The sequence below is a fragment of the Sphaeramia orbicularis genome, chromosome 20 (assembly GCF_902148855.1).
Source record: "Sphaeramia orbicularis chromosome 20, fSphaOr1.1, whole genome shotgun sequence".
Lineage (NCBI taxonomy): Eukaryota > Metazoa > Chordata > Actinopteri > Kurtiformes > Apogonidae > Sphaeramia > Sphaeramia orbicularis.
In genome coordinates, this window is record NC_043976.1 from 24,571,039 (window position 1) to 24,687,941 (window position 116,903).

At 37.7% G+C, this 116,903-nt stretch overlaps 5 protein-coding genes across 7 annotated transcripts; 1 reads left to right on the forward strand and 4 right to left on the reverse strand.

The window, feature by feature from the left end:
* Positions 1-2,821: 2,821 nt before the first annotated feature.
* On the reverse strand, positions 2,822-12,938 carry zc2hc1a (zinc finger, C2HC-type containing 1A). The gene is made up of 10 exons (XM_030123464.1): positions 12,859-12,938; positions 12,161-12,234; positions 10,969-11,085; positions 10,408-10,438; positions 7,079-7,219; positions 5,478-5,620; positions 4,594-4,699; positions 4,364-4,439; positions 4,116-4,214; positions 2,822-3,073 (listed from the first exon to the last, which is right to left on the reverse strand). The coding sequence occupies exons 1-10, from the start codon at positions 12,875-12,877 to the stop codon at positions 2,935-2,937; spliced, it is 945 nt and encodes a 314-aa protein (XP_029979324.1). The 5' UTR covers positions 12,878-12,938; the 3' UTR covers positions 2,822-2,934.
* Positions 12,939-15,911: 2,973 nt separating this feature from the next.
* On the forward strand, positions 15,912-21,395 carry pkia (cAMP-dependent protein kinase inhibitor alpha). 3 transcript variants are annotated; one of them, XM_030123460.1, is made up of 3 exons: positions 15,912-16,046; positions 18,423-18,600; positions 19,329-21,395. In XM_030123460.1, exons 2-3 carry the CDS (start codon positions 18,450-18,452, stop codon positions 19,403-19,405), a joined length of 228 nt encoding a protein of 75 aa, XP_029979320.1. In that variant the 5' UTR covers positions 15,912-16,046; positions 18,423-18,449; the 3' UTR covers positions 19,406-21,395. The 3 variants fall into 3 exon arrangements, with proteins under 3 accessions (XP_029979320.1, XP_029979322.1, XP_029979321.1); XM_030123462.1 differs by lacking the exon at positions 15,912-16,046 and adding an exon at positions 16,980-17,240; XM_030123461.1 differs by lacking the exon at positions 15,912-16,046 and having other exon boundaries at positions 17,894-18,600.
* Positions 21,396-24,138: 2,743 nt separating this feature from the next.
* bco1 (beta-carotene oxygenase 1) lies at positions 24,139-33,372 on the reverse strand. Its single transcript, XM_030123237.1, has 11 exons — positions 33,309-33,372; positions 33,063-33,191; positions 32,786-32,915; positions 31,165-31,312; positions 30,403-30,553; positions 27,657-27,877; positions 27,224-27,481; positions 27,031-27,136; positions 26,846-26,940; positions 24,481-24,592; positions 24,139-24,293 (listed from the first exon to the last, which is right to left on the reverse strand). Exons 1-11 carry the CDS (start codon positions 33,370-33,372, stop codon positions 24,139-24,141), a joined length of 1,569 nt encoding a protein of 522 aa, XP_029979097.1.
* Positions 33,373-39,786: 6,414 nt separating this feature from the next.
* tlcd4a (TLC domain containing 4a) lies at positions 39,787-62,703 on the reverse strand. Its single transcript, XM_030123238.1, has 7 exons — positions 62,355-62,703; positions 55,737-55,906; positions 54,364-54,453; positions 51,608-51,666; positions 51,399-51,493; positions 44,345-44,418; positions 39,787-43,261 (listed from the first exon to the last, which is right to left on the reverse strand). Exons 2-7 carry the CDS (start codon positions 55,889-55,891, stop codon positions 42,943-42,945), a joined length of 792 nt encoding a protein of 263 aa, XP_029979098.1. The 5' UTR covers positions 55,892-55,906; positions 62,355-62,703; the 3' UTR covers positions 39,787-42,942.
* A 5,101-nt stretch (positions 62,704-67,804) lies between these two features.
* phldb2b (pleckstrin homology-like domain, family B, member 2b) lies at positions 67,805-111,636 on the reverse strand. Its single transcript, XM_030123500.1, has 26 exons — positions 111,043-111,636; positions 100,446-100,502; positions 100,220-100,343; positions 97,681-97,779; positions 96,472-96,555; positions 89,863-89,982; positions 87,646-87,830; positions 85,697-86,923; positions 81,985-82,362; positions 81,250-81,411; positions 80,797-80,934; positions 79,452-79,580; positions 78,138-78,293; positions 77,853-77,963; positions 77,640-77,714; positions 77,379-77,519; positions 76,775-76,927; positions 76,435-76,635; positions 76,089-76,232; positions 75,458-75,557; positions 74,279-74,429; positions 71,596-71,686; positions 71,337-71,483; positions 70,072-70,291; positions 69,847-69,932; positions 67,805-69,751 (listed from the first exon to the last, which is right to left on the reverse strand). Exons 1-26 carry the CDS (start codon positions 111,073-111,075, stop codon positions 69,611-69,613), a joined length of 4,653 nt encoding a protein of 1,550 aa, XP_029979360.1. The 5' UTR covers positions 111,076-111,636; the 3' UTR covers positions 67,805-69,610.
* Positions 111,637-116,903: the final 5,267 nt, after the last annotated feature.

Here is a 116,903-nt window from a genome sequence, read left to right on the forward strand (position 1 = left end):
GCATGATGCCCGAAAAAGGATCTTTTATACAGTTGCAATTTTTTTTTTTTTTTGGTGAATTTAACCTAACAAATTTAAATTGTGAAGCTAAAGCAGTTAGATTGTAAACATAATGTTGTGACATTTAAGGAAATGTTAAGGTGCTAAAGAATAGTTTTGCTTTCACTTTGGATCAGACGGACTAGTCCTGGCATATCTTTATCATAGATATCTAAAATTCCTCTGTTTGTGTCTGGTGAGTTGTTTTAGGCTGTGTGTCAAGTCACAGGTACTCAGTGGCTTAATCACTGAATGTGACTGATACCTTAAAAGCATATTTTGCCACAGTTGGCTGAGTTCAGGTCACATGTGAGAAGCTTTCCCGTCACATTCAGTTGGTGCTCTGATGAATGGTACCTAATTGAAACACTTTTCCAGAAATGCACTGTAGCTTGAGGAGGCCAGATATGCTCAAATGCCATGTTTTCTTTCCTTTTACATCATTTACTGGACAAGAATGCTTTATTAAACATACAAGCACAGTCTTTCCTCATAGTTTCAGGAATCAGTTTGATGGCTTCAGATGGCTTATTTCTGTTATGTCATTTGTTTTTAACATATACAGCAAATACGATTGTACATAGCACACAGTATACTTATTACCATTACATTCATGTTTTTAAAAAGCAAGGGCTTATTTTATACTTTGTGACCTACTGTATTACAGTAATGATATCCCTTCCTGATTTTGGTGTTTACTTCTTGATTCCAACAGACACTCACAAAACTCTGTCAAATCTGTCGTCCTTGAAGTTTATTGACGATGCATATACACGGCATCAAGTGCACAATTGTACCCAGGCTAACAGCTGTAAATCAGTACAGGGAAACATACTTGTCAGTCATTTCCTAGCATGTAATATAAATATATCATACTTGACTTATAAGATTTTGGTGGCTGATTAATCTACACACCTACATCACAGGCCCTCTCTGTCTTAATCCTCTCAGTGTAAATAGTGTATGTTCAAGCACAGAGATTCAGTCTTCTGTCAAAGTGAGGTGGTAATCTACCTTATGCATGTGTACTGTTATTATTTTTACACTTGAGAAACGTTAGTGAGTAAGCAAGTAATATTTCACCCTGTATGGACCAGGGCATGTTTACTGTACTGGGTTTCTGCAGTTCCAGTGATGGTTTCAGAAATATTGCAGGGAATTGAAAATATACTGGCCTATTGTGTAAATGTAGGTCCCACATCAGACACAACCTCCATTATCTCCTAAACAGGCGACTTAAATGATTTAAAGGAATTCATACAGCCCAAATAAATCCAATAGCTCAGCATAAGAAGACCTAAATCTGTAGTACAGGCAAACTTTTGGAATAGAAACAAATCAAATATGCTTCCTAAATGACCAGTACTGAATTATGGTCATGGACCAGGGTTGAAATAACTGTAGTGTTAATGCGCAGTTCATCCTAAACACCTGAATGCACCAAATACTGATTTAACAGAAACACTGTGAAGGAAAAAGCAACTGGGATGCATCCAAGTACATTTAGGTTTCTACAAATCCAAATAAAAATCACATTTAACTCTGTAGCACATCAACAAAAAGGTGGAATTATTCTTTATTCAGTAAAAATGAAAGGGAATAAGAAAATAAATAACAAATTTCATAGTATAAAATGAGAGGAAATAACATGGTTTGTCTAAATGCTACATTTGACCAGAAAACATCAGGCCTATGATGGTGACATCTTAGCCTGTAAAGTGACTTAAAAAGGGAGTACTCACTGTTCACGGTTTGGACCAGTTTCTATCAAAACAAGGTGATATCTTTCTAAAATACTGCTGTTAGAAAACCACTTTGTTTTTCCTCAGTAGTCAATTATATTGCACTTCAAAAGTAACATTTTTTTTATGGGAGGAAGCAGAGGAAGATGGAGTTAAAGGGATGTATTCAGTAAAGCATGACTGGGTATTAGAATTATGAAAAGGAAAAAAATAAAACCCTACCACGTTCCTTGAGTTACTCCAGAATTTTCCTTGACCTCCACCTCCTACACTCCCCTGCTTTTTTATCTTTCTCTCTCATCTCTTCCCTACATTTCTTCTGAAGATGCACCAGTAGCTTTAAATTGTAGACAGATACTCTGGTACTATATTCATAAATACTGACCAGAGGTGACAAAATCAATTTTCTATGACTGTTACGTAACCAATGCCACAATCCATCTTTTCTGTAAATAATAATTTTTCTTTGTTAATTGTTAATTCTTCTGTGGATTCTAGTTTCACAACAGCGCTGTTCAGAAGTGTAGCCTGGTGGAAAATAGCACTAATGCTGTGGGAAAGGCCAGGAGCAAAGGAGAGGCCAATTAAAAATAATGAGCTGTGTGAGTTGTCCCCATGTTAGCCATATCAGCTACTGATACCATGAACCTTATCTAATTCAGTAAAACTTTACTTGAACTCAGTTCACAGAGCTAATGGCTGGTACATTTCTTGAAAGAGCCTAGGTCTATAGTATTGACTGTATTTAAAACATTCTATTTCATGTTATCAGCAGTCTTATCAGATTTACTGAATTTACCTTCTTCATATTTCTAATCAATATAACATTATTACATGCAGTCACTACTCAACAATCAGAATAATATTCTGTCAGTCTGTAAGTCCCACCAAGAAGCTCGCCATAGAACAGGAGATAATCAAAACTGAACAGCCATTAAAAAAAAAAAAAAAAGAAAAAAGAAAAAAAAAGTAACAGCATGCTGACCAATTATGTTTCTTTTCTGCAGTGAAACTAAATCCAAGTGTGATTTTTTTTTTTATTCTTCTGGCCTTGCAGTGTAGCTTTGGTGAAACTCTGATGTTAGTTTTAAGTACCAGTGCATTCAGACTTTCCTCTGCTCTTCTATTTTTATTTTTTTCCCCCCGACTTCCATCAGATGCACATCCTCCTGACTCCACACTCACAGCAGAATTTGGCAGATTCAACAGGGTACTTTGTCCCACAAGCGTGACAGAACTTGCTTTTCACTCCACCGTTGCCAACTTCGTTTGCGCCATCAACATCATCATCCCTGTGAAATTTAAGATGACACAGTAGTAAGGCTAAGGACATCAAGTGAGCTCATCAATGTTAATGAAAAAAAAAATAGGACCAAGGGTTCTGTAGTCCAATGGCATATTAAAAGACATTAACTGACATTCATTTGACCTTTCAAGGTCACTCAAGGTCAAAGGTCATGGCATCAAATGAAAGCCCATATGTGACTTCCTATCTATTGCCAATAGTAATTGTATCAATATCTTCAATTATTTTCAAGTTACAGGACTTTAAAATTTGTCCTATTATAAACCAATGGGGAGGTTTAAAATTTCAAAAATTCCTAAAAAATTTAAAAATCAATATTTCTCAATTCTTTGAACAAACTTGGTAGACCTTACCCCAAAGATGTTTCAACAAATATCAAGTCATTGCGACTGATGGATTTGGAGAAGATTCTTGAAAAATTGTTTATGAATGGACGCCATGCGAACAAACGACAACTGCTACCAAAAGTCAGTCAGACCCTTTCAGGCCATTGGACTAAAAAGCCATCACCTTTAAGGTGATTAGGTTGATTTTAAAATTTACAGAGCTGTTAACCCTGACAGCAATCAGAACAATCCTGATCATTTCTAAAAGATATATTATATGCATTCAATCACATTAATTATATAGCACGTTTGGGTCTAATATTATTTAAAACAGACAGTACTTTTATTGTAAATGGCAACATGGGGTTATACAGTCAATAACATTATTCATGATTTATGACAGTAAAGGCATTTAAATGATTAAGACACTATTCTTCTGGAAAAAACAGAGTACATAAAACATTTGCAAAACTTTCCATTTGGTTAAAATTAATTACATTTTTTGTTCAATCACAGAGAACCATCAATCACATTGCTTAGATGTTGCAGAAAATACACTCTGATGGTAAGGATGGATTTTACAGTGTTTGCAATACATTAACATTCCACAAGAGGTCAGGATGGTTAAGCAGAAAACTGACGGGTGTTTGTATTTTTTGTTATTTCATTGTTCTTTTATTGAGCAAATGTCTTCAAGCTCACCTAGATATGTAGGAGTCAACCTTCTTCTTGTTGAATCCAGATTGAGTATTCCTTACAGAGCCATAGCCAGAGCTTGTCACTCTGGGTTTACTTCCCACACTAAATATGAGAGAATGGCAAAGGAGAGTCACAGCTTGGAAAAAAGAAAACGTGATACATGATCCTGTCCGTATAACTTAAAACCTTCTCATTATGTCATTGTGTGGATTAGCCTGCAGCACTGCTTTTGTAAATGTATGTGCACTGACCCTGATGGTGGACTTGTGATGCCAGAGGGATTACTCCTCACTGAACCTGCAGAATAGGCCTTACCAGAGGGGATACCTAGCATGAGGAAATAAAAATAGTGAGACAGGACAACAGATGTGTAACTCAGTCTGTGTGATCATCTAAATTGTATCATTTGAAAATATTTCAGAAATTGAAGATGCTTAATGTGACAGTCTGAGATGTGTAGACAATATGGCTGAGCTCTTACCCGTGGCCTGTCCTGGTCCAGACCTCTGGGGTAAACGAGAGGAGGCAGAAGGGATGGTGGATACAGGAGGAGTGCTGGCCTTCTTCACAGTGGCAGGAGGCTTGTACTGAAGACAGAGAGTAACAACAGTCAACAATACGTTTAGTCCAAGTCATTTATACAAAACAGGAGGAACTGATCAGAGGGTGTAACCATATTCTGAGTATGGTTCTATCCTTCATGTATCCACTATATGTGACAGTGGTGTTGTGTTGTTGGTTATGCACTGTCATGCGTTTGGTTCGCTGTGATGGCTTAGCTGTAGGATCATGTTTATAACTTACGAAAAGGAGGAGATCTGAGAAAACTACTAAAATAGAAAAAAAAAAGACAATTTCACAGATACAAACCAAAGCTAATAAGTTTACTCATGCTAATAAAAATTGGCTAAATCCTGCTGTTTTACTGACTGCCAAATTAACTCCTCGATCATGTGCCATTGCCGTTGCTAAGTGACTGGTAATTCTATGTGCCAACTGCAGGGGTGGGTGTCTCACTGTGGTAATAATAGAAAAGGAACTGTTATGGATTCAGATATAAAGAACTGGCAATAAAATTTTACTGAATTAGAGCAAAGGTTGCTGTGAGTAGCTAGCTAACAGAATACAATGACATTATGATTACTGTCAATAAACAAAGCTCATTATTAATCAGTGTTATCATTTTTCAGGCGTTTTCTTTTTCGTTTTTTTTTTTTTTCTTAACATTCAAGTAAATATTGTAAGAAGGATGTATCTCCTTCAAATTAAGAAAACTTTACAAAATCAAGAGAGGATTTTCAAACAAAATATAATTTGTCTGTGTTTATGCATATTATTAGTGTTGTCATGCATGTCAGCTAATACCTGTGTGCGAGCTGGAGGTTTCTTGACATCTCCTAACTTGCTCTTGTTGGGCATACGGGCAGCCTGTTCCTGGCAGAACTTGATGTGTCTGTCAGCTGCACTCTCATTGAACCTTCGCTGACAGTAAGGGCACTGGATATAGTCTACAGACAAAACAAGTGGTGATAAATGCAGATGTATGTAAGTTGGGTTTACAGCTTGTTACACAACCCAAAGTATTGGTTAATGTGATAGTTTGAACAGGTGGGGTTAGATGTGGTACTTATCTGTAGACAGTGTATTATGTGCAGTGGATGGGGTCAGCACTGTCCCCAAGAACAGAACACCAACCCAGATGCAAAAAAATAGTGCATCAACCAATAGTTTATGTTTATAGTTCTATGTAGTCACCAAGGGAGAAAAAAAAAGTTATTTCAGCATCAAACTTCATTCTCTTATTTTAGAGCTGTTTCCAGTGGTGAAAACACTGCAAAAATCAAAACCTTACCAAGTGAATTTTTCTCATTTCTAGTCAAAATATCTCATCACACTTAAAATAAGACATAATCACCTAAAGAGTAACTTGTAAGTGAGATACAAGAACTTATTTTTGGACAACAGAACTTGAAAATCTCATTTCAAGAAATCTTACCAAGATAATTTTCACTTGTTCCATAGGCAGATTTTTTTTTTGCTTAAGTTTTTTTTTGCTTAATTCAAGCAAAAAGATCTGCCTATGGAACAAGTGAAAATTATCTTGGTAAGATTTCTTGAAATAAGATTTTCAAGCTCTGTTGTCTAAATATAAGTTCTTGTATCTCACTTACAAGTTACTCTTTAGGTGATTATGTCTTATTTTAAGTGTGATGAGATATTTTGACTAGAAATGAGAAAAATACACTTGGTAAGGTTTTGAGTTTTGCAGTGAACAGGAATGCGTGTTTTTTTTTATCATATTACGAAAGTTGTTTCTTTACAGTTCACAACTCAACTCAGCTTTGGCAGTAGTTTTCAATACCATGGGAGACCAGCAGAGTGACTACTCCCTCAAGTGGTCACATACATTCACACTGCAAATGACAACCTGTGGCTGTGAGTAAATTCAGTGCATATCTCTGTAATAAATACCTCTTTGACACAGTGTCAGAACTCATTACTCTAAATAGTCTTGTGGTCTTTTTGTCTGTTTTAATATTTTAAAGTAAAATATTATATATGACCCCTGTAAAAAAAAACATCAGTTTAAATTGATGAAATATTGTTTTTGCTCCAGGCCTCACCCTCAGCTCTGCAGGTCTTTCCTCTTGTGCTGGTACTGCTGTGTGCTTCTCCAAAATGAGGCCATACTGACCACAGTCTCACATGTACCCCAAAAAAATCTCATCTAAAACTCTAAAGCATTTTCAATTTTTACTTACATTACTATCCCCTAAGACCGTATTCAAAAATAAAGAGTAGACATACAATAGTAAGTCATCACAAGCCTTTGTGAGTGGCAGAAATAGCTCCTAGTTCTTAAATAACCATTTCTAAGTTACATTTTTTTTTATTAAGAATGATATTACTAATTTATTGTAAGGTGTTTTTCTTAATATTGTCAATTCCAGCAGACTACACATTACCTGGGTCATAAGTAGGAGGAGGAGGTGGAGGTAAAGGTCCCCCATCCTTCATGACCTGACTGATCGCTTTAGCGGCCCTGATTGTGGCGATGAAATCATCGTGCTTCTTGCGCCAGTTGGATGGCTTCTTAGGGGCTGTGCCTGACAGGAAGTAACACAGAGGAAACACTGTGTCACATCAGCTTTTTAATACCAACCTTAGTCAGCTATTGCTGTTGTCATGGTAACCATCATCACCAATGTTCTGATGTGCGGGCATTACTTGAACCGAAAGTGTCACTATTATTTATGGGCTTAAAATGTTCCTCATTCACCAGGGTGCCCAGAAACCAGCGATAATCTACTGAGTGATATTGAAAATCTGCACTAACTTTTTTACTTGTTTCTAATGGTGTCAACTCTCCACAACATATTTCTTAGACTTAAAACCAGTGAATTTTCTATCTATCAAAACAAAAACAAAACCCCACTGTCCAGTTTCTTCCCATTATGGAAGTCTGACCCGAACCTAAAGTTAATGACTTCTGACAGAAGTAGTTCGCTGTCCTCTGAGCTGCTTCTGTGGCAACATGATAGCACTGCTGACTTCCTATTTCCTCCTATACAGTTACAGGCTCCAAGTTCAGTGGTTGCCTAGAAAAGAAAAGAACTAGTGCAACTTTCCTTTCTGCTTCCAACATGTACTAATCATAGGGATTCACTGCTAGGGAGACCTAAGTTTTATTTTTCTCTATAATTGTGCATTTACATGACCATTTTGATTTCCAAATCAGATTGTTATTTATGTAACAGAATGTCTGAGTAGGTTCTCATTTGCCCAGGTCATCATTCTTCTTGGTAGTTCTTCTTGGTTCAACTGGGCTAGTTCAGCTCTTTTGAAAACATTTAGTCTCTCATCCAAGACACTTCTTCAGTTCTAATAATTGATGGGGGAAAACTGGATTTATAAACCTGCAGGGGGAATGGTCTGTGTGGGTGTTACTCCAACTTCAGTGTTAGGGTCATAAGAGGGGTGTGTCCCGGGGGATCGGGTCATTAGTGGGGTATTGTGTGTGAGTTTCAGGGTCGTTGACCAGGGGGGTGGGCCACTGCCCGAATCCTTTGGGGGGGGGGGGGTTGTTTAGTTTCAGGTGAGTCCAGGTGTGGAGGGTTGTTGGTTGAAAACTGTTTGGGAATGTTATTTAAAATGGTGTTATAGGTTTTTGATCAGTAGTGTCTCAAACCACCACCTCTGTTCAGGGAAGAATTTTCCCCTTTCACAAAAATGGCTTCTTTGATTCCTCTCTCAAACCATTTGTCTTCTCTGGCCAATATTCAGACATTGCTGTCATCAAAAGAGTGTCCTTTTTCTTCCAAGTGAAAATGGACTGCAGAGTCTTGGCCTGAGGTGGAGGCTCTCCTGTGTTAAGCCATGAGTTTATGGAGGGGTTGTTTGGTTTCTCCTCTGTATAAGTCCATACATTCCTCATTGCACTGAACAGCATAGACCATGTTGCTTTGCTTCTCCCTGGGTAGTTTGTCCTTGGGATGGACCAGAGCCTGTCTCAGGGTGTTGGTGGGTTTGAAATATACCGGGATATTGTGTTGGTTGAAAATCCTTGGTAGTTTTTCCAGAGACTCCCACGGTGTATGGAATAACAATGCCTTTTCCTTTTTTCTGGCTTTTCCTCTGTGTTGTTGGGTTTTTGGTTACTTGGTTTGGCTTTAAGGAAGGCCCAGTTAGGGTTCTTCCTTCTTCTTCCCTTCAGCCTCTGTAGGAATTTCTTTTGTTCTGTGGTTGAGGGTTCTGATGACTCCCAGTTTGTGTTCCAGTGAGTGGTAAGAATCAAAAAGAAGATACTGGTCTGTGCGGGTCGGTTTCCTTTAAATGTCTATGGTTACTCCTCTGTCATCATTGATGTGGATGTTGCAGTCCAGAAAGGGCAAGCTGTTGTTTTGGACATCTTCCCATGTGAACTTGATATTCTGGTCCACTGAGTTGATGTGTGTGGTGAAGGTGTCCAGGTCTTCTTTCCTTATCTTGACCCAGGTGTTGTCCACGTATCTAAACCGGTGAGTGGGAACTGATCCTTTGTAACTACTCAGAGCCCTGCATTCACTTCTTCCATGTATGTTGGCTACTATGGGGGACACTGGGGAGCCCATGGTACAGCCTTGCTTCGGTTTTTAGAAGTCTCCATTATAACGGAAGTATGTAGAACTCAGACAGAGTTCAAGCATTGAGGATATTTGTTCTGGGTTACGGTTGGTTCTGTTAGTGAGTGTGTGGTCCTATAGAAGTCGTTTTTTCACTGCCTGAACCGCTTCCTTGGTGGGAATGCAGGTGAAATGTGAGGTGACGTCATATGAAGCCGTGGTTTAATCTGGTTCCAGAGTTATTTCCTTGATCTTGTTGATGAAATCCTGTGAGTTTTGGACATGGCGTGGTGTGTTTCCAACCAAAGGGGCCAAGATGGTTGCCAGGTGTTTTGCAATGTTATAGGTGACTGAGTTTATGCAGCTCACAATGGGTCTGGGGGAGTTCCTTCCTTGTGTATCTTGGGTAGTCCATAGATGCAAGGGATAGATTCACCAGGGTAGAGTTTGTGGTAGTGGTCTATCAATGGCTTTTTCTTTCTCAAGCTTTGCAGGCCCTCTACAACTTTATTTTTTGTAGCTGCTTGTGGGATCTCTTCTCAGTGTCTCATAGGTGGTGGTATCACTGAGTAGGCTGGTCATTTGGTTGTTGTAGTCCACTGTGTTAAAGACCACAGTACATCTCCCTTTGTCAGTTGGCAGCATGTAATAGAATGCTTATAATATGAGAATCAAAACATACTGTTTGGACCCTATATCTTGTACGTGCCATACAAATATTATTGTTTTATCAGTGATAGGATAGAGCGGTGTGAGTGTGCAGTTAGTCGTAGCCAAGACAACAGACAGAGCTATTTACTTTCTGAGTTTCTATCTGTCATGCAATAAGTTTAGTCAGTCATTCTACGCATTTGTTGACATGATAACACTACTAGGTAATGAATACTAAACTTTATCTGGTTAAGCTGGGTTGTCAAAGGGCTAACTGAGTTTATCCAGGTTGAAAAGAATTAGTGCAGCCAGAGAAGACAGAATTATGATACAGTAATGAGATACAATTGTATAATGCCAGACATAGATTGTGAACAGAAAAGGAAATACAATCAGTATAAGGTTAACTGTACTCAGACTATTTAAGCCATTAATTAAAAGCAAGAAAGAAACAGTGAATGAATGTGTTCTTGATTAAAAATATTACCTGTGCCTCTAATAATTGTACAAAGAACAGAGTCAAATGAAAAAGACAAATCAACTTACTTTCTCAGTAGAAGATGAACTTTGTGACTGAAATACAATTGACAGTGATTGATTTTTGAGAATAATCTGGCAACACAAAATATTAAAAGCCTTCAACGGAAAAGCAAAGGCTGAAAACATGAGCTGTTCACCATCCCAGGAGTTGTGTTTATCACTTTTCAACAATTGTTCTGATAAGCCAGAATACACAAGATACTAAACATAGTGGCAGAGCCACTGCGTCAAGCTTTGTAGTTTAGGGTCTCCAGTCATTTGACATGTAGCTAATAATAATAGCTCAGCCTGTAATGTACAAAACATTACTTTAGATCTAGTACTGAAATTGTTTATGGAGAAAACAAATATGTGAACACTACAGAAAAACAGTGTGGGTGGCTTTTGCATTACAAGATGACAGATAAAAATATCTTTAAAAATATTGAAAAGAAATTCAAATTAAAAAGAAATTAAAGTTTTAAACAACATATGGAATTCAGCAGTTCCCAGGATTCCAGGATATGTCATCAGTATACACCTTTACAAGTTTTATTCTTCATCTGACTCAGAACTAGTCTCACCTTTGGTTTGATGGGTTTGAGTGTGGAAATGTCTGTGCCTTCAGCTCTCTGTCTACTGGAGTCAAACACCTTCCTCCTTTTGCTAGCAGACTTTTGACAGATTTTAGCATGTTTATCCTGTTGGGGCAAGGACAAATGCAGTTGCTCAGTCTGTTAAAATTACTCAGAATTACATTAAATAGCTACATGTTTAATACATGTTTTGTAAAAACATGCATTTCATTGTTCAGAGCAATGAGTAATGGAACAGGAGGACTTCTTCCATATAAACTAATTCACAGAGTTCTTGTGTAAAACTAAATACACTGGCTGGTGGATCAAGTGTATTTTACATTGTGTCTGTTAAATATTAAATCTATTTACAATATCCTAATTGTCTTACAGATACACACACATCCCTATGCAAACACATATTCATGCACAAACAAAATAATGCACTGTGTATTGATGTAGTCACTGTTAGCTAATAGGGTCAAATGTGTCATTGATTGCACAGATTTGTATGTGTTTGCTTTACTAAAAGTTCTGAATGGAAAAGCAGATTAAAAATGATACCTTTCATGTGCTATCAAAAATGTCTGTAACATCTAAGTCTTGTTTATATCGTTTAATTAAACATAAATGCAGTAGCAATCTATAATAGAAATAAGACTATAGTGCATGGCTCTTATTTTTAAGTGAGGACCTGGTCTGAACTGACTATGTGTGGAAAGGCAGGCTTTTATTTTCTTGCTGGGTGGCTTAGTAACAAATTCTATAACACAGCAACCATTCTCTACAATCTTCTGTTGCGTGCCAAGACATAAAAAAACTATAGGTTCTAAATCAAGTTTTAGTTCAATAAACACTTGCTAAAATGTTTCACTGCATTGAGAAAGCCTTCACACATTCAATACAAAAAGTTCTTCATAAGGCCCTTGTGGCCATTTGGACTGTAGCCAATCATTATTAAATCTGCTGATGTCCTGTCAGCTGATTAGCACTCTGGAAAGTGTCTTTAGCATGTTTGCGCATGCTCAAAGTGAAAATACCAGTTCCTCTCCCAAAAACTTGCAGAACTAAATGCACTAGTATCCTTAAAACGTGCTTATTCTTAGTACTTTTCATGTTTTTGTTTTAATATATCACACTGTATCTTACTGTAACACGTGAAAAGACACAGAGGGGAGTGTGACTGTTTATGTATTATTACCAAGACTTTGGGGAAGAAGGATCTTTTACAGGTGTTGCACATAACCAGATCCTCAGCAGAAGGAGTGTCGCCGTCTGCAAAAACACAAGATTTATTTGTGAATTCAGTACATGTATTTTAAATGTCGGTGAAGTGATTTTATCTCTGGGTTATTTTGTTGACATAAAGGTCGCCAAACCACTATTCTTGTTCATGATCTATTTTAAAGGCTACGCAATAATAATATCCAAAATAAAAAAAAAATGCTAACGTATGGGTGGCTGGAAAACTGTAGCCAAGATGTTTAAAAAAAACATTTCATATATATATATATATATATATATATATATATATATATATATATACGTAACTTTAACGGTAGGTAATAATCAGGAGTCAGGACAATTAAAGCCTGGCTGCTTTTTTGTTATATTGGGGTTTATTCATTACAGTTAGCCACATGCTACCCCTGGATAGCTTCTGTGGCTAATATACACTAGGTATCACACCCAGAAATCCACAGAAAGAGGCAGCTAGCTTCATCTTTGGCCCGCACTACTCTCGGCTAAATCCCAAACAAAAAAGAGGTCGCTGTCAAAACGGGAAAAGACAAAGCGGTGACGGATTCCCAAATTTACGCGGCTGTACACGAAATGTTTCTGACCCTTGCAATGCCGTAAAACAGCTGGAATAAAGGCCCAGACTGTAATTTCTCTCACCTTCAAATTCTTCCATCATTAGGTTATCCCTTGTCTGATGCTGCTCAATACAACCGGCGGATAGTTGCTATGAACAAGAGCATTCCCCCTATCTGCTTCCGGTTTTGCTAAAACACAAATAGCTTGGCGTCTCAAATTCGTGGTATTAGCTATTTTTAAGACAGTTAATTGCATAATGAATATAGTTGTATTTATATTCTTTTCTGGTTGGTCGTAACACAAATTAATCTTGATTCAGTGTGTGTGTGGACATTTATAATATTATATTTGAGGTCATACGGCTATATTTTGATGACTCTTGTGTTACCTACTGGAATTTAAAACACACATATGTTAAAATACACCTATGTGTTTATTTCTTACATGCTATGGTCTTTTATCTGTGCCACGTTATATATTAATTCAAGACGGTAACAGTTTTACTAGCGTCAGGTTAAAAATGAACTGTCTTGCTACAGTTGCTCTTTGGCTACCAATGGCAACTGTCGTGTGGTCTGAAGCCGCTTTACGTGCCAACATCCTATTATCTGATTGGTTGTTACTGAGAGGTTTGTGAAGTAGTGTTAGTGCAATGCGTGCAGTGAACAGCAGGTGGGGCGTGGGAGGCCACCCTTATATCTCAACAGTGATTGCTTGAAATAAGCCAGTCTTGTCATATCTACTGTAATAAAAAAAAAAAAAAAACAGATGTAGCTTAATAATTAACTTTGGAACTTTGGGTTTCTCCTGCTTTATTGCTTACAAACTCAGTGAGATTACATTCTTGTCTGGTGCCATCACAGCTTCACAGTGACACTACTGTAGGCTCCAGCCTTTGTTAGCTCAAACTCTTTCCCAGAGCAAACACTTCTGGAAACACCCGATTTGACCATATTGAGCACATGTGCCAGCTGAATGGTGTAATTCACAGCCAGATGCAAAGGCTACAGCCCATGCCTTGACTACAACAAGATTACTGTTCTGTCTGTGCACAGTTCAGTTCAGCTCAGTTCAAAGGGAGCTTTATTCAGGAAACATTTCAGGAAACAATCTTGCCAAAGCATCAAAAAACAGTTATACAGCTATGGAAATACTTATTAGTCCAGGAGTGTCACACTCATTTTAATTCAGGGGTCACATGCAGCCCAATTTGATCAGACCAGTAAAATAATACCATAATATCCTATAAATAATGTCAACGCTATCTTAAATAAGTACAATTTTAACAATAGTAGCCCTGTTACTGTGCTAATGTATTAGAGCAAAAATAAAAATTACATGAAAATGTTTACACATATGAATTATCCTTTAAAAATGTGAATAATATGAACAACCATGAATAACCCTGACATTTCTTAAGCAAAATAAGTGCAATTTAAAAATATTATGCCTCAGTTTCTCATTTACACAAGTACATTATAGCCTACAGATCACAGTGAATATACCTAGGTACAAAACATTTAGTAACAGGGCTACTATTGTAAAAATTACACCTATTTAAGACAGAGTTGACATCATTTATAGATTATTATGCTATTATTTTACTGGTCCGACCCGCCTGAGATCATGTTGGGTTGTTTGTGCCCCTGAACTAAAGTGAGTTTAATATCATTGATTGTTAATATCTCCCGTCCAAAATTTGCATTTCACAAATTCATCCCATGCGCTAGATAGGACCTTTTGGGGGATTGGTTTTGGCTTGCAGGCCATATGTGTAACACCCCTATGTTAGACCATTTTGACCTGTCAGTAGGTTCAGCACAGAATGCATTATCCATCTATAATTAGTTCAAAATGGAACCACATCCCTACTATGAAAAAGTAAACACAGGGACCAATCCAGTTCTATAGTGGCTCTTCCCATCAAATTCAACATTGGCTTTAAAATTGTATTAATTACTTAAGGCGCTTTGGGGGAAAGCCAAAGAATACAGTGCTGAGTGTCCTCACTGTATACTGGAAATAGTCAACTCATATCTTCAAACATAAATATTTGATGTGTATTCCTAGATCTAATGTAAAACCCAAGAGGACTTTGCCATCTCACTTCATGCCCATAGACGTGGAATTCATTCCCCATAGAAATCAGATTTTTAGAACCATGAAAGATTTTTAAGAGATGCCCACTTTTATACACTGCTATTTTTATGATACTAATTGGAATGAATACAGGTATTTTATAATAATATTTGATTCTGTTTTATGCATTGCCTTTGGCAACCAGATTGTGTCTGTGACTGGGAACACAGTTGGACACTTAGGATGGATTTTATGCTACATTTGTGTTTGTGTCTTGAGTTACTTCCTCACTTCCTGGTCTTTTTAAAAAACTTAAAAAACATAGCTGTACTTGTACAGTTATGTATACCTGTACTGTACTTGCATAATTATCTTAAGTGTAATGACATCTTCTACTTTGTTGTTTCTTTTACTATACTTCATATGTTTCATCTTTGCAGTTTTAGTATCTTTCATTTTGTTGTGAATGTTTATGACTTGATGTTTTTATATTGTGTGCTGTTTTACTTTGTAATGCACCTTGAAACTCTGGTTTGAAAGGTACCAGTGAAATAAATGTCATCATTGTTATCATCATTACATCATCACCATTGTTGTTCTCGTTGTTATCATAATTATCCTTATTGTTGTTGTTATTGCTTTTATTAATATTGTTGTTTTTGTCATGGTAGGAGAAGTAGTTTTTTATGTGGTGAATTGTTTTATTTTATACAGCATTTTGCAACCTTGTTTTTTGTTGTTTTTTTTTTTAAATGTTATATGAGTGAAAAATGTGTTCCTTTCTTACTATCAAATCATTTAAGCCTGATTTTGATATGATTAGGCAAATATAAATATATTTTTTGTAAAAACAAATATATTGCTATACAAATATTGGCTATATAAAAAAGTTTATTGATATGAATAGGAATACATTACTGAATATTGCGAGAAGCCTTTTATTGTTGCTATTTGGATTCATACTAGATACAGGATTCAGTTTTGTGATTTGCTGCTGCTCAACAGATTCTCATACAAAGTGCAGCACAAATCAGACTTTTATTTTGAAATGTCCTCCCGGAAAATGTTACATCCTGGCGTTCACTTGATGTAGGGTAAACCTTTGGTGAGCGCGATGGGAAATACCGAAGTGGCATTCGAGCTGATGTGACTGACCCCTGCGAATATTCGGAAGTCTTTAACCCAAACAGGTACAATGTAATCATGTTGACTGATGTAACAACAGAGCATGCGCGGCGCTGTAGTTTCTATTCTTTATATTCATGCAGGATGCGATTACTGGCTTTGACTGATCCCCACTGGGGTCTTTGTCATCGGGGAAAGACATATGGCTGTTGATTTATTATTGAAGTCAGATCGAGCATGCTCTGATCATCGGTGGGATGTTTTTATGTAAAGATCCGGGTCTTTATTATGTCAACAGAGCGAGTTATTTGCAAAAAAGCTCCACTGTTATCGATTAGAGGCTACTAATACTAATGCACTGCAGCGCCTCCTGTTAGCTCTTAATAGATCATAAATACTGGAAGAAACATTTCATTCTTAAATCAATTCTGTTAAAGATTTTCAATAAGTGAAGGCATTTTATCTTGAATGCCAAGACAAATTAAACTAATCCAGTCATAGTAGCAACAGTACAGAAAAAAGTCCAATATTTATATTTTTATTATTATTCTGAGAAAAAAGTCATAATTCTGAGATTAAAGCCAGAATTCTGACTTTTTTCTCATAAAAATAATTTAAAAAGATATATTGGACCTTAACTGTTATTTTCTCTCAGTGGTCCTAATCCTCTTCCATGCAACAGCCCATGGGATGGATGCTGCAGAAGTAACACAGGGCATAAATAAAAGTAAGAAAAACAGAATAATACAAGAGGAAATTGCTTTGTTGGTGAGTGAGTTAGTTGGGCATCACTCCCAGTTGTATGTAGAATAAGGCTGGCATATGTTTCCCCTCATCACTACTTCACTCAAAGCTTGTTTTCTGTTTGGCAACACAACAAATCAAATGCCTGAAAAGGAGTTGTAGTATTTTTTTTTTTTTGTACTTTTCAGTAACAGAGAGTGAAAAGAGAGGTCTGTTGTATTCAGTGACTGTCATTTGTTTGGAGTCTGTGCTGGATAATATTGTTGTTTAAGCCATCTGAGCTCTAGTTCCCACATGGGAGCATTGCCATAAGGACAGCTTGAACATGCCTCTGCAAGAGCACGACTCTCTCTTTCTCTCCCAACCACACACATACACACTGACTGAATTATGGAAACTACCAGTTAATATTTAATCGAATTTGTCACATGTTAGGAATATTCTCGCACTTTGACATCAGATTGAACGGTCATTTGTCTAAACTAGTGACGAAGGAGCTCAGTAAATGACAAAAGGTAAGATACTAAGAAAAAAACGGATTTTTTTGCTTAATATTACAATTATTCAAAACTGAATTCCATGATAAAGATTTGGAGTTAAGACAACACATTTTTTTCCTTAGCTTGAGTGTAAATTAAAACAGTCTGATTTAAATATCTGTGTTACCTATTTGTTTATGTCATTCATTGCTTAGGCTTGTGGACTCTAAAGTCTGTGTTTTGCAGATAACAGTGCCTGAATAGCAGTTGTTTATACCTTTTTATGTTGTGGAGGTGACAACTTGTGTCTCATGTTGTGTCTGGAAGTTGTACATGGATAACATCTGTTGGGTCTTGCCCATCTTGACACCATTTCGAGAATGACAGCTGAGTGGGAGCGTGCTCAGATGATGACAGAGGCTGTATCCAAAAATAGACATGGTCGATCGCAGCTTGCTCAGTTCTGAAAATAGCCACAAATGGACATGTGAGCTAAGGTCATTTTTACATTTTCATTTGTTCAGTGTTTGGACTAGACCTAAACCAAACAATAATTTCCATGTACTATGTGATCTTCCATTTTTAAAGCAACTCATATTTCATTGAGTTTATGTATTCAAATACAATGAAAATATAATCTATATTTGAGATTCTAATTCTGAAAATGGAGAAGGGAAGCCAGAAAGTAGACAGTGTTGAAGGGCAAGCTCACCCAGGCAGATTGGTAGAAAGCACTAGAATGTCAACAGAGGGGTTTAACCTAAATCTCCGAGGCAACACAGTTCCCATCATGCTCCATGCTTACTCCAAGTTGGGTGACATTTAAATACAGTACTGTCCTCCTTTGTTCCATAATTGCCCCTTCTTGCATGTGTTTTGGTATTCGGTGAAGCCTCATTTTGTGAAAACCCTCATTTATCTGGTCCACTGCCCAGTATTTCTCCTGCTGAATGTACCTCCTCTGTGTCAGTGGTGTCGCCTGTGCTCTAAACTGAGATTAAAACAAGATTAATCAGGGATTAGGTCATAAGATAAGAGGAGTGAGGGATGCACTGAATGAGCGCATGGAGAACAATCTGTCATTTTCTTCATAAACTGATGCATCTATTGTGTGAAGCTACTTTGGGTAACCAGCACAAATTCACTGTGCTTAAACACTTCTCATTCTTACATGTACATTCTTTGTGTGTGTCCATCCATGTACACCTATACCGCCAGGCTCTGCTATGGTGAGGTGTGTCAGCGATGACGGATGTGGAGGCGACCTATGAGGACTTCATCGCCTCTCGACGGTCTGGCCGCCGGAATGCCATCCATGAAATCCAAGATTCCCCTGGAGGACAGGGACCTGCTGACTTATCGCAAAGTCTTGCACAGCTCAACATCAACAAGTCAGGTGAGGAAACATCTGCCATAGCGGCTCTCATTTTCATTTATTATAGATACAAACTGAGTTGAAAAAGTCTATCTTAATAAGGCATAATGATACTCCAGTGGATTATCATGACAGAAAAAAATATGTTGTTGAACTAACGCACTCATCCATCTGTGAATTACATCTGTTAAAAGTATGGATGGTGTATGAACAGATGAGAGCTTTTTGTGACTGAATATAAATATTACTATACCAAAAGCATTTTAGCTGTTCATTTACAAGGTGATATAATTTGACTGAAACAGGCAGCCTGGAAATAGGGCAATAATTATCTAGGACAGAACGATCTCCACCTTTTAATACTGTAAAAGCAGAACAGATGCTCGGGATCAAACAACTGCATAGACTAATGTTTAAAAAAAAAAAAAAAGGAAATAAATGTCCTCAACAAGGCGGTGTAACAGTAAGAATTGGCTGCATATGCAAACAAAAGTAAAGATCAAATTTAGCAGTACATTTTCCTTAGTTTTAGATATGCCTTTCTTTGTTTTTGTTGCATTATGTTGAGCTTTTATTCTAATCTATGCAAACTCTACCTTTGTGACTTCTCTTCCTCTTGATTTCACGGTGACTTAAGCGCTGATTCAACCAACCTCATTCGCATCACTGACTTCACAAGTAGTAACTTATGCATGAAACTGACTGCCTGTCTCTCTCTCTCTATGTACTGTTTCCTCTCTGTCTGTCAGGTGATGACGGGGAAGACGCTGAGAAAAGCCAGGAATCTCCAGCTAAAGAAGAGGAGACTCAAGCGGAGGGGAGCTGAGCGACAGCAGGTCACAGACATGAGGACTTAAACAAATGCTGTTTCATGTCTGCCAGCTCCCCGACTGGCCAGTTGGATCTAATGACTATAAAGACAAACAGCAAAATCCTCCACTGCTACCATCAGCAAGTTATCACTATGGCAACCACAGTGCAGTCTCCCTTCTTCACTTGGGCGTGCTCCAGTCTCCTTTAAAAGCCTCCTTTGCTCGTTGCTACTGCTGATACATGACTGAATGTAAAGCTTGATCAAAACAGCAGGATCATCCTCTCAAACCAACACTGTCCATCTATCACTGGTTCTGAGAGCAGAGGGGAGAAAAGGAGGGCATTCAAGGTTTCTGGGGCGAGTGAGTTAGCTCTTAGTTAGCATTTAGTCTTCCCTCCCCCCTCCACACATTGAATCAATCACTACTGATGTGGCTGCACTTCTGGGAGACACTTCGAAGGAACGGGATTCAATCAGACACTTATTCTTACTCTGATCTTCTTGCATTAATCTCCATACACATGTATGTAATTCCTGGATCACTGGACTTTTGTTGTTGTTTGAGTTGTTAACACATCAGTCTGTGTCGTTTGGGGGTGCATGCCCACATCTGCATTCCTATATGTTCAAACCTAAATTTAACAGGCCAAGGGGGGTATCATGTTCTATTTCTTTGTTTGTCCAGCCCATGTGCAATTCATATTATCCAAACAGAACCACTTCATATCTAACACAAGATGCTAGTTTCATAGATTATTGATTAGTTTTTGACCGGCTGCCATCACTGCTTTACACACTGACATAGTGTCACCTAAAGTTCAGCAAAATAAAGCGTGTGTACTTCTTTTAGATAATGCTTATTGTTGCCAAAGCAAATAATCTGTTATTATACTACAATTTCTAAGATTTTGTATATTCAGTACATTTTCATTCTAAATTTTCTTGTTTTCTGGTAATTAGTACTTAAAAATATACCTTAGCATATGATGTAATTCATTTTGTATTGTATGTAGTGAGCAAATAGCATCAAATACTAAATGTGAGACACATTTGAACCATTAGTCAGATTTTTGCTCTTATATTTTGGAATTCAACTCTGGAAATGAGGTTCCACCCTTGTCACACATCATAACTGATTACTTAATGTAGATAATCATGTTTTATTATCCATGTCATTGTTGGACTACTGAAGTCATCCGACCTGTGGAATGTGATGGTGATGTACTGTATGAAGGGTTTTCCACTCTCTACTGGGATACGGGGGTTAATAATGCACTGACTGTGTCCATAGTTGTCCAAAATAAACTGTGTTCAGGTTCACTTCGATCTATACACTGCCATTTACTAGTAGGAGGGATTTCAGTGGATATTGCTACAGGGAATATAATATATTTACTGCCGGTGACCTGGAAATTTATACCTGATTGCACTCAATGACACTACTGTGTACTAATGTATTTTATTATAGGTTAGAATAATTACTTTACTTTAAGGGTGGATGTTGAGTGATTATTGTGTACTTACTGTATGAATTTTGCATGCCCATTTAAATTTGTTTTGACCCCTCAAAATAACAACGCATCTCAACACTGCAATAGTAGATACAGCATACTGCCTTGTTTTGTAACACTCGTCAAATGTGTGAGTATGCACTTCAAAATTGCAAGTGGTACAACATTGACATACTGTGCTTTTTTGTGATTCTTTTCTTAAATCCAATAGAATTATCCCTAAATCTGATTTTGTCATTTGTTTACTGGTTTTGTTGTAAGAAGCATTAGATTTGGAAAGAGGAATAGTGTGAATTAATGTGTGAATTGGCCAGTACTGTTGCACTGTGGGTGACTTAAAACACCTTTAATCATGTTGTTTCTCCATATCATACTTTTTGTAGCTCATTCATGAGTCATGTCACTATGTCGGCAGTGATCACATTATGTAATGCCATCATATTTGACTTTGTTCGTTTTGATGTGGAATTAAATCTCACTGGTGAAAAAGTCAATTTTCAGATCAACTTTGTTCGTTTTAATGTGGAATTAAATCTCACTGGTGAAGAAGTAAATTCTCAGATCAGAATATTTGTGGCTTCTTTCAGTGGGTTTACACTGAGGATGTAGTGAGTCACATCAAAGAGATTATTGAATTTGACCACATGAGACCACAATATGGGAATTAAGTGGCTTCCTCTGTGCAGAACTCATCTAAATGGTTTGGATTAACAAGGTCAGTGTCTCCCTCTAGTGGCAAAATTTAATATTCACATACAAGCATTTCACAAATATTACTTAGATTTGTTTGAGATGGCACCAAAATGTAGGAAGTGATGAAACAAGAAGTATTGTCATATGATCACATTATAGACCTGCATGAGGCATCTGATATTTTTATAAAAGAGTAAAAAAAAACCACCAAGATTTTAATTCATTAACATTTCCTATAAATATTGGACATTTCCATCCAGAGATTACTTTTTTTTTGCTAAGGTATGATGGGAGAGTTTCACCATTGTCTAAAGTCTTCTCAGTAAAATCCCAAACACTGTCAATGGGGGTCAGGTTTGGACTCTGGAGGCGTCTCATACTCCCTAAACCACTCTTTCACAGTTTGATCCTTTTTTTTTTTTTTTTTTTTAAACTCGTCTTGTCCAGCATCATAACAGCAGAATGGTAGTCTGGCTACCTTTCTGTGCTGAACAAATTTGCTTTGCCGAGGTAAACTTCATAAAGTATATGAGGCTCCCCCTTGATATTCTGCTGTCTTTATTCTGACTTTCGTTGAACCACATTTCAATGCTGGATCTAAAATGAAGGAACAGGGTGGAGGAAAAGAAAGGGGGAAGAGAGAAAGAGACAGTGAAGGGGGGAGAAAAAGGAAGAAGATGGTGAAGACCCTCACAAGAGAATATCAACAATAGCAACAGTAACAACCATCGTGCTAAATATAATGGTAACATTAACTAGAACTAGAACTGAGTAAACAAGGCAGGAAAAAAAAGAGGAGGACATTACAATAAAATAAATAAGACCTATTAAATGAGAGATATGAGGAAGGGAAACATGAACAAAATATCATAAACTAGAAGCACTCGGAGAGCGCAGACCTCCGCCAAGGCTGATCAGTTGCCCCCCCTGTGGGCCCCCCCACCCCCGATCACCACCAAAATTTAATCATTTCTTCCTTATCCCATTTCCAACAAACCCTGAAAATTTCATCAAAATCTGTCCATAACTTTTTGAGTTATGTTGCACACTAACGGACGGACAGACAGACAGACAGACAGACAGACCCTGGCAAAAACATAACCTCCTTGGCGGAGGTAACAATAACAGCACAAATTGTACCAGCAACAAATCCACACAACAGCAGTTTTTCACATTAATCTCCTGCAACAGAGTGACTACATTAGAGTAAAGCAAAGAAAATAAGGCATAGAGACTGAGGTGCACTCAGTGATGAACACTACCATGCAACCGCAACCCCTCCAAGGACCAGGGGCCAACAAAGAGGATCCCAAGGCCCAGCCAACCAGCAGACACCACAGAGAAGGGGATCCAGTCCAACTGTGTTGTGGACCAGATCCCCCACAGTTTGATCCTGATGAATCCTGGTGTTGTCATCTTGGTACATTTCTATGTCATCAGGGAAGAATAAATGCACTTATGATCTGAGTTACTTCAGTTGCTTTAGGTTCAGTAACGTTATGTATCCTTAAAATGAAATCAACTGAATCTGAATATAAGGAATGACCAAGTCTAACACAACACTGCCCCCACAGGCTTGTACCATAGGCACCAGGCGTGACTGTGTAATCATGTCATCCTTTTATCACCCCAATGTGCCAATCAACAGGTTCAATCTGGACTCATCAGATCACATGACTTTTTTTCTATTGCTCCATAGTCCAATCCTTATGCTTCCTCTTAAACTGATGGCTGAAACATTAACCTGCTTTGGTTCGTATGTCAACATAATGGAAGCTTCTAAGCCGTGTGATTAGTTAAATCCAGGTGATGACTTTTTTTTGGCCAGGCAATGTAGTTATAACAGAGGATTCATTATTAAATAATTATATGGCTGATTATATTTTGCAGACACTATAATCTTCTTCAGATTTACTTAAGAATTAACAAGGCAACCTTTAGTGAAGCTTAAAATGAACCATGTACAATCAGTTTGGGATTTCTTAGTACATTATAAGCAAGTGTATATTTTTAAATTGTACAGCATCTAAACATATTTTCATAAATGTAACATTCCAATCTTTAGACTAGCTCAAAATTTTCCTTTGGTAAATAATTTACATCAAAATGATCTCAAATACTGGTGTAGGTGTTGATGAACTTCTTACTCTACTGTTTCTAAGTGGGGAATGGATTTATTCTCACAATTCTCACTGACTGGAAAATACATGTCATAACTTTAAAATATTTTATTTTGTAATGAAAAGTACAGGCACAATTTAAAAAAAAAAGTTATTGCAGTGCAATATAACAATGTGGGCTGTATATGATACATAAAGTGCTATTTACATGCTTAAACTCCATCATAAAAATTAAACCTGCTTTTTAACAGACAAAAAAAACTTTGAATGCATCTCTATAATGAAACATCCTTATTGCTTTGTTTAGCTAAAGTTCTTATATTTTACAATGTTAAGAGATTCCTAAACCATACTATTTTTGCATGTATAATGTTCAACAGCTCTTGCTTCTTCAGAAGCTTATTTATACAGTGAAATGTGACTAATTCCCTTGAGGAATGAAAAATCCATGCATGTCCTTGTAGAGCCCACCCTTCACGTATGCTCGAGCAACTTCTTTAAAGGTTTTGCCATCAAGGAGGAGGATAAAACAAGACTGGCCTGGGTTGGAGTTGAGAACAGACACAATCACCACACCTGCAAATAGCAAGGAGAAAGCACAACATTAGTTTTTACTTTAAAATGCATCATGTACCATCACAGGAATCTTTTTACATTTTAAACAAGCACATAATAGTTAAACGATAGCTTGTAAAAATAAATAAATAGACAGATTTCCATGGTTAGGTATGCATGGTACATGTATACTACTCAGTTTTCTCACCATCATCTTCTGATTCTCCATTTGGTCTGGGTACAAACACAGGTTCTGAAGGCCAGCAGTTGTCTTCACTCCAGTAGACCATTTCCTTGGTTTCTGTGTCAAACTTCCCAAGCTAAGTGGAAATAGGAAAATGGCTTTTGAATTTAAAAAAAAAACAAAAAACATTTTGGTCAACACAACAAATGTACCCACTTGCCACCAAAATGCTTAGAAAATGTTCTTTCAGATATAGTAGAGGATAGTATAGTGATAATTAAACAAACTTGATATAAACCATTTGCATGTTGTAAATGAGCAAAATATAAAAATAGATACTAAAATGTATACACATTTGTCTTTGAAACACACCCTTTCATCTAGTTTAATGAAACCCAGATCAGACAGATACGTCCTATCACATAATGAAATCATGACAGGAACCCACATAAAATGATAGAAGTATACAGATATAAGAGGTAAAACAATAGGGGCCTTATTAAAAAGTTAAAGGCCCTGTTTATATGGGCTGGTTTATTATTCTGTACTGTGGAAATAGTGCTCAGCAAACAAAGTTTTTCTATCAAAACACCAAAAATGGTTATTTACAAAGGGTTTTTACACAGACACAGTTAAGGTATTACTGAACTGACATTAAAACAAAGATAACCATTTATTATATATTTATCATCAGATATTAAGCCTTATTAAAAACAATGCATGTGTATCTGTTTGAAATGCTTATGTCAAGTTTTCCAAAGCTGTAATACCATTTACGTAAAAACAAGTGGTGTCATTAACACTGCATAGAATGGACTGTGCTGAAACAAACTCATGTAAGCTCATGTTTCAGTAGCAATTCTAGCATTTTTCTTGATAAGATAACTTGAACTTAGAGAGACAGGGTAAAAAAAAAAAAGGTGTTTATCATGGAGAAGATCACAGCAGGACTACAGCTGAAAACAGACTTGTTTGTCAAAAGATGGACATTATTAATACAGGTAATGCCAGAACTCTAGTCACTTCCCCACTTTGTTTTTTTTTTTATCTTCTTATGTGTACAGTACTTGAAGAGAAGGTGAGGAATGGACTATGAGAACTACGTTATGTAAGTATAAGTTACTGACTGTTACTCATAAAGACATAGTCAATAAAAACTGAATGTGAGATAACATGAAGCAAATGAAAGTGTACATGTTATACATCTCCTCTGTGTTTGTTTGTATTTTTGTGTGTATGTCAAATAAAAAAAAATCAGTACAAAAAACAAAACAAAACAGTAAATAGAATAGACTGTGCTGAAACAAACTAATGTGAGCTCATGTTTCAAAAGCAATTCTAGCATTTTTCTCTGTAAGATAACTCGAATATCAGCCTATAATTGTCAAGGTTGGATGTTCTATTACCTTTATGTTAAGTGATTATATCAATCTCCACTACTTAACACCTTTATGCTTAACAATTTATCTTCTGTCTATAATGCTGTTACCATTCTTTTACTTCAGACAGGCTACAAAAAAAAAAAAAAAGACTTATCTTTTAGACAAGTACTACTCCCACTCAGTACTTTGTCCCAACTGCATATTGTATCTTTGGAAAGGGTTATAAAGTAAAAGATAAACTTGTGGGGAAAAAAAAATCAGTTGGCCTGTGCTTAAATTTTGTAGGACACAGCAGAATATGTCAGTCGGTAAAACTTTAATCAGATCTCTTCATTTACGTATGTGTTCAAATTTTTGTTTTAACCTCCCATTATCCTGAAATCGCCTTTTAACAATGAGTCATTCATTGTCATAACCTTGTATGAATTTTTGTTTTCCTTGCTCCTCATTCATTTGGGTTTTACACTTTATTGTCAGGACAATGTGTCAGATGGGACAATAAATTTGTAATTGTCTAAACCAGGATGTTTCCTTTCCTTTTTCCAGACTGGACCATGAGAATGGAGTACGAAATGAGCAAAGCTGTTTTTATATATGTCACTGAGGGAGGGATCTGAATGCACCTCAGGGTTTCCCAACATGGTAACTTCTTCCCATTGTTTCTTTTACCAGTTCACTCCCTATGGAAAGGATGTGTGTGCACGTATAACAGACAGAAAAATGAACTTCTTTAATCCATGAATGGGGCAAGTGGTAATTTAGACTCAGACTGCTTCCTATAGTCTGTTACGCCCTTTGGCAATTCTCAGTTCTACAATTTGCTTTAAACCTCTATAATAAAAAACAAGGCTGTCAGGAACAATCTGTTTCCCAATAGCCTCGCATTTAAAGTGTCTTTTGTTGAAGATTGCGCAGGTTTCAGTTCCCTCTTGGCAAATAACACTTAAACTATAAGATATCACAAGGACAGCTGTTTTACAGAAGTTAAAAATAACAGTTAATGTTACCTTTTTTGCCAGTGCAGATTCCTCCACGCAGTTCCCATAGACAAAACGGCTTCGCTTACCATTGAAGTCATAATTAATTCTGGGTAATTCAAAACCTGTTGGATAGAAATTGATTTAGAACGTATAGTCAATACAAATATAACGAAAGAATATGTTAAATGCTGATTAAATTGAAACAGTTTTACCTTCCCAAAGCACCTCTGCTTGACACATTAGTTTGCCATCTTTCTCCTTTACAGCACTGGCTGTTGTGTATTTGAGTTTCACCAGGTCGTCTCCAACTGCAAAGCCCTGCATATCCAATCACAGTAAAACTATTAGTTCATTACATTATTTCTACATTTATTGATGGAATCAACTGATCTTTGTTCTATTCACCTTGTCAGATCTGACAGGAAGTACAAATCTTCTGTAGTTTGGTTTAGAGTAACTACTGTCTTTGAATCCAGGATTTTCCTTCAGCTTGCTCAGGTAGAACATCTCATACAGGCTGTTATCGTTGTACGCAATGACGTCAAAGACAACGTGACCATCATCCTCGAAGGCATTCACGTGATGATAGACGACCATTGCGCCAGTGTAGTATTTTGTCTCAACTTCTTTTCCTGTCCTTCTGTCGATCACATGGATCAGAGTCTTTTGAAACAATAAATAGACACAAAAGCAGAAGTGTCATTAAAGTTCGGACTCGCATTGATGAATCACAGTGGCAAAGTCATCAAAAACATGTTTCCTTAATAATAACGGTGAATATGATGTATAACGTGTGAGAAAATGAAAAAGCAGGAAAAACATCTCCGTGATCCCTTACATTTTCATCAGGGCAGAACTTGAGGCAGCTTGCCCAGTTGACCCCCCTCATGTAAGCAGTGGCCATCTTGAGGATGTCCAGTTTGAAAGGCTGTTCGATAAAGATAAAGTAGTTCTCAGTCATGCCGAAGCTGTGGTAGTAGCTGGGTGTGAGCAAGGACCGGCAGGGGACTGTGCAGACCACTTCCACATTCTTCAGTGCTATGGCGTCCTTACCTTTGTCTGAAGGTTGAAAATGAAGTAAAAAAACAGACTCAATTACAAAGACTGTCAAAGACAAGATGATACAAAATTAAAATAAAAGCAAAAACAACAGGCCAATGCAATATTTATCCATGTACACCTAGTACTACTGAATATCCAGGGTTTGACATGCTACTAACAATTATGTCACTAAAAATGTATAGATAATGGGGTAATCTGTGTAAAAATTAAGTTTATTTTTTTGTTTCTCAGAGGGACAGTGCATATTAATAAACACAGTATGTGCCGATATGCCTAATTTATAGGCTAATTTCCATCTTTAGTCCCTAGATAAAACACAGTTCATGTAAAACAGTACAATCTAGTGTACTCATTCAACAGACAAGTAATAATAATAATAATAATAATAATAATAATAATAATAATAATAATGGATTAGATTTATATAGCACTTTTGGTGGTGGTAAACTACATAAGCAGCCACAGCTGCTCTGGGGCAGACTGATGGAAGTGTGGCTGCCAATTCACGCCCTCCGACCACCACCGAACATTCATACGCATTCATACACCAGTGTGAGTAGCAACACTGGAGGCAAAGAGGGTGAAGTGTCTTGCCCAAGGACACAACAGCATATGACTAGGACAGAGTGAGATTTCGAACATCCAACCCTTCGGTTATTGGACGACCCACTCTACCTCCTGATTATACATACACAATTTCAAAGTGCCAAATGACTATATAAGGTTGTAGAGGCACGTTTGATTGTCCAATAACCAGGATTTAGATATTTAATGAATGAGCTGAAGGTGGGCAGGTTGTGGATAACAGTTGGTAATGTGTTCCAAGTTTGAGAGGCACGGTATGAAAAAAACAGCATGTCCAAAGGCATTACTTGAACATTTATTCCATTTTAAATTAAGTGCTAACAAGTGTATAATTGCATGTATTTCCAAATATGAACCTGTGGCACAAATATTCCTCATACACTTCTAAGTCCTACCCAACACCGTAACACTGGACACCAAAAAAACATCAGTTACTGGAGGAAACATCAAGCATGCCGATACCAGATATGTTTATGGTGTGTCACAACTTTAAGTCAGCATGTGCAAAATTGGTCAGATTTATTTACATACATTAAGCCTGATGAAGGATAAACGTGAGTAGCAGAGTCCATCAGGTTAGCTTGAAACTGCTCCCAAAGGTTTCAGACACTTAGTCTTGTAGGTTGTGAGTTTCCCATCATAGTAACTAACACTAATCATCATCATGTTTGGGCTGAAGCCCCTTGGAAACTGGTTTGCAGTTCAGAAATATCTTATGCTCTATGGTCACCCAGAAAATGTTGCAGCACTTGCACAAATGAATCCCAAGCTATTACTTCTAGAGAGCTGCACTTTAGTTACTTTTATTTCGAGCACATAAAATCATCAGATAACAAAGAACTATACAACATTTTTCAGTGCTCAAAAAAGGGGTGGGACGAAGTATAACTTATAGACTTCCACCCCCTTTTTACAAACTACTAATTAAATTACCTCTGCTTCCTTTGCTTTGTTTACACACTTTTTTCCCTATATATTTTTACAAAAATACAAAACATCCATACAAACCCTTCACATACACTTTTTTTGTCACCTCACACAATCAGATTTGCATAATCAACTTAAAAAAAAACCCAAACAACTATAATATTTATATGCACTTTAAATATTTACTACAAATACAATCATTAATAAACGTGATAGTATCTCCTAATCAGGATAGTCTGCATCAATTAATTAGAAATAGGCAATACACCTTGATGGGAATACAGGATAAACTAATGTGTTCTTCAGTTTTAGGTTCAATGAAAATTCCAGCTTTATATCACTGTGTTTCTTTCAGGTATTGAACACCATTTGACTTCTGATCATTTAGAATTTAGAACTGAAATGCTGGCTTGATATGCTGCAGCTAGCTGCATATGATTTGTGTATAACTCAGAATCTGAACTTGTAATATCAGTGCATTCAGATTTGGAATCAGCACACCTGATTTAGGTAAAATCATATACTTTTCTCCCGTTCTTGACTAGTGTGATTATTAGCCAGTCAAGTCCTAAGTGACACAGACATATAGTCGTGGAAAAAATGATCAGACCATCAAAAGTCATCAAATACAATGGCTATAGTAATTAAGTACTAACTCCTGTGTGTATCATGTGACTAAGACAGAAAAGAAAACATGGAATGCCTAAAAGCACTGTTTTTGGCAGTATAATGCCATAGATCTTGATGTAAGAACTTAACTAATTTTGGTTATTATCCAGAAAACCATGGAAAATGGCTAGATATCAACTCTGAAATTAAATTATATTTGTCTAAACAAATGTACCTTTAGTTGTACCAGGCATTAAAATGGCCAAGAAATTGAAGAAAATAATGGGTGGTCTAATATTTTTTTTTTCACGACTGTATATAGACACAGTTGGATATAGGAAACACTGAGGACAAAGTGGAGGTTCACAGTTAAACAGATTTACAATATTCACAGTACATACCTTTATCTGAAACAGCAGGGACTTTGAACAGCATGTATTTCGTCTTGCCCTTTTCTGCTATGGAAGTCCCCATGTTGTAAGCATTGCCATCTTTGTCATAATGTGGATGAGATGATGCCAAATTTGCTGGCAGGTACTTCAAATAATCCACCTGTTTGACACATTTCAGCAAACAATGAGCTCTGAGTGAAACACTTCATTTGGTTTGTTTAACCCCTAAAGACCCAATGCTAGTTTTGTGTCAGTTCCCAAATGAATTTTTCTCTCCATTTAACCTTTAGTAAGTGACTTAACACCAATTATTCTAATATTATCCCCTGTATTTTGTGTTTTTTCAGTGAAAATCACGTATTTTCCTATATTTAATCAACCGATCATGTAGATGTTCATAAAAGCTCGGATTAAAGTTGAGGGTTATTATATCAGAAACAGAGAAAACTGAAGAAAAAGTGACATTTTCAGTAGGACAAGTTTCTCCATACACTGTCATTGATCCAACTCCATGGGTTTAACTGGTGAATCAATGTTGTAGAAGATGATAATCTTTCCATGTTCACTACAGAGCCTCTGAACATCCAAATGGGTCATTTCTGATGACCATGAAAAGATGACAAACTGTATGTTACATCAATTATTTACATGTATTGATAGGATTAATGGATCAACAGGTATTAATTGTTTTATATCAGTAGATGCTTTTGGTCACTGGTGGATGTTTGGGTCTTTATGTGTTAACCAGCTGAAGACCTAGATCAGTATTACCTTGTCCTGGGTTTCCAGGGTCACAGGATCAATCTTGCGAATGTAGTTGGTTTCAGATGTGGCAAAATAATCATTTCCATACTTGATGAAATTACTGGCACCATTGTCAGTGAAGTCAGGCACTGTGTGATTGAGGAAGGTAATCGCCCTGAAAGATGTGAGGAGATGAGTTAATGGTCTGGATTTACCAAGAGGGTTACTCAACCAAAAAATCTCAAAATCATCATAGTGTATGTCAACAGTGGGGTATTTTCCACTCAAATATAACAGACAAACAATAGAACAGACAAAAGTCATAAATATTCATTTTGCTCAGACATTAGAATCAGAATACCTTGATTATACACCATGGGAATACTTTGCATTCACCATCAGCATAGATGTAAGCAGAATAAAACATCACTGATCATCACGTAGAGTTCTTAATATCTTATCAATGACTATATTTTCTGACTACCACACTGCAAAAATCAGAATCTTTCCGTTGCGGGGGGCCATGACATGTGCTGTCTAACCCTGTCTGTGGCTTTTTCAATCAGTTTACACACCTGCTGATAATCAGATGAACCAGAACCCTGATTGTCAGCCTGCCACAAAAAGCCAGTCAGATCCAAACCTCTCCAGACCCAGCTGAGCTTTAGGCTTTGAAGCTTCTTTCTTTTGGTTAACATTCAAGTTAATTTCTTTTAGTTTGGCCTGGGGTCAAACTTTTTGTTTTAGATTTAGTTGAATAAGTTCTTTTCTGTTAGGGAGGGGGAGCAGCTGCTGCGTCCCTGTAGGGGGTGGCCTGCCTTCCCCCTCCATTTTATTTATTTTTGCTGGCACCTCCAGGTCTTTTGGGTTTATTGAGTTAATTTTTGGTATGTATTGCCTTTTGAGTTCATTATTTCCTTAAATTACTTCGTTGATTTATTGGGTTACTTTTGTTTAACTTGGATTAATAAAATCCTTACAATCATTATATTTTTATGGTGTCCTTTCTTTATGTTGGGGTCTCCTTTCCTTTTGAGCCGATTTACTTATTGTTTGGAGACCACAACACTTACCAAGTGTACTTTTCTAATTTCTAGTTAAAATATCTCATCACACTTAAAATACAACAAACACGTGAAGAGTAACTTGTAAGTGAGATATAAGGACTTATTTTTAGACAATAGATCTTGAAAATCCAGTTTCAAGGAATCTTACCAAGATCATTTTCACTTGTTCCATTGGCAGATTTTTTTTTTTTTTTTTTTTTTGCTTCAGTTAAGCAAAAAAAATCTTGAAGTAATTACTCTTTAGGCGATTATGTCTTATTTTAAGTGTGATGAGATGTTTTTCTGGAAATGAGAAAAATACACTTGGTAAGATTTAGATTTTTGCAGTGCAGGTCACTTCCTACAATTATTGTCATGGTATTGACACTTTTTAGAGTTATTTTGGAAGCTGATGTTGTGTGGGCTATGGTTTTCTTGTGTTGCTGTGGTTTACTGCATGCTTTCTTTGTTGCTGCCTTATTTATTGGTATATGGTCAGCTGTCCTTGTTAATGATTGATAGAAATTCATGTTAGAGATTTTGTGTAACGCACTAGCTCACACCATTGCATCATTACAATAACTTGTGATAACTTTGCTTACTTGACAATGAAGTTCTTGCTCGGGTCTGGATAGGCCATTGTGCCCATTTCAGACACGACTATTCTGTTTGCAGCCGTGTTAGCCTTGTAGGTGTCACCTCTGAGAAACCTGCTTCTATGGATCATTTCACCTGTAAGAGAAAAAAAAAAGAGCAAACTGAACCATTTGCGCTTTACGCACACCACTTTGGCACAAATCATTCTAATAGACAGGTGGTAGAATCTGAAGCAAACACGGATTTCGGGATGTGTGTTGGTAGATATATGGAGACACTAACCATCTTTGAAGGTGAAGCTGTTCATGAGGGACATCCCATCAAACCAGTGATCATAGCTGGTTTCTCCGACGGAGAAAATGCCGGGACCATTACGCAGCAGTGTGCCCTGGAGCCAGCTGGGGATACTGCCTATACGCAGATGCACAAAGAAGAGTGGGTTTGTTCGGCGTTGCAACTTTTGTCAGATCATCCATTTGTCACTGGTTAAGGTAAAAAAAAAAAAAAAAAAACAGAAAAATGACTTACCTTTCACCTCTGCCTTGCAGGGCTCTGGGCTCTCCGTCGCGTTTTTGGAAAAGTCCATGCTCATGTTTGCGGAAAAGCGCAGTAGAGAACGCACAAGGCTGTCTGGATGTAACGTAACCAGACTTCAGCACTCCTTTTAAAGCCCGACTTGGCAGGGGGTGGTTGTCAAAGGGCGTATTATCTTATCTGTGGACAGGGTTCTTTGTATTTACATGACATCTTTCAGCTCAATTCAGAGAAACGTGCTACACAGAAAAATCCACTTTACTACTAAATGGCCTTTTAATTGTTACGTGGCTATTTGTGTATTTTATCTTTTTAGGTGAGCAGTGTCCTAATATTACTTTATGGTGTTTTATTGGTGTTATACTCCTTTATATGCTTCATTATCATGAACATCTCTGCTTTAACTGAGGATTTTTTTCCTTTGAGACACATTAGGCAAGACAGTCCTTGTTGACCTCTGTCTTACAGCACCTGATGGAATCTCATTATCTTCCAAGAAAACACATCTGTTTCTTTGAGCTCAAATCCATATTATGTCAGAACGTGTTGGTGTGGTTTTATAGCGTTGTCTTGCGCCAACCAAGGCTTTCCCATATAGTCACACTACAAAAAATGTCCTGCTAGAAATAAGCCTAATATTCCTAAATCTGGTCAAAATGGCTTATATTGTGCAAAGAAATCTGCCAGTGGAGTAAGAAAAAAAATTCTTAAAAGCAGCAAAAAAAAAAAAAAAAGTCTACCTACTAAAAAAAAGCCATAGTGTGCCTTAAAACTTGATAAAAAATACTATAATTTTAGCAAACAGTGCTGAGTACAAGAAATAAAATCACACTCATTTAAGACAATTTGAGTCTGACTGAGCTGGCTATAAGATTTAAGTCTGAAAATAAGAGGAACAAGTAGGAAAAATATTCTTAAAATAAGCATTTAATTCTCTTGATTGAGCTGAAAATGAACACTTTAACTGGGAACCACACCCAGGTGTAAGGTAATGGAATACCCTGTATAAACACTGAGCTAAACAGCCACCATGCTTATGAAGGAGACATGGATGTTCAAGTTAAATTGACTGAGAAACTCTCTTTGACTGCCATCTTAGTCTTCTTAATGCCCACACTCTGACTGCTGGAACATTTCGTTTGTTATGTTTTAAGCCTGTAAATAACAATAAATGGTTGAAGGGGGGGAAAAAAAAAACAAAAAAAAAAGTTAGTTGCTGTCATTTCTTAAGATTCTTAAACTGAGACGTTGTGCAAGTGTTTTCAGTCTTAAAATAAGGAAAACAATCTTGATCCTTTACTGAGATAATTTGCAAAATATTGCCATACCATGTACCATGTCACTAGTAAAATCCAGCTTGATATTCGCTGGAAATCGTAAGAAAAAGTTATATATTTTAAATAAGCATATTTTTCTTATATAAAAATTTCTTGGCAAGCTTTTTTTTCCTATTGAGATGAAAAATAAAACAAATGTTTTAACAAATAAGGCTTTTTTCACTTCTTTAGAAATCATTTTTGCAGTGCACACTGGTAAGGTTATCTATACCATGAATTGACTTATTTATCTGTTCAACTCTGGTTTAGAGATATTTCCCTTTTCTAATGGGTCAGAGTCCATCAAATCTTTTTTCACGTTTCCATGGGGTGGTGAAGTGTAGGGTGGGGTAAGACATCTTCTTCTAATGTGGGGGGATGGTACGCTATATGGAATCAACATATACGCAGTGTGTAAATGGATTTAACACAAGATCCACAAAAACTACATAATGTCCTTATGCTCCTGTTTCAACACAAGTGTTCTTAATGCACAACAGGAACAGAATCTGTGAAGTTCTTAAAGTAAAAGTATTAAAATCAAAATATGAATGTAAATATTCCATGAGTAAATGTTTATGATTTCCCCTAAGGTGAAGTGGAGTAGAAAAATAAAACTTTTGGTCAATTAATTGCTTATTTCAATGCATTGTGGAGCTTGTGGACATAGTGGCAGTTTGTTTTGACAAGTACAGTTTTAGAAACACAAAAGTTAGATTCACCCCCGATGTCAACTAAATGACATTTAGGATTCACATTAGAATACCCCAAAACATTTATGAAAACACATTGGTTTGATTTGACTTATGGCCTATTTCTTCCGTACTCCACTAAACACTTCATATTTTTGACGTAGTACCATTAAAACTGGCCGTATTTTGTCTGCTGTGATTATCTCAGACTGCCATATCACTCACTGCTGAACTGAGGTGCCCTTCCTCGCTCTTGCCTCTGCCTTGATAATGATTCTGAACTTTGGTCATAATGTGGGGTGCCAACCTAATGAATTTACCCTCATGGAATCAAATTACTCAGAACCTTTCCCACTATCATATGTAGACTCTATATGTCAAAATGGGAATGGCTCAAGAGATATGATATATAATAAATGTTATGTATATGAAGTTATATGAGGTTGTCTTATAAGGGGGAATGAGTTACAGATTGAAAAGATGTGACAAAGTTTGGCTCTCATACTTTCAATTTAACATTATTTGGTCATTGTTTAGACCTGGCTCTGGCGTTTTCAGTAGTTCACATAACTATCAGTAACTCACATAACTATGAACTGCACTTATATAGCGCATTTTAAACACATTTGTGGTGCCCACAGTGCTTTACAAGGCCTCTCATTCACCCATTCACACATACATTCACACACCTGTAGGTGGCTACTGCCATGCAAGGCTCTGCCAGACCCCACTGGGAGCAATTTAGGGTTCAGTGTCTTGCCCAAGGACACTTTGACATGTGGACAGTTGGAGCCAGGATTCAAACCGCTGACCCTTTGGTCATTGCTCTACCAACTGAGCCACAGCCACCCCTACTATCCATCTAAAGTATCAGTGGTTCACATAAGTATCACTAGTTCACATAACTATCCTTGGTTTGTGTTTTGCATAAATGAACATTTTTACATCAAATAACACACCTGTAAGTATTGTTCAGTTTCATGATTGTTTATTGGTCTAATTCTACATCTAATGAGGTAAACTAGTCTGTCTTTGTCACTCCTGATGCTTATTTTACTTACCATGCCATGTGTTGCAGAGACAAAGGGAAGCAGAACACATCCACTTCCTGTCTTCAAACACTGGCCCACCTCATTAGGGCCCTGCTCTAATCATATGGTAGAGGGGGGGTCTAAAGTCTGAAGTAATATTAAATGTGTACGTATATCTAGATTTCTTTGAATAATTTGCAAACAATGTATGTGAATACTTCAGCTGATGTGAGTGATCCAGGTGCCATAACTAAAACATATGTGGGTTGCATAAGTTTATCACTTACATTTTGTTGGGGGCTGTCCCTTTTAAAATGGTTTGGCTCACCTGGAGGAGCCTATTTCTACAGATTTTTAGGTCCACCTAAATCAGGAGTGTCCAATCTTGGTCCTCAAAGACCGGTATCCTGCATGTTTTAGATGTATCCCTCTTCCAACACACCTGATTCATATGATAAGCCTGTCATCAAGCTCTGCAGAAGCCTGATAACAGCCGTCAGGTGTGCTGGAAGAGGGATACATCTAAAACATGAAGGAAATTGGCCCTCGAGGATCAGGATTGGACACCCCTGACCCAAATGCAGTTGATTTAAATCCAGTTTGTTTTAGCATAGATTGGGTTTAAAGTTAAGACTTGTTCACACTTGAGCTACAGTATCTCTCTTTTTATAAAATAAAACATCTTTTTTTACAGGAGTCTTTGTGTGATTGCCTCTGACTTCACAACAAGGTGAAAGCCATCATTTGTTGTGATATTTTTAGATGTTGATAATAAATAGATAAGGTCTGGGGTCTAAGGGCAGAAACTGTTGTATAAGGTACAGATTATAAAGTCATCTGAGGTACTCAGAAGTATTTCCATACCAGCAGCAGAAGTGGGAAGTAACAAAGTATAAGTACTTCATTACTGTACTTAAGTAGACTGTTTAGGTATCTGTACTTAACTTGAGTATTTATTTTTCTGGCAACTTTTTACTTTTACTGCCAACATTTTTGCATAAATATCAAATGGACTGGATTGGATTTATATAGCACTTTTCTAGACACCCAAAGCGCTTTACATTATTGACCCATTATTCATTCACTCTCACATTCTCCCTCTGGTGGTGGTAAACTAAATCTGTAGCCACAGCTGCCCAGGGGCAGACTGACAGAAGCATGGCTGCCATTTTATGCCTACAGCCCCTCTGACCACCACCAAACATTCATACACCAGTGTGAGTGGCACTAGTAAACATCTATACTTTATACTCCTTTTATTCTCAGAATAGGCTAGTCACTTTTTCGTAAAATACATACTGTCCCATTATCATTTAATGTTACCAGTGCCCATACCCATGGAAATTCACTCATTCATTCATTTTTATACATATATATATATATACTTTTTTTTTTTTTTTTAACCTGTTCCTGCATGTGTTTGCAGGGTACCTGACCCGGTACAGGACTCTGGTCAATACCGTTCACTGTGGAATTAGAAAATGGAAACTTTTATGATTTTACCTGGTTAAATAAGTAAGTTCTTTCATTCATGGACAAAAAAAATCCAGTTGTACTTTTTACTTTTGTATTTTATTACAATTGAGAAGTTATACTTTTTTACTTTGACTTAAGTAAAGGAGTTGAATCAGTACTTCTACTTTTACTAGTACTTTCTCACACAAGTAGCAGTACTTTTACTTCAGTACAAAATGTGAGTACTTTTGCCACCTCTGACCAGCAGATGCAAAAGGAACAAATCATTGAAATAAAAATTCATAAAAACTTTTGTACAACTCAACAGTTTCTTCCAAAAGTAAATTCTTTTGATTTGCTGGAGGTTGAGTTATTGACGCCTTGCTGATAATATAAGAAATCGACAACATACAGTATCTATATTGTGTGTTTCATTTGTATTATTAACATTTGGAGGAATGTGTGACATTTTACACCAATTTACAAAAATCAATTTGCTGCTATTCTTCATCAGAAAAGTGTCTATCCAATGCATTATCATCTGTGTATGTAAGTAACTATGATGTGCATGAGATCAGTAACATGAACAAGGATGAAAAAAACAACTTGTGGAGTTGTTCATTTGATCAGACAGTAATGTACCTGTTCTGACCTGCTGGGTTCTACATGGCAAAAAAAAAAAAATCAAGTCAGTATATGGGCCATCGGTTATGTTAGGTACAATCATAAAGGTGTCTACATAAAACCTTGCCATGTCCATTTAGTTCAATAGGTCAGTAAAACATGGTCACCTGGCCTTTTCGTCCATGTAAACTGAGTTCAGTTCTGATAAAACAGTGTTTGTAGTTGTCATTTAGTCATATAAAAGTAATTACTCAGATATAGGACTTTAATTTGCTGATAGACTTGTAATGACTCTAAAGCCATGAAACTGTGTAAAAGATGTTGATCTCTATGGCCTGAATCCCTGCCCAGATTTTATACTGATGTTTACGTGAATTGATAAGGGAGGTTCAGTTTTCAAAAGTCAGCCAGCAGATGGATGTGAAGTAGTGTTTCGCAAGTGGGGCTTAACAAGATAGGAAAGTGTGAGTTGGGATGACCAAGTTGTGCCTTGGTCCAGTTAACAGACACACACTTTAAACCCCCCCTGGGTTAAATTCATTCTAAAAGCTGTGGTTCATAGTGCAACAACCAATCACCCTGTCTTTTGTATGACTGTAATTCTCTCTTTCCTGTAAATATTCCGGGCATATAACAAATTTTCTCTACTTTGAAATGGAATCCAGGTAAGATCTAATTTAATGGAGGTGACTCATTTGAATAGCATGTTTATCTTGTCGCCATATAATCCTGGAAAACACTATACAAGGTTCATTTAATGTAATAATTTACTTATTTACAAGCGTAATGCTGATGATATTTCCTTTTAAGGCCAAACAGAATTGAAATATGGAAGAACTGTGCCCTCTTGTGGCTCATATAAGACATTACATATTCAGTTATTGCAGCATATATTCTCACTGTAACTCTTATCCTAGTAACACATTATTCATTTTACAAGGGAGATGAATGTGACATTGAGTGCTTGTGTGCTCACTACATCAATAATTACCTTCACAAATAAAATAAAGAAGGTTACATAACACGTGTGCTATTGGTAAAGACTTGAAATGTCGTTTACAATCAGATTTATCTCTGAAGAAATGTTGCTTCAAAGAATTCTAACATTAAAGTTGCTGTTTGTTAGTATGAGGAAAGTCATGTTAAAGTTCACTTTATTTACCCAGGCTCAAAATAATTGCATATTTTCCATTAATGAAAGCTAATAGAATGACTTCAGCAAAAATGGGGTAATTTTGCATGTTCATATCTGCAAAAATCAGCTTTTTTATCTCAAAGCCTTAGATTTTGATTCTACTGGCGGCATAGCAGACAGATCATTTATTGATTTTACTTTCAAATGATACACATCACATCAGTAATTTGGTATTTATTGTAAGAACAAGTGAAAATGTAAATGACAAATATTTTCTCTTTTTCAATACATTCATAGAATGTCACTAAACATCCATCTATTCACATCTCTCTTCCTTACAACATTCAGAACAAAAACAGCGAAAACCGGCAGTGCCATGCATCGTTAGGCATCTGCATTGTTTTATGTCTACTTATCATGGATTAATAAATTAAAGACAATGGTACGCATAAGATGCAAGATGCTTGTAGGATTAATGTTTATTTGCACTGCCCAGATTGTTATAAACTGTGCTGATTAGTATTCAAGTATTCCCTTATTGATTATTTCTGTGCTGGATATTATGCTAAATATCTGCTTTATGACGTTTAAATCACATCAGTTATCATCATCTGTGGGTTACATTATGTGGCACAGTACAAGAATAACGTTTAAGTAAACATTATGTACATGTACTAAAAAAATTGTCTTGCAAATGTATATGCTATTTTGTTTACAGTGCAATCCCCATGCAATACAACATGCAGTTATAGAGGGTGCATGAAGACCATATTGACCATGCATAACCTTGCATACAGTACCACTCCTATGTCTCCACCAGGAGTGTCCTTAAAATCCTTGCATGGTTTCCATTTAACTCCAGTGAAATAGACACCACATCCTGAATCTTTTTCTAAGATGTGAGAAAGTGATATCCTCGTGTAGATGACATCCACCCCTTATAAGTTGTCAAGTCCATCCTGCTCCAAACACACTGTTTTCAATGGTGTAACTGAAAGGAGTCTTTCACACACACACCGAGCTAAACTGTGCCTTGTCGTACTGTGGCAAGGGAACAGTATGCGGAGTTGGTAAAGTGAACAGAATTGATCAAGTTGGCACTGTTGTATAAAGAAAAGAAAGATAAACGAAATAGGATCCTCCACTGTCTTCACAAGGGAGTAGAAAAAAAATAACAAGCACTGGCATAAATCTTGTTAAACCATTAAAAAAAGCACTAAATAACCAAGTTTTACAAACTGGTCTGTTACAAAGGCCAAATAATCACATTAGATAGGTGTCAGACACGGTAAAAGCATGTGAAAAAGAAACAAAACGACTGAAAAAAAATGACATTTTTCAGCCCTGTGAGGAGTGAGGTTGAACAAAATATTCACTGTGCAATCATAACTGGTTTTTAAAAAGGCAACAAAATCAAATGCTCAACATATCTCAAGGCGTATTTTAAAATCTAGCGATCCCTGCTTGTTTCACAAAACATTTTACAGAAGCTTCTGATGTACAGCGTATACGAAGATCCTTTTACAATGAAAATTCAAGTACATGTTTTTTTTTTTTTTTTAACTTAGTGAGGATTTATAATGTGAACAAAATTACACCTGTAAAAATGCTTAAGGAGTTAAGTCAATAGAGTGAGGCAAAGGGGCAATATTTTAACAAGGAAATCTATGAACTTAACAGAATATTTATGTCCACAGAAAACAAAACACCATCATGTACCCATCAGATGTATAAATATAAAAGTGTACGTCATGAAAAACGGCTGAAAAAACATATCTACTGAGAGTTACTTTCATGTATTACAATTCTTTCAAACATTATAAACCTGTTTGACTCAGAATGTTCTCAACTAATATCTGAGTTTACATAATGAAAACAAAACACAAAATGCATTAAAAGCATGTACTGAATTTACTTTGCTGTATTAAAATTCCCACTTCCGTCGTGGATCACACATACAGTGGCATGCAGCTCGTCAGCAAATGTTGCCCAGGGTTGAAATTAAAGCAGTTTTTTTTTTTTCCCACAAAAGACAATTTAATATGAAGTGTGAATATTACATAAAACCTGCCAGATGATGGAGGCAGAGAAGTGAGTGTCTGAGTCCAAAACATCTCCCACCAAAACTCTTGGTGTAAATAAATGTTTCAAAGCCTTCACTCATACAGCCTTCTATATTTCACCTCTTCCACAAATGGACAACATTTTTGAAACGGCACTTCACACCTGTTTCACCGTTTAACATGCATTGCACACTGTGAAATAAATGTGATACTGTCTTCCACCAAGAAGTCAATAAAACATCTTTGTCTGTGCAATGTGATACTGTAAGACTGTGAGATATCAAGCTGTATGCACATTAAATTACATGGACTAACATTTGCTGTTCACTATTGTTTCTGTTCATCTTTGTGGAAATGTTATGTTCCTACATTGCTTCATGTCCATGTACACACACTCACACTCACACCATTAACATTCAGTTTCCCTTTTAAGCATTTCTTCATGAAAAGCTTATTTTTCTTGCTGCATTTCTAAACCGATTCGCCTTGAACCCAGCAAGACAAAACAAGTACACCATTGCACTAATAAACCGAAATGCAGGCGTTACTCACAGTAACAAGACTCACAGTTTTCCAATAAACTCCTTAATGGCTGCTTAATAAATTAACATCTAAATTAAATGACAGTGAGTAGAGAAATGATTTATTTGCATTTACTCTTCTCTGCAATTATATTTGATTCATTTTAATTATGTGGGACGTCGCTGGAAAATAATGGTAAAATTGCTTATTTAGTGGAGAAGAGCAGTGACTCCTGTTATTCCCTCAAAAAACAAACATTTTGTGGCACCGACCCGTTTGTGTTCCCTTACATTTTTGAATCAACATCAATATGAATTTCTTTAATGACATTGTAATTCTGGGATTCCGGCAAGAATAACTTTACAAAAAGAAAAAAAAAAAGTGAAAAGTTTTTTAAAGGAGCACAAAATATGATGAAGAACGGTAAACTTTGTGACAATTTGTGTGTGGACGCAACAGTCCATTGTCCACAACAACCTCTTTTGTGTATTGGTGAACTGTTCAAGAGAAAAGGAATTGGCCATGCACACAGAGTATTGCTAAGAGGTTGTTTCATGGCTTAGGGAGGGCCAGTTTAGCGGTCCATTGGCTCATGTCTCAATGGCCGAGCCCGAATTCAACAAAACCTCACTTTCCCTTATTACATTCGATCCGATAATGTTGCTCTTCCCAGGTGAGCTGCTACTGTAGCAGCCTGACAAAGGTCAAAGGTCCAGGATGCTTCTCGCCAATGCAAAAGGAGTGACATCATTCTGTCTGTGATGCAGTTATTTCATCGTCTCCGCTCCTTTTAGTCCGTCTTACCATTCTCCTGAGGTGTGTCAGCTTTGCTCCGGCGTGCCGAGCGCAGCACCTTGTAGCAGCCGCGGGCGATCTTATGCATCCACATAATGTTCATGATGTCCAAACAGATACTGGAGCAGATCCAGGCTAACCGGCCTCCCCACGGCACCAGGTAAAAGGCCTCGGTGCCGTAGACCGCATACATCCGACTGTAGTAGACCGGCATGACGGCGATGCGGACCATGAAAAACACTACTGCCATGGCAACACCGTTTGCCATGTTGGGTCGGGAGGACTTGGGATATCCTAGTACCTCAAAGAACCAGCTGAAACATAACACATGTATAAGAAAATGGTGTTGGACGAGATGAAGATAGAAATACTAAAATAAGATAACAACAGACAAGAACATCACACTGCAAAAATCTAAATCTTACCAAGAGTATTTTTCTCATTTCTAATCAAAATATCTCATCACACTTAAAATAAGACATAATCACCTAAGGTGTAAGTTCTCAGTGAGATATAAGAACTTATTTTCAGACAATAGATCTTGAAAATCCAATTTCAAGAAATCTTACCAAGATCATTTTCACTTGTTCCATTGGCAGATTTTTTTGCTTGAATTAAGCAAAAAAAAAAAAAAAAAATGATTTAAGCAAAAAAAATCTGCCAATTGAACAAGTGAAAATTATCTTGTTAAGATTTCTTGAAATTGGATTTTCAAGATCTATTGTCTAAAAATAAGTTCTTATATCTCACTGAAAAGTTACTCTTTGGGTGATTATGTCTTATTTTAAGTGTGATGAGATATTTGAACAAGAAATGACAGAAATACACTTCGTAAGATTTTGATTTTTGCAGTGCAGTCCTTATTCTTTCATGCAATTGAAGCATTTATCAATGGAATGAGCAAATTTTTTGGCTAAATTTTCTTAAAACTAGAATAAAAGTGTTGTTGTATAAAAGACTATAATGAATCGGGGAGAACAAATGAAAAATTTAGGCACATTTTGCTTATTATAAGCAACAAAATTATTTCAGATTGACACAGTATTCTTAAACTTCAAGTGTTAAGTCTCAAAAATATGGAAAACAATCTTGTTCTTCTGCTGGAATGTTGCTTCTTTCACTTTTGAATCTCATTACTGGTTAACTCAATATTGGGCCAGTGTTGGATATATTTTCTTAAATTCATACTTACTTTCACTTCCAAGTAATTTTCCCAAAACACAGCTTTTTTTCTTATTTCTCAAAATTCCATTCTTGTAGTGTAAATTGCATGAGGACTTGGAAAAGCCTCAAACAATCTCAAAGAACCAACTCAACCTGAACTAAAAGTGCAACCAGCACCAGTTTCCATGAATTGAAGGACCCAAAGCACAGTACATTAGTATTCAGGTACGTACCGCTGGTTCACACACGGAGTAGAAAACTCAGCAAGCAGACGGAAGTTAGCAAAATAAGGCAACATTCCTTGGCCCTGGAAGAACAAGGTAAGAACAGGAAGACAACGAACATGAAAGGGACAAACACAAGACACCGAGTCATTTGGATCAGCAGGTGTGAAGCTGACACACTGGCAGCTTCTCCCAAAAATATTGCATCGAAAACCACAGAAAACAAGCCTAGAAGGTTTGAACACAGAAGTCCAGTGGCACCATAAATACTTAAGGTGTTTAATCATGTATTAAAATGATCATTAACAGATACTTTTAGTGTATGGTCGGCTCCGAGCTAAAACTGGATGGAGCCTTCACCAAGCTTCCTTGGCCAAAATTAGACCAGTTAATTGAACTTCTTAATGATTCATTCTCTTCACTTATTGTGAGCAGAAGCATAATGTACAGTAGAGGAAGAACTGGCACAAAATAATAAATCGGTGAGTATTTTTATCTTAGCCATTTATCCTCTATTTAAAATGATCTGTTCCTCAGGGAGCATGACTGTGCTCAACAGTATTTTAAGGAAATCTGTTTATCAGATGCCTATTATTCATTTAAAATGGTTGTAATTACCAAAATATGTGTGGTCCAACCTCTAATAAAAACAAGCCATGATGATGACATTCTTCAAGATATGGAAATATGGAACATGGAGGAAATTAGTGTGAATAGGAGCAAAAATATCTACAGTATGTCATATGAAACTCTTATGGAAGCACTGAATGAACAGGTTGACAATGTTGAACAATACTTGTAGTCTCACTTCCAGCAAATATTAGCATTTTTGAAAAGAGCGCTATATAAGTGTGATGTATTATAATTATAATTATAATTATAATTATTATTATTATTACAGGAGTTACAAAGTCCTCCTTAGCTACGCTTTAAATATATAAATGAACAAGCAAAAATGGCACTTCAAATTAAACATTTTTGCATTTAACTCTGAAGAGGACAAATTATATTCCAACTACTCTTGGCTCATTTTTGACTATTTTTATCAAAACACTAAAACATTAAAACAAAATTGTACCACTTTAAAATACAGTTTCCATGGAGAAGTATACTGATAATATCAGCACAGCACAGGCTTTGATACATGTATACATCCATACATACATTCAGCCAGCCACTAGTTAAAGGAACAATCAAAAGCCATGCAGAGTAAAAAGCAATATATTGAACTTCCAAACACGTGATGGTTTGGAAGATCAAGACCCTGACTTTTACATTGTCTTAGGCATGAGATCATCTTCAACATGTTTTTCCCTCCTTATGGCTGAGCTCAAAGCTGAAGCACCATCAGGTTTTATCTGTTGGCTATTCTAACAAACAGAAGCTACTGCGGCAGCTACAAGAAGAAGGCACATCCCTTTCTGTGAGACTTAACACAGTCACTTAATCTGCAGGTGCTATTAGATAAAAATGAAGATGATCTTAAAACCAAGATGCCTTCAGGACATCTGGTCGTAGATGTTAGTATTAGACTGGCTTTCATTAGTAAATGTGGAATTCAGGCAAAACAGTTGTGGTTACGCCAGTAGCCAAAGAAATTTGAATTATGCATTTGTGTTCTGATTAAATTCCAAAGTTATGCTGTAACTTCATAGATAAATACTTTTGCTTTATCTGAATCTGACATTTTTTTAAACCAAATATTTAATTCCATTGATTTCCCTGTATTAAGGTATGTGAAAAATCCTTGACCTGCTTTCAGCTATTTTTTTTTCCTTCTTCCCAGTACACCAGAAAAACAGTCTCAAAGACCTAAAAACTGTAAACATGACAAAACCAATGGCAAACTTGTTAAAAAAACATTGTGTTTTAGAAGGTTTTGGGATGATCTGCAAATTCAACTGCCATAATTTCGGCTCCAAACCCCAGTATTCATTTATGTTGCAAACATAATTCAGAGTCCAAACTCACAGCATACATAAACACCATCTGGGATATTAATTCAAGGTTATTTGGCTAGTGGCCTCCCTTTATAGAGATACTTACCATCATGGCTGAAACAAAAACTGGTCACAGAAACATACTTACTACAAGATACAAAACAGGGTACATCTTCGTTGTAGTTTTTATGTACAACCCCAAATAAGAAATAGTTGGAACAGTGTGGAAAATGCAAATTAAAAAAGAAAATGGTAATATTAAAATGTACTTTTGAGTTGCATTTCACTATAGGCGGTATGAAGTCAACATTTTTAATGTCCTGTCTGGTCAACTTCATTTAGTTTGTTAATACATGTCCTTTCCTCACATTCAGCCAAGAAAACGTCAGAACAGGAACACCTTAAGGCTAATAATGCTTTAAAATAACTATCTATTGTAATGCCTGACAAAAGTTCACCACAGTAAACCTGATCCTAAGTGTTCAGTTATAGATCAATGGTTCGTGGTGCTGCCTGAGGAGATCATGGTGCTCAGGTTACACTTGAACCTCAACCATTTGTGCACTGACATGCATTCAGATTCCCTGAAACTTGATTCTGTTCGGGCCTGTTGAGAGTGAAATATCCAAATCCCTTCTTTGAAGAGCACAGATTTTTTTTTAACATTTCTATATTTTTTTCACACATTTGTCGAAAAAACTGCCAGAGCAACTGTATTGATTGACAAATTGATCATAATTCTGATCTTCAGTTTCAGACCCTTCACAATCTTGAGCTTCCATACCTTTCTGAGCTGCTTCAGATCTATACACCCTCTCATACTATCAAATTACTTTCTTCCTGTTGGCTTTCCACTTCATCTTCCCGCTCATCCTCTGTGGGGTTTACAGCCATCAGCAATTCTGCCTCTCACTTTCGGAATTCTATCCCACAAGTAATTCATAACAGTGACTCTCTTCACACTATCATATGTCTCCTCAAAATCCACATTCTAAAACTGCCATATTAGGTCATACTTGATTACTTCATTGTCTTTAAAATGTTTCTTAATTGCTGATTTATCTAGAATTTGTAGTGTGTCCTTGAGTGTCCATACCGTTGATGAGCTGATAATTAACTCAGCCCATCTTTGGTCCTAAAGGACTAGACCTTTCCTAGATGTTGCTTTTGTACTGAATTGATCAGAATGACACATCCAAATTACACTGTTATTTCATTATTTTAACCTCTACATTCCCATTGGATCCCAGGTGATCCAGTCTCCGTTTTGTATTAAATACATTAAAGCTTCTACAATAAAACTACAGTCAATACAGACATGCTATACCTTGTCAGAGAGCTTAGATTCTTCGCAATTGAGTCACTAAATTTATTTTACACTTTTCCAGAGCACCAAAATATAATTAGTGAAAGAATCACCTGGATCGTGATCAAAGCTAATGGGACTTCCTACCTGGTTCAGTCCATGGTTTATTATATTCCTATTCAAAAATGAGAAAAAAACAAACAAAAAAAACTAAGGAGGAAAAAAAAATGTTTCATCTAAATTTACCCGATGTAGTTCAGGCTGTATTTTCGCCACACACACACACACAAAAAAAAAAACCTCTGAAAACTAGAAGTTATTATGTTTCAAGCAAGGTGTCATTTGTTCATTTTGGCCATGTGGTTCTTCAGTTATAAGCTTTGAAACTTGATACGGTAAAGATGAGAATTAGCACAAACTGGTATTTAACAAATAAACACCCAAAAATCTGCTGTCAATCTAAACCGTCTACTGATCTAAACTGTTTAATACCTGTTGATCCACTAATCCTAACAACACATGTAAATAACTGGTGTAAAATGCAGTTTGTCATGTTTTCATGGTCATCAGATATGACCCATTTGGACGTTCAGAGGCTCCGTAGTGAATGTGGAAACACTGTCATCTTCTACAACACTGATTCACTAGTAAAACCCATGGAGTTTGATAAATGACAGTGGATGGAGACACTTAGTTTATTTTTAGTTAATTGTATATTCTGCTGAAAAAGTAACTTTTCTTCAGTTTTCTCTGTTTTTGACATAATAACTCTCAACTTTAACATGAGCTTTTATGAACATCTACATTTTTGTTGAATTAAGTATAGGAAAATACATTATTTAAACTGAAAAGACAAAATAGAGAGGATAATAATATAATAAACTGTGATAAATCATGTAAGAAAAAATATTTTTGGAAGTGCCACAATAGTACCAGTGGGTCTTTATGCATTAACATACCTATTTGGGATCGTAAATAGGTGGAGATTGTCTCATTATTAACCCTTAATGAAGTTTTTCTCGAATGTGTTGTAACCTGAATGTGGAGAATGAATGTATTTTTACTAATGAAATGAAGTTGACAGGGCAAAACACAAAATTTCTTGTGTTCATACCATCTACAGTGCAATACGAACCAAAGTAAATGTTAATATCACTGCATAGTTATTTCATTTGCATTTTCCATACTGTGCCAACTATTTCTTATTTGGAGTTGTACCATGTGATGTGACCTTTCCACCTAGAATGAACATGCTAGTACCTCTAGGAACTGGTAAGTCCATACTGTGACTGGGCATCATATCTGCTCAGTGCAACACAACAGCAAATACAGCAGACAAGAAAGGAATAAAGAAGTCCCCATCTAGATCAAGACCTGCTCTGCTTTTTTTTTTGGTAAATGACACACAACCCTTTTGGTAGTTTTTGCATGAACGGGGATGACACAACCCAACGTGATGTTGGTAGTTTTTGCATGTAGGGTTTGAAGAGGGGCTATTCATGTTAAAGTCAGCGGAGGACACAGAGACAGACAGACAGACAGACAGATATATATATTAGAAGAAAATTAAAAAAAGATGCCACCACAATTGGAAGCAAAAAAGGCAACACTTACAACACTGAGAAGAAAGCATGCATCTAAATGTCACACAGCAGCTATTAACACTTTCATTAATCCAAACTTTACTGTTAGAATCAAACACAAAAGACAGATCTTGCTGAAACTAAAGAACATGAAGAAGATTTTTTTTCCACAACATTACTAACCACAACATTAGTAGGATCTAATCTAAGAATGATCAATAACCAAAACATGCCCACAAGCTCTTGAAAGTTAATCCAAGATCTACAACTCAGAGTGAGTTATATTAGACCTTAATTTAGCTGGGTTCCTCATCTGCATTGAATAGGAAGAATTTATAGTGTAACTGACATAAACACTTTAACATAAACACACTTGACACATTAACTAATAAGACTTTGACAACATATGACAAATCTGACTGGGTACAAAACTCAATAAAATGAAAAATGACATCTGTACAGTATATATATTTGTTCCAAAGGTAGCCCTTAGATGTTTTTTTGTGGATTTTACAGTTAATGTAACGCTGCTTCATTTGTTCCTGTTACAATGTTGGACTAATGTGGAGAAGTCAATCTGTTATCCCAGAGGAATTTCAGAGCTAATCTGAGGAAACAGTCATGAGTGTCCAGTAACAGTATGGCCAACTTCATTTCTTTTACCTACGTGTTTTAGATACAGGTGCTTGCTCTGTCTCTAAAATTTGAAGGTTCTCATCATTTTTTCACGAAGACAGACACAAAAGTTTCAGCAGAAGAGGACATATTAACATGTACATCTGGTTATTGACAGATGTGGTACGAAATGAATAAATTGTAGCTGAACTTTATCAAATGGCGGTAGTGATTTACCTTTATCAAAATGGAAAATTCATGTTCCAATTTTGGGTTAAAAGTGTTGGCTATGGAGAGGTGAAAAGAATTTTCTTGTTATTTTTTAAGAATATTAGGACTCAAGAGGAAGAGCAATGCAAACTGTATGCCATTTTGGTTTTTATATTAAAAAAAATTATAGCACAGACCGAATTCTTATTTGTCTGCTTATAATGAAAAATGAAAAAATCATACTATAATGGTTTCAAACTCATAGAATACACCTGATGGAATACATTCAACATGACGTTTTTTGTTGTGTTTTTTTTTTTAACAGGACCTGGCTATTTGATGATGCACGTTTTCATTTTGGATCATGTGGCTGACTTTTTAGTCAACAGGAGGGGTGTAAGGAAGAGGAAAAGGAGGCCGAACTAGGCTGCAGCACAAAGCAGACAGGCAGACGGTACTGTAGATAGGCAGGTAAGTAATACAGAAAGGTTAAATACTGTTTGTTGTCATGCACAGAAACAAAAGATGATGAGCCCTGCCTGCGTAGAGCGCTGTCGGCATGCACACAGTGGTTACAGTTCAGCATTCGGCTGCGCTAAGCTCAAGAGAAGTTCAGCTTACTTCAGATTCACAACAACAAAGGGGCCCAGGAAAACAAACAGAAAGCACAGAAATTGTAAGGGCAAGGTGAGGGAGGAGGGGAGTCATCAGCCAGTACCATCATTGAGCATTCCATGCAAAAAATACCATAGTCATTCATTTCCATTATAGTTATGCCACAGATCCTGGCGACCTAGAGGGTTCAAGATAGAACCAAGAGTGAACAGCACTGCCGTTAAACGCTGCGTATCTCACCTGTCTCCACATCTAAATAAGAGCCACTTGTGCTGTAGTCATACTGGAAAAGTTATTTATTTATTTATTTTTACAATTCAGCTCCATCAACTGCAAAACCTCAGAAAAAAGTCAAAGCAACTTCAGCAGCCCTCCTGTGACTCATTATCAGTGTTGTTTCACACCATTTGGAACTGTTACTTTCTAAATCTAAGTCTTACTCATAATAATAATAATTACTTGGCAACTTGCTAAACTGCTAAAAAAAAAAAAAAAATTAGCAGCCTTACAGGTTTTAACATCAACAAGGCTTTCTTCTATTATGTATTCGCACGTGAGGTTACTTAAAGCAACCGTGACCTCAGCTCATCTTGCACACTAAGTATATCATTAACCTGACATACCCTTAACCTGATTTTTATGACACAGATGTTTAACAACTGTTTATATATCTCCATAGGAAGGGTCGCTAACCTAGTTAAAATACCCAGCTTGAAAGGACATAGCTGTTCACCCTTGGTTGTCTCCTTCCCATCTTGCCTGCACATTTTGCTATTGGACAATAGGGCACTCACCAGTACATAGTAGTAAGCATACAACGCTGCCAGATGGTGAACTACAAAAAACTTGTCGCCTATCGCCTTCCAATAGTAAAATATTAGCAGCAGATCTGGAAAACAAAGGCGTAGGGGAAAGAGAGATAATATGTTAAAAGTGAAATATAAAATAGGTATGTATAGGTGCAAAAAGCCATCTGAAAACACGAAATGAATGATTCCCTTACCAGATATGAGGTAGCCTGTTGTAATGGCAACATTAGTCTTCACCAGTGTAGGATCTCCCCTGTTGAAATAGAGGATGTGGTTTAATTTAGTGACTTTCGTATTAACCCGTAGAGACCCAAAGAGCCACTGGTGACACAAATTATACAGATATAAACTGTTTAATACCTGCTGATCCACTAATCCTAACAACACATGTAAATAACTGGTGTAAAATGCAGTTTGTCATCTTTTCATGGTCATCAGATATGACCCATTTGGACGTTCAGAGGCTCTGTAGTGAATGTGGAAACACCGTCATCTTCTACAACACTGATTCACCAGTAAAACCCATGGAGTTGGATCAATCACAGTGGATGGACACATTTGTTTTAACATTCAGTTAGAAATATTTCTGCTAAAAAAGTAACTTTTTCTTCATTTTTCTCTGTTTTGACAAGATTAACTTTGAATTTGCTCTAAGTTTTCATGAACATCTATATGATCTGTGAATTAAATATAGGAGAATACATGATTTACACCAAAAAGTGCAAAATACAGAGGATGATATTTAAAAAAAAATTGGTGATAAATCAGTTAACAAAGGTAGAAATAGAGAACAATTCATTTGGAAACTGCTTCAAAAGTAGCACTGGGTCTTTATGGGTTAACACTATTCAAAGGAGTAGACTGCAGTACACAGCTGAATACATAATGTAACATCATATTTACTGTAACCAGTACATGCTAACTATTAGCAGAATTACCAATGAGCCAAAATTCACTCCTGCCTTTGTCAAGCTGTCTCCTCTAGCATGAGTCTTTTGCAGTTTAAGGCATTAAAAGTGGACAATTTTACCAGCAGAATGCCTGGAATACCTAAACAATATATCACTAGCTTCACACAGCACTTCACCAGCAGCTAATTTTTACCACATGTTTTATATTAACTAAAGCTGTGGCTAGCAAACAAAAGCTCAAATCATGAAGCAAATAAACAAAACAGAACAAAGAGCACAGCAGCCGACAATGGAAATTTACAGTTTGTTATTCAGTTTTTGTCCCTTGCACAGTGCATGTGTTTATCCGGAGCTGAGGTTTTACTCAATAAAAAGTAATTTAATGAACATCAATTATTAGCTTTTGACTGAACAGCAGCTTCCTGTGAGAGCTGCTAACATTTGAAACCTAAGTAACTGTATATTTATCAACTGTGCTTCTAAACCTCAGATTTTACACATTTTGTTTTTGCAAATGTGAAATAAAAGCATCCGAAATAGGTGTCCATATGTATAATTCAAATATTTAAACAAAAACACCAAAAATTATCAACAGAGTTTTTAGAATAATGCAGTTATGTTAAAGATACCAGCGTATAGGATTGTAGAGATATGAACTGAATCTATTCACATCAACAGGCCAAGATTTATGTGACCACTAGACGGAGTAGTGAGTCACTCTGCTATGTCTCCCATGGTGAAGAAAACTAACACCATAGGGCAGTGGTTCTTAACTTTGTTGGAGGTACTGAACCCCACCAGTTTCATATGTGCATTCACCGAACCCTTCTTTAGTGACAGCCAAGCGGGGCGTGACATCACAAATCATATGTAGGCCGTCAGGTCAACCCGGTTTTCGTTTCATCTCGCTCCGAACTTTCCAAACCACGCAATTTTGACATAAAAAAAAGATAATTGCATGTAGTGTATCAAAAAAAAAGTTCTCATTGTACTCCTTCAGTATTTTTGTGATCGTTGTTTTATTACGGCACTAGCTCGGCTTTAGCGTAATATGATTTCTCCATCCGCGACGGTGCGTCAGTCGTCACATGATTGTAACTGACCAGTGCGGTGACCGAAAAATGTAAACAAACGCAACACATGGCTGCCTCCGTGGTTAACAGGAAGTAGCAAAAGTCATAACGATGTGGAAAATACTCAAATAATTCATCGTCAGACGAGTGGAAGAGATTATAAACACTTCCGGATGTGTTGTAGTGCTATAAGCAACAACAATACACCGTGTATATTGGACCTAGCCTGACACACACACCCGAAGAATGAGTCGAGTGTGTGTCTTGACCTCCGCTGAACCCCTGAGACTGACTCACCGAACCCCTAGGGTTCGATCAAGCCCAGGTTAAGAACCACTGCCATAGGGCCTTTGACCAAAGTATCAGAAAGTGATGAAATGGGATGAGAGCCTCTAAGAAACAGCTTTTAGAGTCTTAGAATGTCACAAAATGAAAAAAAAATAGGGGCATTAGTTTCTTATGAAAGTAAAGAAAAATGTATTATATGATGTTAGTTTGCTATGTTAGCTTTGTTGATCCACGGTTCAGACTATACTGTGACAGTCCTGACCTTGTTGGGATGATTCCAAACAGTTTTTTGGAAGTAATTTGTGGTTTTACTATGGCTGTTTTTCTGCATAACAACAGAGCTAACAGTTAACAGAGCTATAATGTAAACTATCAGCTGATGAAACACAAAGACCATAAGACAAAGTGTTATTTTTATCCAATGTCACAAGAGTATTTGTTTGAAGAAGAAAACTTGATGGTACCACAATACAGATGTGTGTGAACAATGAGCTTTATACGTTACTCAGTGAGTGATATAGTCTGTGGATACATAGTGTTAATTCATTGATGGTTTTGGTAGAACTAAGTGTGTTCTGCTATGTGACTTCCCCCTGCTGTGGAGAGTTTGGAATATCAATACAGCATAGAACCCCCTCAAAGAACATGTTTCACACAGTAACACAGTCCAACTCTCACCACACTGGATCTTCATTGACAGCATCATCAAACCATAAGATGTAGAGACAGAAGATTCCCACCAACAGTGCGTGAAACGTCGACACCGTCCTGAAATAAAAAACCAAAGCCATAATAATTTACTCCCCTCTGACATCTGGTAATTTCCGGAACAGGTCAGAGATTTTTTTTCCTTCACTAAACACAGAAATATTTCATATTTATCTCCATTCATGAAATGTGCCTTGAGGGTTGTTGAATTTTTAGCACACACAGTGAATCAACTGATTGCCTGTCATGGCTGCACATGGATTCAGACCAATTAGACTAAGAGATTAAACACTGCTGAAGGGTCAGAGTCAGTCAGTCATTCACGCTGTGAGACAGTTGAGCAGTTCTTAGCAGTCCGTCAGTAAGAAGGAGTGACAGGCAGACTGACTGTAGAACTGTACACTCATGGGTCTACACAGCCTTCACTATACCCTGCATCCATCTCAACTAATCATTAATTTTGATTTCCTCATGAATCATGTGACTCTTTCAATTTCACAAGTGCTCTGCTGGGTAATAAAATGAGTAAGAGGGAAATTTCAAAATGACTGATTCATACTCAAGTTGGATCCTGCTGAGCACTTCACTATAGCACAACCTCAAACCTGCGTTAACCACTGAAAGCTGTAGTTTCTTTTACATTTCTGTGCTCAATTCATTAAAAATGTATTCTGATTTAACACATGGCAACACTGCTACATACACTGAATTTCCACAAAAGATTCCATAATAGCCCAAAAAATGTATTTTCATAAACGATACCTTGCATTTTGCAATAAAACCAGAATATAAACAGAACTAAATCCCTGATAAAAAATTATCACTGGCATTATAGGAATTTTTGTGCACACAAGCAGTAAGTAGGTCAGAGTTAAACCCGGAGAAGTCACTGAAAATTTAATCAACATTTTACAAAAAACAGTAACATTGTGTCTGCCTTGTGTATACGACAAATATTTTGCTTATTCACTACACAACACATAGAAGATAATAGAACATAAATCTAAAATTATTTGCTTCCTTACTTGCAAGTTGGAAAATTACACAGTTATTTAAACCTTAATGCAATTTATAGACCTGTGATTTCATTAAATATGCACCATGCTTGTAGCAACTTAAAGCAGTGGCAAGTACTAGCAGGGAAACTTTACAAAATACACAAAACGCTGTAATAATGAGTCAGATACTAGTGATGCAGGGATTATGTGGGTTGACTGTCAAGGCCGATTGGTGGATCCATCTAAAATGAACAGCCTCTGGACAACAACACCATCCCACTCTTCTGCACAGAACAGTAAATACTCAGACTCATCCTGAATGTAAGCAAGTCCATGTCAGGTCACCTTGAGTTCCACTCCACCTTCTGCTTGTCACTGAGGTTGAGGAAGCTGGGGCTGATGCGTATAGACATCCAGGGGCTGACTTTGTGGAAAAGCCATTGGAAGGTCAGGAAACTGGTCACCGAGATGGTGAGGATAAGCTGGCTGAATGGGTCCATGGCCACCCAACGCCACTGGGAGAGGACAGAGAGAAAGGACAACATTAGTGTCGATTTACTCAACAAAAATATGTCATTGGGTGAAACTGACTATGTCACTTATGGCCTGACAGTCATGGGCCAATAGCAGCTGCTCTGTTTGATATGTGGTGACCTTTGACAACAACTGTTTCAGAAAATTTGCACCTGGCAGAGTCAGTTCAGACATATTTTAACTCCACTGCAGGAGCTCTACAGCAGGCCCAAAGCAAACAGGAACAGGTCCTACATTACTGGCTATTAAGAAAGATATTTTGACACTTACTAAGTCTGTTGTCTTCTTAAACAAGTAAATGCGGTTTAACCATAAACAAAAACCGAAACAAAACATACCTCATTTACAAGGAAGCAAAACAATCAAGTAGGGAAATAATCTACAAGAAATCTATTGAAGTATTCAGATAACTAAAGATGGTAATCCAGTGAGTATTAAGATCAAAATGTTCTTGTTGACATGGAGTTTGTTTTGTTGGCTTCAAAAAGAAATCATGGCAGCAGTGCTGATTGAATTAACAAATTAGTGATCAGCAAGTACATAGAGTGCATGTGTAGTACTGTGAAAAAGTCTTCAGATGAGCTCTAAGTTTGTTGCTTTGCAGGGTTGAAATGCTCATATTCATATTTATTTCTCATTTTCTTCAGATATAAAAGAAAATACAGAAAATATGTGCATAGACTTAAAAGGTTTGGTTCTAAAAGTTAAAAACACTGTTTAGTGTGACTCTTGTCCTGACCCCATGACAACAAGCAGCACAAGCAATTAGAAACATCTGAAATGTTTTGAATGAAACCTGGTACAAAACATCAGAACATTAATGCAATAAATGTCATATTGTCTGAACAAAAGGGTTAAAGATGTGTTAATTGCAAAGCTATTTCCTTTCCCCCTGAAAATTTAGTTTTTACTGCTGTACATACTTCACATATGTCCAGATTGTATCCTAATGCAGATACTGAGAAAAGCATATGTGTGGTCATTATAACTTCATTAAACCAGAAAACCTAATGTTGGCCTATGACTTTTGCACAGTACTGTATTTTAACTTATTTACATGCTGGGCTGCACCAGTCTTATGTATTCCTTCAATGCAGTGAAAAATACTGACATCTCCAAAGTTGTGGATGATAAATATCAGTCTGAGTTATGATAAAAATATTATGAGATAAGAAATATGACAAAAAATGTATACTTAAATGACTGGACCAAGGCCAAAGGTAGGTGGAAGATGGAGTAGACTAGGAAAATGTTCACTGGGTATCATTCTCATCTGGACTGATTTTCAATGATACCCAAACTGACTTTATGAAAAACCTTCCAAACTTCAGCAATGCACCTTGACAAATACCGCTGAAGTGAACAATGACACATCTCAGCCACACCCTTTCCTCACTTGGACTGATGAATTCATTTAAGATTTCATAACAGCATTTTCATTATTTATGACTCAGTGGACGCCGTGACGAAACAGTACAAGTGTTGCCACAGAAGGAAAGGCCGGTCTTGTACACACAGCCTGTGCATGACATGCAAACGGTACTAAACCAGCCGATAAATGTTCTGGTCCTGAATGTGGCCTCATTCGCTGTCACTATCTGTGACTGTGAATCGTCAGTTAGTCACTGTCAGAGACTCACATTATGAACAATCACTTCAGCATCCACAGAAAGCAGGACATGTCTGGAGGCAAAGGCTCAAGTGTGTATATGTGGGCTTCAAAACCGTCTCAGAATACATTCAGGCCATGTTTTCTGAATTATTTTCACCTACATAAACATTATCCCACACTAATTTTACAGAGATATCAGTGATGTGTAAAATGTTTGGTTTCTCTTGTAATAGGCACAGTAGTAGAAGTGCTATTACTTTATTTGTGTAACATTAAAATGGTCACCCACTGCAAAACCTCTGCTCAGAAACACCGCTGAGAAAAACCATAGCTTTGATTTAAACAATATAAATAAATGTTTTAATGAAACTGGCTGAAGAAAAGCTTGTAGCCTTTATTAATGTTACCAGGACCCAACTTTGTTTATCTACAGAATGTCCCCCAGACCTGTTTACTTTGAGTCAGAAGTGCACATATGTACTTTCTTCTATTTGTATTGTGAAAGAGAACAGTGCTTTTTTTTTTTTTTAATTCTCTTTATTGAGTTTTTTCATATAGTAACAAAAACGTGTTCATGTACATTCGTTGTGCTCAATGCAACAAAAATGAGAATACGCAGTAAAACAAAAAGCACACAAACAACAGTAAACAATGAACATCAAAAACCAAACTGAGGACATCATATATCGCCAATCCTAAATTGTTTACACATTTGCGTTATTAAAATAATCAATGAAAGGTTACCATGTTAAGTGGAATGCATTCAATTTCCCTTTTAATGAAAATTAAATTTTTTCCAATTGTAAGTGTTTCATTACTTCTCTCATTAAGGTTGAATGGGCGGGGGGAGTTTTTGTTTCCAATTTAATAGGATTAATCTTCGCGCTAGCAACACCACAAAACATATCATATTGTTTTGGTTGTTGGAAAGTTCTACAGCAGCCGGCTTCCCTCCAAACAAAGCAAAAACTGGATCTGGTTTAAGTTGTTTTTTTAAGAGAACAGTGCTTTTTAACTATAAGAGGACAGTTACAACAAATCTGTGCTGCATCTGTGACCTAAAAGGACTCCTACTGTATCCTGCATGTCATGCTGAACAACCATGTTCAGGATCCTCTTGAGTTTCTAGTCCTTCTAAACATGCACTGCACATGTACACACCACCACTCTCTGGATAGCTGGCTTCCACTGGGCCCACATTACATTAAAATGTAATTTCACTCGTCATTAGTCGGAGTCTCCCTAAAGCTCCTCCATTAGGTGGATTGCATTAAGCTGGTGATGTGCATAGCGAAAAAAAATCACCATCACAACATCCACATTGAATCATACATCAGACAGCTTTCCTGAGGTGGATGTTATGGTTATTGGTTGAACGTCATGCATCTTAAAGAAGACTTGTATCGCATTTTCAGTGGATGAGTATCCCATATAAACAAAACTCATCAATTTGTGCTGGGAAAATTCAAGTGGAATATGGCATAAAGCCTGCTACATACTCCGTGAGAACAGAGAAATGTGTTTTCTTGAGGTGGCAAGAACAAGAACAAAGTTTGTTCTGACCAGGACATTTCATACTTCATGAGAAACTCAACTGCTGAACCTCCTTGTAGGAGGTCCTACGCTTTTCCACCTGAACCACACCCACTTTGAATATCGGACCAATCACACAATAGTTCTCGGACACCACACGAGAGGAAAGTTCTGCAGGGATGGTGTGTCAAGAACAAGCTGTGAGACCTCCCAAATGGGGACTGCGAGAAGAAATGTCTCCGTTTCTGCAGAGTATGTAGCAGGCTTTAACTCAATGGAACTGCTGACAATGTTCTTTTGATATGTTATTGAGTCTTTGGAAGTGACACTTTCACCATCCTGACTGTGTCACCTGCCTCCTACTGTGCTTGTCTTTTGATAATAGCATCTCTTTGTCATTACCAGCTGCATGCCAGACCACTTGGTCTCATCACCTTGACCCCTGACCATCTCATAGTCATTCATAAACTGTACTGTTTTACATTCCTTCTCCTCATATGTATGAATATCTTATCTACCTTCTTCTCTGGGGGGGGTTCCACCTCCGACCCTCAGTCTTAATGCCTCTTGGGAGGGCCCACAATACACAGGGTATATTCTATTTAACAAATCCACCATCACTGCAAATTTAGGGACTTTACAAAAATGTTCTTCAACAAAATTCACACACTTTTACAATCCAAATCTTGGCCCTGAATTGGCACAGTATGATAGTAACATCCTAAACCCAAACCTACCAATAAATCTATTAGTCATATCTATATTTAGATCAGTCTTCTATGAACTTTACGCTGGCTTGCAGACAATTGACACTGGTGACAGAGGTCCGCAGCAACAACTCAGAAAATCTAGCCCAGTAAAGTGTTTGAGGGTTGCATTAGGCTACTTGGATATGGGCTGATTCGCCTCTCCCACTCCTCAGTAAGCAGCTTGAAGATACATTTACATCTGTCAGCACAATCAGACGAAGTTTGTCCAAGCCCTGACACACAAAGACACTCACCTCCCTATCCCTGGAGCACTGGCCTTGGTGATTATTTGTATGGCTTTGTTCCTGCAATATGCCAAAGAAATGCTTGAAGACTAGCAGAGTACTTCAGTGAAACACAGGATGAAAAAGTCGCCAGGGAACAGAGAGACCAATTCCACGGGGTCCTCTCCTTTTGCCTGCCTGCCCATAATGCATTAGAAAGCAGTGTGCAATTGTACTTTTGTGAAGCATGCTGCAGGGTAGAGAGACTTTGTTATTAGAGAGAACATACCGTGGGTTTGACTGATGAGATATGTGGATATCAAAGGAAAGGCTAACTTTAGCAATGCTTGCAAAGAGTGGAGGAGAATGTTATACAGACACACAACAGACTGTTTTAGGTGCACACATAAGCCTACATGTTTGCTTGGTATGAGTCCTAGGCAGGAGCTGGTTGCCAAGGACAAATGGTTACAGAGGTCAACTTAAAGATACACAGACGAAGCAACCGAAGCACCACAGTGTCGCAAAAACAACACAAGCACTTGTGTGAAAATCAGCTTAAAATGTCTTAGTCAAATGTAAAGTGTATGGAATTTACTGATTAGATTCAGATGATTCAGATTCAGATGCTTTACTTAAATACAAGTACAAATACCACATATCCGCTGTGAGTGAATGGGTTCTGCATTTAAAGCCTTAAGCTTCAGTAAATGAGTGTTGAGAAGTATCCGCATGACTGTTCTTAAAGTGTGAGAAGTAAAAGTAGTCACTGTTTACTATTTAAAGTGATGATTTTGGATCAATATGCTGCATTAAGGTGTATGTTGTATTTTTCTAGTTGTACCACTTTATATACCATTGCCAGTTTAGCTCGTCTATGCTTGGAAGTGATCTCTAATATCAAACTGAGCTCAGAATAAAAGTCATGTTCAGCTTTTTTGCATTCATCAACTCATCCAAAGGGTTTTTTTTTTTTATAAAATACAGAATGTATTTACTCTCATGTAATTTATGACAAATACCAAACATCAATACATTTGGAGATATTTTACACAAGAATTGCAGTCAGAAAACGTAAGTTAATAAAGCTATCACATTGGAGAAAAGCATAATATTTGCTTCTGAGATACAGTGGAATAAAAGAAAAGATGTTAAAGAGCACAGACCATATAGAGCAGGGGTGTAAATTGTGTTCAATCTGACCCCAGGGATGCATTTGTGAAGTGCAAAAATTAGACGTTAACAGTTAAGGATGTGAAACTCATTTTAGCCCAGGAGCCACATGGGTCAGACCAGTAAAATAACAGCATAATAACATAAATAACAAGCACTGCAAATTCCAAACTGTAACATTTTAACAACATTATACCTGTTAGTAAATGTTTTGCACCTTTGTAGATCCACTGCGGTCTATGATATTGTTAAAATTGTAGCTAAATCCAAGTTGTTCATGGTTCTTCACATATTGTATGAAAGGATAAGTCTGTAGATGTAAACATTCATAATTTAATTTCATTTTTTTTGCACAAAAATTTGGAATTGTCATTATTTATAGGTTATTATGCTACAGTTTTACAGGCCTACTGAGTATATATCACATGATATTTGACAAACCTGCTACAGAGGATCTTGAAGAATATGCAGTTAGATCCTTCCACTGGTGGTTAAGTCTATAACATGTGCCTATAGAACCGTTTGCTCACACACTTCCTGTTAAACTGAGATAGGTCTATTTCCTCTGATTCACAACAGAAACAGAAAATAAAGTCATGACTAGAACTAATCCCACAAAAAAATGGTCTACCTGTAAAGGCAAGACCAGTCAGACATACCGATGGAGCAGACATATCCATATGGAGTATTTGCAGATGAATGCTATGTTTAAACATAGGCCTGGTCTACATTTTCTTGGAAGTGAAATAAAACAGTTTCTTATAACAACTGGCAATAGGGGTTAAAATGCGCTTGCGTAAAACGGGTGCACCTATTTTTTATTTTTTGTATAACGAGGAAACGATAGCCCCACGAAAATAACTTGTCTATGTGCACCACCACCGCATCGAATTTTTTACAGAAGCCGAGCCGAGCCGTGCCGTGCCGCGACAAAGCACTGATCTGATTTTCTAGTCAACAGGAGCTCACATAAGGCCAATCCACGCCGCACTGCATGGCCAGCTGCTGGTGCTGAAAAGGGAAAATAACACTGGCCTGCGTGGTCGTGCGTCTGTCACCATGAGCCCAAAACAGAAAAAAAAAACAAAAAACAAAACAAAACAAAAAAACAAAAACATCTGATCTGAGCAGGACTTACCTTCCGACTTTCATCAAGATGATCGGAGTCTCTCTCAGCTGCTCACGGTCTCGGGTGTCGTTCGTAAAGCCGTGTATGTTGAGTCAAAGCCACGGCCATGTCGAGTCATTTTTGATAAACACAGCCCGCCTCCCGCTCCACGCACGCGCATACACGCACATATATATACACACACGCGCGCGCTCTAACAACTCGTGGGGGGTGCGGAGGGGTTGGGGCTGGGATTCTGTGCTGGTTTTGCGCTGTTTACTGTCAATCCCATCCAGCCAGAAACGTGCATATTTGCAGAGGCGCAGATCGTGCAGCTCGACGGTCTATTACAGAAATGATGAGAAGGAGGGGTGTTGATGTTTGGGTAACGGGTCTCTCCCTCCCTCTCTCTCTCTCTCTCTTTCTATCCCCCCCTCCCTATAGGGATCAAAATACAGCTGAATTCTTAAAGACACAGGCACACGCAAAAACATACACCACCCCACTGTGGGTCTACTCAAGAAGACTCACTATCTATTTATAGCCACATCTGATCCAGGGTAAAACATCACACACCCACTAACGCCAACTGCAGCCACGGTCCACTAGTCTTAATATCAATAAATCCGCTAAGACTTTAATTCTATCCCTTTACATTAAACCTCAGCCTCATTACAACCTACATGGAGACAGAGCTGACTTTGTATACAAGTACTGAGGTTGTGTCTATGTAATACCTTAAGGATCAGGCTCTAATGGCAAAGGATGAGTCTGTAAAAAAAATATGCCCCAAGAGCCCACTTGGGGTTTCCATTCATGTGGTGGAAAAAGAAATGCATTATATAAAAAAAAAAGAAAAAAAAAAAAGCAGCAACAGAAGAAGACGATGAAGCCAGTGAACTGTTGAAAATAAGCAATGAAGCAGCTAATATCAGTCTATAATGACAAAGGATCAGTCTGTAAAAATGACCCAAGAGCCCACTGTGGGTTTCCACTCATTTAGATATTGCATATGTAATCCACTCAAGCAGTGAAAAAGAAATAGACACAAAAGAAAAAAGAAACACATAAGAGGACAATGAAGCCAGTGCACAATGAAAAATAAATACATAGGCCTACATAAATGAATAAAATTAAACTACTACTAAAAATACATAGCTATATTAATATATATAATATTAGCTAAAATTCCTGTTTATTATTATTACTATTACTATTATTATTATCAAAGATCGGAAGACATAGTAAACGTATAAAGGTTATATCCTTATATAATAATAATTATTATTAAATGTACACATAATCTTTTTTTTTTTTTTTTATACATATATCTATTTTAAAAAGGGTAAAAAACAAATAAAAAGAAGAAGAAAGGAGAATAACAGCCTATATAAAAATAAATTAAAATCCAAGTGAAAAAATCATCCTAAACACCATTCAGGGGCAGATTTAATTATTCATATATATATATATATATACACACACACACACACACACACACACACACAGACAGACAGACAGACAGACAGACAGACAGATAGACAGATAGATAGATAGATAGATAGATAGATAGATAGATAGATAGATAGATAGATAGATAGATAGATAGATAGATAGATAGATAGATAGATAGATAGACACAGTAATTAGAATGAATTATGTTATTGTAACCACAAGTCAAATAAGAAGTATATAAGTAAGAATATAGAAGAAAAAGGAGAAGAAAAAGAAGAAGAAGAAACTTACTCAGACTAAAAGGCTAAATGAATATCAATTACAAATTTGTGGCAATTAAGACATGATAACCTCAAATTTAGGACTATTTAATGACTATACGGTCACAGAAGAAATGTTGTGACTCAGTGAATAACTGCAGACACCCTGCACCATAACCTCTGGGCATGACTTAAAAACTCCCAAAAACTGTTTCCTGCAGTGTGTTATTCTGTAAGTTGTGCATGCATCACATATTGATTTATATTCATAGTGATAAAGTATGACATGTTTGTAGGGCATGTAAGCTGAGAGGTAACATGTAGTATAATGGTTCATGTTATTGAATGTGAGCAAAAGAATAATCAAGACTGGCAATGAAGGACATGTGATGATTAATTACTAAGTTTTGCATTCTCTGCAACTTTTCGAACAATTAGTGTATAACCTAACGTCTACAGACAACAATTGACGAACTTCGGTATTTCAGGTGAAGTAAGGGTGTACTTTTTTTTTTTTTTTGCTAATCTTCTGATACAATAACAAGTTGCGATTTCACTTTGTACACTGACACACACGTCTCCTTCTTTCTACAGCACGTGTGAAACGGCAAGGAAGTCGTTTATTTTCGCTATGTATTATGGGAAAATGTGAACTGCGCAGGCGTGCCAAGAGGCGAGGCTGAAGTGGGTGTTTACAACTCCGACTCGTGTGTAGTTTTTGCGGTACAAGGAATTTGTCCTGGTATGTATGTGAAAGCAGTAAATAAAGAAAAATATATATTTACACGAAGGTTGTATGAATTTAGCTGTAATGAAAAGAAAAGTGCTTAACTGCTTGAACTTAAAAGTCAGTAAAATATAAGTTAAATAATCAGAAATAATAATGTACAATAATAATGTATAATAGCATGTATATAAACATGTAAAGTTGCTTAAAATAGAGAATATGGGTGGACTACAAGAAAAAATGTACACAATAGACACCTTATTTGTATTTATATTAAAAAATACAGTCGCAGAATAAATTATTAGGCCATCAAAAGTCATCACAAACAATGGTTATGCAATCAAGTAGTAACTCCTGTGAGTATCATGTGACTTAGAAAAGAAAACATGGAATGCCTAAAAGCACTGTTTTTGGCAGTACAATGACATAGATAATGATGTAAGAACTGAAGTGATTTTGGTTATTATCAAGAAAACCATGGAAAATGGATAGATATCAGCTCTGAAATGAAACTCTTATGAGCTATTTTTGTTGTTATTATATTTGTCCAAACAAATGTACCTTTATTTGTACCAGGCATTCAAATGAACAAGAAATTGAAGAAAACAAGGGTGGTCTAATAATGTTTTCTGCGACTGTAGAGTACTGTACAAAAAAGTATTGCAAAATATGCAAATATTGCCCCCCAAAAAATATGAGTGCAGTGAATATTTATGCAAAACAGAGACATGTGTATTAACCACATTTTGTCCATGCTGGCCATTTGACTGTGTCAATAGGGGGCTTGGGCTTTGTTCATGAATAAAAAAGCAAAAATGTGTCATTTTGGCAAGAGGTTCCATCAGGACTGGAAGGTAGAGTGTGCTTTTAGGGTTAGAGGGGTCATCCACAGTGGTCCTGGAGGAGAGGTAGACCTCAACTAATCACCTTTTTCCACTGTCTGTCTTTGTCCTTAGCAGTCGCTGGATCTTACCTTATAGTGATGAAGTAGATGAGGATGGAGGAGACAGTGGCAGTGTAGAAGTGCAGCATCATTGTCACAGGCAGGATAAACCTCCTCAACTGACACAGGAAGCGCATCTGCTGTTGATATTTGGGTGATTATGGTGCACAGGGGGTGGAAAGACTCCCCTGAAGCTTCAGCTGTAGGTGTACATGAAGGAAAGCAGAGGGGAAAAGAACACATACATGAGGAGAACTGGTCCTGATGGTCAGAGTCAGAGATGTGCTTTGCCAGTTTTAAATCCTGGTTCCTGTCTGATTAGAGGTCTGTGATCCACCCACAGGCGGATTCAAACACTCGGCTGGTTGAGCTTGTCCTGTTAAGAGCTGGGATGATGGTGCTGAAATCCACTCGCAGAATCCTGGAGTCGGATCCTGGGAGGTCCAGGTGCTAGTATTCAAAGGATTCAAATGACTTTATTTATCATTTCATCACAGAGAAAGAACGAAACTAGTTACTGGCCATAGCAATATAGAATAAATAACTAATAAATAAACAAATACATTAAAATTGACTAAAATCTAAGGCTAATTTAAAAGAATAAAATAAAATATACATCTAAGATGTAGCTTTAAAATACCTACATAAAATAATGGCACATTTACAACCCTAACCTAAACACAGCACACACTGAAGTACAGTTCAAAAACGGCAGAGCGAAGTGCAAGGTGCAAAGTGGCTTGTGCAAGAGTCAGTGAATGGCTCTGCAGAGCAGTGCAATAAGGTGCAGTTTAGGTCCTGGTGTGTCCGTCCCCCTGGGTGAGAGGCTACGGAGCAGTGCCTAAGTTCAACAGCCTCACAGCTGTTGGAAAGAAGCTGTTTTTCAGTCTGGTGGTCCTGCTCTGCCTTTTCCCTGTGGGAAGGGGGACAAAAAGTGCATTTGCAGGGTGGGTGGGGTCCTTCATGATGCAGTTGGCCCTCTCTCTGCATCTGGAGATTTAAATGTTCATGGTGGTGGGGAGGCTGCACCTGAGGATGCTAAAGGATGAAGTGCAGAGCCATGATTAACTGTGTTATCTACAGACAAACAATGTTCTTAAGTTGGGACAGTACACAGCCCTCAGATAATTTAATGATTGAAGAGGTCTCAGTGGTGGGATCTGGGGTCAATAAGGCCTGTGGTTTTTCGGGGACAGGGATAATGGTGGAGGTCTTGAAGTAGGCTGGTACAAGGCAAGTTTCAAGTCAGATTTCCCTGGATGGATAAGAGTGTTACTATAATTAATGGACTTAATGGACTTTCTCAGGCAACAATAGATTATATTCATCTGTAAAGCTGTTGAGTGTGACAGCTTCCCTTTTTTCTCTTCTTCTTTGCGTGCACTATTATTATATTATTTTTTATAATAATTTTTTCTCTTACAGTTTTTTGTGTGCGTGCAGTGAGGTTAGTTTGCATTTTATTGTGTAATTAGTGTGGTATGTGTTGATGTGTTACGTATGTTTGGAATTTAATAAAAAGCAAAAAAAAAAAAGTGTTACGATGGAGGGGAGGCTGAGGTGCAGCTGTCGAGACACCCCTGCTGTGATGAGAAGGGACTGAGGGTTGCTCCACTGTCTTTCAGTAAAATTCATTCAGTTTTCTGCTCAGGGATAAGTCCTTCACACAGTGGGAGACTCGAGGCTTGTTGTTGTTGTTAACCTGCCTGAGCTCTTTCCACACAGAGGCTGAGTCACTGGTGGAAAACTGGTTTCTCTAAGTAGTCATTTAGCTTATCTCACTTCCTTGGTAAATCTACAGGAGTGTCTCCACAATTACATACTTCCTCCTTCTCCATAGTCACCGACGACAATCAAGAGTCTATGTTTAGTATATAAAAATAAATGACTGCAACATCTAATGTGGCAGTTCTAAACTCAGAAAATCTATCAGTTCTGACTTCTGCCACATAGAGGCGCTCCACTTCCACCACATCTATAATAACACCTTTGGATGGATGGATGCTCAATAAACCAAACCTTGAACTTTTCATTGTATTTTTAAGAACCCTATACTGTCATTTATTTAAGAACACATAGAATGTCTCACAACATGAAAAGTAAATGCAGATTTTTTTTTTAATCATTTATATAGTTATAAAAAAAATTAAGGTACATGCATTAGTAATGTCATAAATACAGTAGGATCAAAAAAAGAAAAAAGAAAAAGAAAACACTCATGAAAGATTATGTTGCAACTGGTAGAATTTCACCATATGCTCATTATCTCATATAAAAACAGGAACATAACTATTAGATCTTACTGTACTCAATGAAGTCAAACAATACACATACATGTACATCATACCGCATACACATGTACTTTGGTCAGTACATGAAAATGAAATTTAATGCCAATAGATGACTAATGAAAAGCTTTATGTACTGTAGAGACTGATACAACATATAAAAGCAGCTTAGTGATCAATGTGGGATCGTCCGTTTAACTAATCCAGAACATTTAGTGGTAATAAGAGCAACGCAATGAAAGCTAGTGGACCAAAGCAGCACAATTATCAGTGTTTAAAAGTACCGTAGATTCGTCAGTCTTTTTTTGTCTACCTAAAAGGCAACTTAACCCTTCTAGAAAACCACTTGGACCATTTTAACACCGCTGTGTTTTTTGGCATCGATTATATATGTAGATACATCTAGTTCTGAAAAATATAGATAATATGCATCTTAAATACTGTCACACAAAATATAATAGAAAAGGCACAAAAGGTCTCCAGCACTGATAGTAAGGGTGTTTTGACTAAGTACAACTTGAAAGCAAAATGTACAAATACATATATTGAGCCTCTGTAAAATTATACCTATTGTTCATTTAAACTCCTTTTATGAGAAATGAACTTGTTTGACACTAGTTGTGTGTGTAGCTCCACTACTGAGGCAAAACTGACACTATTGTAAAACAACCTCAGTCATCCATTTAAAAAAAACATTATAATCACCATGTTGAGTGTATAATTACACCCCATATCCTTTTCTGTAGGCGTTGCTTGGGATATTAGTTTCATTCAGCATGTATGATTAGCACCGTGGAGCTGAACTGAAAACTCACAGCAATATATATGTGTACATACTGAAGGTGTAGAACACACACATATGAGCACTTTTATGTATAAATATACAAATAATCATGAGCATGTACGCACATCCATGCACACACACAGTTAAGACCTGAGGATGCCACAGTATTGATACATGAAATGATAAAGATGAAAAAAGATTCTAACTAAAATACATTTTACTAAATCAGATTTTTTTTTTTATCATGTATGAATGTAATACTCTTAAAGAATTAACGTTGTTGTAGAATGGACAGGTATATCATTAATTGTAAAGGCACTTTTTAGACATAAATCTTGATTTAGGTTGATACTGATGATAAAGTTTTTTTTTTAATATATATATATATATTAACATTACATAGAGAATAAACTGTGAGAGCAATATTTTTCAGTGGCAAGTCCACATAATCCTTTATTAAAAAAAAGCTTTTCATGGCCAAAAAAAGACCTGCTTAAGTTACCAATGTAGGATGTAGGTAAACTCTTTTAATTTTGCCTTTTGCCTGCGTGCAAACCTTGACGTACACATAACTGACTTAAAGGCACAGTGAGATATTCAAATTATTTTGCAAGTGGCTTCAATGTTGCACCTTTTGATGCAGTAACATTAGATAAAATGTTAAACTTTGTTAATTCAACTTTGTTAATCCTCTAGCAAAGACAATATCCACTGTGACATTTAGAGAGTCAAATAATTACAAATAAAATACATGAAGACAAACATTTAAAGTCTTTAAAGCCACTAAAGGGAATCAGGTGCTTGTTGGATATCTCCCTGAAGGCCGTCGTTACACCATGAACTGGGTGTAGCCCTCAGCGCCTGTGACGATCACATCCATCCAGATCCTCATAGCTTCAGGGGAGGGAGCAACCATGTAGTAAACCCTGTCATGAGTCTTTACACTGAAGGTCAGTGAGGGGTTTGGGCTCTGAAAGACAGAAAGAAGAGTAGGTAGAATGGTGATACCGGAAAATAATAGTGAATAAACTGTTGTGTTTATTATACACACACAAACACACAAACCTTATGCGCATTCTTCAAGTGATCATAATAAACTTCTTCAATAGCTTGAAAGTAGATGACTCCTTTCAGCTTGGCTTCATGTTTATCTGCATTCATACAAATGAACATGTTACATACAAGGACATGAATGAACCTCAACTACACAAATAAAATATGGGATAAAGAAAAATCTGGGTGTTAGAGACTCCATGTGTGTCTTTTGTTCTTGTACGCCTCCTGACCGACCTGCATAGTAGGAGAGTGTACGTCGGTTGCGGTCGAACACGAACCAGCGTTTCTTCCACGTTTTGATCTTGCCTCCCATCTTGACAAGGTAACCTCTGCAGGTCTTCTCAGAGATGGACAAGTGGAAGCATGTGTCTGTGCTGTGGCCCGCCGACTCAATGTGCGCACGCAAGTCGAAGTCATCCTTTCGCACCGGCAAGTACCGAGTTAGAGGCCGGGACTGCAAGAAAAAGAGTTGAGGGGGCAGGAATTCAGCACTAATGCATGTTTGTAATTTTTCCTTTTGTGTTTATTGAATTCATACAGATGCTCATCGTATATAAAATAGCTCAAGTATGAAATTCTTTCTTCCTCTGCCAACATCTGATGGTCCACAAAAAGAGAACACATGCTGATGAACAAAGCTTATACTAAGAACTGTCAGCAGGAATGTGATTGAAAGCATACACAAGGGGGAAATATGCAGCAAGCTGAAAGAAGCAATAGAAAAAAAAGGAACATACATTGAATCTCTATCAGTTAAAATGGCTGATAATATTATGTATTCTATAGCAGACTATACTCACATATAAAGGGGTCATATTTTGCTAAACCCACTTTTATTAGTCTTTGGTACATTTATTTGTGTATTTGGACCCTAATAGTTCTAAAAGCTTGAATTTGAACCCTCCAGGTGCTGCAAAGCTATCTTCATATTCATTTTAGCAAAAATCCAGTGGATTTCTACAACCTGTTTTAATTCCTTCTTAATTTGTTACATCTATTACTAGTTACATCACAACATTTGCACATATAAGGTCAAGACTTCCGACAAACATTTCTCCGAGTACACCATAATTGTTTGTCAGCAGCAGCAGTTGTAGTCCATACTGAAAATATGTCCAAACTTCGAGCAGATTGCCTAAAATGTTCAGTTTTTGGTTGTCCTGGACAGAGCAGCACAGCCAACAACCTAAAGGGGGTGGGGCCCGAAGTGGCTCATTTGCATTTAAAGGGCCAGCACTCAAAACAACCTTTCTGGTGTCATTACTCAGAAATAGGGTTGAAAATGGGCCTGTGGAGTTGAATTAATGAAGAATTCAGACCCAAGCATAGCATTTACAGTTTATGTAGACCACAGGCAAATGTTTTAAATGCATAATTCCATTTAAAAAAAAAACAACATATCACTCCTTTAAGACGTTCTTTTCTGAGCATGATTGGATAACATTATGGATGATCTATCTGAACATCGTCCATGGGTATATGTTGTGTTTTTCTCTCACCTGTGCCCTTTGTTTTTCTCGTAGTTTCACCTCACGGTCAATGAGTTTCTGTCGTCTACTCGTCTCCTCCTGAAGCCTTTTCTCCAGCTCCTCCCTCCTTTTCCTCTCCTCCTCCAGAGCCTGCTTTCGCACTTCCATCTCTAGCTCCTGGGAAATAATCAAAACATTACAATAGTTTATAACATTTGGCATTTTAAGTAGTGCCTCTGTATTTTTTTTTTTTTTTTTACTGCGGCTCTGATTGTTTGCTGGTGTTAACCTTGTGTTCGAGGAGGCGGTGCTTCTCTGCTTGAGCCTCTCGCAGCAGACGTTCCATCTCTTCGAGCTTGGCCACATTTGATGTGCTGGCACTGGATCACACAATCACAGATAAAACATAATATATATCAAAAACAGACAGAATAACATTGTTCTGCACGCAATTGGTGTACAGGACAAGAGGCCACACATTAATTCTCATGCAGCTACAGAACAGAGGAAATAGAATCCATTCTGATTATTTTTTACCTCCGCCAAGGAGGTTATGTTTTTGCCGGTGTTGGCTTGTCTGTCTGTCTGTCTGTCTGACTGTGTGCAAGATAACTCAAAAAGTTATGGAGGGATTTGGATGAAAATTTCAGGAAATGTTGATATTGGCACAAGGAACAAATGATTAAATTTTGGTGGTGATTGGGGAGGGGTGGGCATGGATCTGCCTTGGCGGAGGTCTGTGCTCTCCAAGTGCTTTTCTAGTTTTCAGTTGTTTTATTGTGTTATATTTTTAATAGACCTGTACAAGAGCAGATATGTATCATGTCCAAGCTCATTTTCCTTTATATGACTTATAATATAATAACCATAGACAAATATAAAGCTAAATTTGTATCATGAAAGAATAAAAATCAACAAGGATAAGATAAATATGTATATTCAAAAATGTAAAACATAAATTTAGTTTAATCCCATTAACATGGCTCAGATAACAGTCTATTAATACAGGTCAATGACAATGTGTCAGTGTCACAGTTGTGGATCTACAGTGCCTTGCTTTGTACAAGCGAGACTGCAGATATAACATCAGTTTAGTGCTGATTTAGTGTAATAATGTGAGATAAAGCTCAAACAAGCCATCTGATGGCTTTAATTTTGAACAGCACACTTAGTGGAACTCCAGGTCTTTCAAACTGCACATGGTCGACACATGACATGCATTTGTAACTAGCACAACAGGGATATGTACTGTACGTGTGTCTGTCCGTTTGAGGCTTTGTCATATTAAACACTATTTTTTCTTTCTCATTTTCTTGCTCATTTTTGTTCTGTGACATAAATACATTGCTAACACACAATCACAGACAAACAAACCCTTTCTAGTGCGGAGCCAGAAGGAAACAGATACCCACTGTTGATAGGTGATGATGTCACAACATTGTTAGGACGAATGGTACACATTAGACTCAGCCTAAACAAACCAGGATGGAGGGAATGAGAAATAGAGCACACGCCAAGTAAAAAAAGACAGGAGGAATTAGGGGAGAATGTACGAAAAGGATAAGAAAAAAAAGTCGACAGAAAAGGCTTTCCCGCTCATTCTTATGCTTTCTGCCAGTGTCTAACCTGTCAGATCATACTCAACTATTTTTTGCATTTAACACCAGCATAGTGGTATTTGCTGAAGGTCAAAATTAATGGAAGGACACCTAGTTAGATCATTAATCGTATTTCATTTCAATACATGATTTAATCAGATTTTTTAATTCTCCACCACAGCAATCTGGTAATAAATGATATCCACACATCCAACACATTTGCCTTTCTGCAGTTGATCCCCAGAGGAACATTTATTCATCCCAGCTTTAGCGTTAACTCAACATCCATCCATCCCATCTTCCCTCTCCTCTTTTCATGTCTTTTTCTTACCTTAGCTGATGAGGAGGAATAGCACTCATTTTCATTGTAGAGTAGCCCAGTTGTTTATTATTTTAAATCTGAACTAAATGAGAAGACACAAATCACGTTCTTCATTTGTATAAACAAACTTCTTGTTTATCCAGTGCAGATCCAGATTCCACATTTGTTCCAATCTAAGCTGGTATAACACAATCCAAACGGAGCCATACTGAGGATCACAGAGGGAGCCCGTTCCAGGAAAAGTTACAATGCAGAGAGGTCAATCTGCAAATGGTTTGGAACTGTGCAAAACCTATCTGCAGAACCAAGACCATACCATTCAGAGAGAGAAGAGAGGGGGAGGCAAACGACAGATGTAACCACTGTAAAAGGGAAAAAAGAAAGCAAGCACACATGGTTTTAGTCCAGACGGGGGGCTGGACCCCCAAATGTACCTCCACACTCATACCGGTTCAGTCAGTTCGCCGGATCCTGCTGGGGTTGATTGTGAATACACACTCACTCACATTCACACATGCACACACTGCTTATGTTCTCAGTCTTCCGTAACCTGACCCCTACAACACTAATCAAGAGTCTCCCCTTAACTCATATAACACACACAGTTCTACACATTCTATTCTCCAAGGAGAACCATGAAAGGCGGGAAACTTTCCTTTGCCGATCCACACACTTTTTGCATTACCTAGGTTTTCTTTTTTTGTTACTCACCCCCCGTTCCCCTCTCACAGTCCATGTTTCATATTATGAAAACAAAGGGACATTCTATGTTTGTTTTCAATTTCTAGATTTTCTATATGTGGTCTTGGCAGACTTTTCTGTCATTTGCTCCTCTATTGGTCTGTCATTTTTCTTTCAGTCCTTCCTTTCAAACCATACTAAAGGACCGATGAAAGGAAATTCAATTGCATTCATCAACACATACTTCGCACACACACAGCAAACTAAACAATGACACTAACTGTTGACAGGCTTCAACTTTTTGTTTTTATCACTGCTATTACCATTCCATTTGTGTTTTGTTTTTTTTCACAAATCCACCTCAAACTAACCTGGACACATTGTCTGGAGAGCAAGCTGAGATGCTGGTTTCAATGGAGTCGTTACTATCCACGCTCATTGTGTCAAAGGCTTGGTTGTCACGGTATCCAAAGCCATCGAGGTAGACGTTTGTCTGGGAAGCTGCTCGTGAGCCAGGCTGACCTTCAAACATAACAAGAAAAAGCAGAGTATCTTAGCCTCTTCAGGATGACTTTCATATGGTACTTACCCTTTTACGTTTGTCTACACAAGTCTTGTACCTGTCTGTGTCAAACCCTCTGGGACAACAGCTTCCCCAGATGGTGTCAATTGTGGATCACAATGCCCCGCCACTGTGAAACACACTCTAATACGTCCAGTTGAAAAAAATTACAGCCCCTTAATAGTTTGACGACATTTGATGAAAAATAACCAAGTAAAACATAATGTAAGCTTGAAAAAAAGCAGGAAGGTATGCATAGAGCAGATGAGTTAGCTCAAAAATGTCTGAAACCCAAACTGTATATCCTCAAAACCAGAAGAACTATGCCAGTTTCTTTGGAGAGACACACTCAGCCTCTGGGTACAGGAAAAATGAAATCACATACACACAGACACAAATACACAACCTGATACCATCTCCCCATTTCAGCTGCCCCACCCATCTGATGAGCAAGATCAAGAGACCTGAGGGAACGAGGGAGCAGATACGTGTGCCTGAGCCCAGAAAAAACAGCAGCACCGTAACATCAAAAACCATAAAAAAAAAACACCCAAAATATTTCAGAATACTATACTTTTTCTCAATGTTGGAGAAGGGCAGTATATCACGAAAAAATTTAATCTGCTTTATGCTTCTGGCTGAAAAACTCATTTAAGAACCAACAACAAATCTTCTAAAAGGACAAAATACATTGGACAAGTTTGCAAAGATGCAGGGCACAAGCTATACATTTGTAATTTCAGACATAAAGTTAGTAATTTTAGAGTAAAATAAACCCCCAAGAGAATTTCTGTGGGTGTGCACTTTATTGTGTTTGGGTCATTAGTATATCTGTCTGAAGAGATAATCACGGAATGCACAATAATTAGAGCAGGGAAGTCTACTTTTAGTGCCCAGTATAATGTGGGAGCAACAAAGAGATAAAACTGTAAAGAAACAGAGAGCGTAATGTGATGTGAGCGAAGTGTGCGCTTAAATATATATGTACCTTTGTGCAGACGTCGCGATTCTGTTTCCTTGTTGGATAAGGACAAAATTCTGGGGAGAATGCTGCCACAGCTTGTGCTCTGAACCAGGGGCTGATGGGGCTAAAAAGATCCAAGAAGATACAAAAGAGTCAAATCAGTACAACAATGATTTAGTGTTTCAAAGAGGTCATCTAATCCTGATACACAATACAGTCGCAGAAAAAATGATTAGACCATCAAAAGTTATCAAAAACAATGGTTATGCTATCAAGTACTAACTCCTGTGTGTATCATGTGACTTAAACAGACAGAAAAGAAAACACGGAATGCACTGTTTTTGGCAGTACAGTGCCATAACTATTGATGTAAAAACTTAAGTGATTTTGGATATTATCAAGAAAACATGGAAAATGGCGAGATATCAGCTCTGAAATTAAACTTTTATGAACTATTTTTGTTGTTATCATTATATTTGTCCAAACAAATGCACTTTTAGTTTTACCTGGCATTAAAATGAACAAGAAATTGAAGAAAACAAGGGGTGGTCTAATAATTTTTTCCACAACTGTATACTACGAGAAGTCAAAAAAAGTAACGTTCGATGACCTGCAGTAGCTGCTCTGTGAGATGCGTGCAAACTAAGTGAAGTACCTTTGTTGGAAAGCTTCTTCCTAGTGTTGCACATGTGAACTGGGGGCCCATGGTCGGTGTCGTTTTCTTCCTGGGTAATGTGTCACTTAGGTGGGACCCACATTCCTTCTCAAACCTCTTCCTCTCCTCAAGCAAACGGAAATGCTGATCAAACACGAGAGAAGTGGTGTTAATGGTCGACTGATTGCCCATCATTATTTTCTCATAAATCCAAATCTATTTAATGTAATTTCTAAGGTTGTCCTTTAGTTTTATGAGAAAACATTTTCTGCTTCGGCGCCATCTGGTGGTACTTCAAAACTGACAGACAACTGACTATACATATACGCAGAGACACACTCATTACCTGCCTGTGTCGGTGATGGTGTTTTTTGACAGGAAGAGGAGGTGGGGGGGAGTCAGGGAGGGGAGAGGGGTCTCGATACGTCACCATGATCTCTGGCCAGTGCACAGAGGGTGTTTTGGGAAGGGGGCGGGGATTAAGATTGGAGGAGTCAGAGGAGGAAGAAGAGGAGTGACAGTCGGCAGGTGAAGAAGAATGACAGAGCTTTGGAAAGAAGAAAGGATCACCGTCAGAAAGATAAAATAGTGTAAAAGACAGAGGGGACAAGTGGGGAATATCAACATTTTCATACATTAACACTTCACATAATCTACTTATGTATAGTTTCTACCTCTACACACACCTCATCCTCCGTTGGTTTGAGGGTCTCATCGTCAGGGGAGGGGTTTGCCTCGGAGTCAGAAGAGGCATTGGTCAGAGCAGGGGCAAGGGCGGGTTTAGGGTCTCCCCCAAGCTGTGAGTAAAGCTCATTGAGCTCACTGACTGTGACATATCCCTGGAAAAGTGTCATGAGGAACACGGGGGACAAAGAAGGGGGTGAGGCATAGCATGAGGTGAGTCAGCCATATTAAGACATTATTTCAGTGAAAAGCAAATTTGAGATTTAGTTGTTAAAATGAGGCAGATTTTGAAAAAGTCATTATTTGCTGCAGAAACCAGTCACTTGCTATACCATTATAATAATGAAATGAGTAGAGCACAAAACAAAGTGGGCATTCTTAGGTTACTTAAGTGTTAATACGCGTGAGTTTGAGCTTTGCATTCTACAAATAGGTTAACTTTCTCAAATTTCCACTGTTCCTGAATTGCTGAAAATGATACATGGAATAATAATCCAGTTGTTATGAAAGGGAAAAATGCAATCAAAGTGACAGCACCGAAGGATGAGATGGATTTAGGCAGCTGAATGCAGAGGAATCACAGCACATAGAAACAGAATTAAGTACCTCAGCATTCTTGAGATAAAGAGAGGAAAGAAGGGATGAAAGGGCGCAGAAGTTGACTGGAGGAGGAGAAAGTATGGCAGAGGTGGTGTCAGGGTAGTGACCGCTAAATGACTGACACACATCAGCCAGAGAGGCTGTGTCCTGAGCAAGAAGAAAAGGAAACCCCAACCATTAAAGATGTGGAGGTTCTATCCACTTTAGGAGTTTACACGAGGAAGATAGTTTGTGTTTTCTTATCTGACAGTTATCTATCAAACTCACCTCCCTCAGAGTAAAGCTGCGCCCACCAGTGAGGTCTGCATACTTGCTTTCCAGTGCAGCAAGGTTTTCTTTTTCCTAACAGAAAACGAACACAGGAAATGTAAAACTGTAATAAACAAAGTTACCTCTTCCTGTGGGGATTTCTGGTCATTTATACACAAAAGCCACATACATTTGTAAACATACAGTGCATGCAAACAGATATGCTCATACCCTTTGCAGCATTGCTTCCAGGTTGCTTCTTTCCTTCAAGAAGCTCTCCTTCTCTCTCTGAGCCTGCTGGGTAATCTGTGTCGCCTGCTTCTTCAGAGTTAACAGTCGCTCCTGGAGAAAGACAAACATTGTAATGTGCTGATAACATCAATTGAAATGTGCATTTAAATCATCACATATTTAAATATTACCAAAAAAAATACATTCAGAAGACAAATTATTATTATTCCAAAAAAAAGGGTCAAATGACTTTGTTACAGATTTTATACACAGATAGCCATTAACCTTTCGTGTGACAGTGCTTCGCTGGTAGTCTGCTATTTCCCGTAGAAGCTCCTGTGTTTTAGTCTCCTTCTCTTCATCCTGCCTGCTTTCAGTTTCCAGCTGCTGGAACTCAAGGTCCTCAAAACGCTTTGTCTCTGTCTCAAGCACCTCACAGTCCTGGAAAAATGTACATAAAAATGAGGTCAATCTAAGAATATGACCAAGAAAATTATGTATTCGACACAAAATCAACCATAGACTGATCACAAAACAGAACAAAATGCAATGATACAAACCCAAAAGAGTGATACTCACAAAATAATCACAGTTATATGCATGCAAAATCCTCAGTTTTATCAAATTCAACTGAATGCTCTGAAAAGCAAACAATCCATATCAAATATCTGATGGAACATTTGATGGATAAATGTCGTGCAAGTGTTCACAAACAACCCGACACAGAAAAAATCTGAAGGTCTTGTATGCGTGTATTCACAAACAAGCTGATACAGAGAAACCACAAGCTGTAATCTAAAGGCACTACAACACATCCCTTAAATGAAACTAATTTTGTACTTTCTCTTCCCACAGTAAACCAAGACAGACAAAGCAAACCAGACATATAGATCTCCACTGTTTAATCAACACTTACAGCAGTCATGCAGACCACAACACCATGCAAAACCACAATCTACAGACACATGCAATATATTGAAAAGCATTCCCCAAAATATACATCACTTTAAGGTGTTATCTGACAATCTGTTATACTTCTTAAATATTTTGGTCTGTGAGAAACACATTGTGAAGCATTTGGACCCCTATGCCCTGATATCAGTGCAATTCTGTCTTACTCTCTTACTCTTGTACCTAATACAGGCTTCATACAGGCTCAACACTTTGGATGAAACAGAGAGGGTTGCAGATATAGACATGTAGAGTGTTAGACATCCAGTTAGATGAAGAGAAGAGGGAACATGACTGATTTAAACATCAGCAGCAGAGAGTGAGCTCAGGAAAGACAATGTATTTGTAAATGCATGTTGAAAATGATACCATTGCAGTCGAAGTCTTTTCACAGTATACTGCATTTCCATTTGCATTTGATTCCACATGTGTGTGTACTCACAGCATGTGGAAATGTTCTGGTGTCTTTCAATTTGTGTATGCATGTACAGCTGGTACATTTCCCAGCCCCACCTTCATTATTTGTGTGGTTTCAGTTTTCCTATGAAGTGTGGTTTGTGCTTTATGGATTTGTGAATTTACAAATGTGAGGTATGCATTTTTCTGTGCATGCCATGTGTGGAAGAGTGAGTGTGCTTGTGTACTGACCCTGGCTAGCTGCTCCTGCAGGGGCTCCTTGGTGGCCTCAGGGCAGCTGTCCAGCTGGGAGCGCTGCTCACACACAATCTGAGCCAACCTCTCTACTCTGCCCCTTTCTGCCTGCAGCAACTCGCATGCCTGACACACACAAATAGACATGTACGCGTACACATATGTGCGTATATGCCCACACAAACACAGATGTACACATTTTTTATGTGTACATATGAACAGACACACACACACACACCAGACAGAGAGATGATGGCAGCGTTAGTGGGAGTGGGGAGTCACAGTTAGTCACTACTGCGACCAGGTCAGCAGGATTAGCCTACTGGGATGGGAGGGAAGGAGGGAAGCTGCAGAAAACTATCACTGAAATTAAGTAGAAATTAAAGCAGAAGGTTGGTAAGGAAAGTGTCAATGTTTTTCAGTCTCTTGCCTTTTTTCTCTGTCAAAAAAGGCTTTGGAATAGATTGATGGAAGCAATGAGAATGGGTAAGAGGGTAAAATTTGGAATCACTCGGGAGGGGGTTAAGTCACACAAATGTTAATGTTTCTCTCTAACAGTAACACAACTTAACACACAGCCACAGACATCCAAAATCTGTACAAGCACTTAACTTCACCTGCCCTTCAACATAATTTCCAAAACTGAGAACAAAGTCTCATTTGGTCATTCTTTCCTTATGTTCGATTCAGTTTAATGGTGGGGATCAATCATGCCCAGTATCTATCAGAAACAGTGTCCAAAGTCAGTGGACACAGGCCAGACTCAGTGTAAAACACTCAAATGCTATGGTAACACATGTGTATACGCATAAAATATTCTTGTATGTATCCACTCACACTTACAGCCTGTCACTGACACCATATCCTGATATAAAGATGCACGCACACGCGCACACACACACACACACACACACACACACACACACACACACACACACACACACTTCTCTCACTGCAGTATTTGTAAGATATGATCACTTGGTGACCACTATACCCCTGGCAGTGTTAACAGATATATATTTGGAGCACAGACAGCATGAGAAGGATTAACACTTACCAGGGAGTCACATGACCAACTAAATTCATGAGTCTCTGAATCCCATATGTGTTTTCAATCACACAAACACTACAAACTTACCAAGGGAAACAAAAGGAAATTGATTTTTAATAAAAGTTAAATATAGTTTTAAAGTAACTTTTTTTTCTATTAGTTTTAATCCAATTCTTGAGGCATCACCAATCTTTAAATAAATGCTCATAGTTTATGTCTGTCAGACATAATGAATCTGTGGTATCCCTCGTGCTCTTAAAATGTCATAATTAAGTGTAAAATGTTAAATACCTTTTCTTTTTCCTGCTGGGACTTGGTCTCTAGGTCAGCCATCTGGTTGTGAAGTGATTCAAGAGCATCTTTTTCCTGCTGAAGCGCAGCTGCCTCTGATTCCTGTTCAGCGTCCACGAGAGCTCGCTCAACCTCCACCTTGGATAAATACACCACAATAACTAAGCCATTTATTGTACTTCTGGGTGTCTTTAAGCTGAATTATTCTTTAGGGCAGAATTCTACAACTTTATCATCAATCTTCTTTTACCTGTTACTTTCAGTTAGAAAAGCATCACTTTCCTTGTAATTATTATACTGTTTTGACTATATATATATATATATATATATATATATATATATATATATATATATATATATATATATATATTTATTTATTTTTTATAAAATGAAATCAAACATGTAACATATGTTACTTAACACTGAATAGCGTGTTCAAAACCTTGTCTCTACCTCTCTGGCAGATTCCTCTATTTGGTTGTCTAGCTCTTTGATCTTTTGCTCCAGCTCCTCCATGTTGTTTAGTACTTGGATCCTCTCCTCTTCCACACGTCTGATTTCCTTCTCTGAAGGCCGTGCTTCCTGTCCTCGGCGACGAGTGGCTTCATCTAGAGCCTAATAACATCATTAACACAATCAAAGATTTCAGTCAAAAATCACAGTTTTAATATAATTACAGTTCACCTTCTTCATTATAGAATCCTGAAAATTAGTTGTAATAATAATAATAGTACTAATAATCACTGACATTAAAATATATACATATATAGTATTCTTCTATTACCATGATAACTCCAACTGCTAAATAACAGCTGGACAGTACAGCGATCACTGTGCTTGTGTGAAGCTTTGCCAATGTTAAGTGACTTCTTATTCTGGGCACTGGAAATGTTTATTTTTTAACACCCAAATGAGACACAAGGGGACATGAATCAACATGCCTACACATAGTATGAACACCAGCTGCCAATTCTATATGTTAACATGTGGCTCTGCTCTAATCTAATAAATGGGCTGTAAATATCTTGCATCTGTGTGTATGTAAGTTAGATGTAGACATCAGCACTTTCCTGGAATTAAGATGAATATTTCTCAGAAACAAACAGACAGCATAAACACCTCACACATTAGAAGCTGACCAAAGTCAAAGGTGCTTCTCTTACAGATATTTTTCAAACTGTTTCTAACCTCATTTGTCCTCTGTGTACGCGGAGAGGGTGAGGGTGCAAAGCTTCTGAGACTGACGGCGGGTGATTCTGCCCTGTTGTCACGGGTACCACTGCTGCGCCTCTGTCGTACCTGTAGATCATCATTATAGTAACCGTTCTCTGATCCAGGTGAGGTTAAATGTCCATTTCCAGTCATTCCGTTGAGAACTGAAGAGTCAGAAAAGACAGACGGTGTGTCGTCATCCTCATCACTCAGCTGAAGCTTCTCGAGCTCCTGGTTGATCTTTTGTAGGTCTGCTACAGCAGAAGTGGGACTCGTAGCTGTGCCTCCTTCATCCCTCTCAGACCGACCCAGTTCTGAACACAGAGACAAGATCGTCTCTAGCCTCTGTCGCTCCTGAAATGAACACAGGGAAAAATTAACATACATACACGACAAGCTACAAAATGTAGACTTCCACTTCTTTTTTATTATCTAATATGAACATATAATGTCGCAAAGCAATTGAAATGAAGAGTACTTAAGAAACAAAACACATTTTCTTACTTCTGTATTTCTAATTAGCTCAAATAAATGTGAGAAGAAATCTTATGAAATGTTCTGTATAAGGAAGGAAGAGTTAACATCAAGTTTTGAAAGATCAGATTACCTGAGGCAGCATTAAAGGAGTCAATCCCTCTTGTCAAAATGTCCTACTTTGTCTATAATATATTCAGCACTACCCTTCTGCATATATAACTGACATAAGCAATCTACGATATAATGCAGGCAATATACTCATAATATTTTTACACATTGAAAATCCCTGGAGCTAAATTTCCTCTTGCCACTGCACTGTTCTGCCTGCCCCCAAAACCAACACTAAGGGGGATGAACTACGGAGGCTGCAAAGAGTCAGAACACATCCTTACAGATCAGAAAGAACTCCATTGGAGGGAGAGGGGAAGTGTAAAGCCACCACGTGTAAAAGAAGGACAGGGACAAGTACAGAGGGAAAGAGAGAAAAAAAAAGATCTGTAGAAAGAGGGGGCTAATAAGAAGGTGGACAGCTGTCAACTGCGGTCGGAAGTCTGCACGAGAACAAACCATGACACCAAACACTGGAATGTGCATGGGTGTACTCTCACTAAAGAAACAAGTGACTTTCCAGGAATGAGCTCTAGGAAAGACTCTAAAGCAGGTAATATTTCAACTGGGGAAAATCAGAGCTGCAACAACCTATTACAAAAGAATTATTGCACTATGCATACTGTTTTTAATCCATTATTGAGAGGTAATTCACTCCAATATGAATAAAATGTACTATCAAAAAAATAGCTGACCAGAGGACTAACATTTATTACATATGCATGAATGTACAATACACACTGTTCATTTATAGTCTGCAATGTGAAGCAGGAGCTGTAACACAACAAGGCAGTGGCAGTTTGTCACCTTGTTCTATTCTAATAGACACAAGCCTGTGTGGAGCCCTTAAAGTAATCAGCTGTCAACTAGAGAGAGAGAGAGACATGGGGAGAGAGAGACATTAAAAGAGAATGGAGAATAGACAAAACAGAAAAAGAAGAGGAGGAGGAGAGAGATGTAAGAAACATAGGGAGGGGTGTACAGAGAGAGAATAAGAGAAACTAATCGGAGAATTACAAGCTGGTGCTTTTGTAACCTGATACGAACAGTAGATGACACATAGTTTTACTGTAGCATTTGGCTCTCAGTCTATTTATCAGGTAAAATACCAATTAATGTAAATTTAACAAAACAGCCATTATTTAACTAAGCATCTGCAAAAATATCCTGGCTTTGCATCCTAATGATTCCACAAATTGCATATTATCTAGTGGATTTACACTGTTCCTTGTAACATCCAGGAACAGATTGTTACACACACAAGCTCTACCTCTTTAAATGAGCAGACTGTAATGTTTCTATCCAACCACTAGAGAGCAGAGTGTATTAAGACTACAGTATAGAGTTGCTTTGACAACCTTGAGCTTTTGAACAAATGTTGCAAATTGCTTCCTTGCAAAGTCTTATAACAGACCCTACCTTCACTATTTCTTGTAATAATATTCAGAAACAAAAACATGTCATAAAAAGTGATAATTATGATAGCTAATCATAAAACTCAAGTTACTGTAAGGTTGACCGACAGCACTGAATGTAAATGACATTACGGTAAAAAGTACTGTAAACTTATAAAGATGATTTCAAGAATATCAAAACAACAAAAATGAAGGTTTCACATTTCAGTGGTTCTCTAATTAGATGAGGAGAACCAGATCAGTTGCAATTTCTTAAACATCTCATAAGCCTATAACCACAATTCAATTCACTCCAAAATGTGAGGGCTAGCTGAAAGCCACCTTTCAGCTTGTAAAATACAGATTGGGTTGAACAGAGTCCAAAAACTATTTCTGACAGTTCCAGAGTCACAAGTTTGCTTAGCTTAATATGACTATGAGAAAGAGAGAGACTTATGAAGAGACTGGGACCATGAGTCCAGTTGTCATTATATGTGGAGCATGTGTGTGTTTATCCACCTGCTACACTATAACTCTGCTCTCTAATCATCTTTGCTTCACTAGCCCACATCTGACTTATGGGTTCTGTGGCTCTTCAGTGGTCCGAACCACAGTGGGCGGACCTCCAGATGACTGACATAAACACACACCGCACATACACAAACACACACAATCCAAGCACACGGTTAAGAATAGTTCTGTTAGTATGGGCAAAATGCCAGAGGCATCTGTCTAGTGGTGAACCTCACTTTGAGTGTGTATGTGGTTGGACGTTTGTGTGAGTGTGTGTCAAGCACCCTGGGAGCGTATGCTCCATATGACAAAGAATAGGTTAATGTAAAGCACTCCATTTCTTGTAAATACGGTTAACCTCAGAGCATAATTACCTAAGTCATATTTTTTTCAGGTCATAGCCAGTGATGCAAAGTGACGCAGCAGTGTTAGGGGAATAAAGTTACACACATATCACAATTTGACCAAAAAAATGACTTAGGCAATTATGCTATCAGGCTAACGATATGTTATTTTACAGGAAGTACACATACAACAATGTAATACACTGTGAGGGGCAACAAATATGGGTTTTCCGGAAGTTGGTGCTGATACTGATTTAGAGAGCATGGTCAATGACATATGATGCAGATTTCATTACTGCTAATACATCTAATCATCTATCTAATCTAATCAAGTCTGATGCATCTACAATAACATTTTTGTTACGGTGTCTCAATTAAACACAAAAACAAATACACATCTTTGGGGAGTGAATGATGTCAGCAGTGTATCTGTATATTAAGTTCTACATGTAATTAAAACTACATTGCAATGTTTTCATGTCTTTTGTATGTGAGAAATGAATCAAGATGTTTCTACATTTTTCTTGGATATGATTGTTGACTGCAGTATTTGCACTGAGAAGGGTTGTGACTCTGGTTCCTAATATAGCCTGAAGACATTGTTTGTCATGTGACCTTCTCTGTTGTTATATTAATCATGTTACATACATGACAACGATCATGTGATTCATTTATATCTGTAAGAAACAGCAAAGAGTCAACTACTTTGACTGCACTGATGAAGTCTCCAATGGTTGAAATCTGAAGGTTTTCAATTACTGGAAAGACTTTTTAGTTTTTAATAACACCACATCTTCAAAAATGTGCAGTGTATAATCCTCTCTCAACATCTACAATCACACTCATACTCACCAGTCTTTCCACCTCCTGTTCACGGAGTCTCTCCTCTTTTTGCCTCTGGTGGTAGTCCGTCAGTTCCTCCTTTCCACTCAGTGAGCTGATACTGCCCCTTCTTTCCCTGAAGCCCCCTGGTGGCGTAAATCCTGCCTTTCCAAATGATTGTCTCCTCTCTCCAAGCCCCATCCCTGGCTCTACTCCTGCTTTTCCAAACGAAGCCCTTCTTTCTCCAAATCCAAGCCCTGGGGTAGTGGTGAGTTCTAGACCTACCCCACACCTCTCCCTTTCACCCAAAGACACTTCCATTCCTGGGGAGACTCCATGGCTCATCAGTCTTTCCTGGTCTGGAGGGCTGGAATTTGCAGAGCTTGTGGAGCCCATTGAACTAGTGGAAGTTAGGCTGAGCTTTTTAGCCACACGAGGGGAAGATGAACCACCTGACCTCGAGGGAATGGTCACATCTGGTGGGGCAGGTGAAGGGGAAATGGTGGCAGTGGGGGGTAAACCTTTAGGGGTGGACAAGGAGATAGAAACAACACCTTCTCCTTGAGCAGTGCCCTGGGTTTGACTCCTGATGGAGGACTGCTGGCTAATGTTATTAGAGTTGTGGTTGAAGTCAGGATTAACGTTCTGACTGCTATTGTAACTGTCCTTGCGAAGTTTGTACCCGCCAGAAATGTCAGAACGCCTTGAAGACAGTGTTGACAAGGTTAGCACTCCATTGTTGTCACGGGGCGATGGGGAAGGGCAGAGACGTGGCAGCGAGCGGCTGTGCCCTCCTACCATCATCCCATTAAGCGAACCCGCTGAGTACTTTCTGGTTCGACCGCTGGATGCTGGCTCTTGGTTGCCATAGCTGCGGCGTCCAAGACGAGGGCTTGACGGCATGCTGACCGCACCTCCCAACGATGGAGTGTGTGATGAGGAGGATGGAGGAAGTGTGAGGAGGAAGCTATCACTCCCAGCAACAGAATTAGATGAACCTCCGCCGTTCCAAGTGGACAATAAAGGCGAAGAGCCAGGATTGTGCAGTCGCCGAGTATCACTAATGCCATGAAGCAAATTTTCCTGGTTGCGTCCAGCCGAGGATCGGGAAGAGGAGGGGTCAGATCGTCGGGCGGGGGAAAGAGGAGGAGCAGTTTTAAGTGAGATAGGTGGACGGTCTGAGCTATAGAAACGTCTTGCCTGTTCTTGATAGGAGGACGAGGATGAAGGAGTGGTGACAGGTGTGGTGGGCGGAGACTGAAAAGTAGAAAGAAAAAATACCGAAAGGAAAAACTTAAACATGGTGTCATATGGAAATAGGTATGATATATATACATACACATGCATCAACAGACACAGGGAAATACTGTAAAATATGATGAGAATTTAAAAAGAACTTTAAGGAAACTTTAAAGTAGACCAGAAAACTTGATGAACACAACACTTGATCTCCTGGGTTTTATTTACAGATTTCTGGTGGTCATTTGGCAGAATTTTTAAAAGCAGAATTGTTCAAAGATGAACACTGCAGCTCATCAACCGCTTGACATGGTGCTGCAGTTTTACAGAGATAAAAGTCTCCAGTATTGTTTATATCTAGAATACCTGATTATTGAAAACTGAGACTGTGTTGGAACAACTACACACCAACTATTGCAGCACATGCCACCGTAGCATTTATGTTTGTATTCTGAATAGAGGTGTTTGTCACACCTCCCTCAGTCCATTTCTTCTCTATCTTGACTATCCCCCTTTAAAAATCTCTAACAATCTAACAAATCTCTAATCAGATATGTTGCTTTAGATATTACAAAATGATTAGCATCTCATTTCCCTCAGATAAGTGTGCTCTCAGATTATACATTGAAAGGTTAGTGTGTTGAAAATAGGGCTGGAGGCAAATTCTAATCACGCTCTAGAAAACGTTTTGAAAGCAGAAAAAGAAGCCTGTGGCTAAGCTCCACAGCATGACAGCTGACCTGTGTCACACTGAAGTAGGAGGGGTTAGCATTTCCATTGGCTCTCAGGCTGTTCTCCAGGGCGATCTTCTTCCGCTGAAGGGTGTCCATCAAGTCCCGAAGTTCAGATGCTGATCGCATGCCCCTGGCACTGGTGGTCCCTCCCACCACTGCATGGCTATAGTCACTGCTAAATTTCAAGTAGTCTGAAAAAAAGATGAGGGGTGGGAGAAGGAGAGATATAAGAATCATAAACAAATATATAGAGAAGAGGCCAGTCACAAAAAGCAATATTATAAGGCAGATAAATTACTTTGAAAACCTATAAACACTTGGATGGACATTGCATTTTTTGCTAGTTAAGCATGTGGAAATTCGCATTCGTCACAGAAGGTCAGTAACTGTTAACGAACTGTAGTAAAGGAAATAACAAAAGAATCATAACAGGTTGCACAAAAAAACAGAAAGACAAATAATGTGTGTACGTGCACCTGAAGCTCTAGTTATTCAGATGGGGTCTGTGCCGGACCCAACCCAACACAAATAGTCTGAAACGGGCACCAAACCAACACACATACACATACACACACACACACACACACACACACACACACACACACACATTTATTACATACAAATACACACACTTGCACAAAACCATCCATGTGACCCAAGACAAACAGTTCAACTTAAAGTGGGGTTCAGTTCCTTAGTATAGGATTTTGGAAAATGAAAAAGACCACAGAATATTCTGGAATTCCCTCAAGAGGCTCCCCGCCCTTCCTAAAGCCCTTTATTTAGAAACTCTTCTAGTGGAGAGGGGGGTCTTTTTCCAAACCTCAACTCAGTCAGTTTTTAATTCCTTCCTGCTCAATTTTCAAAGAAATATCAGCAAAATGTGTTTCCTACTTGATGAAATATTACATAAATCATCAGATGTCAGTATATTTTCTAACTCTAGTTTCACTTTTCAGTGCATAATTTTATAAAGCTACCTATCTGAATATTACTGTGGTCAAAAAAAAAGGCAAAAGTACTTGCCTTGGGAAAAAGTAATGTGTGAGAAACCTGCCCAGTTTTTTTAATCATCTGTGGCTTAATGTGGAAAAGGAGCTATTACAATGTTCAAGCTTAGACCACCCAGTGTTTAACGGCCATACACACCCACATGTGCACAAAAAACGTTCCTACAACTGCAACCCTGCCTCAGAGAAACACAATAATGGGTACATCCCCATCCCATGTTCACATAAGCTAAGTGTATAGATGTATTAGGGTATCTAATCATAAATAAAAATACACAATTAAATTATGTTGTAGTTAAGAGAAATTAATGATCATATTTGAATACAATGTCTGTGTGGTAAGATGTCAAACCTTACATGGTGGAAAGAAATGATGCAGAAAGTGAAAGGCATCATAAGATCTACAAATGCAGACACATGCAGGGTGTTTGTGTCCATACATGGGCAGATTTATACAAGAGGCCTGGCGTGCAGCACCTCCTTCCACTGTGTCTACTCTCTTCTTGTGTTTTGCGTGGGAGTCTTTCCTTTAGGTGTGTGTGTCAAGAGTGTGAGTCTTGGCAATCCAAAGGGTAACGGTAAAACTTTTGGCTGCATGCGATAATAGTTTTGCTGCATATTTCTGTGTGTGGGAAAGAGAGAAAGAGGAGAGAAAGAAAAGGAGAAAGACACAAGGGGAGAGAGGAGTTCATTCTTAAGGAATTTAAAGAGGGTTCTATTGATTATGCCGCACACACACATACACACATCTTGTTCACAGCCTGATCAATCACTCAAGAGACAGCACAGTCGAGCTGTATCTCCATGGAGACATAGGGGCATTAGATAACAAAAACATTCCAATACGCTTTGGATTTAAGCTTTAGCATGTGTGTGACAGTAAAAGTGTGTATTTCGGAAAGATATATGAGAGGCCTGAAAGAAATACCTACCCCCACCCAGCCCAGTCAGTGTTTCTGGCACACCTGCCTGGCTTATGTCTACCTGTAATTTTATCCCAACATTTATACGAGGGGATAGGCGTGAATAGTTGGGGGATTTGAATAACAAGATGATGAAGGAAAAAAGGTGGAGAACACATGATAAATAGATAGTAACATAGAGAAGAACACATGGTGATGTGGCAAAACAAAAGCTGATCGGAGGGACAAAGAAAGAAGACAACTACAGTTCAGAGGTCAGGGAAGGGTTCTACCATGGGGTGTTTGTGTACCTGTATTGTAGGCTAGAGCAGACACTGGACTCTTTTGCGGAAGCATGCTCTTCATTCTGTTTGCCTCCTCAGGATGGTTGAACCGGAAGAAATAGGACTTACCCAGACACAGGGAATAACCTGGAGAGAAAACACATGGACACAGTGATGACAGAGGGTGAGAAATGTACAGATACACAGAATAATTTAGTATAATTTAGAGTAAAGCAACTGAAAGAAGTATTTACATGTGCTACATATCAAACTGAATTCTAGAGACCTTAAACTGTATATGTTTACAGTACATCTCAGCACTAATAAAGATGCTACAAGTACAGCATCAGAGCCTGGAATCTTTATTCATATTAAACAAACACACATATTTACACATGCTTGTGCACAGCAAGCTGTCCTAGACCACAGTGTTTGCTCTGGCCATCAATTAAGCTTCGAGGGCCAGGTATTAAACAAGATGTCAGGGTCACAACCTCTGTAATACACACAGCCGGCCACAGCTGTCCAAATACTTTAGAGGAGAAGGGAGAGAGACAGCGGTGCTGACACATGCACACACAGGAGGTCTAGCCCAGGGAGACATCTTAAAAAAGCAAAAAATACATAAAAAAGACTATACTGATGCATATGAAGGGGCAGAGGAAGTCTTCTCTCATGCACATGTAACCTCTCATCCTCTACTTCAAATAAGCATTACAATAAACCCCCACAATGTTCGCATGTGTGTAAAAGCCTAAAAAAGCACCTTTGTAATAGACCTATTACAGTTACATCAGATTCCTTAGACCTGAAGTCAGACATAGCTGCTGAGGCAAGAGAAGGATAGAGAGAGAGGGCGAATGGAAAAAGACTGAATGGAAAAATGTCAAAACCATTTTTTCTTTTATTTCCCTTCGCCTTCTCTAGTCCCTCCTTTTCTGCCTCACTCTAAACCGAATGTCCACTTTCACAAACATCCCCATCGAATAATCATGTCAATTGCTCAATGTAAGACCATAATTCACACAAAAGAGGTCATACCTGTCTAGACATTGCCTTAAGAGTGTGGATGTGTGTGCAGCTGAAGCAGATTTTTGCCTTCAAAGCTGTAATTTCTCAACACAGGGGGAGGCCGGAGTGCAGTGGTGAGGTGGAGCTAACACCACACACACGAGAACAGTGTAAGAAATGTTTAGTCTACACAGCTGGACTGTGAACTTCTCAAATACATACTTTTGTAAACACAATCTTGTAGAACTGAGGAGCAAACTGTGAGGAAGTGGCATCATGACAGTGATCAAAAGATGTGTGAAGACAAATAGACATGAAGGAGCACAAAAACACATGTAATCATACGCATTAGTGTGAGTAAGATCTAATACTATGTGTTTGTCATTACTAGACATTAGTAATGTGTGTGTGTGTGTCTTCAAAGTGCATCCTCCATGAATCTGTGAGTGGGAACATGTCTATAACGGTGTCTGTCTAATGACTCACAGTAAGACTCAGTATTTAGCATAACAACAAACACACAAGCATGAACACACACACATGCACACACAGGCACTTTGCCAGCAGTCAGCTCTTGTAAAAATCTAATTTCCTACTCTCAATAGCCTCACCATGTGCCACCTTTAAAGTGGGGGCTAAAGTGCGTCGTCCTGATTTATTCACAGCCCCCACCGTTCATTTCCCCTCATTCTAATTTCCTCTCAACTCTTCAGCTAACAAATAACTACCAGCTAATCCTCTTCTCCCTCCCATCCCCAGAATAAACAAATACTGGCTGTGTGTGTGACAAAGTGAAAAAAACAAACATGAAGAAATCCAGCGCTTCAAAGTGTGAAGTTTATTAAATGAATCTTTCCTTTTCTTTTCTCATTCACACAAACAACAAACATACCAAGGTGGGAAATCACCTAACTTAGTCCATACTTTAACTCCTAATGCCGCTGAGATAAAAGCCTAACACCTCCTCCCCACCCCATCAAAGCCCTTATCTTCATCTTAACTCCCTACATGCAGACTGCATTCAAGTTTACTGTTCTAAATAACTTGCACAGGAACACATGCCTTTTACTACACACACAAATAGACAAACCACCCACAACAAAACGCATTTAATCTCATTCACGTGTTTACTTATTTACCCATAAACTAAGTTTGCCTCCCATGTCGAGGCACATACCCCTGCGACACATACACACATATGTAAAGACTCTCTCCAACAACAACTTAAAACTTGAAATTAGTCTGTATATACATTTATAGGATAATTTAAAGTTTGCGATCTACAAAGTCAGACCTCAGAGTCTTTGAGGACACAGATGTAGGAGCTGTATCACGTCTGGAGCCAATTTCTACCCCCAAGTAGATTTGAGTGAACCAAACTACACTTACCACAATGTTATGGGATGGGAAATTCAAAACTGTTTCTCTATTTTAACATAAGTGGATGAATTGCCAATTTCAGACCATTAGAGTCCAATGAAAAATAAACCAATTACAAGGATCGCATGTCAGACGTACACTAGTAGAAACTCAGTTAGCTGTTAATTGGCTAGATCTGACAAACAAAGTATGATCACTCCACAAATGTTTCAAATACAGTCAGAAATATTACCCTACTTCTTCATCTAAAATGTGAAAAAAATTTTTAGGTTCTGCTACCAACAGGAAAACATGAATTACCTCATTCATGAAAAGATGGATACACACATAAATCCCACTGGGAAAGTAAATTGGCCTCAAAACCACAAATTGACCCTCTTAAGGGCCCGGGGGTCCAGCAGTAACATCATAAAAGCACACTGGTGTTTCTCAAGGGAGTTGGTGTAGATTAGTTTGGTCATTCACTCAATGTTTCTCTAGAGCAAACACACACATATTCACAAACATGACCTGCTAATTTCCCTCTGCTTTGCATCAAATCAGTTCCGTCAAGCATTAACTCAACAAACAGGTGTTACATCATCCTACAGATAAATAGAAAGATAAAATAAAGCTTAATATATGGGGGATGAATAAAAAAAGGCATTTATCTTGAGGCAGGAAGGGGAAAGACCATAAACACAATAAGTTTCGGAACAAAGAAGCAGGTTTTGTTTTCAGGTGTCAGGTATCTGAACTACTGAGTGTGTCTTCATAGCCGTGGGCTAATTCTCTTTGTTACAAACACTCACACCAGCCTGTGAACTTGCCTGCTAATTTATGACCCTGGGCAACACCAAGGTTATTTTCATCAAAAGGTGCAATCAGCAGACCACAACTCAGAGCTTCTGATGGAAAGCTTCCAAACTGTAGCTGTAATAAGAAATTATACCTCAAGGATGGTGTGGAATGTACTGAAGTCAGCACCTCGCAACTATATACTACTGCTAAATAACAATAAGGAATGTGCAGGAGACATGGTTGGAAAATACAGCCTGAAGTAAGACATTTCCCAACAAATACCAATCATTTCAGTATTTCTGCTTTGCACATAAATCTATTCATGACATCTCCAACATGGGTTTTTGCAGAAAGCTGATGTGCAAATGACGTACACAGTGGTTGGTAAAAGCAGCCTACTGTGCATATTTAGATGTCATGTAAGAAAAACATATTGATTAATGGTGATAATCATGTGATGGGAGAGCATATTCTGTAGAAAATGGGAGTTGGTTATTGGAAAGCGAGATACTCATAAGGCTAATGATGTTCATTTTTAATTCTGTTAATGTAATTATACTTTTCTCTTCTCTTTTGTTTCAGACTTTTGAGGAAGACTGGAGTCAAAGTCGAAACTGTCAAGCAGGTAACATTTAAAAATTATATCCTGTCTGAACAAAAGAAAAAAGAAAAGTATATGATACTCATAAATACATAAGCATAACAGTGTAAAGACTTAAGACATCAGCAACACATTAAAAACAAGTGCATATTAGAACACAGAAAAAGAAGCAAGATAGATAGATAGATAGATAGATAGATAGATAGATAGATAGATAGATAGATAGATAGATAGATAGAAAGATAGATAGATAGATGTAAGTGGTGTCATAAACCTTGGAATAAATATTGATTCCTACTTTTATCCTGCAGACATAACAAGAAAAAGCGTACAGTAGCAAAACCAAATAAAACTGGCTAATAACTAGCATGATTATAAACCTAATGCTAATAGACGTTACAAACCTTTTGCGTCCCATTCAGTGAGCAAATAACGACGAAAATGCTGTCTTTCTCTCAGGTCTGGCAACTTATCATGACAGAAGGAAAATAACTTTCTCTGTATAGGTGTGATAGAAACGTGTCTGTGTTGTTGTTTGCCTCCTTCCTCACCGATGGAGAGTCCTCCTCATCCGTTCACACACCGCGTTGGAAGAAAGTTCACTGATTTTACCGTCCACAAATCTGAGCCCGGGACTGTACCAAGTTATCAGCACAGAGGGGTGTCCATCTAGTAGCGCGTGGGTTTTATACAGCGGAGACGTGACATATAACTAAAGTTTACATCAAATCAGTATTAAAAGTGTAAAAGAGTGTAAGTGGTTTAAAGAATTTCTAATCTTTCTGGGGAAAACATCACCTTCTTCCACCTTGTGTGCACTTGGTATTTTCTAAAGCCATTAGACAGTGAGGTATTTGGTGCACGCCCCCTTGGCTTTTCTTTGTCTACCTACCTATTTTTTTTCTCCTTTCTTTGGAGTACCAACTTTACAATGCAGACTGATTGAAAGAACCTAAAAGTGTTGTTTCATTCTAGTAAATATACACCAAAATGATAAGTTTAATTGAACAGGGGAAAACATATTCTGGGCTCAGGCTGTCTAAAAAGATAAGCAGATTAAAAGCAAATAAGACAAATATATATTTTTTTTTTTTCTAAGGGAGAACTTTGACTTCAGATTTGACTTCAAACCCCAGCTTTCTTACTTTTTTTAGATTCTTGCAATCTATAAACCCACTGACTACCATTCTGGGTTTTAGAAAGGCTGCGTGCCTGTTGGAGCAGTTCTGTTTTGTTTGCAAGATTTGCATCAGCCTGAGAGTTTTTAGCCTTGCACTCTGGTGAACTTAAACAGAGAAACAATAAGTGAGATCCAATTTGCAAAAACAGATGTAATCCAGGGTAAATAGAAGTAGCTGGATTTTATTGCCGTTTGTTTGCTGTTATTGCAATCGTCTTGGTCACTGTTTTATACTGTATGATGACATTGCTACTGGAGATGTCCAGCTGTTCCAATGAGTTAAATGTGAGGCTGATGTGATTTCAGGTCAGGCTCCGAGGTTCCAAATACAGAACAGATCACTTCCTAAACATAGCTAATCATCTCCAGACAGACTTACATTGTGTGTGTGTGTGTGTGTGTGTGTGTGTGTGTGTGTGTGTGTGTGTGTGTGTGTGTGCATTTGTGGTCAAACTAACTCAATCCAGAGCATCTGAGTCTAGTGGATATTTCTACAAGATGCTTTCTTCCTCTGTCTTTCACAACAACTTTCCAAGCCGTGCCCTTTTGACTTTCTTAACCCGTTTTTATTCTTTTCTGCTTTTCTCCACCCCGTCCACTAAACAGTTCAGTGGCCTTGTGTGGACACACGCACCAAGATGATGTCAAATATTTGGATCAGCCAGGCATGGCGGTAAGATAAATAGGCCTGTCAATATTTAACTCAAAATGGCCTGGCCACATAGGACACAATGAAAAGGAGAACAGTGTAAACATTAAGGATGGGTACATGGAGGAGGAAAAGCCACTGTAATGCATGTTGGAAGAGGAAACAGAGCATGATGTAAATTGTTCCAGAAAGGGAAAACGAAGACTAGATCTAAGAGTGAGGAAATAAAGAAAAAAGGAAAACTGGGAGTCGAAGGGAGACGGAGAAAGATTACAGGCAACAGATAAACAAATCAAGATACTGGCAGAGAAAAAGCAGACACAGGCACTTGGGTAAGCTTAAAAGAAAGATAACAACAGAACTGACAAAGAACAAATGCGACTATAGGATTTTGGAAGCTACCGTGCTGTGTACGAGTGTGTTTTACCAGTTTTATAACCAAGTTCTAGAAGCAGAGTGCTCTGCAGCTTCTGGAAGCTGTGACTCACTATAACTGTTAGCTGTTCCAAACCACTACGAATCACAAATTAAACACAGAAGTACACACTCACTCACATCCAATGCAACATTCAAAACATATAACTCACACATACGCCTATACATTTGTGTGCAATCACAAACACACACTGTAGTTTCCATGAAGAACGTCAGCCATTTAACTGTGCCAGTTTAACTTATACACTCACTCCAAGGAATGCAAGTTAACCAAACCACAAATTAGACACTCTCTCTCTTTCACACACATCCACAAGAGTTAGGAAATATTGAAAGTATGTGCATCCAACAATGCCCTCTACACTACTTTCACCTACTGACCAATAGGTGGCACTATATCAAAACCTCTAAGTTTGAGCAAAGGAAGACTATGTTTGGGCCCCTTCTGAAAGCTCTCACTCATCACCAGGACTTTTGAGAAAATGTGGAATGGCTCCTGGTATGGTGAGCTCTCAACAAAAATATGCAAGAAGAAGATAAGCTCAGAGTGTTGTTGTAACAAGACAGTGATGCAGTGTATTTAGTGTAAATAGTTCTTACCCTGTGTGAGCGGTGTGGGAACAGTAACTTGTACACCATCCAGACTGCAGAGGTGACCACAGGGGTCCAGAGTAACCACACCACCTGTGTTATTGGAAATGATGAGGGAGGTACATTGTAATCGTGATTACAAACTTCATACGCACTGAAGTATTTGCCTGCTTAACACTGACTCTCAACAATCCATGTTCATCCCAAAATACTCTTAACACTATGTACTGTAGTGTCCATTATTGCTTAAATCTCTTGGTCTGAGAGCTTAGTGCAGTAATTATACTATACTTACATTCTTTATGAGCTGCAAATATATGGATTCCAAGTTTAACGGTTCACCTAACTCTCATGTTTATATTTTAAGACTATATACAGTCGCAGAAAAAATTATTAGACCATCAAAAGTCATCAAAAACAATGGTTATGCAATCAAGCACTACCTCCTGTGTGTATCATGTGACTAAAACAGACAGAAAAGCAAACATGGAATGCCTAAAAGCACTGTTTTTGGCAGTACAATGCCATAGATATTGATGTAAGAACTGAAGTGATCTTAGTTATTATCAAGAAAACCATGGAAAATGGATAGATATCAGCTCTGAAATTAACCCGTTATGAACTATTTTTGTTGTTATCACTATATTCGTCCAAACAAATGTACCTTTATTTGTACCAGGCATTAAAATGAAGAAGAAATTGAAGAAAACAAGGGTGGTCTAATAATTTTTTTTCGTGACTGTATGTTAATTACATGTCTGTTGATTAAAATAGGAGTCAGAAAGAGGTTTGTTTATATATTTGTGGCATACAATCACGCTCTAAGACTCTTATTAAAAAAGCCCAGATGGACTAGTGAGAGTGAACTGTTTGCATCCAATTGAGTAAATTCATTGTGTGCTGTCTTGAGAAATCTGATGTTTAGGTTTATGTGTCGCCTGAATCATTCAGAAAATAGTGAAGTAATTTTATTGTTGACTAATCTTGCATATAGAGCTGTACATTACACATCTCAGTCCTAGAAACACTGGTATGACTGCCTCTTGAAAGTATAGAGGGTTTTTTTTTTTATATTGTCTGTCTCTCTGTCTATCTGTCTGTCTGTCTGTCTATAACATGTTAATGTAAATGTAGTTGCTGGTAGCATCATTACCAGTTCTTAAAGGTACAATATTATTCATCTAATTCACACTCACAAACGCTGAAAAAGACACTAACCTTCATTGAAGATAAGACAGTGCTCTGCCTCTATACCAGGTCCCTGGATTGTGATATCTTGAGGGATTGGAGCATCTTCTCTGCCTATCCGCGTCACCCCTGGAGAGTCAAACATTGTACATATCAACATTAATGGTATTCACAAGAGAAAAATAATAGGATCTGCAAGTATCACTATAAGAAATGTTTAAGTATTACCAATGACAGGTTTTTATGTGGATAAGTGTTGTGAATATTAGTGCAATGCATTCATAGTTGTTAGTCAAGAACAAAATGGCCAATAGAACTGAATGATACTCAAGTTTGTTAGTCATTTTGTATGTCTTCATGTCCTTGTATGAAACAGATTGCTAATAAACAGCTTTACAGATGAACCCTATTTCTTTGAACTGTATTGGTGGTCTGAGAACCATACTTTAAAGAGTATTTCACTATTATGAAGTGACTGGTCTTCTTCAAAGGACACATAAAGAGGAAAAATAGACCCTCAGTTCTCCAGAAATGGCTTGTTCACATTGTCTGCATTCCTCACTAAAATTGAAGAGCATACCAAGCAGGCAGACTGGGAAAGTATGCAGTACGGGTACATGAACAGTAAATTTAAAATGTCGCAATGCTGAGGCCATCACTCAGTTTTTTGGGCTAATTTAAAAATCCACATTAATTCGATGGTTTATTCATCATTGCAGTGCTCTCTACTATGTACCACAGCTAAATTCATTGGTCATAAGTCACTAAAATCACCTATAAAAACACCTAATCACTAGTTGATCTGTAGGCATGACATTATCCATTGAATACATCTTGCTGACATGGGATTCAGAGCACTGTGCAAAGAGCTGAGATAAGGCAAAACAAAAAGTGTCTCTGTTTCCCCATTTGCAATAAGAATATAATGAGCGCTTTGTGATACACACAAGACATGTTAACGCTCATGTACGTGACAGTCGCTAGAATTACCCTCCTAGAGTTGAGTTCAAATGAGGCAAGAACAAATACTTGGTATCTTTTTATCACTTGATCTGATGTCATTTTTGTGTTTTTATTATCATTCAATGTGCTGCTGTATCTGCAGGCAGTTTTATAGGCTCCTCTTGCAGTTTATCGTGTTGTAGATCTCTGCCTCTGCTTTGACATCTGTGCTAATATATGTTTGGCTTCTTACTGGAATAGTAATGAAGCTATGGCACCTGTGGCCTATGCTGATGAATGTGTGTGGGTTTTTTTTTTTTTTTTTGCATATACACACTGTGAAGGAAAGAGAGAGAGAGAGAGAGAGAGAGAGAGAGAGAGAGAGAGGGAGAATAACTAGGGGAAAAGTGAGCACAAGACACCTGTGGATTGCTGATGATAGAAAAAACTATAAATAAAAATGACTGCACCATCATTATGTCACCATCAGGAAACTCGATTAAACCTTTTATGTGAGTGTATATCCATCAACAGCTACACCAAATGCCAATGCAATCCAGTAGTTTCTCGCCTACAACTAAAAACTAAAGTAAAAGAGCATAAATTAATATGGGTACAGAAGAGATGAGATAAAATAATGCCTTTATCATCCCACAACGGGGAAATTTGCATTGTTGCAACACTATACAATACAAGAGAGAATAAAGTACTGTCACAGCAAACAATAATTAAAATAAGAAAAACAGAAAATAAAGCAAGCAAGCAAAGTCTGCACCTTTCACAGACAAGCGAAGTCACAAAGTGCTTCACAGATGAACATTAAAATACGAATAGATAACCCAGATACAATTACAATCACAAAAAAGGTATAAATTAAAATAAACATGTTCATAAAAACAAAACAAACAACCAATATACCAAATTTCACTACAGTCCATTAGTTTTTCACCTAAAACCTTTTACTAAAGTAAAAGAGCATGAATTCATTTGACTACAGTTTTACTATGGCATAATGTCAGTTTCATTCATTCAGTTTAATGGAGTTGGTGCTGAAATGTGTTTATATTTGACTCTGACTTAAAAAGGCACAGAGTAATCTCTCTTTACAGCTATTCGCACTGTTAAGGTGCGGTTCACGCTTTTGTAAAGTTTTACTGTCGGTTCAGCCTGAGGTTGAGAGCAGAAACCAGTAAATGGTACAATAATTGTACCCAATGATGAAAATAACAAACTAAGGACATGGATTTAGTAACCATACACCTTTGTGTAACTATGTGTTTCTAGTCTAAGAGGAAGCAGCTTTGACTTTGTCTTAACTTGAGCTATTGTAGAGTATAATTTTCCACTATTCCTTCACTCTGAGTCACCTACCCTGTACGTGTAAAAATAAGGCAGCGGGTTGGAAGGTTGAAGGGGTTAACAGAGCAGGGAGGGGCAGTGAAGTGAACTGATGAGTTTGAGATGAGAGGGTAAGGAAGGATGGGGAGTGTATATGTTTCCAGGTGACAGGTTTACAGGACTGAAGACAAATGACATGACTTTGAGAGGACAATGAATGGATACTGTGCCTTATGGTAATCCTACACGATGGAGTTTGTTTTTTAATGTATGTACTGTGGTTGTGTACCTTCTTTTAGTGGCAGGACAGTGATTGCCACACTCAGTCGCCCACTGCCCAGGCTCACCAGATGGGGCGTTGCTGTCTGGACCTTTAACCCTTTCCCTGTGTCAATCAAGTCCAAAGGTGGGGACTACAGGAACCAGAGTCAAAGGGGTACATTTATTTATTTATTATGAAAAAATACAACTAAATAGTGTGTATGTATATGTGTGTGTGTGTGCGTGTGTTTTACCTTGGGTTCAGTTGGAGACATTTGATCTGACTCTGGTTGGAACATCCTCTCAGAGTCCTGCAGTAAATATAGAGAAAAAAAGGAAAATTAGCTCAGATCACACACATCAAAAATATTTCACAAACACGCAAACATACAAATATGCTAAAGAAGTGAGTCAAAGACATACACATTTACCCAGATAATAATACATAACTACACTGGCACACACACATAGAAAAAACAGCTGTGATTTCAATGCCCAGCTGCCACATGAGAGGAAATCTCCGTGTGAAAGTGTTCCAAGGGAAAAATACCACTTGAGAGGAAAGAAAATACACACACACAAAGGCTGGGTCGCAGTGACTTAAATGTTCCATGAAAACAGGGATCCTACAACGTATCAGATTTGGATTTGTACCATAGGTTTGTGTTTATGAGATAAAATTAATAAGAGCATACAATATATATGAAGTAGTGGTAAGGTTTGTGAAAAATAATGTTCATGTGAACTGTCCCTTCCAGTTCCATCTCAAGAACTACTTCTATTATGACTTTCATGTGTTAATATTCAATGTTCTGTTACCGTCCATGGAGAACATAAAGGCTTATAAAGCTGGTCCAATTGTTTATTATTTATATTATTGTATCATTGGGCAATATAACAGTAATTTGTTTAATCAAGGCTTTGCTTCTGTCAATCAGTAATAATGCCTTAATTCCAAAACTAAGATTGCACTTCTGGACACCTTTCTTGCTAAGCAAAAATTCAAAATGTAACCTGTTTGCATCTTATTTTAATTGTGAATGTGGTTTTTTTCAGTCTCATAGGGCATATACTTTTAGCAGAAGTAGCAGAAACAATCATATTTTATCTTAAGTTCATGAAATCTTTTTTGCATTACATGAAAAAACTAGAAGCACTCGGAGAGCGCAGACCTCCGCCAAGGCTGATCAGTGGGCCCCCCCGTGGGCCCCCCCACCCTCGATCACCCCCAAAAGTTAATCATTTCTTCCTTATCCCATTTCCAACAAACCCTGAAAATTTCATCAAAATCTGTCCATAACTTTTTGAGTTATGTTGCACACTAACGGACAGACAAACAAACCCTGGCAAAAACATAACCTCCTTGGCAGAGGTAAATAGATCACATTTTTGTTCATGTCACCAAGCTTTAATTATATACTATATTTCTTTACCTTTTAAATTGTATTTTTCATAGTTGTAATATAAAGGACAATGAGGACCACACTAAACATAAAAATATATGTACATTCAAAGAATTATGATTCTGAAAAGACCTAATATTAGGAGAAAAAGTCTTGATTTCATAAGTAGCTGGGATAGGCTCCAGCGACCCCCGTGACCCTAGTGAGGATAAAACGAGTTCCGAATATGAATGAATGACTGAAAAGTCTTGATTTTTTGAGAATACAATTCTACTTTTTGGACTAAAACAGAATGGAGTCATCAGTATCAAAGAAACAGTCGATTACTCTGTTAACTCATGGAATGTGGGGCATCTCGTTGAATTATACGTTTGTAGAGGTTACAGAAATAATGAAATACTCAGGTACAGTTGGAAAAACATGTTCACAGATTCAAACTTGTGTTAAGCTGACAATTTGGATTGTCGAATGTCCATAATAAAACTTTTTAACTATAGAATTACAACTTTATTCTTGTGACTTTATGGCTTTTTTCTCAAGACATAAAAACTTGAGAAAAAAAGTCATTATTCCTTTGTTCGTTTGTTTTTTAATCTTCAATGTGGCTGTAATTCTCCTTTGCAGACAACAAAGTTCAAGATACAATAAAAAGAAAAACAAAAACAAAAAAAATGAGTACCAGAGCAGGATATGACTTGCTTTAAGTGAACGATAAACTACAAAGAGTAATAAAAACAGATAAAACCAAAAAAACAAGACTGTCTGTGTATGTCTGTGGATTTGACTAAACACAGACAACAACTGAACTACCCTGAAATTCAACGGCCCTAAACAGACTTGCCAGTCTCTGTTTGTGTGTGTAGTGTACTCATTCAGATACACAAACACAGGCATACACACCCACATGGATGAGTGAAATGCTTCTCACCAAAGCAGAAATGATTACAGCATATCGGAAACCACCAACCACATCTTCTTTTCCCCCTTTAGTCATCTCCTTCCTTTCTTCCTCATCCCAGTCCTTGTTATCCTCCCCCTTTTTTTCATGTTTGTTCTTAAAACCCTCAAGTAATCTTTACACTGATCTCACACAGCGTTCACCTGGTATGTGATTTAATTTAATTTGTGTTTCTTTCCCACAAATTCCCTTTTTCTTCTTGTCTCTTGTGCCTGGATTTCCTCCAATCGCCGGCAGAGGAAACGCAAATCAAAGTCAGCTCCAAACCGTTTCCTCTAATTCAGCGCTGACTTCCCTTCTGAGGTCACTTCCTTTTGCTGCTTCGACACCCTCACCCACTGTAAACCTCCCAGACACACACACACTCGTACCCTCATAGCCCTTGTGCACACACACATATACACATACACAAATATAGTCACACATCAGCTCTTTTTGTTATCACTTTAAGACACAGAGCCCCACATTCCACTGATTTTTTCATCACCGGTGTAGACAAAGCAAACACACGGCGCATGGTGGCAACATAAGCAGGACAAAGACATGAAAAATGGAGGTCAAAGTCAAACTGCAGAGTTCAACGGGATCTGTGTTTAATACAAGGACACTTCTTTTACTTCTACATTTCTTGTTTTGCTTCGTCCCTTCCCTTCTCTCTTGTTTTCCACTCTATTGTTCCTCTTTACCGACTCCCTCTTCTTTGCTATCGTCCCCCAAACTCCTCAGTCATCAGATGAGGTGTCGTCGTTGGGGCAGGTCAGGACAGGTCTTTGGCCTGTTTGTGCTCTACTTCCAGCAGAGCATTGAAGTGTGGTAACACCCTGCCATCCAGATTTACAGATAGTGCCTCTGGCGTTCAGGTCGTCTCCACAATATCTAATCACCACACCTGATGCAGGATTACAGCTCAAGTATGTGATTACAGTACGGTCCAGGTATTTGCAGACATAAACTTGGAAGAACATGACTATATATAGTATGTGAGTCTAATCATTGGGTGCTGACAGTAGATAACAGAATGAATATTTATAGTCCTTGCCTGTTTATAGATAACTTATAGATGGGTGCTTCTATCAAACTGGTACCTACAACATTTTATCCAGGTTCAATATGGGTACTGACCACATTACAGTGACAATACCTCAAATAAGGACATATATTTAACATATATCCTCAGTGTCCATCCAGGGTCAAAGTGCAATATATCTTTATTTCTACCGTTTCTTGGTTGGTTGACATGCTTGTTTTTATCCTGTATATATATTTACACTTTTTTTTCTTTTAAACTGTTTTGCACTACGCATCACGATAGAGTTGTCTCTTAATTTCGTTGTACATATGTATAATGACAAAAAAGGCATTCTATTCTATTCTATTCTATTCTAAACAGGACATGGGGCTAAAAATTCAAAAAAAGATGTAGACTAATGTTATGAAGCAAGTTTGAAAGCACTTTGGGTCTATTTTAAAATAAATATTTACTGAGATAAAACAGAAACTATTTTTCAGATAGAACACCTTTTTATATTATTTTTTATACAAAAATCTGCATATAACTCAATAAAAATGACATGAAAATTATGTGCTACTATTTTTTTGAATATCTTTTTATTCTCTCACAGGTAGATTTTGGGAATTGAACTAATTATGCAAGGTAGAGTGGTTGACAAAAATGACCGCTGTTGCAAAATCACTTCCAATTTATATACGTTTAACTGGGCAGGTTCTGGATGTAATGCCAATGGACACAATGGGTTACACACAAAACCTGGAATGAGACGGCCGATTCATGAAAAACCCAAATGTCTGGATTAGAAAAACGACTAGGATCATCAAATTTAACACAGTGTCTTTATTTATAGTGGTATATAAGACCATTTCAAGCCATGTTTTCCAGATCAAATGCTCTGACACCTAGGTAGCTTTTTTAGTTGTATTTTTGGCCCCAATATTTTATTAAAAAATCATTAATTTTGGGATGGCTCAGAGCAAGAGTATATTTTTTTTGTATGTATCTGAGGTCATCATTAGGTACATGCTGGGGGGAAATATGTCTAAATATCTCTTTCATTATTGGTCGCTGTAACAAGACATCAGGCCATGTAAGATACGTTCAACCAGGTGAATCACCAGACCATCCCTACTTGTACTTTTTAACCCAAACCGAACACTTCACTGTCAGAGTGCTGACACATTCACTTGTACTCCCAAGCCTTTCTAAAACTAAACCTAGACATAAAGTCTTCAGTAATCAAGGTCCTCTTCTGTGATACCGGCTTCCAGTTTAGAGCTGGGAAGAAAACATCCTCTCTACTTTTAAACTTTCCTGTGTGAACCTGAGCCTGATATGCTGGAGGACAAAGCACCTCACTTCCCACATCTTTCCCTCTTAATGTCACCAGTACATGTCACCATAATGTGTTTTTCATTTCCTGTTGTGCCTTTTCCTCTCTGTCTTGGCCCTCTGGCTCTGGAGTTCTATGTTCCTGAGGTTCTGTTGCTGGCGTCATACCTGTGTTGTCCTGTGTCTGTGGTGTGTGTTGACCTTTCTATATACTTTGCTTTTCTCTTTCCCACTCACCTCATCTGGTAGGAGCAGATGGATGTTATGAGTCCAATTCTGTGGGAACTGTAAAGGAACATTTTGTTCCTACAGGCTTGATTTGTGATATTTTGTTGGCTTTGTTCTCTACATAGTATATGGATTTTAAAATCTTCATTATGACTTCAGTAGATAATCATTACGACTTCCATTATGTTGATAGACACTCGACTGTGCATTAACACAAACTAAGGAACATGTAGCATCCACAGGGTATTGTGACACTGTGGTTCCCCTCAGTTCTCCGCACCTTAACCCATAAAGACCCAGTGCTACTTTTGTGGCACTTCCCAAACTAATTTTTCTCTCTATTTAACCTTTCTTAAGTGATTTACCACCATTTACTTTGATATTATCCCCTTTATTTGCATTTATTTCACTGTAAATCATGTATTTTCCTGTACTTAATTAACTGAGCATGTAGCTGTTTGTTAAAGCTCAGAGAAAATTCAACTGTTGTTATATCAAAACAGAGAAAAATGAAGAAAAAAAAGTGACTTTTTCAGCAAAAATATCATTAACTGAATATAAACCCAGTGTGTCATTGATCCAACTCCATGGGTTTTACTGATGAATCAATGTTGTAGAAGATGACGGTGTTTCCATGGTAACTGTGAAGCCTCTGAACATCCAAATGGGTCATATCTGATGACCATGAAAAGATGAAAAACTGCATTTTACACCAATTATTAACATAGATTGATAGGAGTAGGTTATCAGTGGTTATTTAACATTTAATATCAGTAAATTATTTTGGTCACCGGTGGGTGTATTGTATTGTAAGGGTTAATTCAGCATCTCTCCAGTGTAAAGATTTCAGCAGCCATAACATAACTTAACTGTTACATCTAACCTCCCTAACCCACATCCTCTTTATCTGCAGCTGTCTTCATTAACCCTTTATCGGACAAGTGACTATTTTTGGTAATTTTCTCAAACATTAAATATGGGGCCAGTCCCATGTCTCAGTGAGGTCCAGAAGCATGTAGGTTTTTATAACACCATACAGTGATTCAGATCGATTTGATGGACATTTTGAAGCTGTAAATAGTGAATATGAGTGATTTTTGTCAGTTTATGACCTTATAACAGTTGTTTTATTGCATTTGTTTACTTTTTAGCAAGTGCTGCTCAGATGGTTTAAGGCAAGAGGAGGTAGATGACTATGTCTAATAACACACTAAGGTTGAAATATTGAATTTCACAGTATTTCAATGAGTGCACTATAAAGGGTTAAAAAAATGTTATGATAAACCTACTGTATTCCACTTGCCAAACAGCAGCATCATATATACACATTTTTGTATGTAATTATTGAGTAAATCAAATGTTGCTCCAAACATTACATTCTAACTAGAAGAGAAGAAGGCCATCATTTTAAGACAGATAACTCCTGTCATGTGCTTGTCAGGTTGTTTGTTTAGTGTTATCTGAGTCTTTTGGTGCGTATCTCTGAACAAATGTAGGCAACCTAACATGCAGTCAAATAAAGTTCACGCAGTGCAGATGGAGAATTTAAAAGACAGACGAAAAACTGTCAGCTCACGTGGTTTTGCTTTGAGTCCTTCTTTATCTACAAGCAATGGATTCTTTTACAAGGCATTCTGGGAAATGTAGCTGTTCTGAGAGACATGAATAATTAGAAACAAGCAAAGGGAAACACAGCAAGCTAAAAGAAGCAAAGTGAAGCAAAGTAAAGTAACTGTCAACATTTCATCACAATCTATCTCCTGGAATGGAATGATATGAAGCACTGGAGCAGTTTTCAAAGGTGCCTTTTTCCTTTTAAGGCAAAGTTAACCAATGTGTAAATATCCAAAATGTGAACCCTGACCTACTTCTGATACTGAGCATGATGTGAAATGTGCTGTACATCTGAATTCACCCTTCAAGGCTTGAAGAGCTGCAAAGTGATTTTGTAAATATACCATCGATTTCCAATTATAAGGACATCAGTACGAGAAAGTGCATGTCGTCTTTGATCCCATCTGCAGAACAGCTGAGACTCCACAAAATATTCTGTTTTCCCCCCACATCTGGAGAAGGAGATAGAGATAGGGAGAGAAAAATGGGGTGAGCTGAGAAAGAGAAAAGGATGGGAAAAGAGGCAGAACTTATTACCGTTTATTTCCTCCATCCCGTCCTTTCATCCCTTTTACTCTCTCTTCTTGCAGTATTTCCTCTCCATCTGTTCCCTCTTTTTTCCCTCTGCTTTATTTACCCACTACATGATTATTGCTGTCTTTTTGTCTCCACTTTCATAACCACATCTTAGGACAAATTCAATTGTTGTGAAAGTCGCTCATTTGTGACGGATTTTCCATTTAAATGTACTACATGAATGGTTCTGTCATTTTCCCTACATGTGTAATAAAAAAAGCGATAACCCACAGAATAAATGCGTTTCGCACATGGGAATCTTGGAGGTATGTTCTGGATTGTCGATCAAGATGAGGGTATGTGAGCAATGTTAGATGCACAGAAAAGAACAACGTATAGAAAGTTATCATTATGGGTCTGTTAGATTTGATGCTGGCCGTTTTCAGTGGTTCTTTAGTGGATGTGGCTGCGTTACAGAAGAAGCTGAGGATAAGGGATGATTCATGGGAGCAGATCTCGGCACGTCAGGATGTAATCTTAACCGAGTGGTGAGATGAGGGTGGGAACAATGAACCTACCGCCAAGTATTTAATTAGATTTAGCTTTTGGTTTTGCTGCAAAAATTAAAGACTTATTTGACTGGTTCACAAAGTACACATTTGCAAAAACAATAGAGCTCTGCACATTTTTGTCTAATTATTTTTAACATCTTTTGTGATAATGCATTCATGCATGTGAATGTAATCTACTGGAAATGCAAATACTACTATTACATCGTGGAAAAGCAACCTGTTTTGATAGTGTGTGCTTGTATTTTAGGTTTTACAGTCATTCAGGTGGCAAAGTTGCATAAAACTCCTCAAAATCTTGCTTTTTAGCTCCTGTAAGTACTGAATCTTCCTTTTTTTACTGCAGTACTTTTATTGTTAAAGTGATTTCACGTATGCGTTGTCTTTTCCCTGCTTTTAGCTTGCTTCAGTCCTCTTCCCTGTCTTTATATCACCATTTCTTCATCCCTCAGTCTCTCACTAACATCTCCACCCCTTACATTCCTCCTCCCACCTGACAAAGCAAGCATTGTGTCACAGATGCTGTTTAATATGGAGTCCCCCTCTCAGTGTCCCTCATATAGCCCTGCTCCATAGGCCTAAACAGGGTTATCTCCCCCTTCTCTCTTCATTATACTCTCGGTTTTGTTCAGCAAGACTTGGTTAAGCCACGAAAAGATGCAGAAAGATCATTTTTTAGACTATAAAGCTGTGCTCAACAGTCACTGACGCGCATAAATCATTGCATCTGTCTTTGATTGTGTCTACAAGTCCACAGGCTGATTTGCACAAACTGGCCTTGAACCTCTGCTTAAACACAACAAAAATCCTTGCACATTGTCTTCCACCTTAAATACTCACAGACCATATTGGAGCTTTTGTTTTCTCTGTCATTTACCCGAATTGAAACTCCTCACAGGAAACCAACTTCATTGTTATTGCAGCTGACTCAAAGGTGGAGGAAACCTAACTTTGATTGTCTATTGAGGGTGCGTGTGCCTGTGGAAAAACCCAGATTACCTTAACTGCCATATGTAGAGGATCAACTGATGTTTGGCTTTCTAAGGGTCCGGATATGACAGAGAGACGTGGAGGGACAGTGAACTGGGAGAAGGACACACTGAGCCCACATTAAAAGCAAAGTTCACAGTACGAAATGAACTGTGACTGTTGGATAGAGGAGAAGCAGGCAGAAAGATGGACCCTGAGAAAAGAAAAAAACTATGTAAGGAAGATAAGAAAAGGAAACGGATGAGTGGTAGATTAAAAAAAAAGTTCCCAATAGTTGCACCTTTGGTTTCCACTCAAATACAATAATACTCTGGCGGACAGACACAATGAACTAAAGATGTTTCTTAATTTTTAAAGGCTTTTTGACTATAAATGAAGTCTACATGACGAGCCTGGAGCCTCCGTGTGCTTGAAAACACCTTCATTGGTTGATTTTTCCAACTGATACACAAGGTTGCTGGTAAACACATCAGCATTCTTACTCTGAAGGTAGTCCTGCAATACATTTGTGGCTCCAAAAAAAAAAAAAAAAGCAGAGGACAGTGAAATTAAAACTTTAAAACACATCATCCTGTGCAAGAGAAAGTTTAATCCTCCATTTGTGCTACATCACTAGTTAACATACAGTTGCGGAAAAAATTATTAGACCATCAAAAGTCATCAAAAACAATAGTTATGCAATCAAGCACTAACTCCTGTGTGTATCATGTGACTAAAACAGACAGAAAAGCAAACATGGAATGCCTAAAAGCACTGTTTTTGGCAGTACAATGCCATAGATATTGATGTAAGAACTGAAATGATTTTGGTTATTACCAAGAAAACCATGGAAAATGGTTAGATATCAGCTCTGAAATTAAACTCTTATGAGCTATTTTTGTTGTTATCATTAAATTTGTCCAAACAAATGTACCTTTAGTTGTACCAGGCATTAAAATGAACAACAAATTGAAGAAAACAAGGGGTGGTCTAATAATTTTTTCCACGACTGTATGTGTTGTATCTTCTGTTTATGCTGTTTCTTTGTTTTTATGCTTTTTTTAAGAGAATGAGCTTGTGTTGACACTACAGTCTAATTTCCCTTTCACATATTTTGCTAATATTGTAGTTTATTTTACTATCTTACTGATCTTATCTTATCTTAATCTCTTAGACTTTTTAGTGTTAGACATATTTATATATTTACTGTTACTATTGTTCTTGCTTTTGTGGCTTTAATTGGTTTTTTGCACAATAAATGATCCTAGTGCCTAACAAATATCTTGTTTTATATGCTTTATCTCTACATACTGTATGTACATATAGAATCTATCAGATATGTGAAGTCTGGTATTAGACCAGTAGCTCATAACAGTTTCAGTATGTTGGCCCATTAAGATGTTATGAGTCATGGTTTCCAAATCAAGGCCAGAACCAACTTGACAGCTAACACAGTTTTACCATTGGCTGGTATTCTCATTTATAGACTTCTTACAGCTTGAATTGGACTTAATGTCTCATGTTATACTCCTGGTGCTAAGGGTTTATACACAGGCAACAAATGCCAACTATGTCCCCATGATTCGTCACTGACTTACATAATGGAGCATATTTGGCCCTTGAGCAGCGGTGACATGGGCTGTGTCTGGTTTGTTATTGCTGTCTGAAGTGGCCCAGATGAGACCAGATATGTATGCTATGTGGGAAAAGTGCTTTGGTTGAAGTCACCCACGGCAAAACCACAACCTAATAATTACAAGAAGGATAGAAAGCCACAAGAAATAATATGCAGCATACGTCTTGTTTCCACACAACTGACAGAACCATTTCACCAAAACACAGGTTTAACATAGCAAATACTCACATCTTAAAGCTGCACTTATCCATTTACCTCCTTATCAGCCACAATATGGCTGTGGTTCTACCTCATATGCTGTAAATGATCATCATTTCTATCTCTTCATCCATGCATTCACTCTATGATCATTAGTTGTAATCATAGCTCATGATTCTTTATAGCCAACTTTATGTCTGGATTCATACTTTGATATTTGCATATTAGCAGATGTAGATTAAAGCAGTAAATCTTTAGTGCTGCAACTAAATCCGTTTCAGTTTAGCAGCTCACTTAGTGAACAAATGCTAAAAAAACACTTGAGCTTTTCAGGTTGGATTAACTACAGCTGCTGAAAACAGTTCAATATAGTACACTGATCCAAGAACGCACAGTAAATAAAGGTGCGCACTTACCATTATGGACGCTGGACTGGCCACCTCTGTCATAGCGCAGAAAATTGTGCAGCAGGTCTAAGATCCAGGATTTCGTCGCTTGACAAACTTTCGAAGATATTTGTTCAGTTTTTTCCTTCACTGCTTTCTCTGTATTAAGCATTCTCTGCGCGGCATACGTAACCTGTGGATGTCTGGGAAAGCCTTTTACGCATTCTCCAAAAACACACAAGCGCCAAAAAAAAAAAAAAAAAAAAAAGCCGGCGGGTCCAGCCGACTGCGACGTGTAGAGGTATGCAAGGAACAGCTGGAAGTAAAACTGGAGAGAAGAAGCAAGGGGAGGGAGGGAGTCTCTCTCGCTCTCTCTCTCTCTCTCTCTCTCTCGCTCTCTCTAGTTTGGTTTAATGCGCAGGTGTTAACAGAGCACCTACACTTGACCTCTCATTCCCTGTGGTTCAAAGACAGATGCCTCCAGGCTGACAAAGAGCTAGAGACCAGGGGTGAGAGATGGAGAGACTGAGAGGGGGAGAGACCATTCTTCAGCCCAACTTGGCAGCAATGATAAGAAGCCACGATAAGAGGAATGTTTAACTAATGATATTACACCAGGAATGCAGTCTAGACTCCTCTCACAGAACATAATCCAGACCCAATACTAGTTTTATTTAACTCAGTTTACTGGAGACTATAAGGCTGTTAAGGGAATATGTACAGTACTCTGACAGCAGCCACTGTAGTCATTTTATATGAGTTTTTTTTATGTTAGCAGAACCAATAGGGTCTTTTAGTCTGCAGTGGTATTTATTGATTATTTATTGTTGATTATTTAACCCTTTCATGCATGAATTATGAGAACCTTAATCAAGACTGTTTTTTTTTTTCCTGAGTGTTTTTATTCCTCTTTAGGCATGAAAAAAATGCAATGGATTTTTTTTATGAACCTGTCTTTCATGGAGTTAATAAAAATGTCCTCTCAGCTGGACACCATGGGTTTAATTTTAGAAGCAAGGAAACATGTATTTACTGATATGCTGTGAGAAAACTATGAAATAAAATCATTTTTAAAGCTGTTTTAATGCTGCTAATCTGATATTTTCTCACATTTTAACATACCTGCATGGAGATAATATGCCCCCCCCTCAAAACAAAACCTCTCAATTTAATTACAGTGTAATAACAATTAGCATTTTTTTACACCCAGACATGTTACAATAGATACGGTTTATCTAGAGCAGCAAAGTTACACTAATGGTATGAATGTCAGTGTATGGGATGATGTATAAGCGTCCACTGTGTTGGCTGATATGGAAGTAAAACAACAAAATCAATGAATATACAAGAGAACAGCTGACCACTGTAGTGACCAGTATGCATAAAAGGGTTAAATGCATTTATTCATAGTTGCTTTCAATGATCTTGTATTTGTGCACTTATTTATTGCACTGTTTGTCACATTGCACTTTGGATGTGGGCTGATGTCTGTGGTAAGCTGCAAATGAATTGCCCGTATGGGATAAATAAAGTTTTCAGAATCTGAATCTGAAGTACAGCATGAGACTCTACAATAAATAATTTACAAACGTGACTTTTGTTCTTTACTTCTCTGTTTTCTTCAGTATTGTAATGGGCTGTAACAAGTGTTTGTCCAATACTTAATAGTCCAAATTGCTCCACCTCAGCCAACAGCTTCAGGAACTCCATGAATCAGCCAACCATAATAACATACTGGGTTCAAGCTTTGTCTTTGACTCCATCTTTGTCCTGAACAGTGGATACAAATTATTACCATCAATCCTGAGACGCAGGTTTCCATGACTTAAGGCTGCACTTAAAGGTGCACCAGTCAAGCCTACAATAAAATATATAACAATCTTGGTTAAATTACCTATACGTATGTCTTTGTTTCCTATATATTGTGTCTTTCCTGTAATGTTGCAAGAGGAGTTGTATATAGTTGCTTACAATGTTTTAACATGTCTAGTGTTTATGCTGTGATATGGCCAAAGTTATTTCATTACATCACTGTTGCAGTAGTTTACATAAAATACCGCACATTACATTCAACTGTGGATTCAAGCACAAGATTGGACCGATATGAAAGCTGCTCTGACAAGAAATAAATCATTTTATCCATGAGAACTGCTGATGATGGGAAGATTTTTGACTTTTTTAGTAAAACAGAAGGAAGCGAAAATCATGTATTCTATTAAATGCATCAATGCTGAAACCCTCTGCTACTTTTGTGGTATTTCCAAAATATTTTTTTCTCTATATTTTGCTTTCCTTATGTGAATTAATTCTATTTATCATAATATTATCCTCTGTATTTTTTTTTTTAAAGTGAACATCAGGTATTTTATTATATTTAATTTACTGATCACTGTAGATGTTCATTAAAGATCAGATTATAGTTGAGGATTATTATATTAAAAACAAAGAAAACTGAAAAAAAGTTCAGCAAAATACATTATTAACTGAACTTAAACCAAGTGTCTGCATCCACTGTCATTGATTCAACGCCATTGGTTTTACTGTTGAGTCAATGTTGTAGAAGATGATGGTGTTCCCATGGTAACTATGGAGCCTCTGAACATCCAAATGGGTCATATCTGATGACCATGAAAAGATGAAAAATTGCATTTTACACCAATTATTTACATGTATTGATAGAATTAGTGGATCAACAGGTATTAAACAGCTTAGATCAGTAAATGTTTTTGGTCGTCGGTGGCTGTTTGGGTTTTTATGGGTTAATACTCAGTGAAAGCATATTTTGGGTACCTGTAAGTGGAACATTCCAATAGTTATGTGTGCCATCTGAAAAATCTCTGCTACATGTACAGTCATGCATCAGCGTGCATGCATGGGAAGATGCCAGTAGCTCTGTATTAGAAGGCTGACTAAGGCTCTCTGGCAAAATTTCATCCATTCTTCAAACTTCAAAACAACTCTCACAAAACAACTTTACTTGTGCAGATCTATAATACAGTCTAGTCATGCAGAATTGTGTTTAGGCTATGTGCAAAGACCACAACTTAAGCGTAATGCATGATATGCTCTCATGGTTGGAAAATAATAAGTCTGCCCTTTAAAATTGCCCTGTGGGTAAGACCAAGGCTAGGGAGGGTTTGCCGAAAAACATGCACACACTCATACAGGCGGACTCGCACACATGCAAACACATGCATATCCATGGAAGCAGGATTATCTTATCTCACAGGCACCGCAAGGATCTCGTTGTGGATAAACAGGAAGAAAGCTCGTGCGCCCAACCCTGCTCCACTTTCTCTGCAGCTCCACATGAGACCACAAGATCTTTGACCAGACTAATATAATTATGCACAACTAAATATCAGTACAATCCACCTGACAGGCCCTTGGGTTTGGAAAAAAGTTAAAAACAAATGAGGTTATATATTATACATATTAAAGGATAAAAATTGTAAAAATTAAGATAGTGCTTGATTTTTTTGCTGTTTTAACCCATAAAGACCCAAACAGCCATCGGCAACCAAAGCATCAACTGATCTAAAAATGCTTAATACCTGTTGATCTACTAATCCTATCAATACATGTAAATAATTGGTTTTTATGTTCAGTTAATGATATATTTGCGGAAAAAGTCACCTTTTCTTGTGAGAGAGTTTTTGTTTCTGAGATAATAACCTATGAAATTACTCTGAGCTTTAAGAAACATCTACATGATCAGTGAATTAAATATAGGGAAATACATTATTTACACTGAAATAATGCAAAAATATTGATAATAATATTACAATAAATGCTGATAAATCACTCAAAGGTTAAATATAGAGAAAAATTTTTTTGGGAACTGACACAAAAGTAGCAATGGGTCTTTATGGGTTAAAGAAGCTGCTTGGATATACCTCCATAGGTGCTTTCCAAGTGACATCATCCACATAAACAGGGCCGATGAATGTGTGACAGCATTCCCAGGCGAATTCCACAATTCCCATGTGATCCCAGGAGGCTGTGCAGGAATTCTGGAGTTGTTTGGAAAGGGATTTCACTTGGTGGTAGGAGCCCCTGCCGTTTTGATTACATGAAAGCTGAGTTAATCTTAGGGGAATTCCTGGCATCATCACAAATGTTAATCTGTAGTTATTCATGCGAGCAAAACTCTTTAACCTACAACCTTTTTAAAATGTCCTAATGACCGATAATTGGATGAAACTGACACCTTACATTCAATTTGCAGTAGCCTGATTGAGTCTCTCTACATGATATGCCATTTCATGAGACGCGCAACAGTCATAACATGCAGTGTCATTTGTTTTTTCAGCTGCTTTAACGTACAAACTAAAAGGGAACAAAAATGTGTAATACATATGACTCAGTTATTACTTAACCCTAGGGACACAGCTGCAGTTAAAATCTGTGAAACTCAATTTAGTCACAGGTTTATTTGCAGAATAGCATTAAAACACTTTCAAGTCTGAAATAAGTGCCTTAATAAGAATAAAGCATGTCTGTATGTCTTGATGTATATTTTATATTGTACTGCAATTTTGTGGAAGAGCCCAACCAGGGACTGGAGTTGAGAATTCGCACTAGCTATAAACTCTATATGCATCACATCAGCTGCAAGCTTGTAACTGTGTTTGACTGCACTGCCCCTGTCAAATAAATAAATAAATAAAATAAATTAACATGAACACTGTGCAGCCAAAGCATATGTCACAGTATTAGCTGCATTAAAAGGTCACATAGTTGTTTTTCCACCATTAAAAACTAGCACTAGATTTTAGCTGTAATACAACTAAATCAAGCCTGCATTCTGCTGAATTGCTGAAGTGTCAACCAGAGGCAAATACAGCTTTATCAATTTTAGCATACAAGCGCAGATGCAGCTGTATTATTTTTGGACTGCATTAATATCTTGAAGATCATGCTTGAGTTGCTGTCTTCTCCTTTGAAACCTGGGAAGCCAACTGGGATACAGTAGTTAAGAGAGAGAGAGAGAGAGAGAGAGAGAGAGAGAGAGACAGAGAGAGAGAGGACCAATCCAAACAACAGAGGAATGCTCTCCATCAGTTTGAACTCCTCTCTCTGCTCTCCCACTTGCCTGCTGGTATGTGTAATTACTCCTCAATTAAAGTGCCTGTGCGTCTGACCGGGTGTGTGTGTGTGTGTGTGCATCTCAACGCTTGGTGACCACGCTCGACCGTGTCAACAATGTGGCTTGGACAGAACAGACCATTTCACACAAGTGAGTCAGAGAGCGAAAAAAGTCTCAGGGAGAGTTGATATGAAAAGAAAACACTCTACTTTCCTGTTTGATGCTGTGGCTGAAGGAAAAAGCAGCTGCTCAGATAACTCTCACTGCCTCTTCCACTTTGCACAATCCCAGCTGTACTTCCCTTTTTGTCTTCTGGAGCCGTCCTTGTGGCCCCACAGGACAACCCCACTGTCTCGTTTCTCTTTGTTTTTCCCCTCACTTTATTTTATTTTCCTCTCCATGTCTTATTGTTTCTGTCTGAGTTGTAAATGTTGACATCCTCCATTGCTTTCTGTCCTTGTCTGCTCTCCTACTCAAACCACAGGAATGCAGGGCTACTGTCACAGTTGTACTGTCCATGTCATGCATAGTAATCACTGGACCCACAAGACTCACACTGAAAACACACACTGACACATAGTGACACAAATATACACCCAGACACCACAGACAGCTCTGGACATTGAGAAATCTGCCTACTTTGGGATTTCTCATCATAAACATTATGGTTATGTAAGTGATAGTAGTAAACAGCTACTGCTGTTGGGGGCTTGTATAGTTTTCAGAGAACCTGTTACATACGAGGCCATACAATTCCCACCATATATAACCTACGTTTAACTGGAGACACTTTCTATTTCTG

Bases quoted from the DNA above. Each gene is read 5' to 3' on its own strand.
- pkia (XM_030123460.1), top strand. From the start codon at position 18,450: ATGACGGATGTGGAGGCGACCTATGAGGACTTCATCGCCTCTCGACGG. The intron at 18,601-19,328 runs GTGAGGAAACAT...TCTGTCTGTCAG, and splicing joins GCTCAACATCAACAAGTCAG to GTGATGACGGGGAAGACGCT.
- phldb2b (XM_030123500.1), bottom strand. From the start codon at position 111,075: ATGACAGAGGTGGCCAGTCCAGCGTCCATAATG. The intron at 77,964-78,137 runs GTTAATGGCTAT...GTCTTTCTCCAG, and splicing joins GAAGCACTGTCACACGAAAG to GAGCGACTGTTAACTCTGAA. The intron at 69,933-70,071 runs GTCGGTCAGGAG...GTATGAATGCAG, and splicing joins TACACTCTCCTACTATGCAG to ATAAACATGAAGCCAAGCTG.
- tlcd4a (XM_030123238.1), bottom strand. From the start codon at position 55,891: ATGGACCCATTCAGCCAGCTTATCCTCACCATCTCGGTGACCAGTTTC. The intron at 54,454-55,736 runs GTGACCTGACAT...TTTTTATTTCAG, and splicing joins AAGGTGGAGTGGAACTCAAG to GACGGTGTCGACGTTTCACG. The intron at 43,262-44,344 runs GTACGTACCTGA...GTTATGTTTCAG, and splicing joins ACTCCGTGTGTGAACCAGCG to CTGGTTCTTTGAGGTACTAG.
- bco1 (XM_030123237.1), bottom strand. From the start codon at position 33,372: ATGAGCATGGACTTTTCCAAAAACGCGACGGAGAGCCCAGAGCCCTGC. The intron at 27,137-27,223 runs GTGAATAGAACA...TTGGATATGCAG, and splicing joins TTCCTGTCAGATCTGACAAG to GGCTTTGCAGTTGGAGACGA. The intron at 26,941-27,030 runs GTAAAACTGTTT...TCTATCCAACAG, and splicing joins AGCAGAGGTGCTTTGGGAAG to GTTTTGAATTACCCAGAATT.
- zc2hc1a (XM_030123464.1), bottom strand. The intron at 10,439-10,968 runs GTGAGACTAGTT...ATTGTATTTCAG, and splicing joins TCAAACCCATCAAACCAAAG to TCACAAAGTTCATCTTCTAC. The intron at 4,700-5,477 runs GTATTAGCTGAC...CTCTGTCTTCAG, and splicing joins AACCTCCAGCTCGCACACAG to TACAAGCCTCCTGCCACTGT.